This window comes from Perissodus microlepis, chromosome 6, assembly GCF_051167445.1.
Source record: "Perissodus microlepis isolate ML-2025 ecotype Zambia chromosome 6, ASM5116744v1, whole genome shotgun sequence".
NCBI classification, from domain to species: domain Eukaryota; kingdom Metazoa; phylum Chordata; class Actinopteri; order Cichliformes; family Cichlidae; genus Perissodus; species Perissodus microlepis.
The window spans coordinates 12330800-12474281 of record NC_140466.1 but is presented as its reverse complement, the minus strand read 5'-3'; the positions used below and the strand labels follow the sequence as shown (position 1 = coordinate 12474281).

The 143482-nt window shown below is 38.6% G+C and overlaps 6 protein-coding genes across 14 annotated transcripts; 5 read left to right on the top strand and 1 right to left on the bottom strand.

Moving 5' to 3' along the window:
* The first annotated feature begins 29491 nt into the window (after positions 1 to 29491).
* On the top strand, positions 29492 to 65059 carry LOC146385235 (phospholipid-transporting ATPase ABCA1-like). Of its 2 annotated transcripts, none has more exons than XM_084930853.1 (49): positions 29492 to 29671; positions 33436 to 33544; positions 34723 to 34816; positions 35591 to 35732; positions 35848 to 35966; positions 39709 to 39830; positions 42148 to 42339; positions 43856 to 43945; positions 49455 to 49698; positions 49818 to 49957; positions 50042 to 50158; positions 50942 to 51136; positions 52163 to 52371; positions 52453 to 52629; positions 52712 to 52934; positions 53165 to 53386; positions 53574 to 53778; positions 53882 to 53995; positions 54119 to 54293; positions 54432 to 54563; positions 54656 to 54795; positions 54906 to 55043; positions 55158 to 55387; positions 55571 to 55643; positions 55789 to 55991; positions 56119 to 56170; positions 56388 to 56492; positions 56737 to 56885; positions 57095 to 57219; positions 57427 to 57525; positions 57665 to 57854; positions 58141 to 58235; positions 58349 to 58381; positions 58494 to 58599; positions 58833 to 58907; positions 59515 to 59684; positions 59782 to 59959; positions 60086 to 60201; positions 60297 to 60441; positions 60580 to 60703; positions 60812 to 60941; positions 61050 to 61233; positions 61357 to 61463; positions 61612 to 61753; positions 61970 to 62104; positions 62245 to 62348; positions 62466 to 62558; positions 62786 to 63029; positions 63121 to 65059. In XM_084930853.1, exons 2-49 carry the CDS (start codon positions 33479 to 33481, stop codon positions 63262 to 63264), a joined length of 6807 nt encoding a protein of 2268 aa, XP_084786979.1. In that variant the 5' UTR covers positions 29492 to 29671; positions 33436 to 33478; the 3' UTR covers positions 63265 to 65059. The 2 variants fall into 2 exon arrangements, with proteins under 2 accessions (XP_084786979.1, XP_084786978.1); XM_084930852.1 differs by having other exon boundaries at positions 56388 to 56501.
* Positions 65060 to 65174: 115 nt separating this feature from the next.
* Positions 65175 to 67795, top strand: spink4 (serine peptidase inhibitor, Kazal type 4). Of its 2 annotated transcripts, none has more exons than XM_084930856.1 (4): positions 65175 to 66060; positions 66606 to 66631; positions 66782 to 66894; positions 67644 to 67795. In XM_084930856.1, the coding sequence occupies exons 1-4, from the start codon at positions 66009 to 66011 to the stop codon at positions 67687 to 67689; spliced, it is 237 nt and encodes a 78-aa protein (XP_084786982.1). In that variant the 5' UTR covers positions 65175 to 66008; the 3' UTR covers positions 67690 to 67795. The 2 variants fall into 2 exon arrangements, with proteins under 2 accessions (XP_084786982.1, XP_084786981.1); XM_084930855.1 differs by having other exon boundaries at positions 65720 to 66060; positions 66600 to 66631.
* Positions 67796 to 67897: 102 nt separating this feature from the next.
* On the top strand, positions 67898 to 76903 carry stra6l (STRA6-like). The gene is made up of 18 exons (XM_084930854.1): positions 67898 to 68348; positions 68770 to 68842; positions 69602 to 69702; positions 70264 to 70394; positions 70479 to 70599; positions 70823 to 70868; positions 71028 to 71153; positions 71805 to 71878; positions 73139 to 73247; positions 73376 to 73529; positions 73813 to 73888; positions 74024 to 74105; positions 74216 to 74264; positions 74521 to 74638; positions 74739 to 74858; positions 75285 to 75448; positions 75871 to 76014; positions 76131 to 76903. The coding sequence occupies exons 1-18, from the start codon at positions 68323 to 68325 to the stop codon at positions 76349 to 76351; spliced, it is 1935 nt and encodes a 644-aa protein (XP_084786980.1). The 5' UTR covers positions 67898 to 68322; the 3' UTR covers positions 76352 to 76903.
* Positions 76904 to 77406: 503 nt separating this feature from the next.
* On the top strand, positions 77407 to 93782 carry tdrd7a (tudor domain containing 7 a). 5 transcript variants are annotated; one of them, XM_084930849.1, is made up of 23 exons: positions 77488 to 77756; positions 77853 to 77925; positions 78080 to 78309; positions 78434 to 78578; positions 78749 to 78863; positions 78980 to 79075; positions 79440 to 79468; positions 79918 to 79958; positions 80227 to 80397; positions 82541 to 82972; positions 83135 to 83331; positions 84183 to 84375; positions 87026 to 87137; positions 87292 to 87503; positions 88007 to 88141; positions 88718 to 88801; positions 88933 to 89067; positions 89171 to 89281; positions 89853 to 90027; positions 90178 to 90338; positions 90872 to 91065; positions 91345 to 91505; positions 93265 to 93782. In XM_084930849.1, exons 3-23 carry the CDS (start codon positions 78106 to 78108, stop codon positions 93486 to 93488), a joined length of 3327 nt encoding a protein of 1108 aa, XP_084786975.1. In that variant the 5' UTR covers positions 77488 to 77756; positions 77853 to 77925; positions 78080 to 78105; the 3' UTR covers positions 93489 to 93782. The 5 variants fall into 5 exon arrangements, with proteins under 5 accessions (XP_084786977.1, XP_084786973.1, XP_084786976.1 ...); XM_084930851.1 differs by lacking the exons at positions 77488 to 77756; positions 77853 to 77925 and adding an exon at positions 77407 to 77479 and having other exon boundaries at positions 78440 to 78578; XM_084930847.1 differs by lacking the exons at positions 77488 to 77756; positions 77853 to 77925 and adding an exon at positions 77407 to 77479.
* Positions 93783 to 94882: 1100 nt separating this feature from the next.
* On the top strand, positions 94883 to 117153 carry tmod1 (tropomodulin 1). 3 transcript variants are annotated; one of them, XM_084930842.1, is made up of 13 exons: positions 95033 to 95529; positions 98589 to 98666; positions 98788 to 98847; positions 99073 to 99209; positions 104538 to 104694; positions 106736 to 106852; positions 108520 to 108609; positions 110166 to 110296; positions 110561 to 110668; positions 111728 to 111871; positions 112237 to 112381; positions 113053 to 113152; positions 114020 to 117153. In XM_084930842.1, exons 4-13 carry the CDS (start codon positions 99087 to 99089, stop codon positions 114036 to 114038), a joined length of 1134 nt encoding a protein of 377 aa, XP_084786968.1. In that variant the 5' UTR covers positions 95033 to 95529; positions 98589 to 98666; positions 98788 to 98847; positions 99073 to 99086; the 3' UTR covers positions 114039 to 117153. The 3 variants fall into 3 exon arrangements, with proteins under 3 accessions (XP_084786970.1, XP_084786968.1, XP_084786969.1); XM_084930844.1 differs by lacking the exon at positions 111728 to 111871 and having other exon boundaries at positions 94883 to 95529; XM_084930843.1 differs by lacking the exon at positions 113053 to 113152 and having other exon boundaries at positions 95044 to 95529.
* On the bottom strand, positions 116920 to 136893 carry cplx2a (complexin 2a). The gene is made up of 4 exons (XM_084930846.1): positions 136674 to 136893; positions 135226 to 135309; positions 119834 to 120012; positions 116920 to 118583 (listed from the first exon to the last, which is right to left on the bottom strand). The coding sequence occupies exons 2-4, from the start codon at positions 135254 to 135256 to the stop codon at positions 118392 to 118394; spliced, it is 402 nt and encodes a 133-aa protein (XP_084786972.1). The 5' UTR covers positions 135257 to 135309; positions 136674 to 136893; the 3' UTR covers positions 116920 to 118391.
* Positions 136894 to 143482: the final 6589 nt, after the last annotated feature.

Genomic DNA, 143482 nt, shown 5'->3' with positions numbered 1-143482 from the left:
TGTTGTTGGTAAAGTTTTACTTCCTTTATAAACATCCGAGTTCTCGTCATCAATAACGGTTGATATTGTTTTATCACTCCACTTTACAATATCTTTTTGAAACATGCACATACGCCGCACTCACTTTTCACATCCCACAAAACCTACAGTGACAGATGATGATGGTATATTCTGATAAGATAAATGATGATACGCCTGAACAGCTTAAAACAGGAGACGCAGACTGAGAGAGGAAAAAAACAAAGGTAATATTAGATAAAGGGGAAAAAATGGTTCTGGAAAAGCAATAAGGGGCAGTCATGAAGAGACAAACGGGAACATTAACAAAAAGTGGGCGCAGATCCTAAGATGGAAAAGATCTGGGATAAATCATCAGGCTCTAAAATTATGAATTCTTTTCAGTTCACCCCCCCCCCCAATTTTTCATTCAGAATATTTTTCATTCTTATTCACTTAGTTTTATATTTTTTTAAAAAGGCCTAAATTCTCAAATTAATCCCTTAAAGTCTGATGAGGCAAAATAGGACACCAAGAAAAAGTTAAGGGATTAATTAGGGAGAGAGTGTGGTAGACCTAATGTAAGCATGTGTTTAAGGAAGAGAGTTACACAGGAAATAAAGAGAGCAATACCCTTGTGAGACCTCAGTATTTACTGCACTGTTAAGCAGCACTCATTTATCTTATGAAAAAGCTCACACACACACACACACACATCTATACATATGGGTGTGTGTTTGTGTGTGTGTGCTGATTAGCGGTATATATAAATGGCCCAGTGAGGGCCTTATCCCCAGACAGCTCCTCTAATTGGCTTCATCTAAATGAATGGGTTGAGCCAAGTTCTTTATTTCCTGGCACTACTAATGCTCGATATTTAATAGTGTAGTGCCACACACAGGTACGTCCACGGCAGAGTGTGCATATATCTATAAAGCACAAATTTCTTCATCGGCACTGCATTCAGGCTACTACATTTGGATTTGTGGGACAGAAAAGAAAAATTGTCACGATAAGTAAAACTGAGCTTCAGCTGCTGCTGAGAAACACTCGGGATTCATTTTGCATTCATGAGCACGAAGCGTAACAATTTAAGCAATGGCTGTGGACAGCTTTGCAAATCAAGAATAACAAAGACATAAATACTGTAATCACCCTGGACCACAAGGCCGGCGGGTATAAGAGAACACAGCATTGTGGGGAGAACAGCATGGAACAAGCAAAACTGAAATAACAGAGGTAAAAATCTAAGGAGAGGAATGAGTGGCGCATAGTGAGATAAAGAGAAAAATAGATGGTTTAGGTGTCATATACCATGATTAAAAAGCTGAACTAAAACAAGCACAGTAAGATCAAAACAGGAAGTGGGTCCGACAAAGGGGATGGAAATGAAAGAAGGAAAGAAATTAGAAAATAGCTCCTGAGGTCCTGAGAGAAGCTGTGAGCTGAAGTTATCAAAGGCACACGGAACAGAAAAAAGTGCAGCAAGGCCCTTGTTCTCCACAGGGGTTTGAGATGACCAAGATCATGTTTGTCAGTAACTTCACACTCATAACTGGAAAAACATTTTAAATGGAAGTGTAGTCTCACTAAATGAAAATGTGCTTCTTATTTGGCAATTTGCATGGCAACTCAAGAAAGAAAGATAAAAAAAAATCGAAATGAATTTGTAGTTATGGGAACGTGGAATCATTGTATCCAAGTTTACTTGCAAATTCATATAGACATTCATAAAAACAACTTTTTCTCATCATTTTTCAACTCACTCAGCTGGTATTGCAGTAAATGTTTCCTCCTGCTGCCAGTCCTCAATATAAAAGTACATTCAGTACGTTTTATAGTCAGCTTAAGTGTCTTCACAGCTGCCCTGACCCCATACAGTGACAAGAAAATGCTGACAAGACACAAATGTTATTCTTTAGCGGTAAACTGTACTGTATCCTCTGTGTGTGTGTGTGTGTGTGTGTGTGTGTGTGTGTGTGTGTGTGTGTGTGTGTGTGTGTGTGTGTGTGCGCGCGTGTGTACACACGCACATGTATTGCACATTAAGGGGACATATTCCCTTCTGAGGCCAGAAAGTCCCCACCATATTAATCATGCTAATGTCAAGATGAAACAAGGGATTTAGTTTGGCATTTAGCAGTTATGGTTTGTGCCCACAAAATGAATGTGAGCCACTGTAATTTCCTGAAACTGCAGTGACAGGAATCTACCTAAACCTAACTCATCGTGAGGGGCACATGAAAGTCCTAGATTGAACTCCAGTCTCCAGGCATTTATCTAAAAATGACACTACTGTGCTATCTCTGCTGGGCAACAACTTTAGCAAAATCTTATATTTTAACGGCTGTGTAAATATCAGATCATAGAAATACAAAGTTGGAAAGAACACCAGTTATAAATATGTGTTTGCTCATGAAGTTTGTGAAAAAGATCTGAAATTCGGAGTGCAGTTTATCAGTTTATCGAGGTAACTCGAAGACCTAAGTTAATTCATAATGCATGCATAAACAAACTCAGTGTTAATGAGCACACAAAAGCAATCCTTCCCTTCATAATGAGCATAAATTCTCATTATTTCCTTCCATCATTCATCATCTAGCAGTCTCCTCGGTCACATCAATAAGTCATGCACATCCTTTTTGGCCTTAACACCACCTAATACATCAGCAGGGGAAGCAAGCTGGTGAGAAAATCTGTGTACCCCTTAAAATATTTATCAGCTCTGTGTTCAGCAGCTGTTAACCTGCATGTACTTTGTGGAGGCATGCTGTGTGCACGCATGTGTGTGTGTGCGTGTGTGTGTGTGTGTGTGTGTGTGCGTGTGTGTGTGTGTGTGTAGGCTATAAACTGCTTATGGCTCTGATTACCTGTTTGAATGCTATAAATATTTGAAATGCTTCAAATTCGGTTCTGAAGGTCAGTGATGATGGAAATGATTATGATGATGGCGGTGATAATGATGATGATGATATTTACATGATTTAATCTTGTAATTACTAATGGCATTTGATCTCATTTCATTTGAGTTTTTGCAAAGGTTTTTCACTTAAATGTCCAGTATGTAAATGAATGTACTCTGAAAGGACTTGATGTTTTGCAGTAGCACAGCAGCCAATACCAAGTGGCGTTACGTTACTTTGCTTATGTTTTGTTCTTTATTCTATTTATCTTTATTCTTTTTCCAGTGTTACTTCAGTAGATAGCTCTGCTTGTGGTATTGGTCTTAACTATCAATTTACACCATTTTAATGCTGTATACACATCATTTAAGTAATAATGCAGTCAAGTAAATGCAATAATAAAAAGCTTCAAAAGTGATGTTCATGCTAGCGTATCTGATACTAAATCAAATCAATCAATCAAATATCTATTTTTCAAATTGATATAGTTGTGCTGCAATTACTGGTGGTATAGTTTTTTTGGGTTGTTTTTCTGAGTTCCAAAACTCAATAGATTGTGCTAATTGTAAAGATAAAATGAAAAAAAAAAAGATCTTTTGTTTTCCTCAAATGTGTTTTGTTTTGGACATATGGAGGCATAAACTATGTAATGAAAAATGAAAATATGAGGGTAAGTATTCTAATCATTAAGATAATAAAATTAACTCAAAATGACCACTGTATTTCTATAACATACACTGTTATTAGTTCATTACTAATTATTTACTTTTTTCTATTGTTTTCTATTGTTTAGCTAAAGGACATTTTTATTGTTATTTAACTGCAGATTGACAAAGATAATTTATGTAACATCATAGAGCAGTTTAGCCTAAAAATGACTTTGCCCACTTTTTAATTTATTTATTTATTATTTATTTGTTTTGTGCTTTTAATCAAATACATTTTTTAAAAAAGAAATATAAGACCAGAAATAGACCTTAATAGCCTTAAAAACATAACAAAAGCTTGAATGATAGTCATAAAGAGCATCCTCTGCAAGGCCAAATGCCCTTGCTTTTTTATAGAAGCCTTTTAGATCTGTGCAATAGGTTAGGCCTTCCACTTTGCTCTATGTCTTCATTATGTTTTTATGAAATGAACCAGGCCGCTTCATAATTCTCTTTAAAGGCAAAAAAAAAAAAAAAAAAGGTAAAATAGAAAAGGTAAAATAATTCCTGAATCTGCCTCTGATCCTTAACCATGCAAAGATGGCAAGGTCCTCTTTTCCTATTCTTCACCTCTCCGCAAAGTTTCTTCAAACTCAACCAAGTTTTTGCATAACAGATATTGTCTATCTGTCTTTCAGCAGCACTGAAATATATATTTCCCCTTAGCTCTTGCCTTGGTGGGTGAAGGCTGATAACCTTCAGGAATAAGAGGTTTGCAGTCAGATCTTAGTGTCTATTCGGGGCATCCAAGATAAAGCGGCAATGACTGGATAGTAAACATCATCAAAGAGGCAAGAGACAAGTTTATTTCCATCTTGAAAATGAAAAATACCATGTTTCTATTCTAAGTCACTTGAGTGCTCAATTTTCCCTAGCTGAAACTGCATGAAAACTTATTTGTTGCAAAGTGAAGTATTGCTTTGAAAGCAGGACAGGCAGGGTGAGAGTGGAGAAAAACTAGTAGAAAGAAACAGGAAGAACAAGGGAGAGAAACTAATTAAGGAGTAAGTGGCAGAAGGAGAGACGAGAAGGAGAAGGACTTCAGTCAGAAGGCTTTACTTCGCTGTATGGACGTATGTGTGTGTGTGTGTGTTTGGACATGCTTGTCTAACTTCTAAATCCTCTGTAAAGTCAGAGGAGTCTTTCATTCCCAAGATGAGTAAACATTGGCCCACGTTCTGTCATCACAACTTCAACAAAAAGCTGCCTGTTTGTTTTTCTCTCTCCCTCTGAGGCAAAAGCCCATTTTATGGAGAACAGATACGAAGAGTAAAGGATTGAGCTGCACCAAAAAAATAATACTGTTTTAAAAAATTGTGATTATTGTTCCTCTCTACACTTAATGAGAAAATAGAAGAGGAGGCGAGAAGGTAACACATGTAGTCCATAATGTTCCGGCTCCCTCACACAGTCTGGGATGCACACCTCATAAATAATTCATGTTCCAGATGTAGTTATTATTAAAGCCATGGTTATGATTTCTCATATTCTTACTATTCATATGCAAAGTTGGTGATTGCTTAGCTAGTAGGAGACTTTTTCATTTTCTGTTGCCTAGTGGAGTGAGATATTCAGCATTCATCCAATTACAGGTTTATCACATGTCCTTCCACTGCTATCTTGTCATTCACTCCCCACAGCACCCAGTGAAACCTGCTGGAATGCTGTTATCGCATCAGGAAATGCATGCACCTTATATGTCTCTGCTAGCATTAATATATATATATATATAGCCCAAAACAGTACAATCTTTTACAAATGACTAAACAGCAACAGTGCTGGTAAAGCAAGACACTACAATAATTCTGAAAGTCTAGCACAATCTTCAGTTGTGTTAGACTGAAGATTGTGTTTAGACCACTTAAATGTTCAACATTTAAATTAATGTAAATGTTGTGATGACTGAAGCCTTGATAATAGTGATGTACTCTGTGTAGAAAAAATATGAAAAACCTCAAATTTGAGCTATTCAGAATTGCCTTCTTTCAAAAAAAATTCAAATATGGAAAACTGGGGCATTTTACATCACAGGATTGTGGTTTAAAAGTTATACGAATACAAAGTGCAGTTCAGCAAACTTTCTAAACACTATGCCTCTCTTATTCTCCCCAGCCCATTTTGAAAGCATTAGTATCTTTACTTTTACAATTTTTTTTCACTCTAATGTGTTTTCTGCCTTCTGAAGTACCAAAAACCCACTGAGAATAGTTTTTGTGGGTAATCAGACTTACTGAACTGAATCTAAAAACAAACAAGTGGTAGTAGATTCTACTGACCTTGATCATAAATCCCTGGTTTAATGAAGTTTTCTGTTGAACCAGGAGATGAAGGCGTCTCCTAAGTGGTCAGGACACTGCATTAAAGCCAAATAGCTGAGAAGTCTGCAAAATGCCTTTTTTACTAGCTTTTCCTGAAGCATATCTGGGATAGAAAACCTGATATCTGGGCAAGTTTTGGTTTCTGAGTTTGTCATCCACGAATTAATAAACAAGCCATATAAATTTGATTTGAAATAGCAGCTGACAGGAAGAAATTCAGCGTTAGATCTGAAAGTCCTAGATGTTATATAAATGATAAGTCAGATTTAACTTTGCAAATCTTATGTTCTCCTGTCACTTGTAGATTCAAATTTTTAAAGCATGTTTTAAAAAACATGATTTATATATATTTTGTATTTTAGGTTCTTAAATAAAGTCATAAAAATATAGGTTTGTACAATGTTGGAATGACATGACATGTACAGCATGTCTTCAATGTATGACCAGTTTAAATGTATGTAGGTTGTCCTATGCTTCTTCTTCTTTTTTTTTTAAGAGGGACTAGCAGATTCCATGCAAGATCAGTTATATTTGTCCATAACCTGCTGGAAACCTTTTTACAACGTACTGATATTCTTAAGAGATCCTAAGAGTTCATATTGACATGATAGCATCACAGCTGCAGATTCATCATCTGCCATGTTATCATGGTATCATTGGCTGCATTGGAAGGTCTGTGACTGCAAAGGCCATTTGAGTGCAGTGGGCTCACTGTCATGGTCAAGAAGCCAGTTTAAGATAATTTGATATTTCTGATTTGGTGTGTTATCCCGCTGGAAGTAGCCATCGGAAGATGGGTGCACTGTAGGGATAGATGTGGTCAGCAACAATACTCATGCAGGCTGAGGCATTCAAGCAATGCTCTATTGGTAGTAAGAGGTCCAAAGTGTGCCAACAAAATATCCCCCAAACCGTTACAGCACCAGCAGCATACTAAACTACTGATGCAAACCAGGATGGATTTGTTCCTTCACGTGATTTATGCCAAATTATGATACTACCATTCAAATGTTTCTTGTACCAATAGCAATGTTTTTCCTACATTTTATCGTCCGATTTCGGTGAGCCAGTGAAAAGGTTATCCTCAGCTTTCAGTTCTTAGCTGACAGGAGTGTTCAAGGCCCAGTTGTTTCAAGGTTGTGTGTTTGCAGTGTAATTTGACTTTTTTTCCCCTTCCTATTAGCTTGAAGCAATTTGGCCATTCCCCTCTCACCTCTGGCATTAGAAAGGCATTTTTAACCCCAGAACTGTTGCTCACTGGATATCTTCTTTTTTTAGGCCATTATCACTAAACCCTAGAGATGGTTGTGTGGAAAAATCCCAGCAGATCATCAGTTTCTGAAATACTCAGACCACCGGTGCCAGTCTGACACCAAAAACCATGCCGTGTTCAAAATCATTTAAACCATCTTTCTTTTTCCTATTCTGGGAATGTCAGCAGGTTGTCCTAACCATGTCTACCTGCCTAAGTTTACTGACTTACTGAAATGTTATCAGCCAATTTGAAGGACAGGTTAATAAGGCACCAGTAAATTATAGATTACTATTAAAACTTTCCACTCTATAGATACAGAGTACCTGCAAGGATTTTTTTGTTAAGAAATCACACATGGTGCCTTAGTACCTTGTTAATTTTCTCATATTGGATTCAACCTTCTGACCTTTTATCTCTGACTTTTAAAGTTTATCTTTTAACTTCAGCACCTTACCCCCTAATTATACCTATTTATGTGTGGATGCCCTTATCCATAAAATATGAAATGCATGCATGGTACGAACAGACTTCTGGCTCCTGAAAATGAGATGTTCACCTTAATGTGTCCGTGCCACAGTTATTACAGATTTAATTGACAGTGCGAGGCTTCTTACCATAGATTAAGTTCTGTGAAAATAAGTGCTGACCTTACTGATATTCATTATTTTGGAGTTCAAGTCGATTTAGTCTTTCATGTTTTCTTGGGAGGAACTTTTTATGTAAAAATGTCAAAATTCAGTTTTCTCAGTTTTATATGCAGTCGCCTAACCTCATCCAAAAGCTTAGAGCAACAGTTTAAATGTAGGACTATCGCACAATGTTTCATTTTAGAACTTTGTTTGCAAATCTAACATACAGTGTGGTGCAGAAAAAAGATGTCCCCAAAAGATTGTGAAATTATTATAAGGATTTGTACCCATTGGCTCTAACACTGAACATACCTTACAAGCGTGCTTTGTGTGCTTGTACAAAAAAGTTCACTCTAAATCCAATTACAATTGTTTATTAATTTTTAAAAAGATGTGCTGTGGTGTTGCATGGAGAGAGAAAAATAGCTCAACTTTATGTATCAAACTTTACTGAGTTATGATTAAAGACAAGATCACACAATTCCTGTGTGATACTGATACTTCTCCCTATTCAAACTGCTCTGCTTTGGCATTGAGCAAGACAACACCCTGGATCCTCATGACCCACATGAAGATGACACAATCTGGCTTATTGCTGACATTTATTTTTGTTGTTTGGTCACTTTTGATTTATTTTTTCCTTCCTATGAGCTTGAAGCCCCTCTGACCATTGGCATCAGCAAGGCATTTTCACCCCAGAACTGTCACTAACTGGATATTTTCTCTTTACTCTCTCTTATACAGCACTTTGAGGAGCCACTAATTCTACTCACGAATACCCTCTGCTGGAAGATCTGTGAATTGCTCAAGTTCCAACAGTAGTCCTTTGTAATCAGAATCAGCCAATAAACACGATTCTGATTCTGATTGTATCAAATCTGACTGTTTAGCTGAAGGCAAAGGCCCTGAAGTAGAATGCCATTCTTAATATTATAACTTAGAATTTGCAAAGCAATCTACAAAGTGCATGGCCATTGATGTGGCACAGCTCAATTAGAGAAATGCCTGTACAGTGACTGTATTCATGCATTGAAGGAGGTCATTCCATCAAGGCTGAATACAATATGATCAGGCCAGTGTTGTCAGGTTACAGGGCCTCATGGTTACAGATGTTTCTGCTCTTACCTGAATATCTAAAAGAAACAAGCATAAAATTGAAGTTATGCTGATGTGAACAATCCACAAGCAAGGAAATAATACCTTTGCTAATATGCGTACTTCACATTACTTGGACACAACATGTGTCATATGTCGCTGTGTCTTACATGTGTTGCTGCTGTGTGTGTGTGTTACATTACAAAACTGCATGAGAGATTTGAGAAGTACGTGAAAAGTTTGAAGATTTAATTTTCATTTAAGCCTAAAAAGCATCAGCTGCTTTTATAGTCATTTTGAGTTCAATCCATTCCTCTGAAAATGATCAGCTACTGTCTGTTTTCAAAGGAATGATTTTACAATGGTCTCTGAGTCGTTCAAGCATAAAATTGGCACCTAGTTCAAAGGATGAAGTAATGTTGTGTCTACACATAACAGAAAACATAGCAAAGAAATCACTCATTTTAAAGTGTAGCTTTAGGCACTTTGTTACTAGTGTCTGATGCAAAAACATATAATTTGTTTCTTTAGTTGAAATCATGAAAAATGTCAAAGATAACAAATTTTGACATTGGCTTAAGAGGGCATTTTTGTATCAGCAAGGTGATTCCTAAAGAGCTGTCAGTCTGGCGTGTTGTCTGTTCCGAAAACATTTAAAAAGAAGTGGCAAGCCTAAAAAAAAGTATCCACAGCAGATGATACTGTATCAGAAAGTCATGTCTTTAAGAAACAGGGGAGAAAAATCCAACAAAGACCTGACACAGGACCTGAACGCTCCATCCCTTCAGTCGATCCACCTACTCTGTGATCAAGCATAGGAGAAAACAGCCAGCTGAACATTATCAGTCATTGATTGGCTTTGCTGGAATCTGACCTTAGCATTACTGAAACAGTGTGGGATCAACTGGACAGATCACACCAGCCAACATACAAAAAAAGAGCTTTGGATTTGCTTCAAGAAGCTTGTATAGCTATTCTTGAAGACTACTTAAAGAAAGAGAGTTCAGGCTGTGTTGAAGAATAAAGGTGGTCATACCAAATATTGACCTTCAAGCTTGTTAAACTACGTTTAATCCTTATATAATGTATACCCATTGTGTTTGCTACACGTGAGGGGTGATAGAAGACTTTTGTAAAGCACTGTATACTGGACAGAAAAGAAGCCACAAATAGGGCCCCATTAAGACAATAAATTAAGAGTAACATTACATGTGATTCCTTCTAGTCTTAGGGTCATTGAAATTGTAGGATCATAGATGCAGTTTGTGGAGTTTATATGATTAACATAATTTGGATTGCGTGTCTCTCATGTTTCCTGTTTTACTTTGGCAGTCTCGTGTGCTATGTTAGCATTTTCCGTTTTCCTTCCCCAGGTCTCGTTGTGTGTGATTTCTCACAGCTGTGCTCTCCTCCTTTGTCTCATTCCCTCGTTATCCATCTGTGTATTTAAGCCCTTTGTCTTCATCTGTTTGTTGCTGGATTGCCTGCGCATCATCCTCTGCTTGTTCCAGGGTTCCTTGTCTCAGGTTTTCCTGTTCTGTGTTTCATGTCTCCAATCAGGTTTTTAGTTCCTTTGTATTGCTTTTGTAGTTGCTTACTTTAGTTTAGTCTTTGACATTTTCCTGTTTTTGTTTGTATTCTGTCCTCACTGTAAATAAAGGCTCACTCAAAGTTATGTCTGCACTTGGGTCCTGTCTCCCTCTGCTCCACACATCTGCCACTGCAGATGTGACATTAAAGAAGAGAAAACAGAATGTTGCTGTTTTTGTGGAAGTCTCATTAAAGGTTGTAGAGCAAAGTTGTATCAAACCTGTTGGTACCACATTTTTCTATCTAAATTCTAAATTTGTGCTTTACATTGAAGTAAACATTTTGACGTGTAAAAGTTTCAGTACTACTTAAAGCAGCACTGACTATTTAAAATGTAAAAATCAATGCCTGGTTCTGCTTGGTTAACTCTTTCATTTTTGCAACTGGGGAAAAAAAAACCCTCAGAGTAAACACCTTTGGATGAGGAAAGGCAAGAAAACTGATTCTTTTCTTTTTCAGTAGATGATTTGAGTGAGTTTTCCATTTTACCTGAAATACAACAGCTATCAATCTTATTTCAAGTCTCTAATATAACTTTATTCCTCTCGCTGTGTGAATTAATACTTCAAACCATCAAAGGCTTCATGAGTATATTGCAATTAAATTTCCTTGGATTGTGGGAACATGAAGTCTAACATATTTAATAAACTGAGGACTGCTTATATCACCTGGCTGTTTTAACAAAACACATTTTAGCAGGCTGACCAAATAGAAGCTGTATGACAAAGTTGTAAAATACACTACATTTGTTGACAATCTTCAGCTGAACTGAATCAAATTTAAAATCTGTTGTTATAGTAAAAGCAATGCTCTAACTCTGCCGTGAGAGTATGTAATACACTAAATCAATGGAGTATTTTTCTAGGATGACAGAATTTCTCTGTAAATGTGACTAATTTCACACTATTGATGCTAACTCTGCATTCGCACTGATGCAAGAGATAATCTCACTAGATCATCAGGAGTTAAAGATCAGAGTTAAAGACACTCTGTGTGAGTTAAAGAGTTAAAGACAGCATCAAATAAGCCTCATTACTTCATACGTCATATCGTTGTACCTTTATGTATTATGAGAAAGTTGGAAAGATCAAAACAAGTTTTTAAAAAAGGCAAATACAATAATCAAGTGAACTGAAAATGTATGCAGATGTTTTGTTTCACAAAAGTGCTTTTCCAAATGTGGTGCAGCAGATGGCGCTAGAGACCAGCATTGTCATTGCCGCTGGTCTTGCTGTTGCAGCTGGAGTCCAAAGAGAATAAGATTACTCATTCCACGGATCCAGACCTTCATGGTCATTTTGAAATTATATTATGTAACAAATATGGACAACAATATATACGTAGACTCTACAAGAACACACAGAAAAACAAATGCACACTAAACTGAAAGACTGTCCTTCATGAGAGGACATAATGCACCTGGGACCAACCAGAGCAGACTACACAAAGATACTGTGGCCTTCATACAAAAACAGCACTGACGGGAAAATGCTGCCTGTGAAGCGTTACCAGGAATAAGACGCTGTTACCATAGTAGAGAGAAGAGGTGAGGAAAGAAAAATGTTTCCTTTTCTGTATGAGATTTTTCAGATTAGCAATATGTATGTTTGGAAATGGTAAATGGCCTGCTTTACTTAGTCCCTATGGACTGGGGTGCAGGGCGTAATGAAGTTTTACTACTGTTAAAAATATTGTTGAAAAAGAAATGTCATGAAATGTGTTTAAACATGTTGATCAGTTAATATAGGTATATTTACTGATCGATCAGTAAATATACCTATATTAACTGACATAAACATATATTTACTGACATATATCAGTAAATATATGTCAACCAATAGATTTTGTCTATTTATATAGCTAAATGTTATGATGTGATAGAAGTGACCAGAGAACTCAAAAAAAACTGTAAAGAGAACCACAGTTCATCAGATTCTGGGGTGGCAAAACTCAAGTCAAAACACAAGGACTACTTGAACAGATGAGAGAAAATGCTATTAGTGAGGCTGCAGACATCATTCTTCAAGTTTAATAGTTTTTTTGTCCTTTTGTGCAAAGAAGAAAAATTGGAGACCATTCTTCTAGTTTCAGTTCTATTTTAGGAATATAAAAGCAAACTACTTTGAGAACACATCGTCCTCACATCAGGCTAAAGGAAATGAAATACAAGACTGACAGCAGAGACGTTCACACCTAATTGGTAAATGTAGCTGAAAGAAATGAGAGTTATATGTTCCTACTTTTCACCTAGAGAATTTCATGGAGTTTCGGTATGAGATATCAGGCATTTCCTCGAGGCAACGGCCTACTCCCACAAAATAACTGCTCGCATGACTGCTTAGGTAAGGCTTCATTATGATACTGCTGCTTGCTGCAAGTTTTTCCTGTAAAAGAAATAACTAGCCTCAGCCTGAGTCACGTTGTCAAAAGTTTTTGGACTCGCTTGTTAAATATGTCTTATATATACACACATCAGTGTGTTTTGTTCAGTGTGCTGTGCATGGATTTGACACCAGGATAAGGGATTCTTCCAGGTTTCATGGAGACTAAGAGGCTGACTAAATCATGATGGAATCCTGTAGCTGGTTCCCGGGTTCCACTGGCCAAAGCCATCACATAACAGATTTATTTATATCCCCAAATCACTGGCTTCGCCAAAAATCGCCAAACCAGCTTTCAGCAAACCAGCTCGGGTTCACAGCAAAAAAAACCTTAGCACAAGCACGTGCGTTTAGATGTCTTTTGGGGTCATCATCTTGCTATCAAATATACCCATTCTTAACATTTTTTCTTTTCCTTTTTAGACTTCTCTTTCCATTTATCCTATTATCAATTCAACATTTAATTTACAACTTTTTTCTTATATTTGGCTTTAACTTGTGCTTTTTGTATCTTATTGCACAATAATAATATTTTCTAAATACCTCACTGTTATACCAAGACATTTTAAACCTAAGTCTTTAATCAAATAACTTCTTAAGGAGGGTTTTTGGCTGAGAGATGGCGCAGGTTGCCATGCAGTGGTTTTTAGCCCTTTTCTCCTCATTTCTCTGCTTCTCCCCTCCTTCCCCTTGTCTCTCACGTGGATGCGGCGAGAGCAGCATGAGGAGGAATGTTAAAAAAAGAAAAAAAGGCTCATCTTTTTTCACTGGGGCAGCTGTGCTGGTTTGCTGTCCCCTATTTGTGTCCTCTCTTCTCACAATCTATACACCTCTGCTCTTTTTCTTCATTTTTCCATGCTTCCTTCATTTTTTTCTCGTTTGAGTTGTTCAGCTTTGTCTTTTTGATCTCAACTAGGTTTTCCTTTAATTTGCTTTCACTAACATTGTAGCAGATCTGAAACGTGTGCAGGCAAGTGCAGGTTCCAATAAAAGTGAATTGTGTGTTTTTGACAGTCGCTGGACTGGAAAAATGAAAATCTACTCATGAAATTGAAGTGAATAAAAGACATTTCTGAGGCTTGAAGAACTAATCTTTAAAAATGTAATTGAAATGTTTTTCTTAGATTATGTTTTGATCTAAGAATCAGCTATCACCATCACAATGATGATCAGTCACATGTTTACACACATTTGGCATTCTAGCTGTCTGTTATTATGCATCATATGGTCAAGCGGGTCCCACAACAATTTATTGGTGTTGGTGTGCTACCTGATTCACTAGAGACAGAATGTCAGATGACTGCTTCACTTTCTAAATAGTTGTTACAAGTTTTGGAGCAGTGCTTTGGGTCACTGCACTGTTATGGGAGGAAAACAGCTCTCATTGATGTTTGTCCACAGGGTGTGGTGCTGTGTTAGAAGGGAGTATGATACAGTAGCCTTTATCAAGCACAAACGTCCCACTTTACCTTCATTAAAATACCCCAAACTCACAATTTTCACAATGCTCTTTTTTTAGTCACCTTAAGCTGTCTCTTTGTAAAACATTACAATCCCCCCCCCCCCTCGATATTCCATCCAGTATTATTTTTATTTAATTTTTTTCCCCACTCGCCCCTGTGGGCGGTTTATCCTTCAAGCTCGGGTCCTCTACCAGAGGCCTGGGAGCTTAAGGGTCCTGCGCAGTATCTTAGCTGTTCCTAGGACTGCGCTCTTCTGGACAGAGATCTCCGCTGTTCTTCCCGGGATCTGCTGGAGCCACTCGCCTAGCTTGGGAGTCACTGCACCTAGTGCTCCGATTACCACTGGGACCACCGTCACCTTCACCCTCCACATCTTCTCGAGCTCTTCTCTGAGCCCTTGGTATTTCTCGAGCTTCTCGTGTTCCTTCTTCCTGATGTTGCTGTCATTCGGAACCGCTACATCGATCACTACGGCCGTCTTCTCATGTTTGTCTACCACCACTATGTCCGGTTGGTTAGCCACCACCATTTTGCCCGTCTGTATCTGGTCCCACAGGATCTTAGCTCGGTCATTCTCCACCACCCTTGGGGGCATCTCCCATTTTGACCTCGGGACTTCCAGGCCATATTCAGCACAGATGTTCCTGTACACTATGCCGGCCACTTGGTTATGGCGTTCCATGTATGCCTTGCCTGCTAGCATCTTACACCCTGCTGTTATGTGCTGGATTGTCTCTGGAGCATCTTTACACAGCCTGCACCTGGGGTCTTGCCTGGTGTGATAGACCCCAGCCTCAATGGATCTTGTGCTTAGTGCTTGTTGCTGTGCTGCTATGATTAGGGCTTCCATGCTGTCTTTCAGTCCAGCTTTGTCCAGCCACTGGTAGGATTTCTGGATATCAGCCACCTCCTCTATCTGCCAGTGGTACATACCGTGCAGCGGCCTGTCCTTCCATGATGGTTCCTCGCCTTCCTCCACTTTCTTGGGTTTCTGCTGCCTGAGGTATTCACTGAGCACGCTGTCAGTTGGGGCCATCTTCCCAATGTATTCTTGGATGTTCGTTGTCTCATCCTGGACTGTGGTGCTGACACTCACCAGTCCCCGCCCCCCTTCCTTCCGCTTAGCGTACAGCCTCAGGGTGCTGGACTTGGGGTGAAACCCTCCATGCATGGTAAGGAGCTTTCTTGTCTTGATGTCAGTGGCTTCTATCTCCTCCTTTGGCCAGCCTATTACCCCAGCAGGGTACCTGATCACGGGCAGGGCGTAGGTGTTGATAGCCCGGATCTTGTTCTTACCGTTCAGCTGACTCCTCAGGACTTGCCTGACCCTCTGCAGGTACTTGGTGGTTGCAGCCTTTCTAGCGGCCTCTTCATGGTTCCCATTCGCCTGCGGGATCCCTAGGTACTTGTAACTGTCCTCTATGTCTGCAATGTTGCCTTCTGGTAGTTTGATCCCCTCAGTTCTGACTACCTTCCCTCTCTTTGTTACCATCCGACTACACTTCTCCAGCCCAAACAACATTCCGATGTCATTGCTGTATATCCTTGTGGTGTGGATCAGTGAATTAATGTCTCGTTCACTCTTGGCATACAGCTTGGCATACATACATATATATATATATATATATATATATATATATATATATATATATATATATATATATATATATATATATATATATATATATACATATACCTTGAAGGCGCCATACACCTATAAAGTTGTATTTTTTACTTCTTTAATCAGCAGAGCAACTTGTAGGTTCAACTAGCATATTTTTTTCTCATTAATAAGTAGCCTTTTAAAAATGTTGAACTTTATGTACCACAATGTGCCACTGCAATTTAAGATTGGTTGCTGTCATTGGGCCTCTCATTAGTATTATCTCTGTTTTTTTTTTATTGATATTGCATTTAATAGCAAATGTGTTTTTCTTTTGAAAGCAGGCTGTTTCTCACACAGCCAAAATTTTCAGCTCTAGTATAAGGTGTTGTACTTTTCAGCTGTTGTACATTACATAAAATGAGCTGTGCATGTTAATAATTAACCTCTGAAGGTACCACAGACAGATACTTTTATCACTGGCATTTACAGATAGACTTGTTGGTTTTCCAGTTATCTACTGAAAATTACTTGAGAAAAATGAGGAGACTGTTTGTTTGTTTGTTTTTTTGTTATATTTATAACTTTAAACTTCTGTTTTGTCATTTGTGTTAATGCAAATTATCTTACCAGCAATAATTTTGTCTCTCTCACTCTAGAGAGGATCACGGGGGTTATTCAATCCTTTTTCTATAAACCTCTCTCACTCAGTATTAAGTCCTCCACACTGCCAAAAATAGCCACGGGTTCTCCTTTGGGAACGACAGCAGAGCTTTGCTGTAATAATCTGTTTGTATATGTCTGTGTACATGCATGCGTGCTTGCATCTGTGTGTGCCTAGTTTCAAAAGCGTTTACAGAGACATCTTCCCCAACACAGCATCATTTAAGATTGAGGAAGAATAGCTGTCAGCTGTGTTTTATTACATGCAGGGGAACTTTCACAGCTGAAACCAAAACCTATTAGGAAATAAATTCCTTTAGCTTTTCTAAATAAGTTATCTCTGAGCATGGCATTGAACTTGGTTAATGAGACTCCCTGTGTGTTGCTGGTTGTGCGTGTGGTTGTGCATGTGCGTGTCTGTGAGCATGAATAACTTGCACAGGACGTAAATGTTGCTTGATCAGCACAAGCAGACAGAGGCCCTGACAGGAGAAAACAACCGCGACAGCAGAATCAGAGAAAGAAAAATATAGGACAAGAATTCCAAATGGCGGGGTGAAAGAGGCAGAACAGAAAGAGGGGGTCAAAATAACATAGCATTACTTCCCTGCAAACAGTGTGCAGAGATTCCTAAAATGGCTGAAAGTTGTCAGCAGGGGTGAAATGTTTAAAGAGACAGGAGCAAAATAAAGGAAACGAAAAGAAGATCTGAACACATAAAAACAGGTTATCTCTGCAGAAACATTCTTAAATTATGTTCCTGTTCACCTTTTTAGACTGTGAGACCACCAGCGGTTAACATAGAATACATTAAAATTACTTAAACAACAACATATTTTATGCTTTTATAGCTAACTTTAGCTTTGCTTGCATGCATAGATATAATGTAATAATGACACCACCTGCAGGTTACTCATCTGTTTTGAGTTAAAAATTATCAGGAAAACTGGTGAACCTACCTCTACATTATAAAAGCTGGCATCAGCCAGCAGGTCTCCTGGGTTCAGTCAAACAAATTACACTCATTGTCTTTCTACTTCATCTTCCTTCAACCTCTACTTGCACTGGGCTTTTTGAAAAGAATTTTGAAACAGGTTTTTCTTTTTTTAACATTCAAGGCTCATATTTTGACCACTACTTAGATGCATTTTACACAATTTAAAATCTTCTCTAGCAAAAAAGACTAAACACCCTTAATTTTTGTCTCGCCCACAGTTAAATCAGTGTGTTTGACATTGGTAGGTTTGTTACATTTAATCTTGAACCCAGTAACCTTGTCGCCTTGTTACTTTCCACTCCCCTGTGTTTCAGGCTCACTCTTAGTGTTTTAAACATTTAGCACAACACTGAGGGAGGACAACAACACAACAGCAACTTATTGTTTTCAGTGAGATCGCTCTGTAGTGAAACAAAGTTACAAATGTGATCTCGAGCGTTACCTTTGAAAAAGTAAAGAGCATTTAAACAGACGTTAAATGGTGAGGCTGGGATACCACATGCAGTGTAGGGACCTAAATACTTACTAAATGCTAGACTGAGAAAAGAAAAGCAGACAGACAGAGAGAGAGAATAGGCGGAGGTCAGTGTGGTCGCCAGCTGTTTGAGAAGAATAGACCGTTATATAGAACAGAGGGCGGCAGATGGCTAGTCAGCACTGACACACATTCAAATGACAAAATATGAAAACTTGCCCACTGTCTGACTTATCACATATAACTTCTATATCATTTTAGATGTTTGAGGTCCCTTTCCTGTATTCCTCACACATTCAGCACAATGGAGGTCAGTTAGAATTATTATATTCTGTGAGAAAGTCCATTTTACTGACTCAACCATTACTATAATTGTGACTGCTTTGTTTGTTTGCATAAAATATCTACATTAAAATTCTAATTTAACACAAAAATAGGGTAAACTAGACTCCAGTTTCTCTTATTCTGCTATATCTAAAAAGCAGTGGCACAGATCCACAACAGCTGATTTTTATTATTCCCAGTATGATTTATGTTTTGTGCCTGGGGCGATCGTGGCTCAAGAGTTGGCAGTTTGTCTTGTAATCGGAAGGTTGCCGGTTCGAGCCCCAGCTTGGACAGTCTCGGTCGTTGTATCCTTGGGCAAGACACTTCACCCGTTGCCTACTGGTGGTGGTCAGAGGGCCCGGTGGCGCCAGTGTCCGGCAGCCTCACCTCTGTCAGTGCGCCCCAGGGTGGCTGTGGCTACACGTGTAAAGCGCTATACAAATTCAGGCCTTTAGATTTTCAGCTTTAATCTGCAGATGTTTCTTTGATGGTTTTATTGGGACTTATCTGTTCTTCCAGAGGCTTTTTGTTTGCCAAAAACTTTTATTTAAGTCACTATTGTTTATTTCACCTTCCAGTTTACTTAGTGTGTCTACATTTAAGTCCTTTTTGTGATCACAACATAAAACATGCAAGCAGCTTACAGTAAAAGTGCAACTCTAATGCATAAATTTGTCTCTGTGACCTGCTTTCTGTGACCTGCAGAAGAGTCTTCTTCAGAGTTATCCAAACATGCAAGACTTGTTGCATTCCAAAAGGATATCTGATCATGTGGCCATAAATTATCCACATTTATAAGGAAAGGAATTCCTGTACAGGGTCGGGAATAAACTGACAAAAAGTAACATCGTGGTGTGGTTTACAGCAGTGAGTGAGAAAATATTTTACAACTTTTTTTGAAGGTCATCAAAGCAATGAAAACTTGAATGAAAAACAAAGTGCAACAGTTTAGTTGACACTTTGCTGACACCTGCTTGCTGATTTTGTGAGGAGTTTTCAGTGAGTGCAGCTGCGGTTAAGATATCCATTGAGATAAAATCAAATCACATATAAATATGTTCACATAAACATCCTTAAATTCTCACACATACGCTCTGGTCAGGTCAGAGAAAAGTTTACAATAGCAGCCTACTAAGAGCACACTGTAAACACATTATGCAACATACTGTATTCAACAAACAAGTTTCACCTAAGCTAAATAATGTATTATACAGCGCTTACCCCGATGATTCCTTTTGATGAATGTTTTCGTACTATCATCAATCGAACTTGAAAGGAAATGTGTTTCTTTTCTTTTCATATTGCAAAAAAAGGTGTCAAGGACAGGAGAGGTGTTATGAATGTTTCATTTATGAGTTTATATATCTGTAACATTAACTGTAGCCCATTTATTTAAAAAAAAAAAAAACTTTCAAAAAAGTTGTTTAGTGTTTTCCCAGAACACAGTGAATTGCATCATCATTGCTGTTTTACATGGGTATACATGATGCCATCAGCTGTAGGTACTGATCTTTAAAGTTTCCTGTGAGAATGACCTAAAAACAATAAAAAGAAAAGGTTTTCAAATCCTTGCCTGAAGATAACCGTATCATCTTGGTGACACAAAATAATCAAACATGGCAAGATGTAAAGTCTTTTCATGCCAGTAGGTCTAATTTTATCCAGTTTAACTCCATATTATTACCATATAGTGTTAATAAAAGATCGCTGTCTTTTTGATGAAAGATTGAAGTGTCATTAGCACCAGATACCTCGTAATTAGTGCTAAGTAAAAGACTAATAAGATAAAGAAATGTCAGGATGGCTCACACCTTGCAACAGGCCGAGATAACCATCAGATAATCTCATTAAAAGGCTCCAAAAGAACAAAGACCACAAACACAGTTGAGATGTCCAGGTCAACGACTCACATTAGCGGAGGCTAGGCCTAACAGAGAGATACTGTCTACAGCTGCCTGTGTTTACACACACCAACCACACCATAAACCTAACTTAACCCTTAGCAAAATGTAAAAGTTAAAAAAAAATTGTAAATCAACCATCATAATGTTTTTTTAAACCTTTTCTTGTTGCTTTTTTGGTGTCAGACTATAAATATGTCCTTCTCATGACTAAGGTTGGGTGTTTTAACATAGAAGAAACCCTCAGTAGCCATAGCAGAAACTAGGGCTGTACGATATGACCAAAATCTCATATCTCGATGTAAGAATTCTATTGTCCGATAACGATATAAATCACAAAAATGTAACATTTTCTGTAAATTCTGTGAATCTCGGGCAGCTCGACTTGCGGGAAGTGTTTCCAGCTGCGCGTCATGTAGCTGGAGTCGAGTGTTTTAACATGAAACGATACATTTTTAGACATAAGTTGTAACGGCCGCCGTTTTCTTTGTGAGTATTTATTACACGGCGTGCTGCGGGGAAAAGCCTGTTCTAACGTTTGACTCTAAGGTTTATTTTTTTAGCACCTGGCGGCTCTTTTTTAATTCTCATCCGTAAATAATCTGCTCTTTCACGTGATTCAGTTTATTTTGAAAAGTCTCAACAGGATCTTGAGCTTTATTGTGAAAGGTTTATGTGGAACATAAACAAGCGGACACCGATGGTGTTACCGTCGTTGTTGCTATAGACAACGCATAAAAACAGGCGCTTGTCCATCTGTAGTGTGGTTATATAAAATATAAGAGAAAGAGAGAACTTTAAGAAATTAATATGGCCACTACAGTGACCATCAAAATGATGAAAAAATATTGCCGTAAAGAGTTTATTTTGCGACACCACGAAACAAACAATAGCGTAAAATGAAACGATAGACGTTTTTATATCATCATCGATATATATCGTTATATCGAACAGCCCTACCAGAAACTACAGTTGTCCACTTTTCACTTGTCACTTTGTCACTATATGAAGTTAATGCTATATTTTTCCCATGCTTTTATTTCAAAGGTCAAGACTTAGCTTTTCACACCCTTCAAAAGGGCCTTTGATATCATTTTAGAGATGATTAAACAAAGTATAAACAAGCTGTGAAGCCAATAAGCTTATTATAAGCTTCATCATAGCTGGATTTGTTGCAGAGATGTTATAATGGGAACCAAAAAATAGAACATTTTATAATTGTGTATGGATCTATTTGTACAGTTGGTCCCAAAAGCTGAAACACTTGTTTACCACTTGCTTAGAAATGCTTGCTTAGAAATAAAACAGGACATAGGGCACATAACAGAATACAAATTAGTTTGGGTCATGACTTGTGAGAATACATTCTTTCAGATGGTTCCCAGAAAAAGAAATCAAAAATCTGAAACCCAGTGGAACAACAACAACAACAACAGGCTCATTCAACAACTGCAAATATGTAGGTCGTCCCCAGTGGAGTGAAAGAGCTTCATTGCAGCTACATGGAAAATCATTATTCAGTGTGTGAGTTACTGGTCATGAGTTTATGCAATAAATCAACAAAGAGACAAAATAAAGGAAAACAATGCAGTTTGCATTTTTGTCGCTAAGATTTTGAGATATTTAATAGCAACTGATAATAGCCCACATGATCAAAAAACAACAACATACACACAAGAAAGCAGCTCAGTGACCGCACTGTACTCAACATAAAATTTGTACGGTCACCCAGAGATTACTTATGTGCTTTCCTGGTGATTTTTTTTCTTTAGATCTTTAAATTACAATACAGAAAAGTTTATTTATTCCTTTGACTCTGTCATAGGTCATGGATTCAAAGCTGTGATCCTTTCTTGACCCTTTCTTGTGATTTAAAACCCCCGGTCCTCTTAGAACTTCTTGCCACATCAGAGCCAATTAAATCTGATTTATTACTTATCCAGTGAAGCACAGATTGACCTCGCAGCATATATAGTTCATTCTGAGCTGAGCTTGTGTCAGTTTCTGCTGCTGATGTGACCTGGTTGGATCCACAACACACAACTTGTTTAAAAAGGAAACAAACAGCAACGATTCTGAGATTTAATCTTAAATTATCTGCAGCTATGGATCTTTATATAAGTGTTGAAGTGTGGCAATGAAAATAAAAACAAACATGTTAAGTGAACTATTAACAAGTCATTAGTTGACAGATGAAAAGCCTCTTTGTTTATGATTATGAAACAGGAAAAAGGAAAGGGAAACAAAACTGTTCTAAAACTATCCGGTATAACTGACTCCACGTTAAATGATACTGTAAGTTTAAGAAATGTAAACTTAGTATCTGTGTCCTGTTCAGATTTAAAACATGCTTTAAGTGATAAATTATTCAAGCGTCTTCGCTGCTGTATTTATGCCCAGTAACCATTTCCAGTAGTCTCGGCGTCTTTATTGTTCTCATCCGTCGGCTAAGCAGTGACATCATTCCCCTTTCACCCAGTTCTCCGGCGGCTGCAGTGCGAGGTAACTTGCGGTCAAACCGCGATGCGTTCAAATGCCGTTCTTAACCTCCGAAAACCGTAAGAATAAAGATAGAAAAAGAAATAGAAAAAGAAATATGTCTGTCCCTTGTTGGGCCTTTAAAAAATATTTAAATGAATAACATACACAATAAATATGATAAATATACATATTGTAACACAAAAGTCAAACACAAAATATCACAGGGCACAGACTGCAGTAGAATAAAGTACCATTTTTTAATTTATTATTTTTTTTAATAACTCCAGCCAGCCTCCTGCTTTAGGCAATGATTAAAGGCAATGACTTCCATACTGATGTTATATTCCATTAATGATGTCCACAGATCGCTAGTACCTTCAAATAGATGTAGATACTAGCACACATCTTTAACGTGGGCTCATTTTTCCAGATAGGCTAAATATGTATGTCTGCTGACATCTGACAAATATGATTTTAAAGACTACGCTGATTGTGTTATGCATGTGTCTTTAGGCCATTCTGCATTTTTCACTTCCTGAGAAGAGAGGAAGGTAAACTGCATTCTGTGGAGCACTTAAGGAACAGTGACACTTGCTGCCATAATCATAAATGATACTGCCCTACACGAATGCCAGACAATAAAACACAATAGTCCGGAATTTAGAACAAGTGGGGGAAAGAACCTCATTATTATGTTATGTTACTAATGTTTTTGTCAATCAAATTTCCCACAGCTCCTTAATGTTACATAAGATGTCTACGTTGCATGCAGGGAGTCGGTATAACAGAACTCCTGAATACGGGAGTCATTTTTGTAGCCTGCTGCACAGTTAGGAGAAAGGTGTCCTATTGTACTTAGACCAGTTCAATGTTATCTGTGACAATCATTAGATAAATATATGCAAATATAAGAAAAATAATAATAAACTCCCGTGTCGTGTTTATCTCGCCGTATTGCTTAGTGCAAAAGACCACGGGTGTAATGTGGCACTGACACGGTTTTAAAAACCATGCAGTTTTAGGGCAGTAATTTCTTTAAAGCACAGCAAACAGATGTGACACATTTTTGCGATGCGGAGTTAAATTTAGGTGATATGTACACCACCCCCTCCTACTCTGCTTTTCTCCATCATTCTCTGTGCCGAGGTTACTATCGGACAAACCTCCCTTCCTCCACTGCCGGGGTTACTATCGGACAAAATCATCCTCCTTCTCCTCCTGTTCTTCTTCATTTTCATCCTGACCTGTTTTATTCCTGTTTTTCTGGACCCGCATATTTTTCAAGCATAGGTACTCCTTAAAAATTACGATATGTTTCTCCAAGGACGACAATTTACGAGCTGCACGGCTGAAAGTGAAACATGTTGCATGTTAATTAAATCCTGCAAAAAGAGAGAGACCCGGGTTACTATCGGTCAACCCGAAAACGAGGAAGCTGAGACACATTTGGTCCCTTATTCAAAAACGAAACAAAGAAACGATTCATTAACTGAGACAAAGACACATTAATAGATGACAAAAATAGATGAAAAGATCAGTAGATATGCTTTCAGTTGCATAAGCGAGAGAATCAACAAGCTGTATTTTAATGGAAACCCACATTCAGAAACCCAGAATAAAAACTGCCTGCAAGAAATTCTTGAGAAGTCCTTATTGAAGAGATTATGGCTTCTTCACCTCATCACTCAGGTCAACCTTGACATGGGAGCCTTGTTCCCCTGTTAAGTCCATGTGCTTCTCTTTGTGTTTTTCACATTTTAGACACAAGTAAGTGTCTCAGATAACAAGCTTTATATGACAGCAAACTACACCAGTGACACTGATATGTTTTGTTTTCAAAGAAGGCTTTAGTCCCGTGTAATAATAACTATGGTCTTTCCCAATGGTTTCAAGGATTTAACCAGTTAATTAAATTAATCATTTTCAATGCATTTTCTAAAGAGACTGACTAGATGTGCACCATAACTGTGGACCCTTATTATTATCTCAGAGTTTCCATCACTGTATCTGTGCAAATTGCGCCTTAGCACAAACAAGGCTGCTAACATTGGCTTGATTTCTTAGTCACAATGAGTCACAATAAGAAAAAGTATTTTCTGGCATATTTCCCTTCCATCACTTTTTCACATTTTCAGTGGGAAGTACAAAAATGCTATGACAATGACATTTAGGAAAAATAAGAAGTCACAGTGTCTGGTTTCAGAGTATCTTAAGACAGCAAGAATAAGAGGAATAAAACTGACTCAAAAATCACACAGCAAAATCTAAACAGTGCACACGAGTACAACATTTTCGGCTCTGCTCAGTCCAGAGGGATAGTTGGAGATGCCTGTTTTCATTAGAGTGAGGTAGGAGGATTGAGAAACTGTGTGATGTAAAGTTAGTTTCATGAAAACTGATCAGAATATCTGTCATTCCTGTGAAGTGTTCTTCACTTCATTTATTGCAATTATATGTAAAGGGTTGGTGTCTTTATTACCACTGACTGGAGAACAATAGTTTGCCATGGCTGGCACAGTGTGAGTTCGCTTACTTGATCACAATACTACAAGCTCTTAGGAAATTAATGTGCTTTTGGAATCTCTTCTAATTCAGACTTGTGACCACATGAAGGTATGACCGTTGGCTTGGATCATTCAAATGTTCTTTATTGGTAAAAAAAAAATAGTTAGTTAGTTACCTTTGTACTGGTGATATATATACATTATTGGGTTGCCAGCTCACCAATGTATACTATTGTAATTTCAAGACACATTCCTCTACAAATGCTGTATCATTAACTCTTACTTTTCTTGACAGTGCATTTATTAAACTGTTTTTGAACATTAGAAATTCATTAGTCTTTATGTGTGAGAATTCTGGTTTATTGATATGGAAAACAAACCTTGCAAGAAAAATGGGGGGTGGGGGTTATCATTTTGGCCCCTCGGTGGGCTACAGAGTTCAACAAGGAGCAATTTTGTCCCCAATAGTTTTTAATCTGCATGTTTATGAATTATCAAAGGCATTCAGAGCCTATAACACTAAGTGCATAGTTGGTAATATTATGTATGCAGATGATCTTATGGTATTTAGTCCTAGTAGTCTCTAATTCTTCACACATGTTCTGCTTATGGTGTGGAAAACAGACACAATGCCAGAACACTGCACAATGATTTGTAGAACCAAGGAGGACGAATATCAAAGATTTTCAAGTTTAAATAATCAGATAATAATCTTACTCTCTGTAATAAAGTTAAATATCTTAGACGTCTTTCTGCAGATCAAATGACCAACAATGATGATATTTAAAAGCAATGTCGGATGATGTATACACGAACAAACATCCTCTTACATAAATTTAATGCATGTACAGACAGAGTGAAGATCTGTCTAGAGAATATTGCTCTATATGGCTCATCTGTGAATGAATCATAGGAGAATGAGTTTACAGAAACTTCATGTAGCTTATGAAGTATGAAGAACTTTGAATGCTCAGGTAAATTGGAAAAGCACTATATAAGAACCAGTCCGCTTACCATTTAGTTTATAATGAGGCTCATATTACTGAGGAAACCAGCTGACTCAGTGCATGTGAGACATTTGTAACTGCTGGAGTCGGTACATTTGAAGCATTATTAAGAATGAGATCAGTGTGGAGGTTAATAGATCTAAGGTTTGGCACCATATCAGTCTTCATTGTGGAACCACTGGTATAATTGTCTCTTTGTAGGAAGGTGATTTGGGTGTCTCAAACATTGTGGTGTATGATTTGTTTTGTTCCAATGGAATAAATAAAGATAGAAGATTATTGTTGGTTTCACTCAAGATTACTTTGGATAGCCAAAGAAAATGGACAATTATTGGAAATATCAGTTTTGAGAAAAACACTTGCTGTGGTTGGACTCTCGTTTTTAATGCAGACACATGTTTTTAAAAACTATGGAAACTTGAGCAAGGTTTTGCTATATTTTTTACATTTTTTTACACAACAGAACTGTGTCACAATGTGTCTCTTTATGGATAAAATAAGCTGTTTTCAATAAAGAGATTACACATCTTACATTTTATTTCAGATCCCTTTGTTCCAAAGAGAAAAGAAACAACGATTTGTCCAGAGAACTTAAAGTGTGCAGCTCAGTCAAAAGCTAATAACCATTATATGTATCTAACTGAAAGACTAATTACCTTAGTGTTTGTGTACGCTGCCTTCAGTTCAGCACTGACTGAGTTAACAAAACGTAAACACAGACTCTAATGAAACAATGAACTGTCCAGAGTTGTTACAGTAAACTGAGAAGGAGACATGCATCTTAGGATCCACTTGGCTTTGTCAGACAAGCGTTCATTTTGTCTTTAAGTACTCTGAGAGCTTTCATTTAGATCTCTGTAATGCCCACTGGGTGAGTTCTGTAGCCCAGAAGCAGTTTAAATTTTCCCTAGTTAGTCCAAAGTCTTCAGATAAAATAAACAGCTAAACAGGTTATTGTATAACTCAGTCAATTAATTACTGTTTCTGCATGACCTAGATAACTGTGATCCATCTTCACTGATTCACAAAATTCTGGAGATTCTGTAACTAATTACTGTGACAGACAGGAGATGGTGCTTTAATTTCACCCCATGTTTAGAGAACAGTTATAGTTATATAGTTAGTTAAATAGAGGTTTATAATGTTTCTTTTATTTTCTAAAGCTGAGTAATTTGAAGTTTGCAAGATCACAAAGGACGATAAGACTCTGGACAGATTCTGCAGTTCATTTAGTCAGAATCCATTGCAGTATATCAAAGGGCATGTCATTGCCAGATGACTGTCATGTTCTTTGTACATCAGAGAATCTGTGTAATACATCATGCACCCATCTTGCAGCTTTTCTCAAACATCAACAAAGGCTTACCAGTAAACAAATAGAATCAGTGTTGGAGGGGATTGCTGGTCTTTATCCCTTTGATACAGACCAGCGAGAGAGATAGAGAGAGAGAGAGAGAGAGAGAGAGAGAGAGAGAAGTCCAAACTTTTATCTTGCAAAAAATTGACAGTAGTGGTGTTTAATTTGTCAAAAGATGTTTTTTTTTTCTTACAGCAGAAGTTGTTGCCAATTGTCACTGATGTTGTGGGCATGCAAAGGTTTTAGAGTTGTTGCTGAATGGAAGTTTGTTGGACAGCAGAGCTATCCAGTTATCCATATTTAACCACACTTAGCAAGTTGACAAAGGTTTTGGGGCTAGTGAGCAGGCAAAGTAATAGAGATAGTGTTCTCTCATTAGAATAGATTGTAACAATTTTTCTTGATTCTTGAAGGCATTGGTTATTAGCATTTCATTAAAGAGCCTGAGTTAACAGATTTTTACAGATTCTGTTGAGATTAAACAGAATCTACAAGAATTTCTGTTTTTGCTTCTCTTTACATTCAAAGAAAAGGAACATTTAAAAAGTGATGATGTGAAAGTTGTTGTTTTTTGTAAACTTGGGCACAGTCATTGATCAAAGTGAAAGTGATGGCCAGATAGACGCATATGAATGACCAGCAGCAACTTGTGGCAGCTATAATTAAACTTTTGAGATTAGTCAAGTTACACAAGTTATTAAATATTAACATTGTTCAGTCAGTAAGTTATGAACAGGCCACATTAAACATATCTGACCACAGTGCAATACAAAGCAAAGAATTACAAATAAAAGCTTCCTAGTTTCAGAGTTCGGTGAAAGACATCAAAACTCAAACTCATCTCGAAGGGGATTCTGCTGGATTGCATCCCTTTGAAGTGGATCTATTTACTTACCCCAGCAATGTTATCCCAGCTGACTGTGATAGCACTGCTGCAGCTCTGAAAGAGGATAATCTCATTTCTTATCCAAATCACTACAGCACATAGTTGCTGTACAGCATCTACTGTTTATTGTGCATTACCGCATCACTCCACGTGACCTGGAGTGGTCTTAGCCTGCCGTGATCTGAGTTTAGGTTTGAAGGATGAAAGCAGCAATTAGAAATGAAGCAATGACAAGCTAACATCCATGCGCTTTCTAAGCCGCTTATCCTTTTCAGGGTCACAAAGGGCCAGAGCCTATCTGTGCACACATTGGCCAGGAGGCAGAATACACATATACAGATAGAGCCACATTAATACTCACCTATAGTATTGCTTTTCAGGAAGAATACAAGTGTACAGTTTGTTGACTGAAAATCCAGTATTTTTGCAACTCCCTTGTATATCTACAGGACCTTTTGAAATAGAAACTGTTCTGTGTTTGTATAGGCCTTTTAAATATTCATTCTCTAAATTATCAATATATCCATGCCCTTTACCCACACAACATATGGATATGGAAATGTTATCTTTACAGAATCTAATACATGCATATATTGTGTTCTACATTTTTACGATTATGTTGTATACCTAATCTCATTTTAAATTTCTTGAACTCAATCCACTGTGCATAATTTTACTTAAATTATCAAGAGAAAGAGATAATAACGCATTATTATTATTATTATTATTAAATGGACATAGAACAATGGTCAGTAATCTGATTAAGTCTAAAAGAAGTGTTGTTGCTAATTTAATTTTTCCATGAATCATCCACTTATTGAAAAGCGGCACAGTGCACAGAGGCGCGTGAGTGTCGCTGGCCCTTTAAGACATGTTTTGCCTCCGCACGTGCTTTCCTTATATGGGAGCAGCAACAAACGGTGACCGTTAGTTACCTCTGCTGCTGCTCTTCTCTGCTCCGCATCGAGCTGCGGTATAAAACCCTGGCGGACAAGAAAAAAACATTTTGTCAGCCAGTGAGAGAGAGAGCAACGGTGCACCGTAACAACTGAGGAGAACATTTTATTCACCCTTTGAACGAAGGATTTCAGTTTATGAGAAGGAGTGGATATAAACACCGTGCAGGATACAGGTCGGTGATTTGGAAGCGCAGTTTTGACTTTTGTGAGAAACTGTGCGTTTCTTTGTTTAACAAAGAGTGTGAGAATATCTCTTTTAAAGAAAAAAATTCATATTACTATTTATGAAGATGTTGTCATCTTAATATTCTCAGTCGGCGTGAGTGAAAATGTAGTTTTCTTCTTTGATGAAAATTTATATTGTTTAATTATTGGCTAATTATAAGTCGCAGAGTTAACCAGTGACGTTAATGTGCCTCAATAGACACTTTAAGTTTAAGTCAGTACTGTTGGGTTTTTTTTTAAGTACAAGTGAATGCATTTTTTCTTTCCTTATTTTTTGCTCTTTTGTGGCGCAAGTGTCTTATGTGGTGTTAAAAAAAGCGATGTCAAGGTAGCTATAGTCAAGTACAGGACTTCCGGTGAGGTATACCAAAAATAAAAGGCAGTTTGTTGCAATGTCCTCATTTGCAAACCCTTAAAGAAAAACTAAAAACGTAGAAACAAACAAACAAAAAATATCTACATTCTTCCTCAATTAACGCAAATCCACGACAGAGCCCTTTGCATGGTGACAGTCGTATGTATAGGTGGTCTTTGTTACATCGATATTTTGTCGTCCCATTTGTTGCCTCTTAATGCTGAAGGTTTGCTCACCCTACTTCTGCCTTCACTTTGGCTTACTTGATACTGCTGCTGTGGGTCAGCGTCGCAAAGCTGATGACCGCCAGTAACCTCAGCTCAGTAACACAATGAAACAGAAGCACAAAACTCTCTGTCAGACGATGATTTGAAGTCTGCTATATCGTTGACATTTGGTTGTAGTGCAAAAGGTGGCCAATTTCAACTATGACTATTAACTATATGCTGCTTGTAATTTCTTCCTTTATTTTAGTTTTTTGTTGTCAGTGAAAAAAAAGTATTTTTCTTTTAAATCTATGTGTATGTGCGCAGTGGTGACGAGAATGTAGGTTTTTTTATGTGTAGCTATGTACGCAGTGATGACGATATGCATTACTGTAGGTTGTTTTTTTCATTCGTGATTTAGGGAAGCATAAACGCGTCTTTCCAGTAAAGCATCGACGATTTTATATTTCTTTTTTTCTTAATATCGAAAACGCTCTCTTTAAAAACTCTGAGTGATTTGTCAGGTGTTTTACACAAAGCAAGACAATGAAGTCAAGGGGGGAAAATCATGTGTGAGAGTGATATAACACGTGAGCGAGGATTGATGGTAAACAAGTATTAAAAATAAAATTTTTGTGTGTCTACCACTAGAGGCGCATTGGCTCTGCACTGTACGGGCTTCTCATCACTAAGCAGAACCGCTCGTGTCTCTCTGTATGCGACGCATTTCCACCACGTCGTGTCTCAGAATCATACAAATCCCGGATAATGATTTATCGGGATGTCATGTTGAGCTGGTTGTATTATTGGAGAAAATATAGATAGAATTAAAGGTAAATGAATGCAAAGGTTTGTAATTGGCAATAAGGACGCAAACGCGGGGTTCAGTTGAGGGGAAGGTGGGGGGGGGCAGTTACAGAACAATAAATTTTGCCAGTAAAAAGACAAAACATATGTTTTTCTTTTTAAATCCCATGTATTTAGTAGAAAAGAATAGTGACATCTATTCACTGTGTGTGTTAAATGACGAAATGCATAGAAAGAATGCATTGTATGCATAGTTCACCATCTGCTACAGCACCATTGCTGTCTCTGATATGGTAATAAACATGGTGTTCTCCGCATTCACCATCAGCTGTGATAAAACACAAGATCGTGCTGATGATGTTTTTTTGTCTTCGGGGTTTTCAGAATTCTCCCCCACATCCTCAGTGAATGGTCATCAGAAATGGTCAACAGCGATAAAAATAATAACGAAAAATCAGACAGCTGATGTTTTGCTTTTAGGTTTGTTTTTTCAGTGAAGAGGCTCTCAACAGTCAGTTCCAGGTATCTCACATTGTTTCTCTGAAACTGTTATATATGCCCCCCAGTTCTGTTATTAAATTAAGTGACTCATGGAGAAAACAGATGTAGGAGTACAGCTGAATAAGGACAGGGGTTAGAGTATTGTTTGCTGTTCCCAAAGTTCATGTTAGTTTTTATTGCGACATTTAATGCATTTAAGTGGATTTACTGATTACTTATAAATTCGCTTCATTCTGCAAAACACCCGAGAATGTGGTTAGATTGTTATTTGCTTGAAATAGCAAAAATGCGGTGTAAAACCATAGAGAAGTGTATGAATGGCTTAATAAGGACAAGGTTTTTCAGCCCACAGGCAGATCAGTTAAGATCATGTTTCAACATCACCCTGTCCTTGACATTGTTATTTTGTCATCCTGCTCTTTGTGAAATCCAGCCAGCTTTTCTCTGTATAAAGGACTTCTGCGTAATAAACAGCACAGCATTAATTCTTCCACCAAAAATAATCCAACTTCATCACCAATAAAACCATCAAATCTGAAAATACATAAAGTGCATTACTGTTAATAGTTTTTGAGCTCAGTGAAATGTTGAGATGTCAGGAATGAGCCCTTATACTATTTTTGATATGTCATTTTATATATAGAAGAAAGTAGATATGGTTGAAATTGCTACAACGTCTTCCTCTCTAACTGCAGTTAACATCAAGTAAAATAGATTTCAGTGACCTTAATTAATAGTTGTATCAGCCTTGAGCAGCAGTGACTCTTAAGTTCTTTATTAAAGAGTTTTTATGTTAACTTTTGATCACCAGGAGAACAAATGTACTGACTAATTCTTGATAATGCCGTGTTTCAGATTTCCAAGGCTTTCTTTGTTTTAATTATTCACATTGATTAATTTTCTATCATCAGTTGTTCCTGGTATTAAAAAACAGAAACTGAAATAAAACTATAAGTGACTGTATAGGTAGTCTCATTAGATCGCGTTGCATAAAACACATCTGAGCAAATATCCAAGGACTTTTCGAGCTGCAGATAGAGCAAACAAATAGGCAGGGAAAAGTTTCCACCCACGCAGATTTTCACAAGCATTTGAAAGAAACTCCGATTAATCAGTGGATTATTTTGTTTTAAACAATAGGAATAAATGGGTTTACGGTGATAACTTTAACTTTTAAATGAGACGCAGTATTGTGTGCGATACTGAGCGTTAACAGGATGAATTTTATTTTGTGATTAAAGAAAAGAAGGGGTAGGGGGGTGGTAGCTAACAACTCGTACCACATGACGAATTTCCCCCCCCACCCACCCACCCAGTCATTCTCCCAAAAGAAGCGTCACTTAACTTTGGTACAGACGGGGCTACATGAAGTGGACCTGAGTTTGCAGGGTTTAGCACCCTTCCTCAGTCAGTAGAGTTGGCTTCATTTGTCAACTGTAGCGATACTTTCGGCTTGGCTCTGAGTTTCAGATTGAAACAGTTTGTTAAATAGGTGAATGTTTTTGCCATCATTATTATTTTTTGTTTTCTTGTTTCCATGTTCATGGCCTACTGTCACATGATGAGGCTGAGTTTACAGCCATATTCGGTACAAATGCGTGATCTTGGTAATCATGGTTTTGCTAATGTAACATGTAACAACTTTCTGTTCTGTTTTTTTTTTTTTTGTGCGTCAGTGGAGTATATTTTTTGTCATCCGTGTCTTTATCCACAGGGAATAGAGGTTTAGTTAGTCAGTTAGCTGACTTTGTTTAATTAGTGGACTTTTCACGCAGAGCAGATTGTTATTGATGAGTCCTGTATACAGTGTTTGATCCTCTTTCTTGTCTGTGTGGATTCACAGTGAGGAGCAGGAGCGTGCTCAGTGAGGTTGGGAAGACGGCAACATGGCAGTCTCCACTCAGCTGGGTTTACTGCTTTGGAAGAACTTCACCTACCGACGGAGACAGACTGTAAGTAGCAGCGTAGCTCAATTGACTGATTAATCCTGTATTTGGGTATTTGTTTTATCTGTTTGTCGTGACTCTTAAAATGTTTTCCTATTTATCAGTGTTTCACTAAACCAATTTTTTGGGGGGTTAAATACCTTTTATTCAGTACCCACAAGGAGATTGTGTACCTTTTATTTTTCTTCTTTCAGTTTGGTTTTATCGTTGCTATAATTTCCTACTATTGCCCATGGTATCGTTCCTCACAAAAAAGACAGATACATCGTTTATGATTTCCCAGCAATGCTTTGTCTCACTTTTTAGTTGGTTTACTTTAAATGTGATCTTTGAATGTGATCTTCCAATGCCACATGCCTAGTCATAAAAGCATTGCAGAAGCTTGTTTATACGGGTTATTGCATTGCATAGCCCAATGCAATGGCAACAGTGTAATTGTCCTTTGAGCCACTTGGAAAGAAAAGTGCTGCTGTTTACTGTGAATCAGTTGAAGACAGCTTGATGACACAATTATGTGTCAGATCCATTATCCAGTTACTCTTGTGTTGGTTGATGCCTACACACTCAAAGTTATGTAAATGAAATTCAGTTCCCAAGTGTTGAATAGTATTCCATTATAAATATATAATATAAAGGCTTCTCTGTGTACAATTAAGCCATTTGTCCATCAAGTCGAAAATGCTGCTCAAAGTGACGGCTTAGCTGCGTGACTTTCGGTCCAATTATTTGCAACAATGGGATACAGTACATTTTCTGAGACGTTGGCTTTGTTCTTTATCCCTACATTGTATGTCTAGCATGCTGTTAAAGCCTGTGTCAAAAGCAGATGAAGCGAGGAAGCCATATGGAGCAGATGGACAAACCCACAGTCCTTAAATCCAGCAGATCTCTCTGTCTCACTCCGTCTCCTCTTATTAACCCATATACTTTACTTTAGAGTCATGCTGGGATTAATGTTTGAAGAGCAACAGCTGATAGCCCCTTTCCTCACGCACTTGATATTTTTCTGTCTTAAAGCAGTAGAAATACCCTTAGATGAACTGTAAATACACAAACACACAAAAGCAAGGTAAAAAATAGATTACCCATTGTTTTGGGATGATTAACTTATTTTTTCACATGAAGATTGTAAAGCCTGCTTTCTTTTCATTGATTAAGCTTTGTCATCATCCATTGTGTCTTAGATCCAGTTGCTGATTGAGATCATCTGGCCCCTGTTCATCTTTTTCATCCTGATATCAGTCCGAATATATTATCCGCCCTATGAACAACATGAATGTAAGTGTTGTTAAAAGCATCATCTTAAAAATTTCTGCAAGTTTTTCCTACTTTTAAGTGAACTGGGTATCATCGGTCTGAACTTTCTAACAGTTGTTCTGCATTTTATAAAAAAAAAAATTCTGGAAAACTATGCCAAATGTGTTAGATTACTACTTTACTCATCCAGGGAATTTTTGTTTTATTCATAGAAGAATCTGTTGGACTTGCCAACATTTACTTGCACTGAGTGAACATGTGATAAGACTCGGGGAATTACATTACTGGCTGTCAATACAGCTGGTTTCACAACTTTGGCCCCATTTAAGTCAATAAGATTGCAACTCATTGATTGAAAGCACAAAATAATCCTGGTAGTATTCGTAAAGATTTTTTTTTTCCACTTTTGAAAAGGAAAGTTGTCACCTCCAACAGAATTTCCTCAAATTTTCAATTCAGCTGCATCGCAATTAACCCAATAACCTCATGACAGAAAGTTAATCATAGCTGTGTCAACTTTCTGACAATGGTTTGCTTTCTCTTCTTATCTTTTGTATTATAATAACTGGTTCGCCTCTGTCAATTGTGGTTATATCGGTAATGTTAGCTCATGAGAGTTCAAATTATGTTAAAGATAAAATCAGCACTCTTTAATACTGATGTTGCAATGATGTATATGTTCCCAGTTGGTAGTTTAATGCTATCAGGTTTTCTTCTGCAGTGTCTGTCATCTGTTTTATGACTTCATTTAACAAAAGCTGATATTATTACATCAAATTATATCTGAATTTGTAGGTCACTTCCCAAACAAGGCCATGCCTTCAGCAGGTACTCTGCCCTGGGTACAAGGTATCATCTGTAATGCCAACAACCCCTGCTTCCGTAATCCCACGCCTGGAGAGAGTCCCGGGGTGGTGGGAAATTTTAATGATTCTATGTGAGTACTTTGGCTGTCGAATGTATTAATATTTAACAATTTATGCACTGATTCACAGAATTCAAACAACACATTTTTTTGTTTCATCCAATTCTCATCCTTCTCTAAACACCAGAATCTCCCGTCTGTTCACTGATGCCAAGAAGATCCTGTTGTACACTCAGAATGATAAGAGCTATGAAGGCTACAAGGGACTGCTAAGAGCCCTCAGGAATCTTCAGAAAAACACTGCTCGTAAGTTTGTGCCTTTGATTATTTGGTATTTTTTGTGTTAGTAAATGTTTGAGGATCAGGTGACTGATCATTGATCACCCTTTAACCCACTCCTCCTCCCTTTTTGCTCTGAAAAAGACCCAAGAATATATTTCCAGGTACAAGTAAGAGCTGTAATGTCTTGTGATCTGCAGTGAGATAGACTTCAGTCGTTGCAGATCAATACACTGACAAAAATATGCTAAACGTAGATAAAGTGACTTAAGATCAAGTTTGCAGTGTACCAGCTCGTGCAACTAATGGTACCCTGAGTACTCAGAGGCCCCTTATCGCAGTCCACCAGATGTCATGGGCCTGTTTTCTGAGCAGCTAGTGGGTGTTGCACTTCTCCACTTTTATGTGTCGCTGGTGGTAGCAAAGTCTAAACTGCCCTGACAATCACAGCATAATCATAATAAGGATTTTCTACTTTGTCTGGATTGGAGTATTGTTTCTTCCTGTCTGTTACCGATAAAGTTTGCACATTTAGGGGGGAAACATATAATGATGTTATGAAAAAAACATTATTAAAGGATAAAAAGGAGGATCACAAGGAAGGCATTTCAGGACAGTGTATAACAACATTAAACAGCAGTGATGTAACTACTAACCTCCCTTAATTGGTGATGTGAAACGAGGAAGTCTAATTAATCTGGCTGCTCTTTTGTTTGACTCATTAGTGTTTCATTGCTTTTATACTCACGCAATAATGAGTACATTTATTTTCTGGTATACTGAGAAGCTAAAGCAATTATAAATTATGCAATAAAACACGGCAATCAGTTTCTTGTTATTTTGGGTACCTTAGCTGACTTTGCTGTTTTGTTAGCCTGGAGATACAATTCATTATGCAATGATTCCTACAAAGCAAAGCATGGTTTGCGAACAAATCAGCTCCCACAAAGAAAATATGGACTGGCAGTTTTCAATTGTAAAGATTTCTCAGTTTCCATGCCTTGTGTGGCGTGTGATATCGTATTCCTTTTTTCTGTCAGAATTTCTTTGGAATGCCTTAAAAACCAGTGATATATCTTATCTATCTGTGCGTTATTACATTTTATTTTAAATGGAGTGAACAGGGAGCCATGGGGTTTCTTTTTAACACAGTTTCTCTGTATCTGTGCACTTCATCATAATTGCTTTGTGAAAGCGCAGCGGTCTGATAGTCGTCAATCCCATATTCCACTCAGTATCTCTTTTAATCCACAAAAGGAAATGAGCTGATATAGAGCAGAGACAGCGCTGTGTGATGCCAAAGAGGGCAAACCGAGCTGGTGCTGCTTCAGAGTGATGCTTTAAGAATAACAGCCTAGATCAAAGAGCTGAGAGTGGAGCCTCTCACATGTTGGTTAATAATTCAGCACTTGTAGGGAGGTCATTTCAATAAGACTTTAACTGATAAAGGTGGATTGTGAAGTGTTGTGGACACGGATAAGCTTTTTGACTTTAGATAACAAGACAAATGGATGACACTGTATGTTATTTTCATTAATCAGATCTAACAGATCTAATAGTCCATGTCATCTCTGTGGTGTGAGATGACATGGACAAATACATCAAAGTAAACAATTCAGCAGTAATTTGCAATATCCAATATGCTGCATATTGCCATTGCTATATATGCAATATGTTTTTGAAATGTGTTTAATATCATAAGAGTAGATGAGCGGTAAATATATTTTGATTTTGATTCTTAACCATATTGCTAATCTTCACAGAAGTAATGCTTAATTGGAATTGCATAGTGAATCTTCCGCCGTCTTCAATCTGCCTGACTGCTTTAAAAGACTTTATTTGAGTGTTGTTTTGTTTTTTTAGCCCGAGCTTTTGAAGTAGAGACTTTAACAACAGTTTGCAAAGACACTCAAAAACTTTCAGAACAGTGATTATAGTTCTTATTATGTAACATCAATAATCAGTGAATGGAGAGTGATCTACAACACAAATAGGCTCACATGCCAACATACTCGTAGACAGTCCAGCAGTTTTTTTCCCCCTTGAGGTTAATTTCACCTTAAGTCTGTTAGATGAGTTTTTGTGACAGATTTGGTATCACAGAAATGACAGCTTGATTTTGAACTAGTTTGACCAGTGATGCCACGGTCGCTAAGGTGTGTGATGTCAGTACTGTTTAATTACAAACAAGATTGATAGGTAATTCCAGGAACATGTACAGACTTGCAAATGTTAATATGGCACTCGCCCTCATATCAGGCTGGCACCAACGCAGGAAAAACACACATAAACAAATACTTCAAAAACTGTTCCTGTTCCTGATAAGTGATAAGTTGCTGACTGCACAAAGTACTGCTAGATTTTCCATTTCAACAAGGTTGCACCATCCACACTGGTGTGTCCCGAAGGGTCTTTGGATGCGGTGCACCATGGGAGCTTTGACTTCCTACTGGGGCGCTGATTAGACCTTATTAATACTCCCTAGCTGTTACCAGCTGGGACTTGAGGTCACACATAGACAAAGACACACAAAGGCACACAATTAGTTGTACATGCACAGGTCCATAAGGACTGGTAAGGGTATTTAGGACTTTAAAAGGATGTAGATGTTAAAACTTTCACCCTTACAAACAATTCACACACTATGGCGCGTAGATATGCAGGCACTAAAAAAAGTGACACCACACATGTGCCCTCAAACACACAGAAACACACTGTTCCCTTTCATTTCCTCTCGGGGGATGTTCAGTTCAGTCGAGACAAGTGTTTCCTGTCTGCATGAATTTGTGTGCGTTTGCATCTGTGCTTGTTATAAAAACCAGAGAGCAGAAAAAGATTTACTTAAGATGATGGGAAAGGAATGGAAGATGAGAGGGGTTGTAGGAAGATGTTTTTTAAACAAGCATTCCTGATTTATAGTTGAGAACAGACTAGATGAGAGCAGATAAAAACAGAATAGACGGCTAGTAATCAGGCAGGGTGGTAAAAGAATGCGTAAACCTTTTTTTTAAAGGAAAAAAGTTGATATAAAAGTATGTCTTTCCACCAACAATCTATTCTTGCGAGCTGAAGGAGTTCCTGTTCTTGCTACATGATTATTCTAGTTAGTAGTTTCATTCACGGCTAGTAAATAGATGGCTTTCAAATGGTCTAAAATGTTAGTTAGAGGGCAGAACGCTGTGTGAAAGGAGAGATGGGAAAATCTGGGGAGCTAAATCCTTATAGAGGAGAAGAAGACACAATATTTAGTCCAAAGTTGAATGCCCTGTAGTAACCCCGGCTGAGTTCCAAACCCGGAGCTGAGGAATAGAGAGAAGTCATTGTGTGTGCGTGCATGTGTTTAACCACACAGCTTACTTAAGCCAGTTTCTGAAATGGTTTGACTTCACTGGAATGCAGCAAAGTACAACGAGTGCAGATGAGACATTGTGTTTCTGGGTAAAGCCATCATTGTTCATTTCCTTTATCTTTTTTTGGAATTAGCCAAAAAAAAAAGGATTATCTGTGTGTGGAGGTCATTTATCATTGAATCACTGAATCTTTAATTAAGGCCTTTAAATTTTATAAATGTGAGACTGAATTTTGACAATATAAAAACAGTCTCTTTGCAGATATGTGCTTAGATATAGCTTATAACTTTTTGAAAGCAGTTTGTTTAAACCTCTTCTCCTGGGATATCTACTATTTGTCTTTATGTCAGAATCAACCACTAGAAAGTGGTATTATTATTATTGTTTTTAATCAGTGTATCTGGATTTTTTTCCTTTAGGTTTCAAGCTGAAAGACTTTTTGCGTGATGATGAAACCCTTTCTCACTTCCTGCATCACAATGCGTCACTTCCTCGTCACGCCCTGAAGCATATAGTGGAGGCTGATGTCAATCTTGAGAAGGTAAATGAAGACAGTTGTCTAGAATCATTATTATTTATTTTAAAATCTTTCTTCAGTAACATTCACCAATGGGTTAAATGTTTTCGTGCAGCTTCTCTTACAACCTGAGAACCACTACCAATACTTGTATCACTGTTTTTTTTTTCTTTTTTATGAGATAATCATAACCACCCCTGGCCACAGTGTTTGTGAATAAATCCAATGACCTTGGCTTCATAGCGTCTATTGGGCCTCTGTATTCTGCTGTGGCACAGCTAAGCCCTTAATACCCGAGAGAAAAATCAGAGTGGGTGAGGGGCAGATGGGTGAAGAGGTTGTCCCCTTATCATTAGTCTTTTTGTTCAGTTTGTTTTTTCTCTAAACCCAGTGTAATGGAGACAATTTAAATGAGGTCATGTATGCTTATATATATTGTTTTTTTTTTCTTTTTTTAAGTCAATAATTTAATTGTTTTCCATTATTTTTACATTCAAAACTCCCTTTTCTGTTGTTACCTCCCTCACTTTTAAACGATTCCTCTCGTCTTGTGTTTAATTTTCCATAATTCAGAACATGCTCATGCGCAGGTCAACACACAGAACACTTCTTCTATGCAAACAAACTCCATAGAACATACATTGACTGATCTGCCTACCCTCAACAACAGCTCCCACCTCAGCACATCACATCATCCTTGCTTAGCAGTTGGAGGGCTGAAGTCACATGGCCGCTCCTCTTCACTCCTCCCTTCCCCACATTTCTCCTCACGTGCAGAGACCAAAGCTCAGAGACAAATTCCCACTCTGGGATCATGTTTTATCATCTGTTCACCTTATTCCTCTCTCCCGGACAGCTATTGATCAGATAGGGCGATGTCCTTTTGGTCAGAAATTTCATAAAGAGCATTATTGAAGGAGAGGAGAGAAAATTCAAGGAAGTATGTGTTGCCATATATTGCTGTGTCCTTTGTTGATTCCCAGTCCCTCGACCTGTCTGCTGTAAGCACTGATGTTTTCCCAGTGAAAAGACTGGAAGTTGTGTCTGTGCAGATTGTGAAGTCTAATCGACATGATGGCATAACAAAAAATGTTCAAGGACATTTACAAAACAGGACACTGACGCAAATACACACATTTCTACAGTCTTGAGGAAAAGGGGCCTTAATTGTGGCTGCAGCTGCTTAATAAAATTTCTTTCTATCTTTGTGAGTTTTTAAAAGAGAAAAAGAGGGATCATTTTTTAAGGCTAAATGAATTTCTTGGAATTGAGTTTTGCTTGGAGTACTGGAGTACTTTTAACGTTTGTCCAGTTTGTTCTTGGCTTACCCAGCATCGCCATTCAGAACGTTTATTACCTCATAATTGCTCAATAATATTTTTTCTGGGAACATCATTGTTTTGCTTACATGGTCAGCTTTCAGGAATTTAGCAGTTTGTGTGTGTTATTTGGATAGTAGTCATATAAGAGCCAGTAACAGTCACCTAGGAAACTTTGTTATTCACCAAATTTTGATGCAGTTTTACTTGTAAATCCATCGTAGCTTAACTCAATATATAAAACACACACAGACATTAAAATTCTTCTGTTACATTATAGAGGTGGGAATCACCATACATCCCACGATACGATATTATCACAATACTTAATGCACGATACGATATTATTGCAATTTTTAAAAATATTTTGCGATATTCAGATTCTGTACATAAAGGTAAACTTTATCAATATTCATTTTATCTAATAACAAAGTCTCACACTCAGTCTTTCTCTCATTTCTGTCAGTTTTATTGTTGACAAACTGAACGGTTTGCATTACAGTCTAGTCCAACTTAACTGAATGCAACCATCTGGTACAATTATAGCTATTCTGAACTATGCAATTTATGAAAACTATGCAGCCCCTTCAGCAACTGAAGAATTTGAAAGTAAATTAAAACAAAATATAATTTTACATTAAATAAAATGGTTTTAAACTTAATTAAAATAAAACATGTCTTAAATTAAAATTAGTAAACTGTCATGTTTATTGCTGCCAAAAAAAAAGTTAAACACATTTGGACAGTGAAGGAATGTCAGGATTCTTGCTCAGAAAAAGGAGCTGATCAACATGTTCTGAAGTCAGAGCATGTTCCAGTCCACAAAAACTTTTTTTGTAACAAAATATCGATTTCTGCTGTCCCTGTATCGATACATTATTAGCAAACAAAATATCACGATACTACACAGTATCGATTTTTTCCCCCACCCCTATTACATTATCTCACCTATGCATTCTTTTTCATTATTCTCTATATTATCTCAATCCTGTTTTGTCTTTTTTTCCCTCCTCTCTTTTTAGGTCCTCACAAAAGGTTTCGGCTTCCATCTCAGAGATCTCTGCAACACCACACCACTGGAGGAGTTTGTCCACATTGCTGACCGCAACGTGTCCCGCATGACTCAAGAGATCATCTGTAAGAGTTCCAGTGATTGGCTGAACAAGGCCCAGAGCCACTTCCTGTCTAACTTGGACTTCCTAAAACCTGTCCGGGTAAGTTAAAATCCATGAAATGATAAGTTTAGAATGGATCTTAATTTTGACATCAAATGTAATATTGCTAATAATACCTATATAACGTCTTATTTTAGTATTTCTGGCATAAAATGAAACATAAAAAAACAGATGAAAAAAAGCAACAAACTTGTAACTCAATAGTGTGTCAGAGTACAGCACTATAAATCTGCCATCTGTGTTTACATATTTGACCAGGATGTGGTATCTCGTGTACCTGCCCAGAACTAGGAAGACATGCCCTTCCTGTTTAAAATGGAAAATATGCATTATTGTCACGGAACTGTGACGCTTCATGGTTATAGTAAAACTATTACTAGTGCTCATGTATTTATTCAGATATCCCCAAAGTGTTTTTCAGTCAAACAAAGTACTTTTTTTTAGAAGTCCCTAGCCTTCTTTTGCAAGGAGAATCACAAATGTTCTTTATAAAAACACCTTTTGACCAGTCAGTGGTCAAAAGGAATTATAGTTATCACCACAATCTCTTATATTTTGTGCTCCCATGTCTATTTTTTGTTTGCTTTGGGTTTTTTTTTCTTTTCAGCTTAACCTCCCTTCTCCCTGCATGTTTCCAAAAAGCCTGCCCATTCCCTCCAAACCCATGATAGAAATGTGAGTCATGATTGGAAGGATGGGAAGAGGTCAGCCAACATTATGCAGCACAGAATGTTCAAACAAGAAACAAACACAGGAGGAGAGAAATGGAGAATATCTCTGAATGTCATCATTGTCAGTAAAGTTAATAACCATTGCTGGTGTTGTCTTGCTCACTCGCGTGTAAATAAGGAACATTTCTGGCTCAGAGAAGCGTGATTTTATCAAGCCAAAAAAATCATGTGTATGTCTTTTTAATTGAGTCTTTAAAACAATGATGCAAGACTGGGAAATTTTTCCAACAGGAAAAATTTTGAATTGCATAATATGAAGCCTGGAACTTGCATAAGTCAGTTTCTCCCCATTTGTGCATGCGTATGTGCATGCGTGTGTGTGTAAAACAGAGGGACAGTGGAGAAATTGTTAAGGCAAGAGAAAGTCAGGCAGACGAGCGAGCAACTTAGAGAGAAAGAACTTACTAGAAAGTTAAATTGTCTTTCTCTCTTCTTAGAAAGCCATTCTGTCTTCAGAAGCACCTGTGCTTTATCGAATTTCAGACATTCCAGCAGCTGACAACTAAGTGTGATATATGAGAACACTCTCACGCACTTGTATACTCACAGCAGTCTGACAAATGGAAACCTAGGTCAAACTAACATTGACCTGTTGTTCTTTCTTGGGTCCCTCTTCATTCACCTTTGACCCAAATGTTATTCCTCCTCTTTACCCCACAGCTTTCTCACCTTTCTCTGCCTGTGTGATAAATCTTTTCCTGTGGTCATTAGTAGTGTATTATGCAAGAACAAAAGCAATTAGAAAATAGCCAATCTATTTTTATTTGTGCAGGCTACCTTAAAAATCTCTACAGCACAGTAACTGTCCTCTTTGTATCTCACAGAGGGATGTGAGGTCTGATCCAAAAGACATTCAGGAAGTCTCAGCTGCAACTGACAATCTTCTGGAAAGCCTGGGAGCACTGGCCGTTGAGGTAAACACACCGCCGATATATACAGATAACGCACCCCCCCCCCCCCCCCCCCCCCCCCTCCCCATGTTAACATAACACGAACAAACAAGGTTACTGAGGTATTTGTGTCCAAAGTTCAGTCCCCTATAAAATCAATGCTTACCAAGAACCAAATCTCACTAAAGATATTTCCCATATTGCACATACAGGGCATACCTAGTGCCAGTTTGAGCTGGGAAAGTTAGGGTCGAGGTAGTAATAAGTAATAGAAAGCACACTGTGCAGTTTGATTCGAAAAGGTTGTTCTTATATGAGTCTTTTATAACACCTCATATAAAATCAGATCTCCTCTACTGACACAGTGTGCTCTGATTTACTAGGGTCCCTCTGTTTTTAAGCGATTTTGCACCACAGATCAAGTTTTTGTACAAACAGCAGAAAATAAATTATAGTCTAAAGCATAAAAAACTGCAGTAATGCATCTTGTTGAAGCTTAGATAAAAGTAAACAGGCTGTGAAATATTCCTGTAAAAGCTTTGCTCAGCAGGCAACCAGGTGCACTGTCTTCACTTGTCTCACATCATTGCAGACAAGCCGTATAGAATCACGTGCATGCACGCTCACATCCATGTCTGAGCTAATGTATCTTAGCGTTGCTGGAGTGTAGTTAGAAACGAGAGAAGCAACAACACAACCTTCTTTCTCTCAGGCCCCTGCTTGGTGAGTTGGCAAAACATAAAGATCCAGTCGTGAATGCAAGTGTGTGTATGTGTTGGTGTATGTTCCTCCTAAGCAGCTGCAAGAACACCAATGTACTTCTGTCTTCTCCTCTTCTCAGCAGCTGATGTTGCATTATTCCACTCTCTGTTCTGTGTAAATGATTGATAAGCATAATCTCATGAAAAACGTTTTTTAAAAAAAGAATTTCAACTGAAATCATTCTTGCACAACTTCCTCTGTGATTTACCATGCTTATATTCATTTTGGCCACAGCTGCTTAGAAACTTTTACACGTCACTGGAGACTTGGTTATGTTTTAGGTTGCTGAAATTGGGAATGAATTGCTATCATGCAGTGGCATAATGACCAAAAAAAGACTATAATTCTTTTCAGTCTGTTACTTTGTTAGAAGCAGATTATATGACGTTGCTTAGCTGGCTGATAGATGAGGTATGCAGCTGCCAGAATGGAGACATGCAATCATGTACCCTCTTGTTCCCAACCAAAAATCATTCACAGCCTGTGTTTCAAGCCAAGGCTTATCACTATTGAATGCCATAAAGAGCTTAATGCATTTTCAGAATTTTTCTTCAGGAGCAAGGAAAAAGCCCTTTTCCACGTTACCAGCCCTGTGACAAACCTCATGAAAAAAAGTACAGATGTTAATGTTTTTAATGTGTCAGGTTTATGTTGTTGATTGTCATTTGTGCTTAGAAATATCTACTCATATATGCTTAGATGTATATAATCATTTGTAGATTGAAAGAATGTCTCATCCTAGGAGGTCTGTAACAACTCTGTGTAGCATGAAGAGGGGGGTGCGTTCACTCCTCTCCAGAGTGTTCTGGCATAGATCACTCTTGGGATCATGAGCAAGGTTGTATCTTTTCTTGCTGATACATGGTATAGCAAACACATCTATATCTGTTTTACTCTAAGTGCCTTTTGTTTAGATGAACTGCTGGACTTCCAGACCAGCAGGTTTAGGGAAGTCGTTTATGGGGTCACACTCTGACCCCACGCACACACACACATATTTACACAACGCACAGGCAAGGTACTCTTTGTGTGTATGTAGACGTCATATGTTAATGAACCTATGTATATTCATGTAACCTCAATAAAAGAGCAGTGTTACGGGGGAGCGGACGAGAGCAACTGGGGTCAAGCGAAGGAACGGCGTTTGTCCAGTTCTCTCTCGTGCACGAGAACTTCTCCTACTCGTGTCTTGCCTTGCTGTGTAGTTAAATTGTCTTGAACGTTCCAGCGAATAGGTTTATGCTACAAACCTATCAAATGTTTGTTTGGGGTTTTTTTTCAAAAATGTCTCCTTTTTAAAGTACACACAGCGTGCAAAATGCATGCGGTATGAATTGAATTGCATTGAAAACATAAATATTCACATAACTGGGCAAGGTGGGCAGGGTTTTAGCTACCTCGTGGCTTTTCATTAAACACTGGATAAGTAGTATGAGCGAGCCTTGCATTATGGAGCAATGAGATGTAACTATTCTTATCAACCAGCATCTCATAACTACATGGAAAATTATGCAAAAAGAAATGGTCCATGTCAGACTTACATAATGGTCGTTGTCTGAATCGGCCAATCATCGCTGCCTTTTATTTCTCTGCTAGCCATGATGAGTTTAAATTTTTAATGTATTGTTAAACTAATTACTTAAGTACTTTATCTGAACCCTTTTCTCAGTTTGTAAGTAGATTATTTTGGTTTTGCTGAGGAGGCAGGCATTTGTGCACTAATAATCTGGAATCCCCCCTTAGAATTTATACTAAAACCTTCATTATGATTGGTGGCAATTATTGAAAAGGGGGTCATGAATTGTCTTCTCTGGCAAGCCTGGCAAATGCAGACTATTTGTGAAAAATTGATTTAAAACTCTTTTCAGAGTTTTTAAAGTCAGCTGAATCTCTGACATGACCAGATGAACAAGAGAAAAGCTTATAACTTAACTTTTTTGACTTGTATAGTGTTCATTAGAATTTTTCACAAAGAATCCCAGTTTACAGTGCATACAGCAACATTCTTAGCTTATTTACTCTTTCCTGCTTTATAAATGATCAGTGTATTGTTATGTGTTTTTCTAATAGGTTTACGTTATTAGAAAGAACAACTGTGTGCACCTGCAACTCCCATTCTATTGTTTTGTCTGAGAATTTGGATCTCTTTGGAAGTTATGTAAATGTATTTTATACTTGTGACTTGATGTTCGCAATTATTTTAGGATTGCCCTCCGAGGGTCTGTTCTCATCTAAATAGCTGTGTGCTTGAGCGGAAACTTGAACTTTAGTAACCTCGTGTAGACTCAGCTGTGGGGTTACTCTAGGATGATCTTTCTCTGCTGCCTCCATGTCTGTGTGGATGTGCGTGTGTGTATTTTCCTGCATGGATGTGTGTATTAGTCACCTAGTCACCCAAGATAACATGGGCAGTAACCCACTAGGGAAATGACACATTAATTTAGTCACACAAAAGCGTTTTCAGCACAAGGCAAGTACGCACTCATGCAGACCTATATATAAATTTTGCCTGGTGGCTACATGCAGTGTTAAATACAAACACACACATACACATATGCACAGCCTGATATTTTTTTAATGTACTTTGACAGCCACAAAACAAAACTTCCTAAAAGACTCTGATATGCACCCAGTCAGCACTACAGACAGACACATACTGACAGAAATCATCACCCACAGTTCTTTGTACATGACAGAGCAGGAAAGCATGTGACCATTTGATGTAGCTGCAGGATCAGCTGCAAAGCGACCGCATACAAAACGAGCTCAGCGAGTGCAAATGTAGGACGCAACAGGTCTTTAAATTACGGCTCAGTTTCTCTTTGTTTGAAAACTACGTTGAATATTTGTTTGCCTGGCAAATAGCGAATAAATAAATGAATAAAAATGACATGAAACAGCTGATATTAAGTGACAAAGATGACAGAGAAAATTGTGGTTTTCAGTCTAAAGCAGGAATGCGTGGCATTTCAGAAAGGCGTGTGCGTTTCTACTTGTCTGGCTTGAATGTGTTTATATGCGTTTGTGTGTGTGCATGTGTGTTTCTGTGTCAATGAGCATGTACTCAGTAACAGTTGTCAGAATAATAGGGCTGTACTTGTGGAGCCTGCGGATGTTTGCCAGTTACGAGAACGCCCGATAGTAACCTTTCTTTGTTCTCGTACCTTCCTCTGCTTTCTGTGCTCATTTCTACCTCCTGCTGCAGCCTCTCACACACTGTCTTGTTTGTTTGTTTGTTTGTTTGTCTTCAGTTTCTTTCTTGCTTTCTTTCTTTCACATTTTTATCTCATATCTCACCCTTTCAAGAAAGGGTCTGATTTCTTCATCCTCCATGCTTAAAGCACAAAGCTCAAACTTACCGTATGCCCTAGTGCCCCCCTTCCTTTCACAAAAGTCCCCCTTTGAGTGGACTTGAAATGCTTGATTTTTTTTGTGCGTGTGTGACGCTGGAATTGCTGAAGTTATCGTCTGTTTTCTTTCTTTTTTACTTTAACAAAAGACATCCTTCTCTGTCACGAGTCGGTGACATAATTGCGTGTGTAGGTAGCTGATGACCAGTTTGGAAACCTAACAGTGAACTAGTGTGGACTTGTCTGATGACCTGTAGTAACCTCAGTGTGAACCAGAATGAACTCCCTGCTTCCTTCAGTTTGATGTAACAATGCAAACGTATGTTGACATCACAATAATTCCAGTTTTTCTGGAGATTAAAACTGGAAGGATATGCAAAAGAAAATAATCTGGGTCATTTTAGATTTGTTACATTTTGTGCCAATGCCAAACAAATGTTTAACTGAATGATGAGTGAATGTCACAAAGTTTATCTAACTCAAAAGTCAATTTCCCTTTATCTGTGGGCACATTAAAAACACATGCATAAGCAGCAGAAAACTAGCAGAGATAACTGCTGTTGAAATGCAATGCAAGTTCTGTGTTATTTGTTACAAAACGTACACATGTGAGATGTACAATATGATAAATATCATCATCACAGCTGCTTTTTATGTAAGACGCTCAGCAGTAGCACGTGTTACATTTTATCTGACCTCTCCTCATGCACACACATACGCAGGCATAACGATAGACCAGGAACACCAGTTAAATTTATCTGAGGCAGGCAGACAGCTAAGTGCTAAGTGTCTCCACCCCTCAGTGCAGCACTTGACTTCCACGTCCAGAATACCAACCATAGAGGAGATGATAACCTTCAATATCTTCACACCTCCAGCGTCACACACAGGCACTCAAACATTTTATATTACTGTTGTCACAAACGATCCCTTTTCAAATAAGGATGTGGGCATATTATTTTCAATTTGCTCGTTATCTGTTTACTCATTCAGGACATTTGAGAATACCTGAAGAAGAAATGTGTGCAGAGCAACTTTGAACACATATGGGATGACACTTAAAGTGATCAGTGGTGCATTAAACACACTCATGTTGTCATTCAGGATTCAGGATGTGGATCTGCATGATTAAAAAAAATAAAAGTGACAGTCTTAAATATATGCAGTTACTTTACTGTAAAAAGGCAATATGGTAAAAAAAAATGCCTCCTGCCTGAAAAATAAAAATTGTTCTAATATTTTAAGATGATATTTTGTGTCTAAAATAGGTCTTTTCAGGAGCATTATCTCTATTTGTGTAGACAAACCAAAGATTGTCAACCGATTTTTTGAGGACATGAGAAGTAGATCTCTAATTTGACCTACTGCCACCTAGCAATCATCAATATGTTGACATTTCTATCTGCCTCTCTCTACTACAGCTTTCCAGCATGAAGAGTTGGAAGGATATGCGAAAGGAGATCCTGTATCTTACCGCAAATGCTACAGGGTCTCCAAATCAGATGTACCAGGCCGTGTCACGTATCGTCTGTGGACATCCTGAGGGAGGGGGCCTCAAAATCAAGTCTCTCAACTGGTATGAAGACAACAACTACAAGGCCCTTTTTGGAAACCACGGCAACGATAATGACAGTGAACCCATCTCCACTTACGATAACTCCTCCAGTAAGTGTCCAGAGCTCACCTATCAATTTAGTTTCACAATAGTACAGTTTGTTAGTCAAATATTTTGTTGTTACTAATACAAGGTTCACCATTTAAATGTCTCTATTTTTATTTTTCAGCTCCTTATTGTAACAATTTGATGAAGAACCTGGAGTCCAGTCCCATTTCCAGAATGATCTGGCGAGCTCTGAAGCCCCTTCTCATGGGGAAGATCCTTTATACACCAGACACTCCAGCAACACAGAGGATCATCCACGAGGTATAGTTATCGCTTAACATATAAAATCCCCATTAGACGTGTGTATGAACCATTAAATGAAATTATCTTTGGTGGGTCTTTCAGGTTAATAAGACCTTCCAGGAGCTGGGTGTGCTGAGGGACCTTGGAGGGATGTGGGAGGAGATGAAGCCCAAGATTTGGAACTTCATGGAGAATAGCGAGGAAATGGACTTGGTCAGGGTGAGTGCATGCAGGGGCATTTTCCTTTGGCACACATCAGAGCTGTCTGCTTTGTGTGCTTCCTGTTTACATGAAAGGATCGCCTTTACTGAAATGTAATTATGTATAATTATATATCTGATGTGACCTCAATAGCAAAGAGTGTTTATGTTCTGGGATTTTTTTTGATGAATTTATTTGAAGGTATCGAAATGAGAATTTGGCAGCTGAGGAAAAAAAAGCTCATAAACCAAAAATAAGAACTGATCTCATTTAGGCCACACTTGTTCTGTTCAAATAAGAAAAGAGCCGGACCAACCACACATGTGCTTGGTTGACTACTTGTTCTGCCGAGATTAGTGAGCATCGTTCTGGATTCATCCTATTGGAGTCAGTTTACTTGTTATTATGTTCTCAAAAACACATCACAATAAGAAGACATGTAGTTTATAACATGGCTGTGCCTGAGAAATCTGTTCAGCATTTTCATGTGGGAATTACATAAAGCACCACCTGGTGGTGAAGGGTTGTAAAAATACTTTGATGTTACTTACTGATAATGAGCCGCATTTTGAGTTTAATGATAAGTTGCTGTCAGGGATAAACTGCCCAAACAAGCAAGAATGCATGCAGGATTTTTTCACAGTTTGGCATTTTGCATCACGAAAAGAAGAAGGTTAAAAGACCATTTAAATGGAAAAAAAAGAACTTTCAGCTTTTCCAGCATCTTAAATATTTTTTATCAAAATCAGCATTGTTACTTTGATTTTATTTGTTATTAAATGTTATTTTTTCTTTTTGCAGACCCTGCTCCAGAATAATGCCAGCGCTATGTTCCTTAACACCCAGCTTAGTGGGACTGAGTTGCGCGTGTCAGATATAGCAGCATTCCTCTCTAAGACCTCAGTTAACAAAAAACACGCAGGATCGGTCTACACCTGGAGAGATGTCTTCAATGAAACCAACCACGCCATACAGACCATTTCTCGTTTCATGGAGGTTAGTGTTAATAAAAGCATGTATTAGCAAAAAGTGCACACCAAACTGTCATGTGCTGCCATGTTTTTTGAGATTTTGGGATTAAAGCCATAATAACGTGAGTCTGAAGTTGTGTCTGTAGAATAGGTCTTCATGCATGCAGAAAAATAACAGCTAATTTCACATTTTTTGGCATCACAGTACAAATCTGCCATCATCTTCCACTGTTCAGTGCATTTGAACTGCTTTCAGATCCTCACAGCTATTTACTTCCCATAGATAGATAATTTTATTACTGTAATTGATCATTTTAGTGTGAATCTCAATGTGAATCTGACCTGGTTTTGTCTGACCTGTTGTCTCTAGCCACTGCGGATAATGTTATTAAATGCACAAATGCAATACAAATCACTTAAAAAGCCTCACTTAGGGTCAATTACATGTTCAGCAAAATCACAAACAACTCACTGACCTACTGACCGTTTCACCCTTTAAGATCATATGATGTGTGAAGCTTCTTGCACTGTGAACTGTGTCGAGGACAACCGTACACAGTCAAAAATGACATACATATGTAGCATATGATGTATTTTAATTGTTATCGTCCACCCACATTTCATTATGCTTTCTAGCTTTCTGTTGGCATAGTAGAGACTTGCTGTGGGAGGATCTGGTACAAGTCTGCTTCTGTCAACTAAAAAAGTCTGAAGCTAATCTGTAGGAGCTCTCAACAAATCAGCTAAACAATCCTGGTGTGGTTACAAAAGCACCTGAGTTTGTGCAATAGGGTGTAAAGTTCATTGCTGTTTTCCAGTTTAAATAAATGTAATTCTGAGAAACTGTGTGACTACTTGAGCTGAAACTTTTTTAGCATTTGTAAGAGCTGAGTAGTTTGTTTTGGAGCTGTTAAGGATTTAACACTTGAACTGGATGTCTGCAGGCTGATGGCGTCTTCAGTATGAACAATTTTCAGATAAAAGTTATTGCAAAAGTGCCTTTTTTCTAGCTAAACTCTAATTAAAACCATTCTTTATCAAAATCCTTCAGTGTGTGAACCTGGACAAGCTGGAGCCAGTGGCTAATGAGGAGCGGTTGGTCAACAAGTCCATGGGTCTTCTTGATAACCAGAGGTTTTGGGCTGGAATCGTGTTCCCTGACATTGCCCACAACAACAGCACTGACCTGCCACCCAATGTCAATTACAAAATCCGTATGGACATCGATAATGTGGAGAGAACAAACAAGATTAAAGACGGGTAAGTGGCCGTGTTGACCAGACGTTTTTTATTTATTTTCCCTTTTCCTTTGACCCTCTTGATTTTCATCTTGTTTTGCAGATATTGGGACCCTGGTCCCAGGGCAGACCCCTTTGAGGACCTGCGGTATGTCTGGGGTGGGTTTTCCTACCTGCAGGATGTAATCGAACAAGGAATTATCAGAGCTGTCACCGGCACCAAGCAGAAGACAGGAATCTACATTCAGCAGATGCCCTACCCCTGCTACGTTGATGATATGTAAGTGAATGCTGTGGTTAAAAAAAGAATGTGTTTCAGTTCTACAGAGGATATGTGTGTAACATTCAATGCGCTTTTTCAGATTCCTGCGTGTGATGAGTCGGTCAATGCCTCTCTTCATGACTTTGGCATGGATGTACTCAGTAGCTATCATCATCAAGGGAGTGGTATACGAGAAAGAGGCACGCCTCAAAGAGACCATGAGAATCATGGGACTGAACAACGGCACCCTTTGGCTCAGCTGGTTCATCAGCAGTTTAATCCCCCTGCTGATCAGCGCTGGGTTGTTGGTGATGTTATTGAAGGTTGGTGCAGCCACAGGCACACACACGTATGCCCAATATGTCACCATGAAGGAATGTCAGCAAATTATAGAAAACAAGTGAACATACTCGCACTGATCATTGCAGATGTTCATACTCAGCACAATTAAGTCACTCTTTTTCCATGATGTCTCCAAATTTAATTAAAAGGTGGAAAACAACTGACATCATTCTTTTCTCTCCCTGTCTCTTTTGTCTGACGTCCTTCTCAGATGGGTAACCTGCTGCCTTACAGTGACTCCGGCGTTGTGTTTCTCTTCCTGGGATCGTTTGGCGTAGTTACCATCATGCAGTGCTTTCTCATCAGCACGCTGTTTTCTCGTGCCAACTTGGCAGCCGCCTGCGGTGGCATTATATACTTCACTCTCTACCTGCCCTACGTGCTTTGTGTTGCCTGGCAGGACTACGTGGGCTTTGGAGCAAAAATTATTGTGGTGTGTTGAATAGATTTAATTACACACTTATGAATACAAACATGATTCTTTTGCATTTTGTACTCTTTCCTCGTGCCTTTGTCTTAAAATATTACTTCTATGTTTGAATATAGTGATTAAAAACAAGCTTGCTGTATGCAGGCATAATTTTCTGTCCTAAAATTTGAATGCTCTTTCATTTTCACAGAGTCTCCTTTCTCCTGTGGCTTTCGGTTTTGGATGTGAGTACTTTGCCCTCTTTGAGGAGCAAGGAGTGGGAATACAGTGGTCAAACCTACTTGCCAGCCCTCTAGAGGAAGACAGCTACAACCTGACCACCTCCATCTGCCTCATGCTGTTTGACGCTGTGTTGTACGGAATAATGACCTGGTACATTGAAGCTGTGTTCCCTGGTGAGTTGTGCAAAAACTTTGCAGTTTGGGTATTTTTCCCTTTAGCGGACAAATTGCACATGAGCAATATGAATTATTTGACAAACAATACATTCTGTTACAGGTCAGTATGGGATCCCTAGGCCCTGGTATTTTCCCTTCACTAGGACATATTGGTGTGGAGAAAAAGAGAACAAGAACATCTCCACCCCTCTGTCAAAGAAGGGTAACGCTGATGGTACATATCATAATCATTATTATCATAATTTTTAGATATACAACACATCTTCACTTTAAACTACTTAAAGTTTGGATGGCAAACCAGGATAAATTATGCTGTTTTTTTGTGTCTGATTTGCAGCTGTCTGCATTGAGGAAGAGCCAAGCCACATAGAGCCAGGTGTTTACATTGAGAATCTCGTGAAGATCTACAGCCATGGAAACAAACTGGCCGTGGACGGCCTGTCCCTGAGATTCTATGAGGGACAGATCACCTCCTTCCTCGGACACAATGGAGCTGGCAAAACCACAACTATGTAAGATAGTGCACATGTTGTCTACAGTACTCCCAAGTTTTGCTGAGCTGAGAGTTTGACAATTGATAAAGGATTTAAAAGTTTGCTCAGCTGAAGTGCTGACTGTATTTTTGTGTTTCCTTCTTGTTTCTGATCAAGGTCAATCCTGACAGGGCTGTTTCCACCCACCTCTGGCACAGCCTACATTCTCGGCAAAGACATTCGTTCTGAACTCAGCACAATCCGGCAGAATCTGGGTGTATGCCCTCAACACAACGTACTTTTCAGCATGTACGTATGCGTTACTGGGGACAGACTTTTGTGGAAACTTACAGTCTTTTGTGCTTTGGCTGTTAAGTGAACTGTTGTTTGCTGTAATGCAGGTTGACAGTCGAGGAACACATCTGGTTCTACGCCCGCCTGAAGGGTCTTTCAGAGGAGAAGGTGAAGGCGGAAATGGAACAAATTGTGAATGATGTTGGACTGCCTCACAAACGAAAGTCTCGCACAAGCACCCTGTCCGGTCAGTTTAAATTTGATTTATTTCAGTGGGCAGGTTGTGCAAAGGGATTTCCTGTTTAACGCTTCTACAGAAAGTCTGTCTCTGACTTTTATTTCTTGATGTCTTTTTAGGTGGGATGCAGAGGAAGCTGTCAGTGGCCTTGGCTTTTGTTGGTGGTTCAAAGGTTGTGATTCTGGATGAACCCACAGCTGGTGTTGATCCCTACGCACGCAGGGGCATCTGGGATCTCTTGCTCAAATACAGACAAGGTAACTAGAACTGATATTGTCTTAGCTTGTTATTTTTGTAGTTTTACATAGAATTTGAGTCAAGAAATCCACCCCCAAGAATGAAATGACAAATTCAGTTTTTTCTATTCTTAGGCCGCACTATCATCCTGTCCACTCATCACATGGACGAGGCTGACATCCTGGGTGACCGCATTGCCATCATTTCACACGGGAAGCTGTGTTGCGTAGGCTCCTCTCTTTTCCTGAAGACCCACTTGGGGACAGGCTACTACCTGACCCTGGTCAAGAGAGACTATGACTTGACACTACAGTCATGCAGGAATTCTGCCAGCACAGTCTCCTATAGCAAGAAAACAGAAAAGGTACAAGAAATGTAAAAAGCAATATTAAACTTTTTCAAAAGAAGAAAAAAAAACTTTCTGTATCATTAATACAGAAATATACTCTACTATAGTAAAATAGAAAATATACATGCTGATTGCTAAAGAAGGACAACTGATTTAGTCTTTTTCTTCCCTCTTAACATTGTCTTGTCTTTTAAACAGGAGGACAGTGTATCAGAAAGCAGTTCAGATGCTGGTCTTGGCAGTGAACCAGAAAGTGAAACCACTACTATTGGTAAGAATCAATAACAAAGTGGCTGTCTTTCTTATAAAATTAAGCCCACATTATCAGTTTGAGCTCCAAAAAGGAAAGCTGTAATCTAAAATGACCTCTGTCCGTTTACTAACTTCTCACTCTCTCTGCTTTTTCTTCCCCACAGATGTCTCCCTCATTTCCAATGTGATTTTCAAGCATGTCCCTGAGGCTCGCCTGGTGGAGGATCTCGGCCATGAACTCGCCTATGTCTTGCCCTACCAGGCTGCAAAAGATGGCGCCTTTGTGGAGCTCTTTCATGAGCTTGATGACCGACTGACTGACTTGGGAATCTCAAGTTATGGAATATCTGATACCACCCTAGAAGAAGTAAGATACTACATTTTCATTTGGTTGGAGTTAACTTTTTTACATATTTATATGTCATTTGCATTATTTTTTGCAGTCTGTTTTCACCTTAGCCAGTATTTTAATTTATTTCCCTCTAACTCTTCAGATTTTCTTGAAAGTGGCTGAGGACAGTGGAGTGGATTCAGTTGAGCTCTCAGGTAAATCTGGGATATTTATTCCAACATTTCCACACCTAACGTCTCCTATGCAATCTACATTATAACACCATTTGTTGGTAAACATTAGATGAAATAATTAGAAATTAAATGCGGTGTACATTGAGTCTTAAATAAGAAGCATCAGGTAACATAGAGAAGACAAAACAATGGAATTTAAATAGTTTAGCTTAACTCACTGATTCTCATGTGGCTGCAGATGGAGTCGTGCCCACCAGAACCCGTCGTCGTCATGCGTTCGGAGATCACCAGAGCTGCCTGAAGCCCTTCACTGAGGATGACTTTGATTTCAATGACTCTGAAGGTGACCCAGGTAGAAATGGATTACCCAGCATGAAGTGCAGTGATAGCAAAGATCTTTTTTGCTATCATTCATCAAATCTTTCAGCCTATGCTTGTACCTAAAGTTTCATTTTACCAGATATATACATATAAACAAAATTACAAATTTGCAGACATTAAGTTATTACAATCCATGTGTCACAAGTTATGTTTCCATGTTGTCACACTGCAGTTTTGCTGATGGGTATCATGTTGTCTGTGTCCAGAATCCCGTGAGACCGACTGGCTTAGTGGAACAGATGGCAAAGGGTCATACCAAGTGAAAGGCTGGAGTCTGAAGAGACAGCAGTTTGTAGCACTACTGTGGAAACGATTCCTCTATGCTCGACGCTCTAGGAAGGGCTTCTTTGCCCAGGTATACTGGCATTAAACCCACATATATGGGCTCTGCACACAGTGCTAGCCATTATATGAATGTTTATGCCTCGCTCAATCATGAGGCTCTTCCTAACTACTAACTTAATTGCCCCTTGGGGATAAATAAAGTCTTTCTGATGCTGATTCTGATTCTATAAAATAATAGCTGTATTTTTCTCTTTTAACATCAGTGCTGTTATCTTTCAGATTGTGCTTCCGGCAGTGTTTGTGTGTATTGCCTTGGTCTTCAGCCTGATCGTTCCTCCATTTGGAAAGTACCCCACCCTGGCTCTGGATCCTGGCATGTATGGAGAACAGTTTACCTTCATCAGGTAAGATAAAATCTGTCTGCAAAGAACTTTAATCCATTGTTTTGCAAAATAGCCCATTTTCCTCAGCCCATTAAAGATGTAAAACGTTACATAGCGCTGCCTATCCTTAAGTGTTCTTACCAAAGCTGTAAATGCTAACTAGAATTTTGTGACGATGTTCTTTTAACATGTATTTCTCCTACATGCGTTTTGTTTGTGCCTTTGCAGTAATGACATGCCTGAAGACCCTCATACCAACAATCTGCTTGGAGCTCTGACAGCAGAACCTGGCTTTGGAACACGCTGCATGGAAGGACAGCCAATACCGTGAGTTAACTTACATTTAGGAAAAATATTTAGATCTATATTATAGATTGTGTAAGAATCAGTCAGAATTTCAGGAAGAATGCTCAATGCATATGGACAAATTGGAGATTTTAATATGAGCGCCCCCTTTATGCCCAAGGGACATTCCCTGCACTGCAGTTCAAGATGAGTGGTCGGTCCCTCAAGTCTCTCAAAGTGTGAAGGACATGTTTGACAAAGGAAATTGGACCATGCAGAATCCGTCTCCATTGTGTGAGTGCAGCTGCGAAGGGCGCAAGAGGATGCTGCCCGAGTGTCCATCTGGAGCTGGGGGGCTTCCACCACCACAGGTTAGAGCTCTTTCCTTCTCATTGTTACCAAAGCACTTGCTCATAGGGGGTCATATGATTATATTTTCTCTGTTTTCTTTGTATTATTCTAGAGTCTTTACTTTACAACATAAATTACCTTGAGGCGACTGTTGTTGTGATTTGGCTCTGTATAAATAAATAATTGAAATTGAGATGGCAAATATAATCTAAAACCAGTTAAAACAAAAGTCATATAATAAGTGTGAGCAACCAACTAGATGAATAATGAACACAAAATAACTGATTTGTCTGTTTTTGTATCCAGATGAAGCTCAGTGAGACAGACACTCTGCAGAATTTGACAGGCAGAAACGTTTCAGACTATCTGGTTAAGACCTACGCTCAGATCATTGGCAAGAGGTAACCCTCCTCTGACATGTTATTATTATTTACCTTGATTTTATTTTTAAATGCAAATTGTTCTCATTCAAGCAACTATCAAGCACTGAGTAATTTCTTTTCCTTTCTTACAGCCTGAAGAACAAGATCTGGGTCAACGAGTTCAGGTACAGTAACAGACATGATGCATCTTTAGTTCCTTCACAAATCAATAATACTGAGTGAGTGCTTCTCCGCTGTGTCCTTTCAAAGTATTAAAATGGCTGTAATCTATTGCAGATATGGCGGATTCTCATTAGGTGCAAGGAGTTCGCAATTTCTGGCCCATACAGATGAAACTGATCGGGCAATTGCTCAGCTGAGGAGACGTTTCCATCTTGAAAGAGTAAGAGATTTTATTACATTATGTACTACATAATCCATAAACCGTTCCATAATGGCCTGCTTTGATTTTGTCGGGATAAGACTCTTACAGGGGGTCTGTCTGTGCTGTTATAATTACAGCTGTACTGATGATAAACATGGTATCTTATTACAAGTCTGAGCAGTGTCAGTTTACACATGTGCTAAAAAAGACTTGGCTCACTTCTTCTGTCTGCTGCCTCGCCCATTCTCCAGGGAGCTGCAGCAGATCGTTTCTTTCACAGTCTTTCCAGTTTCATCCAAGGATTGGACACCAAGAATAACGTCAAGGTTAGCACACACACGCACACATGCACACACGCACACACGAGACAGCAGTTATACAACAGCACGTGGCTCTGGACATTACAGTTAAGCCTCCTTGATCAATTCCTTCAACAATGCCATTGTTAAACCTGCATCTTGCACACAAAATGTGTAATACTCAACCTACATGCTATTTATGTTGAGTATGTCATAGATAATGAACATTACATAGATTCCCCTCCACATTGGTGAGATTTATTGCCCTATGTTTTCTTTCTTACAGAGTACCAAGTAATGTGTATTTTTCTTGTACTTGTACTTTCACATTTTAAATGCAAATGGTGTCTGGCACTATTTGGTGTCCAAAATAACAGCAAATGCACTATAACATTAGAACCTAAGTGGGTTTTTTTAAGTGCTACTTTGACTGTGGAAAGATAATAAGTGCTCAAGAGGGGGTAAAATAAATGAGTGCTGTTGACTTTTATGGTATTAAAAAAAATCATTCTTTACTCTTATAGACTTGTAACACTTAGCTGATCTCCAAGCTGCTGTTTTATGTCTAAGCTCCTTTTATTAGTCTCTAATGTTACATCAAGTGAAACTCTCACAATTGCCTCTCTTAATGCAGATTTGGTTTAACAACAAAGGCTGGCACAGCATTGGTTCCTTCCTCAATGTGATGAACAACGCCATTCTACGGGTGAGTCTGCCAGGTGGAAAAGACCCCACAAAGTTTGGCATCACTGCCTACAATCATCCACTCAACCTCACCAAGGAGCAGCTCTCACAAGTCGCGTTGTGAGTATTACAGTGACTACAGTGCGGAATTCAAAGGTTTAACTATCTCTTTGGCCTCTCCTTACTCCCGTTGTGTCTTTTGTTATTTCTTTTCCAGGATGACAACATCGGTGGACGTGCTCGTGTCCATTTGCGTCATCTTCGCCATGTCCTTTGTGCCTGCCAGTTTTGTGGTCTTTCTCATCCAAGAGAGAGTGAACAAGGCTAAACACATGCAGTTCATTAGTGGAGTGCAACCCTTCCTCTACTGGCTGGCCAACTTTGTCTGGGATATGGTAAGTCATTTTAGTTTTTCTAAACTTAAGGTTCATTTGGCTCAAGACTTGAAAAAGACTTGAAAACCACAGTCGTGATAGAACATCTAGCTTATTGAAATTAATTTTTTTTTATCCCATTTGCAGTGTAACTACATCGTTCCCGCCACACTGGTGATCATCATCTTTGTGTGTTTCCAACAAGACGCCTACGTCTCCTCCACCAATCTGCCTGTGCTGGCTCTGCTGCTGCTACTATATGGGTAAATTAGGCACAAACACAATTTCTTTGTCTCTTTCCGTTTTTGTTTATCTTTAACCTGTTTTCATATAAAATTCTGTTTGTGTCTTTTTTCAGATGGTCAATCACCCCTCTGATGTACCCAGCTTCATTTTTTTTTAAAATACCCAGCACAGCCTACGTGGTTCTTACTAGCGTCAACATACTGATAGGAATCAACGGCAGCGTGTCCACATTTGTTCTCGAGCTGTTTGGAAGCAATGTAAGCAGTTATTAGTAGCAGGAGACTTGTAAATTTATAAGGAATTACTCAAAAATATCTAGAGTTGCAGGTTTTTGAATGACTGACATTGAATTTTCAACCTTTCTTGGCTAAATGCTGCCTTCATTCCTCCTTCAGGAAATCGGTGGCATTAATGATATCCTGAAGAATGTGTTCCTCATCTTCCCTCACTTCTGCTTGGGAAGAGGACTTATTGACATGGTGAAGAATCAAGCAATGGCTGATGCTCTGGAGAGATTCGGTAAATACAGCAGGCAGTTGTTAACTACAGCAATAAATGTGTTCTTATTAGTTTTTGACAAGGTACGAAAAATAAGTGTTTGTTCCTAAAATGTATGTCCTGTTGTAGGTGAAAACCGGTTCCGCTCTCCTCTGGCCTGGGACATGGTTGGAAAGAACTTGTTTGCAATGGCCATTGAGGGTGTTGTCTTCTTCTGTATAACCGTCCTCATTCAGTATCACTTCTGCTTCAAGGCCAGGTGGGGGAAACTTATTACATACATGTGATTATTCTGTTTTAAATGCATTAAACTTTGTTCTCCATATCACAACACTCAGACCTGACTCCTTTCCTCCCTAACTTTCAGGTCATCCACTAGTCATCTGAAGCCCATCGGAGAGGAAGATGAGGATGTGGCAAGAGAGCGACAGCGCATCCTCAGCGGTGGAGGACAGTCAGACATCCTGGAGCTCAGACAGCTCACCAAGATTTACAAGCGTAAACAGAAGCCAGCAGTGGACCGGCTGTGTGTTGGCATCCCTCCTGGAGAGGTATTGCTGTCTTTTAGCTTTCATACATATGAGGATGAGTAATTTCTTTTTCAGTTAAGGATTAGCAGATGGCATTTTGAATGTGAAATATTAAGTAGAATATATTCTTCCTCTTTCCTGCAGTGTTTTGGTTTGCTGGGGGTGAATGGAGCAGGAAAAACCAGCACCTTCAAAATGCTGACAGGAGATTCTGTGGTAACAAGTGGCGAGGCCTACCTGGCTGGCAAGAGGTGAGAGACAAGAAAAGACGTCATATCATACGACACTATGTAGATTACAACACTACTTAATTCATGAAAAGGTGTTACATTTCAGGTTTCTTTTTCTTTCTTCATATCACTTAAAAAACCCACTTTAATCTATTTTCTCTAACTGCAGTGTAACCACAGAGATAGATGAAGTCCATCAGAACATGGGCTACTGTCCTCAGTTTGATGCTATCAATGACCTACTGACTGGCAGAGAGCATCTCGAGTTTTATGCTATCCTGAGAGGAGTGCCCGAGAAGGAAGTCTGTGAGGTCAGCAACAAGCATACACACGTGATACATATTTGCCTTTTACACGTAAACTACACCTATAATTCTACTTGTGCAGTGTTGTTGTTTGTTTGGGTTTTTTTCCTATTTTGTATTTCAACTAGACACTTTACCTGATAATGATAACACTTTCAGCCATGATGTCATGTTTCAGCCAGAAGTCAGTTTAACACACGCAAAACTCTAACCCTCCACTAGGTGGCAGACTGGGGCATCCGTAAACTGGGTTTGATGAAGTATGTGGACAAGGCAGCTGGCAGCTACAGTGGAGGAAATATGAGGAAACTTTCTACTGCTATTGCTCTAATAGGAGGACCACCTGTTGTGTTTCTGGTCAGTGAAACTAATAATAATAATAATAATAATAATAATAATAAAGCATTGCTGAATGTTAAAGCTCCTAAAGTCAGTGAACTGTCTCGTAAATATGATTGTGTAGCAGCAGCTGAGTACCTGCTCTTACATGTTCGCAGGATGAACCAACTACAGGCATGGACCCCAAGGCACGTCGTGCTCTCTGGAACGCCATCCTGAGCATCATCAAAGAGGGGCGATCTGTAGTCCTGACCTCTCACAGGTTCGACAGGCCCTTCCGGTCCATGTGTTTGTTTACCTGGGCATTCTTTCTTTTTCTTTCTTTTTTTTTTTTCTAATTCCCCCCTTATGAATATTTTTCTTATGTGTCTTGTAATAGTATGGAGGAGTGTGAAGCTCTTTGCACCAGGATGGCCATCATGGTCAACGGCAGGTTCCGCTGTCTGGGCAGCGTGCAGCACCTCAAAAACAGGTGAGACCACAAAAAATCACCTCTCACAACATTGTAGCTCACAAAAAGTCGTTTTACACTTTTAGCAAGATTAATGGTATTATTTTATGTTTATGACTATATATGGCAGCAATCCTGATTCTGTATTTCTGTCAGCTGCAGTAATGATTCATATGAAGGAAAGACTGGTCTTCAGCCCCATAGCAGGGAAAAAAACTGAATGTATATATATTTAATATACTTGTTAGATTTGGAGATGGCTACACAATCATCCTACGGGTGGCGGGACCAGACCCAGACCTTAGGCCAGTAATGGACTTCATAGAAAGGGAGCTACCAGGGAGCACGTTGAAGGAGAAGCACCGCAACATGCTCCAGTACCAGCTTCCCTCATCCCTCACCTCTCTCGCCCGAATCTTCTCCCTGCTCTCAAAGAACAAAGAGGCTCTCAGCATAGAGGACTACTCTGTTTCTCAGACCACTTTAGACCAAGTAAGCAAACTTACAAACAATCATTATGAACATCCAACTTCAATTTAAGCATGCTCATTTGTTTTTCCTCTTCTTCGCCCTCCTTTTCCAGGTGTTTGTAAATTTTGCCAAGGACCAAAGTGATGAGGACCACTTGAAAGATGTCCATCTGAGCAAGCGGGACGCTGTTGTAGTGGACATTTCCCAGCTGAACTCTTTTCTCACAGACAACAAGACCAGGGAGAGCTGTGTCTGATTCCACAACATACCATCTGTGGGAGTTGCAATGCTTCGCCCACCCTCCCCACGACCGAGAAAAGATGGACCACTAAACTCTGGGGAGACAGACTGCGTTCATTTTTTTTTTCTACTTTTTAGTCTTTTTCAATTGTCATCATTTCTCAGTGGACCTGCATTTCAATGCACAGCCTCTTGAAAAGGCAGAGACTGCAGGTATTGTGACAGACACTGAAACAATGAAAGCTCAATGCAAATCAATGCAAGAAATATATATATAATTATGTTTAAGATGACGAGATATTTCTGTGAGGGTAGGAGACAGGTGCTTCTCCTTCACTAGATTGACAGAAAGAAAGGAAAGACTCAGAACACTTGAACTGACAGCAGAATTTTAATGCTGTATTAGACTGGAAAGCATGTGTAGCCTAGCTACCCACTCAATGGGCAAGACCCAGGGGACGGCAGAAGATCTCTCAGTTTTAAACCCATTTCCTAAAGTAGTTAGCTGTGGTCAGTGAGGGTGTTTATATATTTGCCTGTATGGAGAAATCAGGATGATATAAAAAAAACAAAAACAAATTTGGATCAGTCACTGCCAGCTGTTAAACCTGTTCAACCTTTTTAACCTGGTTAAAAACAGACTGACTGCTTTTTTATTCAGGGTCAAACCTTTCTAGATTTCTTTTCATTACCAAGCGCAGTTTGGGGGATTTTTTTCTATATCAAATGATGGTTAAAAAAAAGCTTTTACAATCCACTTTCAGTCACAAATGTGCAATCATCAGCATAGTAATTTTTACTAATTACATTTTTAAAGGTAATTTAATTCCTCCAGGCAAACATAACCTTGACAGAGTTACTTTTCTTCGAATAACAATTAAGAACTGCTAACCAAGTTGTTTTGTTTTTATTTGTCGTACTTGGTGTCCTTGACATTGTCCAGCATAGTGCCTAAACTGGTGGAGACAGAAATTTGAGCACTCCATTAAAACAACAATGTATGTAGGCTGCCAAGGAATGTATAAGACAGATACCAACATGCATCAAAGCACAAAAAAGCCCAATTTCTTTGTGTGTATAGAGAAACTTGACTGTTTTGTTTTAAAGTGTGTCCTTCATCGTGAAAAAACAACAACAACAAAAAAAAAATCTTGTGGTTCTTTGTTATATGCACAAGATGTACAGTCTGCTATGCTGGCTTGTTGTTACTCACTCTGTCCTGTTCGGACAAAGGAGGGCTAAGGATTACTGAAGAATTTTTGAAAGTCAAATGGAAATATATAGTGCATGCTTTCCAATGGGCCACACACCTGGACTGTCCGGCCTTTTTTCTGTGTACCAAAGCATGCCGCCAGATCTGAGTGTGACCAGGATGTGCTTTTATAAACATCAGTGCGAGGGTACCACGGAAGCTTTTCAGACCTGAGCCAGTGCCGATGTGGATATTATGTACAGTAGCAATTTTGTGACGTCAAGTCGAAAAAAAAAGATGTTACCAGTGGAGTGAACAAACAGTATCTGTGCCAAATGAAGATGAATATGTATCCTTAACCAACCAGCATAATCTGGAGGAGGCAAATGTTTTTTAAAGTTTGTGTTGTGCTTTTATCCATCAGCTCAGTCAAAATCCTCCTATTCTCATTGTCAACAGCGTGAAACAAACTTGTGCTCTCATTCAGTCTTATTTAGACTGCAAGTTCTTTCTATCCTCTGGTCATGTTGCCAAATTCTACTCTGTCCACGTCCATAAACTGCCACACTGAAGGTATCTGTGCTGTCAGTAGCTCTAATATAGGACAAGCTGTTGAGATATTTTGTTTATAAGAGCTAGTCAGTGAGCCAGGCTAAAATCGAGGACCATGTCAAATAATATTTTTGCTTGTAATGCTTTATAGTTCAGAAGTCCAATCCAGGCTTTAAGGTGATAACAGGTGCTCTGTTTCATGCGGAATCTTGGAAGGGGGTTCCAATATCTCGGGGATAACTGCTCTGGGGCTGACTCTGTTACCAACACCAAGGGTCTGATCCCCATCCCACCAAACCCCTGTTTTAAATTTGAGCACTTTATAGGTTTAGTATAGTCTTTTATTTCAACTATTTTAAAGTGGAAATCATGGCAGAAGAGACATGTAAAAATAAACCTCTGCACTGGAATACAGACAAAACAAAGTTAATCCACTGCATAAAAGGATTTGTTTGAAACTTGAAATAGAGAACAAAGGCTTACATGTGATCGAGAAAAATGAGTGAAATAGTCAAAAGCAGAGATAGTAGCAAGTTAACGAGAGAGCGAGACAGTACTAAGGTAGGGATTTTTCTCTTCTCATGCTCAATATTATTATTTGTTTACATTTTTAAGTATTATGGCCGTTTGTGGTTGTTACCCATTGTGTATAGTTATTCTTTACATTAATAAATTCATACATTTTCAAAAAAAAAAAAAAGGCTCACGATGTGATTACTTTGACTTTGCTTTCACAGTACCTGTGTGCTAGATTAAAAAAAGAAAAAAAGGGTGGGCTTGTCACATGGAAGTTTGTAGCTACTGGATGAACAAAAGATCAGTTTATGTTTGGGTGTGTGGGTTAATGTGTGCTGGTGACTAAGTTTCTAGAGATTTCATGCGTCTGTGTGTCCATTTTCATCTGCTGTGTTCCCACACACGTATACACACCCACCACACACACATTTTATTTGCCTTTAAAAAGAGAAGCATACTCACGGGTTCCTGTCACTCCGAGTTATTCATCCACCAACATCATGACCGGGAGAGTTGTTTTTCTGGGACTTCTGCTCATCTGTGTGACTGCAGGTAACAAAGAAAAGCCCTCTATTCTAAACTAACAATCATTCTTCTGTATGTGGGGTACTTTTAAATGAAATTATATTTGTGTTAGATCGGGGTTTGTTCGTTCGGGGAGCAGCTGCAGTTGTAGAAGCACACTGACATAATGAAGTTTTATTGTTTTACAACACTGAGTTGAAGGGTTTATGCTTCAACACTGATCACCAAAAACAACAGTCAAATGTCACAGACAAAATATCTGTAAAGTATAATTAAGTTAGTTAGTTACTTAGTTACATATGCATACGCATTTTGCAATATGGGGCTGTTATGTCAGGTGTGTCAGTTTTACTTTAGTTAAACTAAATTCTATGCACTCTTACACTTAGTGAACATTTTACATATTAACAATACAATAGTAGTAGTTTCTCATTCTAGTGCACAGTTTGAATCAGTGTAGTTACCTATTTGAAGGCCAAATGATTTCTTTGGCCTTTTTTATTTCTTGACTATTATATGAACTATTTTTAATATATATATTTTTAAGTTTTCTTTGTTTTTTTAAGGTGCAGAAGAGAGGTCTGGACTCATGAGAAAGGTGACATATTTTTAAATAGAAACTTTATATTTGAGTACTTTCAGGGATTGGATTTGTTTTAACTGAAGCTACAGCTTTGTTGCCAAAATGTTGTTAGTATTATTGTATCTATTATAGAATATAAATGACAAATGTTTACCTTTCTGCCAGCCTACTTGTCCTGACACGGCAGAGATTGTGGCGTGTCCTTTGAACCTCTCTCCTGTATGTGGCAGCGATGGAAACACTTATGCAAATGAGTGTCAGCTGTGTGCCCAGAGACAGTGAGTACACACAGCTGCTCTACACTCCCAGTATTCACACATTACTTCAACATCACCCAAGCCTGCATTAAGGAGGATATAATACTTGCACATCCCTCTGTTTGTAAAAAATAAAAAATTAGACAAATAATTGCTTCATGATTCAAATAATGAAGCTTTCCAGTTCAGTCTTGATTCATTTTTACGAGTAATAAGCATGTAGATGTTAGTGATTTTTTAGGAAAGTAATAGTTATATCATGGGAAATTATAAAGTTCTACATTTGAACAGGTCATTTAGCAGCAATGCTCTTATTCAATATTGCCAAAAATACTGACAAAACTATAGAAGATAGGATTAAGATAAGATAAAATCCTTACATAGGAAATATTGTGAGTCTGAGTAAAATAAATAAAGTCAATGCTGCGGTAATGTGAGGGTTGTTTTTTTTTATCAGATAATGATTAAAATAAAACATTTATCTTGGCTTATATAGGCTTGAATCTTCCTCAAATGACAGACAAGTTTAGCTACAGGAAAGTAATGCTATTTTAGGATGATGTCATTCTTTTAAAAAAAGATCTCTGTCTCTGTTTCTCCCTCTTTCTGTTTGTTCATGACCCGTTAACTCCTGACACATTTTATCTCTGTTCACAGATGAAATGTGACCTGTGGTTAACATGACCTCATTTTCACTCTTTATCATATGTTAAACGAAAAGTCATCTGACAGAAATCATCTCAGTCATGTCGTTATTATTTTCTTATCAGATCAACGAAGATGGACATTATGATTGTCAAAGAGCAGAGTTGCTGACTGCCACACCTGGTGATGTCACTGTCAAGGGCCCAATCAGAATCAAGTGAAATGATTCCAACTGTTTTAAATACTTACCGCAATCAATAAATATCATTCAACAGTGTGCTTGGGGTATTTTCTTTTGTTATCCACCAAATTCACATTTCACCAAAGCAGACAATAATAAGGAGAGCGAAACAGACGAAAGATTGAACAAATGTTTCAGTGAAGACCATGCTGAATAGAAGAAAGAAAGAAGAGATTTGTTATTTAGAGACAGGAATCAGTGTAACATTCCTTTGTAAAGTGAAGACACAAGGTGAATGAACACTTGGTTATCTAACTGGGTGAGCTAACTGTTTACACTCCTTTCACTGAGTAACACAGTGGTCGATAGTGTATATGTGTGGCAGAAAGAGGAAGGACTGGACAGACAAAGAGCGAGAGCAAACGAAAAAAGAAAAAACACAGAGGACAGTAAAACAGCAGAGTTATAAAAGTGTTGAGTCCTGAGGTCAAAGGTCAACTTCATATTAGTCACATGACTAAAACCAGGAAAAGGAGAAGTGGGATCACTCCACAGCCTGCTTTATCTTTACAGCACAGCAGAAACAAAGCTTTCTGGACAGTAATGAACCAACTTATCGAAAGATGATTAGAAACTTGCTGGAACATGAGTGAGTACAAACTTTAAACACTAAATGTTAAACGTGTTACATTACAGATCTTTACTTTGCTATAGTCAACTGTATATTGTTGTCGCAGTTCGAGCTTACAAACTGATTCTAGGAGTTTGAAACAAAGACACAGGGACAGAACTTGAACTGACTTTATCAGTGCACTATGAACCCTTTTTATTAAATGCTCTTTTATCTCTATCTGATTTAGTAAGTAAAGCTTTGGTAAGGTTTTGCAAGGCTTATTCCACTCAGATCAGCACTTTAGTTTAAATAGGCTCTGTCCTGTTGGTGTCTTTTTAGTCTATGAAATTAATTTGTACTCAGCAGAACAAAAGGGAACAAACTAGGTGTTCCTTAATTTGTCATGTGTTACAGTGCATTATGTTACATTGTGTTCATAGTACCGTTGTTTCTCCAGGGTCTCCCCGGATGAGGATTGTCACCAAAGAGTGTCTGTGGACCTAATCTTGCATCTTTCACTCATACCAGCAGTAAGCTATTCATTCATTAAAACTGCATCTTAGACATGGTCAACTACAACACTGCCTATATTAAGACCATATTAATAATGCAGAGTTTCAGAAACTCCCTTAATAATTGAAATTTGTTTTGTATTTGAACAACTCAAGTAGTATGTAGTGTCCCAACTTAATTTCAGCCAGGCCTATTTTATTCAAAAGATGTCTATTATCCATGGTGGGGTGTTTTTTTTATTACTAACTTTTTTTGTAGAGAATTGAAAAACATTTGTTTCAAATAGTAATGTGTTAAATTACTACGTTATCAAAAAAAAAAATTATATTTACTATTCCACCCAACAGTGGCCAGAAATACAAGCCAAAAACTGTCACCTAACTCAAGAAATGAATAAGTGTTGTGTGTGCTCACAACAGAAAACTTAGCACTCTAACTTTGAATGGTAACTTTAGTCACTTTTACTGAAGACAACATTAAAAAAATAAAAGAAAGTCTGGGGTGACTCTATACTTTTGCATAGTATTGTGTAACCAATGATTACGAGTAGCACTAGCGCAGTGCTACTGGGAATGCAGGGTAACAGCATAGCAACATACAAAAAAACTGCTGCCACAATAAGTGAGCAGCACTGACTGGTGCAGCAATATATAAGAATCAAATAAAGCCTTTATAAGAGATCCATATGCTCACCCTATTTCCTTGTTCACACAGTTGATGCGAACGTGACATTATTATTTATTATAGTATTTATGATGTGATATCTTTTCATCCAGGTGTTGATTGCAGGGGTGCTGTCATTCCTCCAGAAACGAGCCCAGAGGCTGGCCATTGACGACAGACTGCCATTCCTAGATCGACGTTTTGCTATAGTTGTGTAAGTCAACAGGAGTAGTAACAACAGATGGGTCCTCAAGTCAGTGTCTTATCTTTTATTATACAATAAAACGAGACGTAAATATCAGTCATAAGTTTTTAGTTTTAAACTAATGTATTAGTGTAAGAATTAATTAATTACGCAATCATCTAGGTAAGGAATTCTCAGAAAGTTGATTTTGTTCTTTGTTTTCAGTGGGAGAACGTTCTCCCTCTCATGACTGAAACCAGCACCATTGATGAACAATGGGAACAATTACTCGTCAGCCCGTTGTTTGTCAGTAGTGCTAGTTTCAGTCTTTATGCAAAACCACTGTTTATAACGTTGGGGAAACCTGCATTCAGCTGAGACCGAAGAAGTCACTTGGATGGGTGACGAAACCGTTGTCCTACTGAAAACGCTACGTCCAGATGACCAGAATCAACTTTTTGGGATATCCCCTACTAAGTTTCACTGACATCCTTTAAGAATCATTTACTTGTGTCTGTAATGTATGACTACAGCATCACTATGGCTTTTTCTGTACTTATGGTTGTTTTTCTATTAATCATTGTGCCTCAGCCCTTTGGATACTGTAGGCAGCCTCAGTAATCGTTGGTCTTATGGCTTTGCCTTTGGGGCCGTATCAAGCAGCGTCTTGCTCCTGTTCTCTGAAAACTACGTCCCGTTCACTGTTCCATCCTGGGCCAGAGGTACATTGTTTTCCTCTTACTTTTTTACTGTAGAGTTTCCAAGAATTGTGTTGACAGATACACTGTTCTGACTGTTATCCTCAGCTTTTGTGTACCTGATTGGAGCTTTAGAAGTTGGCTTGGTTTATTTCCCTTTCTTTGCCTGTCTGTCCACACCATTCAGAATGACAGGGGCAGTGCTGGGAATACTCTACTCTCTATTTTGGTAAATATTCAGACATAGTCTATGTATGCATGTTTTACAACATCATTTAAAGCTTCTCAAAAACTAAAACAAAAATAAACTAATGGTTAATTTAAAAAAAGAACTAAAAACACAAAATATAATAAAAAAGTTGGAGATTAAATAGATGGATTAACTGGTTGATGTGTGGGTGATTTAATTTTTATTAACAACCGTATTACACATTTGTGTTTTTATGTTGTAGGATAGGAATTACAGCCTGGGAAACAGTCACTTGTCCCAGTGGTAAGGTAGGAAACCCAGCAATGTACCGTCCATCAAGCTTTCACAATATTCGACCCATGTTAATTAAAAACATTCAACTCTGCTGAACATTTAGCTATGAAGTTGCCTAGTGCATTAAGCTTTGAAGAACACATTTATGATTGTCTGTGTTTATGGTTTTAAAGATACTGGGTAAATACCAGAAGGTGATTTCCCAGTGGCCCCGTATGCTCTCCCTTATCTTCCTCTTCGGGCGATTTATTTACATCCTGGTCAAAGCTATTCGAATACGCCTGCACATGGAACAAGAGGTCAGAAATACCAATACATGGATTGTGATGATTCCTACTAAATACGTGTACAACATAACGTCATTACTGCCATCAAGAATATTATGTTGTTGGTAGCAAATTTGTGTGCATGTGCCCCATTCTGCCTGTAAACACAATAGCTCAAATATTTTTTATATTCTGATAAAACTTTGTAAGGGTGTAGAGTGGGGATGTGTTAACATTACATTAAAATTTGACTTACATTCACCAAGGTCTTCAAGTTGAACTTAATGATTTATTGGTTAAAAATGGACAAAAAGTCTCATTACCTCATTACACAAACTATTATTCTTACCAGTGTAGTTTGTATTTTCAACACACATACACATTTTACTAAAAATAATTACAATAAAAATTATGTCAGGTATTCTCTATTGAAATGGGCTTCAGCAGGGCAAACAACAATAGCCTGCAGTACAAACTTCCTTACATTTTAAAAAAAGAACAAAGAAAACAAAATTCATACATTAAAAATACAAAGATAATAAAATGAATACTACCCAGATAGTAGCTGCCTTGGTTGAAGTCGATGTCAGTTGCTATCTTAATAACGTTTTTTTTTTTCAAGTTACAATTTTTTATGAATATAGTGAATTTTGTCTGAGTATGAATGTCTGAATCTGTTGCCAGGACTCTGCAGAGCTAACTGAGCAACACCAGGTTCAGCATGTTAAGAGACTGCTGCGAAAGACACCCGGACATAGGTAAATACACCCACTCATGTACACGAATGAAATTGGTTTAAGGCTGCCGGCAACCAGCGCCATCTTACCCTTCCTCCCGTACAGACATTACACAGACATCACATGGGGAAGACAGGTCAGAGAGGTAGAACAATGGAGGAGAAAAAGGAACTCCACCCATACTGATACTGAGCTCCTAAAGTGAGATCAGTTTGAGAACAAAATAGAGAACATTGTTGTATGTATGTGTCAGTGTACATGCGTATGCGTGCATGTGTGTCTGTGTGTCCCGTGTTTAACTAAGAGAAAGTGTCCATACACCGAAAGTCAACAGTCCTTCAGTCAATGCAGGTGGCCTTGAAGGATGTTTTGACCAGAGTCCAAACACGCTCCCGTTATCAGGGAGAAGAATTTGTTGTTCTGGAGCCGCATGAGTGAAGAAGATGGTTGTTTGGGTTAGTGCGTTACTGGTCACCAAGTCTATCAATTCCCACTGAAGAGCTGTGAGCTTCTCCAAGATCTTATCCATATTGTGTTCAATAAACACAGTCTGAGTACTCATGGCTTGCCCATCATCAGTCATGTCGGCCAGCCTTGTGGGGTTTTGAACAGCTGTAACCTCTTCCTTTGTTCTTTGATAAACCAGGTCTGATCAGCCAGAACTCTGTTATCATGGTTCCGAATAGGTAGATGTCGTTCAATCTCCTCCATCGAGAGTGTCACCACGCACACAATGCAACCGACCATCAAGTATCCATCAGCAAACTTCTGCAGGACAATTGCCCAAGCCCAAGCTTCTCAATGGGGTGTCAATTTTGTTAAGGGACCAGTTGATCAAATTCCTAATTCTTTAAGTTTTAGAGAACAAGACTGAGAGACTCTCAGAGGGTTAGAGTTAGAGCTAGACTAGACAAAGACATGAGAAGCCAAGCAGGGAAAGATATTTGAGATTTCCTGAATTTGTATGTATTTTTACAAATCTTCAGGGTATCCTAGTTTCATTCTAATATAAAATGTGAATCAACATTGGATGTTAAGTTTTAATGATTGCATTTTATAGAAACCGAGCTTCAGACTGATTTAAAGTCCAGTCTGGTGTGTTCAAGCCATTTCAAAAGGTTTTAGTATCAAAAATGTGAGAGTTAACAATCCAGCTAATTGAAAATCACACGTGTCACAGTTCTGTAGAGAATTTTCAGTGCTGTTAAAAAAAATGCTGCAGCTGCTATTGAACCTAAGAACAGGACAAATTGAAACTTTTCATCCATCTTTGTGTTGCAGTATGCCACTTACCTGGTTCCAAAGGAGGGTTTATGAGTGGGACCCCTACTTCAAGTTTCCCAGCAGAATCATTGGCACTGTTGTAATATCCCTAATAGGCCTATATACGGTACGGAAAAGTATATTTTATGATTTTCTTGAATCGTCTAATTGATTCCCTTTGTTTGGTGTTATTTAAATGATTTATGCTTCTTCTGCGGGGACTCCTATATTCATTTGTCTTTTCCATTCCTTTAGATGACACTAGCAGACTACAGTGTCAGTAGTTCTACTTTTGACAAAATTGAAACTTGGAAAAATACACTGAAAGATGTGGTTACTGCATGTAACGAGACAGAATCCCTGGGATACGTGGTACCACAGCTGGAAGAATTTATCGTCGTGGCCAGGAGTAAGTTGTTCCTTCAGACTTTTAAAGGGGGAGCATTTATGAACCCTGTGATTAATATCACATATTATGTGTAAAGTGGATATCAGACGCATTTTATTTCCTGCTGTTTCGAGAGTTAATATTGCCAGTAGGAATTACCAAATAAACCTCTATTAGAAAATTGAATAATATTTTTGTTAAATATTAGGAACACAATGGTCATCGCCATTTATAAGAATACAAAGTAATATACAGTAATATAAAGTTATGCATGTTTGCATTTATGTTTGTTTGTTTATTTAAGAATCCTGGCTAGCCACCACCATCTTTGCCAGTCTTAACTCTGTTGCCTACACCTTCCATGTTTTGGCATGTTACAGGTAAGAAATTTAAGAAACGGGTATAATGACTGTTAGCTATATTTAGTTTACAGCAAGACTACCATTTCTACTACCAGAAAGCAGACAAACAGATCTGAATATGTCTGTAATTTAATGAGCTTACTGTTGCTTTAGGAAACACTTAAGGAGGCTCTGGAAAGGACAGAAAGTCTTTCTTCCTGAGAAGTTTCATAAGCCTAGATCTGCTACAAGTGTGGTAAGCAAAACACTTGGATGCAAACACGCATACTGTAGAGCTGAAGTGATTTTAAATTATTGCATTCTTAACAAAGTACACAAAAACGTTTGTGCCATGAATTTTACCAGGCTTCCATTGCAAGATACTCGGGCTGGCAAATTGCTTTCACACTGTGGGGTAAGCTTTTCTTACCGTAAACTTTCAAAACAAGGACAACTGGCCTGATCTAAATAGGACATCCTGTATTAGGACTTGAGAACCAAATCTTAAGAATCATTTTCATACAGTAGCTTTCATCAAAATGCAAATCTATGTAGATGTAATCTATGCCAATAGATGAAATTAATCACAGAAAAGCTGTCTGACTTATTATACAGGCAGCTATTATAAGGAAAATATTTTTACAGTTGTTAATTATTTCTGCTTTTTTTAGGCTACCTGATTGTCCATTTTGTCCACTTCCTGTTTGCTTTGCTGATTGCTTACGTGGTGGTTCTTCCTATAATGAATGGGAAAGTGCTTAGCATGCTCTCCACACTTGGAACTATATTGTAAGGCTGTTTTTCTTTCTATAACTGTGTTGCTATGATTACATATATAAATTAATGTGCACTCTGGCTGACCTTTAATGTTTTTCTGTGTCTCTTTTAGTCTGACCATCTGCATTGTAATTAGCCTGGTGATTCTTCAAATAATTTTGGTTCAGATCTTCTTCCTTCAGAACAAAATAGATGCCACAGACAAAGAGAAACCTCTAGCCCTCAACAACAGGTAGGTGTATCTCATATAAAGTGTGTTCTTGAGTCACACCAACACTCAGATCTTTCATTTGGCAGCAATTAGTCGTGGTAGAAAAATACCAAAAGGCTGATGTAATTTCACTAACCCACGTTTTAAAAATCCAAAAATCTCTCGTAAATCTCACATACTCAGTAAGTGGCTCATTAGATAGCAGATACAAAATATTTAAAGTAGTATGAAAGCATTATTGACACTTTTTCAAGGAGATTTGCATATTCACAAGCAACCAGATGACCACCAGAGTCATAAAGAATTATAGTTAATATTTAATAGTTAATAGATATATATTGATTTCCAATACTAACATCACTTAACAATTATTTTTCAAATAGTAATAAGACAAAAGGATTTAACTCAAAGCACATTAACTTGAAATCACAATTTCCCCCTTTTTAGGAAGGCATTTCACTGCTTCAACTACTTCTTCTTTTTCTACAACGTGGTTATGGGGATGACCACCTGCATACTGAGGCTTCTTTTAAGCATTGTGGTGGGAACATGGTTGGTGTCTCGCATAGACCGAACTATTATGCAGAGGGGGTATGAGAACATGGATGCTGGTAAGCTTAGATTCAACTAAAAACATATAGATAAGAAAAAAAGATCACAGCCAAACCTAAACTCTTTGGTATTTTAATATACTGCGGTAATAATGAAAAATAATTTTATCATTCATATTATTTGATGTCCAGAAGACCGTTTGCCTTCCACATTCAGATGCATCCACGAGATGGCAGCATTTCAATGAGAATTACAAGTTACTTTGTCTCAAGGCAAATATTGGTATCAGTCAAATATTGATTAAAGCTAGTAAAAAAACAACAACAACAAAAAAAAGATGTTATTTCACAAAAAACATGTAAAAAACATGTAAAATGACAGCTTTGTGCTCATTTGTTCTTATGTTACTGCAATACCCTGTCTGATGGTGTGTGAATTTGTATCTCTGAATATTGATAATTGTATTTCCCCTTTTATCCAGGCTACACTACATGGATTGGGATGATCTTTGCTGATCATTATCACAACAACCCAGTCATGGTATCTTTCTGTCAGATGCTGGTGTCAAGTACGCTGCAGAGACACAATTCATCTGCTTACTCCACATTCGACAATAATGTGTCAGGTCAGTGGTGTGTCTGTGTGTCTCTTCCATTTATAGACACCTTTATACTGCTTTGACCTTTCTGTCATCTAATCTTTCTCAAACTTCTGTTTTATTATCACTTTCCGTTTGTTCAGAACCCCCTGTGAACAGTCGGGCCAGGAGGCGTTGGGCTTTGCTTTACACATTACTAAGGAACCCTCCCCTGATCATGCTAAGAAAGCACCACCTCTCCTCATCATCTCCCCCAGCAGACACAGTGCTGCAGGCTTGGATTTTGGCATCTCAAACACAGAGGCAACAGGCATTGTCAGAGCTGCCACCAGAGATCAAATTGCCACCAGAAGAAGACTGTTAATAACACATTTGATTCCGGTTCTTTAAAAAAATATAAGCTGGAATCCAATGAATGATGAAGACCTTTAATGGAGACTTGTTATAAAGCAGAAGGAAGTTTTTCAGCACTGCCATCTGACTAACCTAGATAATCTCACTACCTGTTATGTCACCAGCTGAGAGTGCCATAAATAAGTTTAAAACAACTTCACTAATTTGCTAGTTAGTGAATGTACTTCTTTTTAATGGAGTTCTGTGGCCTAGGGTCTGTGGGTTTTATGTGTGTATTGTTTTTTTTTACAAATACATAGTTTTTACTCAGACTTGGCATAAGAATTCAAACATGAGTTCATGCCATCTCTTTCCCTGACTCAGAATGAAAGCATCTGCTGTGAAGGCAAATTAAAAAAAATATAAATGTATAAATGCAGGGATAAACAAACCTTTGTATATTGTCACAACCTCTATGAGCTGGCCATACAGTTACTTGACCTACACTACACAGCTATTGTGCTTGTTATTTTTATTTTGTCTTGGCAGCATAAAATCTAACTGCTAATAAACATTACTTTTCCTTAAATGTCTGGTTGTGTTTAATAGTGAGCATTCATATATTTTTTTTATAGTAGTACATATATAGAAAGGCCAGTGTAGGTTGTCAGCTGAAAATAAAATCAAAATACAAATTAATAAAATGATACCAGAAATCCTAGAGTTGATGTTATTTGGATTAATACTTTGAACAATTAATCAAGGATAATGTATACCAGATGCAAAATTACTGGTATATTGTATGAATGATGCAAAACAGCATACTAATAATAAATTTACAACAAACATTTGCTTTGAGAATAGTGAAATAGTCTTTTTCTGCGATAAAAGTTTAAATTTTCCACAACACTTAAAAGCAGCTTTTCAAAAAAATTGATTAAACCTTTTTTGTGTGATGTAAGAAAATATGTGTTAGCTAGTTAAATGTTTACGAGACAAATAAAAAAAAAAGCGACGTAATGTTTAAACGTATATGAGGCGGTTCAAAATTGCGCTATTCAGGATAATTAACTACTGGGAGTTGTGGGCGTGCGCGAGATTTTGAGTTCGCGAGAGAAGAGTTTCCAGGCGTTTGGTTATCGACTCAAAACAGGTGCAGGTACTATTAACTTTTAACCGTCTCCCTGTCGATAAAATTACCAAATTTAAGTTGATGTTAATTGCGCAATATAGATGTTTTTTCGCTGGTTTATGGTTTATGTCAACTGTGGGCCGAAATGAAGGACTATTTCCGACCTCCGAACGAGCTACTTTGTACTAACAGTTAGCCGTTAGCCAACTCCCGTGTTTTGCGCCATTTTTCTCCATGAGGATTAAAAAGGAGTCCAGTAATGACGCACTGAGATTTTGCTCTTTGCATCAATGATACAAACGTGGTATACCAAAATCTCACACACCAAACTTATTGGTGAGGTTTTCGACACCTGAAACTCCTACCTAATCTTTGGTCACTCCTGTGACTCCCTTTACAGGCTAAATTCATGAACCTGAGTGGAGAGAAAAAAAAAAGATTTCGGACATAATGAGTGTGCCCCAAACGTGTTGGTATGTTAACTTAGGGACCAAAGATTTGTAGATTTTTAAAGTGTCCAAACTGTAAAATATATCAGAGCTCTTTGAAAATAAGAATGTTACAATGTTATGTATTTTTTTTTTTTTTTTTTTTTAAAGAACATGTTTTGCTTTCTGTTTTTCTCAGTTCTGTGCAAGTCTCAGTTTGCCAAGATGGCAGATGCTGAGTTCGTCAAGAGGATATTGCGGGCTGTCCTCCAGTCCAGCAAAGACGGCGTGTCAATTGACAACCTTCAGTCAGAGTACCGGTCACTGTGTGGAGAGAACATCCCACTGGAGAAGCTGGGCTTCTCAAAGCTGGAGGACTACCTCAGAAGCATTCCCTCCGTTGTGAAACTTGAGTACAGCATGGGTCAGGTGAGTGTATTGTTTAAAAAATGTTTTCCCTCTACACTACTGCCTCATCAAACATCAAAGAACTGGGAGACGTATAACTGCTAGAAATTTTTATTAAACACATTTTTATTAATCTTTACCTTAGTTACAGTGCTTAGCTGCAGTGCATGAGGAGACTGCCAACATTGCTCAATTGGTTGCCAGGCAGAAAACCTCGAAGAAATCTGGTCGCTCCCAGATTGTGAACTGCAAGATGAGATTCAAGCCTCCCAACTCCTACATGCTCAATGGTAGGAGGTGTTTCTTAGTTGGAACAACTAATTAATCATGGTCTCGTCTTAGACAGAGAAAAAAAAAAAAGGATTAATGTCATAATGATTGGGCAGGTTTTCATACACTGTATCTGTGGGGAAACATTGGTCATTATTTATATGGTTTGTTTTTCTTTCCTTGGTTTTAGTGAGGCCAAGGACTTCACTCCGCCAACCTTCAGCTCATAGTAAATGTTATTCACCAAAAAACCGTTCTTGGCCCTATGGTGGCTATAGAGGTTTCAGTGCCTCAGGGGACTACAGGTAAACAATATCTGCTTTATTTATTTATTCAAGGAATTATAAGCAATAGTTAGACAATAATTTCAGCTTTGCAGAAATTCTTTGTCACACTCTGTCATAATCTTCTCAAATGCTAGGAAGTTGGACCAAGGTTTCAGCTCCATCACACCAGTTGAACACCGACAACCAGCTCCTCATCCAGCTTTAAAACCAGCATGTGTTACACTTAACAGGTGAAGATACACTTGTGGGCAAATTAAGCTTAAGCTCTCCTCAAAAAAATGTACTGTGTAACTTTAGTATGTATAGCCTTTAAGAATCATAGCTACATGAATGCAAAATTCTGTGTCCTTACTCCAGTTATAATATTAGTTTAAACTAAAACATGGCCCAAGTAATCTTATATCAGCATTAAAGTCAGATTTGATGGCTTTGAAAATGTGACAAAACCAAGAAAAGAATAATTGAGAAACATTTGAGTGAGACACCAAGCCAAGTTATTTAGCTTACTATTGAATGAAAAACAATATCACTGTTGAGTGACAGCTTATTGTTATGAAATCACATTGTGCTTTAAGATATCTATGTTGCTAACAGGAAAGAGAAGAACTTGATGAACTCCAAAGGTATTTGAGATTTTTCTTTTTTTTCTTCTGATAGCACAACTTTCTAAGTTGAATCCAAGTATAACAAGAGTTACACAAATATAGTGCTTTTGCATATATCTGCTTTTAAACTGCTCTTTGGGCATATTTTTAGATCTTTTCAAGATAGGCTTGGTAATGTATTACTAAAGAAAAGTACCAAGCTTGTTAGTAAAGTGAATTTGGCTGTGCAGCATCACAATATATAACTGTTTGACTTTTTATCAGCTATAGTGCTCAGAACAATGTATGGTCACAATAATCATAGGATCTGAAATGAAACAAAGTTTTGCTCTAGTGCTAATGATTGATTTAAGAAGTTAATACAGCATATGTATAAAGATTAACAACAAACAGCAGTGCTCTGCTTTTGAGACTGGCTTGTATCAAAGTGTATTTACTTAATTTCTATCTTTTCAAACATTTTTCAGAAGTGAACCTACAGCGAGTATCTATGCCCAGCCAATCCCAGGTACGGTCTGTTGCTGTTAATTTTGTCAATATTAGAATATAAAGTGCTCTTTAGATGGTCAGGACAACCTTAATACTTCTGAGTAAATAAATACACTTAGAATCCATATTTATACTATTTCAGTTAAACTATTTGATCACTGAAGTCACATCAGATGCTTTCTGTTTAAGAAAATAACTTTTGCATAGTTTTGATAATATGGTATAGTAGAAAGTTTTAACCCATAGGTGGCAATGCAACACATGATCGTTCAAATCCCTCCATGCAGGATAGTGAGTATGACGTGGAGCTGGTGCAGAGTCAAATAAGTCAGCTCCTGGAGAAGTACTACAGTGGACTGTGGATGTCAAAACTCTCAGAACTCTATTGTGATACGTTCAGTCGGAACCTCCATCCTCAGGTGCTCAGGGACATGGTAAAGTGGACACACGTGTGTACGGTAAGTTGAGTATTTTGAGGATTTTTTTTTGTTCTTTTTAATGTCTTGTTTTATGTTAGGTTGTAAACCCAGTGACAGTTTTCAATTTCAACCAGTTCTGCAGTCTCAGAATCAATTATTTTGAAAACTTGTAGTTAAAAATGCCAAAAAAGGGTTAGTAAGGGTGGTTGTGGACGTATCGTGATGCCTTTTAAACAAAAAAATACTTTTAGTCAAGTTTTCTTTTTTTTCTTTTTTTAACAAACTCTTAGGAAGTGATAGTATTTTCAGTTGAAATCGTTACCAGTACTAGTTTTCAGACCTATAGCAAAGGAAAAAGTAATGCTATGCCTCAGATTTGTTGAAGCTAGCTTAAGAGAGGTTGCAGTCAATGAGCAGCAGTATGGCTTCATGCCAGAAGAGTGCACTAGAAGGAGCTTCACTGTGGCCTTTTCTCAATTCTAAGTACGCGAGTACGCACTCGCGTTCTCGGGGAGACCGGACTTGCCGAGACCGCATGGGAGTACGGACTTGCCGAGAACATGAGCACGGACTCGCGATTTGTACAATTGGAACACCAGCGTACTTGATGATGTCACAGGTCCGGACTTTTTACTGCCGTCCCCTCTTAATTTAACTGTGAGTAATATGTTATGAAGCTTAACTTTAATCACAGCCAAACCGATTTACTCAGGAACAAATAAAACACTGAAATAAACCAAACATTAAATTTTAGAAGTGATCTAAGTGACTTATGTCATGTTTAACCTCAGTAGCGAAATAAAATAAAAATAGTGTACATGTATGTTTTAATAAAAACAAGCAGGTGAGATGTTAGAACGCTTTTATTTATATTTTAGTGGACACTCAATACAATAGGCAGCTGCTGGGGTTTGGGGTTTGTTTAAACTGAGTAGCGAAAAGACCGCGGGGGCTTGAAAATGATGTGCCGGGAGTCCGCTGCTCTCGCCGGCTCTAGTGATCCTCGACCTCGCTATCTGCTATAGAGCTGGCGGGTCACAGACGTCTCCAAAAACGTCGGAGCGCGTTTGGAAAGATATGATATCTTGATAAATCGAGCAGATATTTGAAGCTTACACAGCTACATTCTCGCTTGAAAATAACTTAAGTTTATTTTGTGACCCAGAGAGAGTAATATTTAAGTTTTTAGCCCCGCTCGTCCGCCATTGCTGCGTTTGAGTTTTGGACGAAATGCATTCTGGGATATTTAGCTGTACCAAGTCCACACAAGTCACCACCGATGCATGCTCGATAAAACAGGCGGAGCAGGAACACATCCGGGACTTTTTCACGTTCTCTGCTTGATGCGTACTTTGAATTGGAACAGTACTTGGTCTCCGACTGATGACGTATCACGAGAACGCAAGTACGCATATTGAGACAGGCCCTGTGTCTCTGTGGATGTAGAGAAAGCATATGATAAGGTGCCAGCTAACTATTGTACTGCACGAGGAAGTCAGGAGTGGCAAGTAGAAGCATGTGAGGTGGTATAGGATATGTATGCGGACACTGAAATGGTGGTGAGGTGTGTAATGGGAGTGACAGATGGGTTCAAGATGGGGATGGGATTACATCAGGGATCAGCTCCGAGCCCCTTCTTGTTTGCAGTGGTGATGGGCAGGTTGACAGATGAGGTCAAGTAGGAGTTTCCCTGGATGTCATCTGTGAGCACCAATCTGTAGTAAAAGTAGCGAGCAGGTGAAGGAGAGTCTGGAAAGATGGAGGTATGCACTGGAGTGAAGAAGAAAGTTGGATGCAAGACAGAATACACACGTATAAAATGAGAGGGAGGTAGCAGAGTTTAAGATGCTCAGAATTTCACTGGGAATGACCAGTATAAACAAGATTAAAAATGAGTCAAAGTTTGAGGAGACAAAGTTTGAGGCAAGGTTGAGATGGTTTGGAATTGTGCAAATGAGGTATAGTGGATTTATTAGACAAAGAATTTTAATGGAGCTGCCAGGCAGGAGTACATGTAAGATTCCTGGATTTAGTGAAGGAGGTCATGGAGAGGGTTAGAATGACAGAGAAGGGTGTTAGAGATGGGATAAGTTGGAGGTGTGTTGCTGTCTTTGATTGTATACTTAACAGCTTTATTTAAGATTTTCACTTTTTTGTGTGTCTCATTTATCTTCTTCCAAAGGTAGAGGAACTTTCCACCAACCGAGCCGACCGGCTGCTCTACCCTCCTCTGCCTACCAAGAAATCTCCTGTTCCTTTAAAGAGCACCACCAGCACTCCACAAGCATCGCCCAACAATTTAAGCACTACCAGCACACATTTTTCTTCATGTCCCTCAACACCTGAAAGCCCTTGTACACAAGTCACATTCAATCCCACTTCTGATTCTACACCATGTCCTCCATCAAAACCGTGTGCTGTTGTCTCAGCTGATGTTCGTCAGAAAATAAAGGAGCTCCTTTCCAAATACAGCCAGGGTCTATGGGCCCATGCTATGCCCAAACTTTTTATGGAGACCTACAAGGTGCCATTCCCTGAGCATGTACTGGACAACTTGTCTCTTTTGCTTGATATATGCAATGTGGAGTACCCCTTGCCACATGACAAGAAGAAGGTAAGAGATTGATGCAGTGTAGGTGACGTATAAGTTGAGTAAACAGCAGTAGGTGTTCTGATGGGTATCACAGAAACTGTAGGGGTGAAAATGGTTATTGTTTGCAGCTAAAACAACAATGATTCTAACAATGGTTATGTTTTCGTTCTTTCCTGTGATCAGGCCATCCTCTACAAATCAAGCAGAGCAGACATAAAACCCACAGACAGTCGAGAAAACCAGCAGGGTATAAGGCATCCTCTTCCTTCTGGTCTGAAGGTCCTGAGTCCTGTGGTTCCTCCCTCTTTAGTTCTTCCCTCAGTGCAATACCCATCAGTGCTGGTTACTGAAGTCAAGACCACCAATGCCGTTACTGTAAGGTGAGACAGACTTTATTAATGCAGACATTTTTGTACTTCTTAATGCATTATTAAATCTAAAAAATAATTTAAACTCAGTCAACAAAGTGGAAGAGAAAAATCTAAAACCTTTGAAAAATAATTTTGTTATAAACATACCGTGGTTCAGGGGGTTGGGAAGTTCATCTTGTAACCGGAAGGTTGCTGGTTCGATCCCCAGCTCTGTCTGTCTTGGTCGTTGTGTCCTTGGGCAAGACACTTCACCTACCGCCTACTGGTGATGGCCAGAGGGGCTGATGGCGCGATATGGCAGCCTCGCCTCTGTCAGTCTGCCCCAGGGCAGCTGTGGCTACAACTGTAGCTTGCCTCCACCAGTGTGTGAATTTGAGAGTGAATGAATAGTGGAATTGTAAAGTGCTTTGAGGGTCTCGAAAAGCACTATATAAATGCAATCTATTATTATTATTATTATTATTATTATTATTATTATTATTATTATTAATAATAATAATAATAATAATATTATTAATAATATTAATAATATTAATAATAATAATAATAATAATAATTATTATTATTATTATTATTATTATTATTATTATTATTATTATTAATAATAATAATAATAATAATAATAATAATAATAATAATTATTATTATTATTATTATTATTATTATTATTAATAATAATTATTACTACATAATATCAATTCAGTCTTTTTTTTTGTGTTTGTTTGTGATTTATTATGACTAAAATCATGTCTTGCAACCTTCATTATTTGGATTTAATTTGAAAATACAAAAATGTTTTCCCCTCACAGTAAGTTATGACAAATTGAAGAGTGAAGTGATAAAAATCTTTCTTTCTTCAGGTATGTAGGTGAGAACTACTCCAACGCCCAGGAAGCCATGGAGGATGCCATGCAAACCTTTTACAGCCAAAACTCCATTCAGCATCCTGTGTCTAATCCCATAGTTGGTCAGCTTGTAGCCGTCAGAGGTGAGGATGGAGCTGAGATGGCCAGAGGACAGGCCTTAGAGGTCACAGGCCCCAACAAGGTCAAGGTAAATTTCTTGAATTTATTTATTTATTTATTTTTAACCATAGTTCTGTGCTAGTGTGTTTATGAGTCCTTAAAGTCCTAAATGTTTATATTTAAAATATTTAGTTGCACCCACTACAATTTTAGTCACCCTGAGAGTTTCTGACACACAATGTCACTGTTTTTGTTGTTGTTGTTGTTTTTTAATCCCCTTTATGCGTCTCAGTAAATTATATTGATAGAGCCAAGCTTTTTAATTTGGCTAAACAATCAGGCAGTTTTTATAAGTGTAAGAGCATTTAACTGTCCAAAAGTCTTGATCCATGTCTCATTTCTCTATATTTTGCTGGGGAAATCAGAGATGGTGGCAGTGATTTATGAAACATGAATATAAGTAAAGCATATAAAGTTGGAACAGACTTGAAAGTCCATATTGGTATGCCCACATGTTACTCTTTAACACAGACTGAACTCTGTTTCTTGGAATTTCTTGGAAGTGGTGCTCAGGAAGAGTTCTCCAGGCATATTGAAGGTCATTCAAAGCTCTTCTTTTTGTTTCATTCTCAATCTAGATGATCCCACACATTGGTGGATTAAAATCTAATGATACTACTCTTTCCCTTTCTTAAGAATTAGTTGAAGAAGATGAGCTTGATAGTGTGGCTGTTAGTCTATGTAAATAAAAAAAAATGCAAGTTTAAGGACAAGTGGCTTACGAAAGTGGCATGCTTACGCAAATTAAGATAGGCAACATAGCTTGCTTTGAAAGTGAAACCTTGACACACTGGAATATTTGTATTTGCATGGGTTTCTCCAGTTTCTCACAATACAAAGAAATTTGAATTTATGGTTCTGTCTCTGCCAGGAAGTGTCATTTTGACCTCTCCTGCAACAAAAAAATGTATTTCCCTCGGATTAGTTCTCCATACTGTGCACTCTCACTTGGGTTCAGCTATGGTTTCCTCGCTGCTCTGTACAGTCAGTAAAATGGCCAGTTCTCCACATGTTTGGTCGCACACTCCCACCTCTTACCCACTCTGCTTTAGTTCAGAATCCCATGCTCACCTTGGCAGTTAATTATATATTTTTTTAATCTAAATTAGAGCTGGGCAATATAAGATTTTTTCATATCACGATATGTTTTTTTCATTTCTGGCGATAACGCTATATATCACGATATAAGCCAAATAACTATATTTGTAGGATTTAAATGTGCCGTTGCTCACGTTTAAAATGTGAAATAATCAGCAGCTTGTTTTAATTTAAATATTTATTTCCCATAATAAGTTCAACAGGGTAGATGTACTTAAGGAACATGAGACTTCAGTTTCAGATAAATAAAGGCAAATATTGCAAACTACACAAAACGCAGCCGCTAAAGCGTTTAAGTTTCAAAATAGAACAAACAAAACAGGCTATTAAATTGTCAATTCCACTTAGAAACAAAATATTAATTCTAAAAATAAATCTTAGTTCGTTTTACAGAAGAACAGACAAAATTGACTAACTTTTGTCAATATCAAATAAACTGAGAACTAAAAGTAAATTCTCAATCTCTCCTTGTTGTATAGCTTAGCTTTTCAAACAGTTTTAACAGTTACTTTAGTCTGACAAATGACGAATTAGCGCTTTCAGTCAGAGATTGAGCATGCACCGCTTTATTGTATTTCCAGACTTGCTTTCGGCACAATTTACAGTGCGCGCTACTCTGTTTTTTGTCTGACTTGAAATAGCCGAAATACCTTCACACTACGGAACTTCTATGGCTCTTCCGTTCGACAAGCTCTCCGGCATTGGAACCATCATCGGTTTTTTCTTCGGTAACCTTCGCTCACGCTCTCGGTTGATTTTTCTCTAGTCGGCAAACTCATTTCCTTCATTACCTGGGCAGCCCGGCTGGCTGCTTCCCAAACAAATAAACATGTGCACCTTGGCACTTGTGCTGCACGTAACAAGTCACGTGATGCTGCAGCTGTGATTGGTTCGGCTCTGCGCTACTTAATTTGGATTGGCTGTTCTTTTTTTTTTTTTTTTTTTTTTTTTTTAAGAGGCCAAGAGAGATGAGGCTTATCGCAATAGTTTAATTTTTCTATCGAGAAAAAGTTATTTCGCAATACATATCGTTATCGTTCTATCGCCCAGCTCTAATCTAAATACTATAACGTATACATTTATTTATCTATAACATTGTCTAGCTCTGGCTCATGTTATAGCATCTTTCATGTCAAAATATTTGTTTAAAATTCAGCACATGAATAAGCCCTGTGTAGGAATATGAGATGATGGGGTTTTATTTTAACAGAGGTAAAAGGATTTTTTTAAATGCCAAGGGGTTAAAATGACCCCCTTTGTGGTTCTAATGTTAAACTAAACCAACTTTATGTACACTTGCAAAGAGTGCATTCTTACTTTTGAAAATTAATACTCTGTATGTTTTGTTTTTGTTTTTTTGTTGTTGTTGGGTTTTTTTTTTTATTGTAAGTTCAGTCTCAACATGTGTGAGACTGATGTTTAAGCTCCATCACAATACAATGTGTATTAAAAGATCTCCAAAAGTCTTATAATATTTAACTTCTGTGTGTGTGTGTGTGTGTGTGTGTGTGTGTGTGTGTGTGTGTGTGTATATATACGTAGACATGTGAAACCAAAGAACCTCTCTGTGTGTCTGTCAGGTTTACTACATGGACTATGGCTTCTCTGTAGAGACTAACATGAAAAATCTGCTGGAACTACACAGGGACTTTCTTTCCCTGCCCTTTCAAGCCACTAATGTTCAGCTTGCAGGTATGTAGAACATTAGGAAATTCTGTTTAACTGTTTTATACAGAACAAACTCAATCTCTAGATGAAAAAGGAAATGTTTTTAGGAGTCACTGTTACCCTGATGCTCTTGCCATTGTCTTCATCTTTTTCTGTTTCTTTACTATCCTCCTGTCAGGCCTAGAAGGATTCAGTTCCCATCCATTGGTGCTCTCACTTTTGGATAATGTGGCAGTTGGAAAGATCCTGCTGATGGAAACATTAGAGCCATGCCAAGAGAGTGAAGTACCTACAGCAGTACTTTATGATACTTCACAGGATGACGACCTCAACATCAACTCCGCCTGCCTGAAGGTTCTACAGGACAAGACCATGAATAACCCTCTGTCTGTAGGTTTACATATTATTGAGGATATACCTCATTTTTTTTATGTGGTCAGACAATTAGTTCTAGTGGGGAAGACTTAGATTTGTAATTATTTTCCTCCCCTTTTCATATTTTTCTTATAAACTCAACATAACCACTAAGTGGTGCTGTGTTACCCATACTTTATTGTGTCTTATGTTACAGTAGGGGTGTGTGTTTGCGTGTGTGTGGGTGGTTTGGAAACTGCAGTTTTATATTCAGCTTGGAGCAAAGTGAATTGTTAGCCCTCAGGCAGAGCTTGCTGCTTGTTATTTTATTGTTAGTTCATTATGCTTCAATAAATGAATCTGGGTTTCATTTATTGAAGCATAATGCACTCATTTTAGCTCCTCAAATGGCCAGAAATAATATGAAAATGCAAAGACTGTTTTGTGTGTGAGACCCTAACCATTATCATCATTGCTGCATCACACAAGTTTTTGATGAATTCTTCCAGCATTGTCTAATATGATACTGTTGCCTGTAGGTAAATGTTACCTATCAGGATGTGTCTGTCACAAATGTGTGTCAAGATGGCACCTTGTACTGCCAGCTCCCTTCCCGTGGAACTGCAAGACTGAGCAAGTTACTACAAGAAACAGAGGCCTACTTCATTTCCCAGGTATATAATACTTTATAGTACATACATTCATGGAAGAGTGGAAAACAGTGGAATAAGGGTATTTCCACATACTATGTGTGCAGGATTGTGTTTTTGTGAGAAATAAACAGCTGAGAGAGTGTAGTGATAAAGATAAGGAGGGGAAAAATACATTCCCCATACTGGGCCTCAGGGACAATGAGGTTTTTGTGCAGTTGTTGTACCTCACATTGGCTGTTTAAATTGCTTTTCAGAAGCATGCATTTACTTTAAATACAAAGAACAATGAATGCAAAAAACATCTAGTTTTTTTAAAAAAATGTTCTTGTTGGAGGTTTTTCCTTAAGGATGACCTTTGAGCATGAATGGCTTCCTTTCTTCTTCTTTTTTTGTGCCTGTCTTTTATCTCGTTGACAGTGCATTTGATCCCCACCAAAGACTTCAGACACTGGTCTGTCATTTACTGGGTTTTATTCATTATTTGTACTTCTCTCAGATGTGAGTTCCTTGCAATTGCCGTTTCACCTGTGGAATGGGCGAAGCTTTCTAACACTGTTACTGTGATTATTTTATTTTATTCCCCCCCCCCCCCACTAGATCACATCTGAGTTCCTGGTGTCTAGGCCCTTCATTGGCAAGTTCTGTCTAGCTCGCTACAAAGAAAAATGGGCCAGAGTTGAGGTAGGAATCAAATATTGACAATGTATTTGTTTGAAGACTTAAAAATAATTTAAAGAAATATTTTGAGAATATCAAAAATCATGACCAGGAAGTTTTTCTTCTTCATCATCTTCTGTTGCTTTTATTTTTAGATCACCAACATGTACGGTAACAGAGTGATGGAGATTTCCGTCATTGACTTTGGTGTCCCAGCAACACTAGAACTCACTGATCTTCGGGAGATCCCCCCTCTTCTTTTGAAAGACTTCATTATCATCCCACCACAGGTTAGTTACTTGTGTTTGTTCTAGGTGATGGAGAGATCAGTGGTCAGACAGGCTTCACGAGTTTTGTAACACATGTAAAGGTTTGTAATTGTGTCTTCTCCAGGCTATTAAATGTCGCCTAGCTGACCTTCCTGTTCCTGAGGGTGACTGGAGCCAAGAGGCCATTCTGTGGGTGAAGGAGGCTGTTATGGGCTCTGAAGCCTGTAAAATGAAGGTAATATATACATCAAAAAATAGACTTGGTAAATGCTGCTGATAATAAAATCTTCACTTTGAAGCACAGTAACTTGTAATTGCATTCTGGAATAATGGCCAGTGTGAAAGAAGAGTGATTTTTGACAAATTTTCAGGTAAATGGAATGAAGTATCTCTAAACGGGAAAGATTTGACTGTTGAGACATACCATAACCAGCATTGCTAGTGGAAGAGCTATGGACAGCATCTACTAGCACTGGTCTAACGATCCACAAACCATGAACTTCTGATGGATAATGAGAATGTTTTGGACCAAATATGATTTGTGTTGGCTCTTTCACTCAAAATGCACAAAATAAAGGATCTGCTGGCACTGTATTAGTGCTGTACATCACAGGGCAAATCATAGGTCTTGTAGGTTCTAACAGTGTGTTAGACTTCTGGTTGTCGTATTTTGATTCATTAGTAGACGTGCAGTTAAATATCAGTTAACTCCAAAGTGCAACTGTGTAAAGCAGTCACGATAAATTTAAGCTCTCAATTTGTACATTTTGTCCATGCATTCTTTTAACCATTCTTTTCATTTTCAGATCTTGAAACTAAACCAGGACACAAAGGACACGCTTGTCTATATGTATCTTTTCATTGGCGTTGACGGTCAGCATTTGGACGAGAGCATCAACCATCACTTGGCCCAGTCAGAGTTGTGGAAGAAGCTCACAATACAGAACAACAACACAATCACCAGTTGCAACATGAATACAGGTAATGGTGCACATCATAAACATTCTGGGTCTGAAATACTTCCTACCAGCAGTCAACATTTGACCTGAAACTTTTATTTTTTTATTTTTTTTATTTAAGCTCATAATCTCTAATATAATATTTTGAATGGGGTGCTGTTTAAACTTGTAGGTCTCACTCCTGTGATGGAGAGGTCATCTCTCAGCAGCTCAGTCTCGAATCCCGCTGTGAAGGCTTCACCCCAGCTACGTCACGTAGCAGGGGGCGGGGATGCTACCACCAAAACTCAGACGCAACTACTTCAGCTGCCACCTCCGCTGGATCTCCCCTTGGTGCGTGAAGATGAGTTAACCTTCTATTGGGAGTAAAAGATGGCTGCAAGAATAGTCTGTGTGCTTGAATAGTCTCAAGCACACAGCCCTGGCTTTAAGCACAAAACTCCTCCCTACCACTCCTTTAAATGCTTTTGTTGCCAGGGGAAGCCAATCTGAAAAAAGTTGGTTTAGAGGGGAGCATGGTGAAGCCAAAGTGGTTTGTTTCAGAGAGAATAAACTGAAGCTCATCAAGGCTTAGTTTAAAATAAAACAATTGTTTTGCATGGTGAAACATGCAGTTACTCCAGTCCAACAATAAAACTCTAACATTGAAGCATTGAAAATGAATAGAATTTTCCAGTTAAAAGTTCAACATAATCTTGCTGTTCAAATTTGTCCAAAGTATGTAATGCGTGTGTATAAGCAATTTCTCACATCGGTTTACAGATTATGGTCAAATTAAATTTGTAAAGAATATGGGTTTGGGGTTATTCCAGACCCAAAAAAAGCTGGAGTACCAAGAAGTCATTTTCCTTGTCCTCTTCTTTCAGCCTGGTCAGAATATAGATGTGTTCGTACCAGTGGCATGCCACCCTGGTTACTTTGTGCTGCAGGCTTGGCATGACCTGCATAAGCTGGTGGTGTTGATGGGGGAGATGATGCTTTATTACAACCAGACAGGGAAGACCAACCCAACCACCACCATCCAGAAAGGACACATCTATGCTGCCAAAATAGACAAAAAGTAAGTCAACACATGGCTGCTAAAGGTCTGTCAGTTTTTCCGAAATAAATCAACTACTTCATTTATTCTCTCTCCTTCCCTAACACATTGTCTTTGTAGCATATTTTTGAGACTCCAAAATTATAAAAGATATTCTTAAAGAATTCTTCTTTTATAAGTTTATATTAGGAGGAAAACCTTCAACTGCTTTGCTGTGTGATGCCAAGGTTCACAGTTTAAAATCAATAAGTTGCTATTGTGTCAGGGTCAATGGCTTAACCGATGCTTACCTGTATGTAGTTGGCACCGTGTGAAGGTGAAGGGGAGTCTTTCCAATGGCTTGGTGTCTGTCTACCAGCTGGACTACGGTAAGCATGAGCTGGTCCACAGTACGCTCATCAGGCCCTTAATAGAGGAGTTCAGACAGCTGCCCTTCCAGGCTATGACTGCACAACTGGCAGGTGAGTTATTGTCTTCATATAGCTTCACTGGTTTTTTACATATAGATAGAGATATAGATAGATAGTAGGGGTGCAACGATACGCAAAATTCACGGTTCGGTTCGATACTTTGGTGTCACGGTTCGATATTTTTTCGATACAAAAAAATGTTCATGCCTTTTTAATTTGTCATTCATTAAAATTATAAATGTATATTTTAACTCAAAAGTACAGTTTTTAAATGTAATGTTGCTGAAACAAAAAATAATTAAAAAATAAAATAAATCTATCTGATCGAGAAATCACTCATCTTTGGAAAAGAGAGTTTATTACAGAGAAATGGCTCTTTCCAAAATAAAAGCTATACTATACGCTTCTTCTGGGGTATATTCTCAGCAGCATATTAAACATATCAGGTCCCCATAAGGAGAATCATGTGCTAACGGCTGTCTAAATGACTCGGGTAAAGTTTGTAGCATGCGTGCTTGTTGTTTTTGTCTGCTTATACTTGTCTTTGCACTAGGATGATGTCGGCGTAAATGTGCAGTCATATTCATTGTGTTCCCACTAGTGCTGTCAGCGTTAATCTCGTTAAAATGACTTTAACGCCATAATGGCGCAAATCTCCATTAACGAGCTACCGCGGATCGCCCCGTGTGTGGGGCTGGACGGCGTCAACACGTTAACGAGCTAACTGCGCTAACGCACTAGTTCCCACCAATGTAATTGAGCTTTGCGTGGCACATCCGACATACTGTTTTACTGTTGTCCATGACGCGCTTACCTTCAGGGTCATACGTCACATGAAAACCAAAATAGTTCCAAACGCCAGATCTGAATGAGGGTGGGGGAGGTTCAATTTCGGGTAGCGTTGAGGCAGTTGCCATGTTGCAGCGAGCTTAGCTTCTGTCTCGCTAGCACGCAGTGTAATAAATACAAAGAAAATTGTGGCAGTTTCAACTTATGTAACACACTCAACTCCAGGTACACGACACCCAGCTGAAAAAACTTCACGCAAGTAGAGTTGCCCGAGATTCACAGAATTTACAGAAAATGTAACATTTTTGTGATATATCTCGTTGTCGGGGCGATAAATGTCTTATATCGGGATATGAGGTTTTGGTCATATCCCACAGCCCTAGGTACAATTATAATGTCTACTATTGGAATAGCAAAATTCTGTTTGAGGGTTAGCTACCATCTGAAACCTGGAATGTCCTTCATGGGACTGCTTGCCACTTGCAAAGAAGTGTTCAACAAGCAAATCTTGTTGCATGTGACTTAACTTGACAGCCCAACTTAGTATCCAATCAATCAATTTATTTATAAGCACATTTTAAAAAGGTAAAAAGTAGAACAAACACAAAGAACAAAACAAAAACTCAGTCAAAATTAAAAGCTAGTGAGTAAAGATGTGTTTTCAGACAGGTTTTAAAGATGTCGAGTGTTGGAGAGATCTTAGTATGAAGAGGCAGACCGTTCCAAAGTTTGGGCGCCGCAATTGCAAAGGCCTATTTTAGCCTGCTTCAAGGAAAATCAGAAGCAACTTACCAGCTGACTGAGAGTTCTATTTGGAGGTTTTGTTAGTTGTAGGATCAGAGAGGTGTGACGGAGATCATCCATCCATCCATCCATCCAAACATAGTCACTACTACCAATCAATATAGTGGAAGCCAAAATGCAAAAGACCGTGGGGGGGGTGTTGTAGTAGACATGTCCATGTTTTATATGAAATCTGTGGTGTACACATACTAGTTGTTTCCTTTTCCTGATCACACAGGTGTAACACAGCACCAATGGTCAGAGGATTCCTCGATGTTATTCAGAAATCATGTAGAGAATCGTGCACTGGTCGCAGTGGTGGACAGTGTGCAAGATGTGTCGGAGGTCAAAGGTGAGCCTTGGGAGCGCAGGTTGACAGTTTACCTAGTGGACACCACAGTGGATAATCAGGACCTTTGGATCCACACAGTTATCACTGCGATTGATGTCGAGCTGTCTTGAACTTCTAGAATGGAAACACAAGCATGGGGATAAATGTCCTCTGTTCTGTTTCAGTGTTCATTATTCTGTACGAAGACTTTTGAGATTTGGTAGGGTCACAGTCTTGAAGTTAATAAAAATTTCCTGCATTTTTCTTTTGGTTCTAGTTAAGTCATATGTGTTCTTTATTGCATGTTTTGCTTTTTCTTTAAGCTGAGCTGACTTTGCAGAGTTTGATATTGCAGTGAATCCAGCTGTTTATTTATATAATATATATTTGAAATGTATACTTCTGAAAAAATTGTTGTTTTTTTTGGGGGGGGGGGGGGTTGTCTTTTTTTTTTTTTTTTTTTTTTTTTTTTTTTGTAGGAGGTTTGCATGTGCGTCCATACCTTCTGGCTCAAAAAGTTTAATTCTGATTACAATTTTCTAGGTAGGGTCATAAATCCAATAAATTTTTCCTTATATCATCAATGTCAGTTTAATGGTTTGTTGGGCAAATATTGGGGGGAGGATGAGCAATTTCTTGTCAGCAGATTCTTGCAAGTGTGATGTGTATTTTCAAAATATAGAAAGCATGCACCGTATAAAGATTTCAAGTTTAACCTCTGCCTTCCAGTATCATTTTGTATAATGGACAAATTAGTTTTAATGTTGTAAAGTTAGTGTTTGCACATTTAACCCCTGATTTCACTTTTACATTTCACATTTCTACCTTTCTTCTAACCTTTAAAGGCACTTTTGTCAAGCAAAAAAGCTGTCTAGTAAGTTTGAAATATGTATGTATAATATTAAAGGAGCTCAGATTATTCATGTCCAGTTATTTAAAATCGATACCTGTTATCCATTACCTATCTTAGTCCTACATAATGTCTGTGTAATCAAGTAAACATCTGTCATGCTACCCTGACCTGACTAACTGCATTACAAATGTCTTCAAGTAGCTTTAAAAAGAAAAACACATAAAATTAATATACATGAAATACAGTAATATTACCTTTAAAGTAAATAATGCTCAGAGTGAGCTGCCTTGGGAGAGTGCTGCTTGTTTATCAGGTGCTTTATTAAACAGCTTTGAGTTTTGCTACATAATATTTAGCATTGTTGTTGTTGTTGTTAACTTAATCACGAAAGTAGAAAACAAAAAACTTGGTCCTATTAAAACAGTTGATTTGTAGTCAAAATATTCTGTAACTGCAGATTCTCCCCCCCCCCACTTATTATGAACTGTAGCTTCACCCACATTAAAATGAGTATTTTAAACGGTTTTATTTGGCTATCTGTACAAACTGAATCAGACTGAATTATAATTTCACAATTTTAATGGATTTGAGTGGACTTAAGTTTTCAGTGTTAGAAACATACTGTAACGTGTCTGCACAAACATCTGTTACTCCACTTATTATTCTACAACAGTCAAATGTCTGCGCTTCAGCCAACCTAAATTAAATTTGGTGCTTATTGCAGAACCAATATAAACGGATTGGTACGGGTTTGCTCTCTGTACTTGTAAGAATACAATAACTTATTGCACAGTAAAATAATAGGGATCCAGAGTCCAGCACTTAAGCGGTTAACAGTCACCAAACTAACCGATATCCTACCCAGACTCTTGCAGCTCGAATGTAAACCATAAACGTTATCGTAAGCTACGCTACATAGTGAACCATTGTCCGATAATGGAGGCAGCGCATCTTCGTGACATCACAGGAGTGACACAGCAGCCGTGAGCGAGGAGAGGAGGAGGAGGATCTCTTCCCCAGAAGTTTGGTTTGCCCTTTGCTGGAGATGAGATTCAGTCCCAACAGCTCCACAGAGAGTCGACCAGAGCCGGGGGAGGAAACTTTGTGAGCACTGAAATCTTCTGGATTCAAGATTGTCCGCGGGTCATGGACGGTTTGATTTAGGGGAAATTTGGCGGATTCCCGGAGTTGCGCGCTTGCAGCGGACCGTACTTCGCACTGCTGCGACTCCAGGCGGCTGTGAAGGAAACCATATCTGGTCAAAGTATTCGTTGCTGTCACCCAGCGGGACCAGCCGGCTATAAATAGCGCTGGAGGAGGTAGGGAAATTAATGCATATATTATACTGCGGGCAGCAAAGCAGTCAAATAAGTTAAGGTCACTTCTCCGTGTTAAAACCGTGAACCGGATTACAGTTTAACATTTACTTAAAGTGGGAAAGTGGTTTTCTAGGAAAAATGAACACCAAATATAAGTTCCCCGTTTCTGTTTTTCATCATTTGGCTGCTGTAGGTTAAATATTAAACTGAAAGATGCAGATTGGGTGTTTGTTGTTGTTGTTGTTGTTTTTTTTTTATTATTGTGACTATTTGGACCAATCATAACTACATCTTTTAATTTAATTATTAAAGTTATTACAACTTTGCAGAAACAGGAGTTCAGAAGTATACAAAAGTTGCTGGTTTTCTGTGACCTCCACACATCCACTCTAGAAATAACTAAGCTGTGGAACTTCTATTTGTCAGTCATTTTTATTTTATGAGCACAGCTCTTAATGGTGCTTCAGAAGTCTGTGTTTACCTCCTGGTTTAGCCATGTATTATATTATCAGCTGGATTATAACAGCACTCATTGGTGATATTACACTTAACAAAAACATTATGACACTTTGACCTCCGCAGAATGAACAAATGGCCTGACCCCAGGTCCAAGGCAGCAAGTGAGCTACTTGGTCTGGTATACAGATCATGATATATGACTCTGTGCTGGCCCCAAAGCAAAAAAAAAAAGTGGCCACAGATGTGTTCAATGTCCTCAGCAAAATGAAGGATTATTTAACGTGTGGCGTTTAATGGTTTTGGTTGTATGCACAACTTCAATGCCAGGTCTAAATCTACGAACCAAACTGGCTTTTCTTTGGAGTGGCAGTAATAAAACACGCCATCCTTTCCACAGAGCTTATTTTCTGCCACATGCATTGTGACATGTGGCTGAGTAAAGGAGAACAGTTGTCTCTCAGCTGTTGTCTGCTGGGACATTTCAGATATCTGTGCAATTTTTACAACTGCTATCTTTCCTTTAGATTGTGTGGCACAAAACTAGGGTTTAATTCTTCAACTTTCCCAAATATGAGCAGAGTTAAGTGTGATTATTGTAGTTTTATTCCATTTCAGCATCAGACCTAGAACAAACTGAGCAGCTAAGATATGTTAGGGGTAATTTAATCAATTAAAATCACTTTTAATTTACTTTTTAGATATGTAGAGTTATGCTTATATTTGAATGTGAATCTGTGAAGTAGTTATGCACAAAGATGTTGTGGAGGTCATTTCAGCAGCCAGTAGAAGATGGCAACAAAGGCTTCACGTGCCATTTGTATGCTGTTTGAAAGCAGTTAACGAGGAGTTGCAAAAAGAAAAATCAAGTTACTTTAATATTGCTGCATGAGCTCATTTCTGTGATGAATATTTCAGTTTTCTTCACTCTGAGAGGATTTGTGAATATTGCAGAAATCTCTGCGTACTTCATGACTGAAAAAAATCTTGCCTTCACCCAGGAGTAGCTAACTTTTATACACGCAGTTTTAAAAAGACTTTAGTTCTGAAATCTTCTTTTTATCTTCTGCTCTCAGTTAGTGAAAGGCTGTGCTCATGCAAGACCAGTTGCCCTCCCAAGGTTTTACACATATCTGACTTGATTAATTATCCCGTATCAGTGGGCTATTCTTAGAGGCTTAAGGATTGGATAGGCCTGCTTTCAAGGGCAAGAGGCAAGTTAGATGTTTATGACTGCAGAGGGTACATTCTGGTTCAGGTCATTTTTAGTTGTTTTGCTCTTTCTGCCCAGTGAATGTCCTGTAATGAAGCAGAGGCTTATAGAAATGTTCTAAATACAGGCAAGTGTCTGTTCGATATCATCAGAACAGGTTGCAGTCTTCCAGTGGGCTTGCAGTGCTATTTGGAGTGCAGCCCAGTTCTTCATCTCTGGTTTTGGAAACTTGTCTTGACATGGAGTGAAAAGAGAAAGCAGAACAAAAGAACAACACGCTTGACCCCGCTTTTTAGGATTAAAGCCAAAGCACACTTGGTGACATCCCTAAGATCAAAAAGATAGGCTTTCTTTCACATTTGTGCTCCTCAAAAACACCATTTTCTGCACTTTGAACTCCAGCTCAATATTTTCTGCCTAATTTGAGATCATTCCCATCGCCTGATACAAGCTCAGTGAAGTTATAGTTAATGTTGTTATGTGGGCATCCATCGGTAGCAGCTCAACACTTGTCAGAGTCTGAACTAGAGCTTTAAGGAACTTGGGGCTTAGAGACCGTGTGCGCGCCCAGTGTTTGGTGCTCTGGTCCACAAATGTTCCACTGCAGCTCATCCATTTTCAGTCATCTGGTCACAGAGCCAAGACAGAGTTCGAGAGGAAGATTTGGAATGAGTCTTCATAGCTGTTTGAGAAAGAAACAAGAGCAAGACACGTTTACGGACAGCATATTTGACCTATCCAACATTTATAAAGTTTTCAGGGCAACACTTGGAGAAAATAAGCAGATGATCAGCAACAGGATATGTGCAAAATTACCAAGTGTCAAGCAAATAGGTGAAAACTTGTAAGCAAATCCAATTCAATCAGACAACTGCTTTTTGTCTAGTTGAATCAAATTGAAATGGTGAATGGTTAATTGTATATTTGCTGGTAGATGGGAATTGTTAGCTTTGAGAAGGCCTAGGTTAGCGCTTTTTATCTTTCCACTCTGTGCTAAGTTGTACTAACCTGCTGGCTGTAGCGTCATATTTAATCCAAAGATGTGAGTGTGGCACATGGAAACCTTTTGAGGGCATGAAAATGAACACTCCAACAGCTCTCAAAAACTATGTGACGATATAAGAGAAATGAAAAGAAGAAAATTTAAAGCATTACCAGTGAAAATGTTTGACAAATTCTCATACATTTCTTTTGCACTCAAAGAATTTCGTATTTTCAAGCCTTCTGTATTTCCGGACAGTTGCTTTCTGAGAAATCGGAGTAGTAGAGAAGAGATGACAAGCAGAGAAATATGAGGTTTCACTTCTTTCCATGTTCATGACGTACTATTGTTTTCTAATTCTGCGAGCTATTAATCTCTCTTCACACTATTTACTTCTGCCTCTTTCAGGTGTAATTGCTTTCCCAAGAGGGCTACGGGCACTTGGCTGCCTTTGCTGTTATTTTACCCGAGGTGGGGGTCATTAAGGTCAGTTTGTCTTCTGAATTCCACTGTTAAAGCATTGTGTTGCTTTTCTCTGATCCTTCAAACCCACTGTTATTCCAACATTCATTTTAATTACTCGCTTCTTGGTTGTTTCCATCCATAGATATAATCTACGCTCCTGATCTCCTACAGTTTGCCTTTTTCATTTGGAGGCGTTGCTGAGGTGAGAGAACAGTTTGAATATGCCTCACATGTTGAACACATCCCAAGAATAACAAAGAGCAAAGAGAATACAAGAAAATGATAAATACTGTTATGCTTTATTGCCACGTATATTCCCTCAAACAGTATAACTGTCAAATTGATTGCCGTCATTGCTCATAATTGATGTGTAAATATTTAATTTCTGTTGTTTTCCAAGATATTGTACTCTTCTTTCCCCCCCCAGGTGTGCTGTCCACAATGGCGCTTCTGAGGAAGGAGATGGAGAAGTACAGAGACATAGACGAGGACGAGCTGCTGAAGAAACTGTCAGAAGAAGAGTTGCAGCGGTTAGAGGATGAATTAGAGGAACTGGATCCTGATGTAAGTTTATAACATTGAAGTCCATAAGGAGAAGCTATGTCAGTATGTTGGTATCAGTGGGGATTAATGGGGGCATACATGCTCAGCAGACAGCACAATGTAATGTATCACATTGTATATCACTGGAGCTGCAGTGTGCTTTCGTTTGAGTTGCTGTTAGCTGGTAATTTCTGTTTTTAAAATAACATAAATCTTAGTTTTTATAGTGGTAGTACAGTAGCAATTGTTAAAATATGTTTGAAGGAAAGGACTGAAAACAAAAGTCTACAAAGCCATGGCATTTATGGTCAGGAGTTTACATAAACTCATCACGGGAATGAATGTCGTGATACTTTTGAGCTTTTAATGATTTCTTTGAGACATTTTTTCCCAGGGTGCATTGATTATAACCAGGGGTGCACATAAGTGGTCCGCAGGTGCGCATTCGCTGTCAAAATAAAAGACGCGCACCAGATAAGAAGTTGCAACGCGCGTTTGCTTACATATAAAAGGCACTGTTTTTGTCCGCTAGAGTGGGATTTTCACGGCATATTCTGCACCAAATCTCTGTGCGTTCATCATTTGTTTGAAGCCAGCTCACCTCCTGCAACCACTTTTCTGAGAATATGCGGTTCTTTTGCGGTTCGGACTCCTTCTGACATTTCTTTGGAGGTGGAGGAACACCAAAGTAATTGCTTAAAGGAGCTTGCTTCTTCGACATCTTTAAGAGTTCTAAACAAATGTCTGTCCTCCCCCAGAAAATCTTATGTACGCAAACACGCGTTGCAACTTCTTATCTGATGCGCGTCTTTTATTTTGACAGTGAATGCGCACCTGCGGACCACTTATGTGCACCCCTGATTATAACAGCATATATCTCTAATGACTTGTAAAAACAAGAATTGGGTGCACAAGCAGCAATTTATTTTGGATTTCCTCTGATCCACACTGGTCAAAAGTATATACAAAATAAAATAAAATAAAATATACATACACTCACTTACATTTTTTCATAAGTGGTGCTGAAGGTTCCATAGTCTCTTTTAAATTGACAAAGCCAAGGCCTACAACTGGTACTTTCTCTTTGCCAGCATAAAAAGGATTTGTTTCATAGCAGTTGTCTATTGCTCTGAGTATTGGTCACTACTCAGAGCAATAGAAAAGAGTAGATTTGCACAGATTGGGAAGGTCTCTTGGAGCCATTTCTAAACAAGTGCACATTCCAAGATGATTCAAAACAATTATGCGTAAGCACATCTTGTCTGGATGTGTCACCACTTTGCCAAGGTCTGGAAGAAAACCCAAACTGTCACCCTCAGATGAGGGATGGTTGTTCAGGAAAAACCCCAGGTTCAAGGTTACCAGAAACCAGAAACTACTGGAATACCAACTGCACAGGGAAGCCAGTTTTTACATCGCCATGCACTGAGAGGGTCCCACATGGACAAGTTAAAATCCCTCTTGGTAAAAGTTTTTTGGTCAGATTTGACAAAGATTGAGCTCTTTGGCCACAATGGCAACAGGCATGTTTGGAGAAGTAAAGATGAGGCTTTCAAACCTATGAACACTGTACCAACTCTCAAGCACGGTGGTGGTTGCATCATGCTCTGGGGCTGTTTTGCTGCTAGTGGTACTGATACATTGCTCAAATAGATGGAATTCTTCAACTTCACTTCACACTAGACTAAACATGGACAGAATTGGGTGTTCCAAATAAAACAGGTCAGCATTAAGCTTCTTTAATGGCCTTCCCGAACCTCCAGCCTTAACCATGTTGAAAATGTTTGGGATAACCTGTAAAGCTGGTTCCGTGCCACAAAATGAGCCAAAATAAATGAGCTCCACCAATTTTGCTTAGAAGAATTTGTTTAACATCTATTCCAAGTGCAACTTTCTAAGGGACGTTTAACCAAATATTAGTTGGGGTGTAATCCACACTTTTGACCTTGTGTGAATTAGAGAAAATCCTAAATGAAATAAATTCTTTATTCTTTATTTTTATGTTTTGAAGTCATTAAAGATAGATGCTGTATAGTCATTCCACCCTGGAAAAATATCAGTTCAAATAAATCATTTAGAGCATTTACCACAATGAGCGTATGCAAACTTTGGACCGCGACTGTATTAGAAGTTGCTGAGCGCAGATTAGATTCTCTGTGTAAAAGTATTACAACTAAACATGAAGGTCTTTTGTGTCTGTGGCAGTGTTTGATTCAGTAATACATGTAAAAATGGTGAAACAATAGAAAAATGAAGAGTGAAAGTGTGAAAAAGTAAAATACTAACCTTAAATTAATAACCTCTTGTTACTGTTTAGTCTTCCCTGTTATTCAAAGTATTTCTCCTTTTGTATTAAGTACAGCTAAAGCACTTATAATACTACATCAGCACTCGTGTTTATTCGCTGCTGCTTTTTATGATATGTTTATTTCTGCATTTGATTCTCGTCCACCGACAGACCACCGAGTAATAAATCAGGGGTCGAGGTGTGGACAGCTGCCGCAATAGCTGCCAGATGAATGTCTAACTCCTCATAAAGAGACCGGAGTCCCCCCTCAGTGCCAAGGGGATGACTCGAAGGGTATAATGTGGAGTAGATATGTGCGTGTGTTTGTTAGCGAGGCTCATGCCAGCAGTGAGTGACTGCAGGGACTCGCTGACGTAAACAGAGGAAACAGAGGAAACAGAGAGAAGCAGTGTGTATGTCCTTACCTTGTTTGTGCCTGTTTATGAGGGTCACCTGTTACACAACAGTAAAGTGCCCATTTGCTCTGACTGTAACATTCCCAGCACGGTTTCCCACATCAGTTCCAGTAAACAGACTGAAAGTTTGCACGCATGTCTGCCATTATTGATTATTCAGCAACAATTACAAGAACATTTTGTGTTTTACAACACACAGTACTGCCTCACAAGTGTACTGACCCAAGCTTGCTTCATACTCAGTTGTTTGATTGTGTGGATATATACAAATCACATGTAGAAAAAGTTCCAATCAAAGTGAAAAGTTTGGCATAGATTAAACCATCAAAATGGCTCTGAGACTGCAACTTCCCATTTTCAAAAAGTTGTAGAGAGCCTGTAGCTACAGAATAGACGGATATTTTCCTGAGGAGGTGGAGGTGGTGTTTTGCTGGCAGGTATTATTGGATATATTTATTAGAGCGTATGAAAGTTGAAATCTGTGCTGATGTTTGTTTGCATTTGTTGCAGGTGGTCATTTTTATTTGCGTTATAAATATGCTGGTATCTGAAATGGATCTTGATGTGTCGTATATCGTGAAATGATATCGTCTCAGCTTCAGGCTCATAGACACATAGACACACGTATTGTACATGTGACTGTTAGTTGATGGTTGCTGAGAGAAACAGAGGCCGACTCATGCTGTTAAAAATAAAATACTGGGACTGAGCACTGTAATCTACAGCTGATATAAGCTTTGTGTTGGTGATATCTTAGATTGTGCTGACTGCGCAAAGTGTTGGGTATGTTCGGTTGGGTTTTTTTAAAATTGCTGTACAACCAGATTATTATTTGGAAGCTCCTAATGTAAGGAGAGAGTCTGACTGAAGATGAACAACAGTGAGAAGCAAAAAGAGAAACAGACTTATAAAGAAAGGGAGGCCCCTAAGTGCTGAGAAGCAGATAAGATATGCAGCTATAAGTAGCACTTCTAAGAGCATGGTTTTGAATGTTGCTTTAGGTTCAAAATAACTTGGTGTGCACTAATGGTCTGGGAAATTTCTTGGTCCTGTGTTGAGCTAGAGAAGAGAGAGAGAATTATATGGTGTCATGCTGTCTAGGCCTGACATCATACAGTTCACTCAGCAGCTCATAAAACTTGTTACAGAAGAAAAAAAACCAAAGTCATTTGTTCTTAGCTTTGTGTTTTGCTTCAAAATATTACAAGACTTAACTAAAAGAGAAGTTTGAACAAGATAAAGAAAATAAAGCCACATAAGCACCTGTTCGAGACCACTTTAGCATGAGATAGCTGCTGACAGAGACATAGGGAAACATAAACTAAGTGATCTGGTGCCAACAAAGCTACTTACTGACTTTAATCCTAATATAAAGAAAGATATGCTATGTTGTGCTTGAAGGATGTGATTGAAAAGTCTGATTAGTGTAAATCATAGACTTTGCACTGCCCTGCTTTTGCAGTCAAAGAAGCTGCCCTCTGTTGACCATTAGAAAGAATGCAGGTGTAAGTCACTTCACTTTTCAGAAGCTACATACATCTTGACACCTTATGAGGTGAGATATGAGATACTTGGTTGGACTTAGTTAAAGCACTCAGAAATGCTTTAATTCTTTGTAGCTCGGATTCAACATGGTGCAGGAAACATTCCTCTGGGATTTTGGTCCATGTTTACACGATAGCATCACACAGTTGCTTCGGATTTGTTGTCGGCACATCACCGCAACCTGAAGATGCTCAATTGAGCTCTTGTGACTGTGGAGGCCATTTGCGTACAGTGAGCTCACTGTCACTGAGATGATTAGAACTTTATGACATGGAGCGTTAATGTCGCAGCAGCAAAAAATCTCATCATCTCACATCATCTCATCTGTTCTTAGCTGACAGCAGGTGTGGTCTTGTGCTATAAATCAGAGATGACTGTGTGGGAAAATCCCAGTCGATGAGTACTCACTGAAATATTCAGACCAGCCTGTCTGGCAAAAACAACAATGTTACATTCAAAGTCGCTCAAATCATCTTTGACTCCAGTTCTGGTGCTCGATTTAGACCTCAACAGGTAGTCTTGACCATGTCTGCATGATTGAGACCAAGCTGTTGCTATGTGATTGGCTTCTTAGCAGGGATAGCTCAGTAGGTAGAGTGGTGGCCCCATGATCGGAAGGTTGGGGGTTCGATTCCCCTGAACAGCTACCCTGAGGTACCCCTGAGCAAGGTACCGTCCCTACACACCGCTCCCCGGGCGCCCAATGGCTGCCCACTGCTTCACTGAGTGAATGGGTTAAATGCAGAGAGGAATTTCCCCACGGGGATCAATAAAGTACACTTTCTTTCTTTCTTCTTTCTTGGAGCGTATACAGTCTCTGCTACCAAGTTCTGTGGAAAAAAAACGAAAACCTTTTTAACATGATAGAATGAGTAGAAAGGCACTTTGGGAAACTCAAGGATTCATTCTCCGGGGAATGAATATTGAGTTACATTAGGCTGGATCGGAATTGTAAAGCAGGGAGCAAGTCTGGCTAAAAGCATCTAAAAATTCCTTCACACTTCACACAGTGTAAAGCATAGACTGGTCAAATTAGCAAAAGTATGGGTTATTTTTCCAACATGCAATACCAACATATTGTAAATGTAAATCCGTGTCTAGAATGCATTGTTGCCTGCTGGGATGCGCCAGAAGGACCAGACAAAGAAAGCACCAACAGGGACGTTTCAAAGAGACAACCTCCTGGCCCATCTGGAGAAACAGGCCAAAGAGCATCCTGACAAAGAAGACCTGGTGCCCTACACCGGGGAGAAGAGAGGTAGGAACTGGTGTGTTTAATAAAAATCAAGTTAATCAGGCAAATGTTTTCATGATTAATCTTTTTATTAAGATATTATTGTTATTATTATTAATAAATGAAAGCTGTTTAAAGCTTCCTTAAATATGATTTAAATGATGGTGTTACTTTGTAATTAAACAAATATCTCTGGACTCGTGGATGGATTTTAAAAAGGCAAATTGATCAGTGAAAACAGCCAACCTGTAGCTCAGGTGTTAACACTTAAACTTGGTTTATCAGAAATCCACAGCGTAGACACAGACTTGACTGGTGGTGAAGAACTTCAGCCATGTCAAACTCTTTAAACTCTATAAAGTTTCTTTCTGTTTTTCTGACTTTTGTTACGTTCTGATTTGCTGGTGTTGTTGCTTTGGGACTCACTCCACTTGCCACAGCTTTTGCCATGCCCTCAGCGGTGCCATGACATTTAACCAAGACAGGTCACACGTGACTTTCCAAAAACTGCTCTCACAACTCCTCTCACAGAGCCACGTGTTCATATGAGCATCAGAAAAAATGTCTGGCTGAAACTCGAGGAGCAAGCCACACAAATACAGACATAGCAAACCTATCGGTAAAGACATCTCTTTGCTTCTAGAGTCAGCCGCTTGTCAGGTGTGACATGAAAGCATACTCACTTCACACAGCTTGTGTAACAGAACTGATTTTGGCAACTGGACTGACCTTGTCTTACATGTCCTCACCTTAGACTGACAGTTACATTCAAATTCCATACTACTGTATGTACTGTATTCAGTACTAGTTATAGGTTCTAACAGGTTGATGGTCTTCATTGTTTTTGTAATTCACATTTACTTAGCTTTTGTTCTGTCTTTTTTATACATGACCTTCTATGACAAAAGAGTGAGCCTTTGTTAATGGTAGTAGCAATGAAAATGATTGCTGTGTTTCAGGAATAACAGAGAGTGACAGACAGTCATTCATGTTCACATACACACCTACACCCGATTTAGAATGTCCAATTAACCTAACATGGGAGGACCGCAGGAGGAAGCCAGAGTATCCAAGGAGAACCCACAGAGGCACAGAGAGAACATGCTAACGTCACACAGAAACACCCCGACTGTCTAGTGGATTTGACACCCCTCGCTGTGAGGGGACAATCCACTTCTGGAAAAAAGTCGTTTATGCCATTATTTTAAGAAATAAAAACAATATATCGCAGAGTTATCATAGTTTTTTTTTATTATTATTTTCTTACTAGTTTTTAATTTTACTTCATTTTGACTTTTTGTTAATTCAGTTTAGTTTCAGTTTGTTTCCAGAGTGGGTTTGCTTGTTTCAGTTTAGCTTTTATTGTTTGAAAATGTTTAGCTTTCATTAGTTTCAATCTTTATTTCTTATTATTTTATTTACAGCAAACGCCAGAGGCAAGAACTATGAAAAATCAGTGTAGATATTACAATATAAATACAAACTTTTCAACTTTTTGGCCTCAATAGAAGCACTCATCAAATCCTCATCAGGCAGTTTATAATAAATGACAAGGAAAAAACATTTAATCTGTAATTGTATTTTAGCTTAGTTTTCCAAATTCACAAAATCTTTTCCATCAGTTTTATTTTTTTTCAAAGGTGTAGTTTTTTTTTTTTTTTTCATTTTAGTTCACAAAAATATGTGTTCATGCCTAATTTCAGTTTTTATTACTTTAGTTTTTAGTTTTATTTTTAACTTTAATAACCTCAATACACAGCAGTTCAACAAATTCAACCTTAGAGAGAAATTCAGTGCATATACTATGAAGCTGCATTTCCACTGCATGCGGTCACACCACACAAGATGTATAGAAATTTTGGGTAATTTTGAGAAAAAATGCTACTTAAGAAGCAAATCTGTAGCCATAGAGGTCCCTAAATTGACAAAAATCCAGGAAAAAACTGGAGTCTGTCAAATGTAACTTGTAAGCTAAATGCTAAATTAAAGTTACTGATAATTGTCATTGTAATAGTAGCGCTTGCAGTCACTTACTTTGCATAAAATATATCCCCTCATATTACAGGGAAAGCCTGGGTGCCTAAAACAAGAGTGGATCCAATCATAGAGTCTGTGACTCTGGAGCCGGAGTTAGAAGAAGCCCTGTCCAGTGCTACCGATGCTGAACTCTGTGATATTGCAGGTAACTATCACACAACATCTCTCTGTAGGCTAATTTTCTCTGTAGGCTAATTTTTCCAAGAAAATGAACAAATAAAAGTACTTAAGTTTAATTGGATTTTACGTCTGCACACGTAGCTGAACTGTAACTTTTCTCCATTTCAAGAGTTGTTTCTATATATTTCTATATGAAGATTTTAGGCATGCTCTCACTAATGAATGTAAGTAGACTACCATAGGTGTAACTAGCCCTTGTTAATCTAACTTTCACTCATTTCCTCTAGCACTCCTTTCATCTTCATTCCACTCTTACCGTTCAACTCTTCATCATCATCATCTGTACCTTCATTTTCTGGATCTTTCTATCTATTAGTTCATCACCGCCCAGGGTATCTGTACGCTGCACATAGTCCTGCATGGAATAACTCTGGTCTTCTGTGACATTTGTGCTTTTTGTTTTACTTTGTAGTCGACGTATTGTTGCATGTGCGGACCGTGCATTGTATTTAACAAAAAACTTAGTTCATGCAGGGCGATTGGACCTGCTGGTACATTTTTTTGCATAGTGGGGAAGGACGATGTAAGCTACATCACAAAAAATTGTAAAAATGATATTAATAACGATGTAGAAAACACCCAGTGTTTTATCAGCCTACAGCTTGCAGGTGGCGGCAGTTGGGAATGTAAGTGCATGACACCGCTATAGCAGGTATGATATGATATGACGCAGCTCTACTTTACACACTGCAGTTATTGTCATTTGCTGGATTTTGTCTGAATAGTGTTTGAAGTTATTTTTCTTTGCCTTAAAATATAAAAATAATAACTTTTTCAATGTCCATACCATCAGGAGAAACTCGAGCTGCCATTAAAACAGTGTTGCTGATGTTTCAGGGTTTTTTCTGTCTGTTTCGTTTGTTTGTTTTTAGCCTGCCTGAGTTATTGCAGTCGATGTGCTGAACTTATTATATTAAGGATGACAGTGAGTTGACTTTGTGGGAAGTATGCTTACTTATACCATGTAAACACATTTAGTTTTAACCACTGTCTGAGTAATTACAAGACAATGCATACTTCATGTGTGACAAAAATATTATCCAACCCTGCTGCTGTTAGAAGACGGAGATTTAAAATGAGAAATGCTCGTGGTGAACAAGCCTCTTAGCTTGTTGCAATACACGCACTTCACTGCATTCAGTAATCAAATAAACAGTCAGATACTCTCAATCTCTCTGACAAAGAAACAAGGCAAAGATTCTCTGTTAATTGTGTCCTCAGAGTAACTGCTTGGCTGGAAACATATTTCAGATTTCCTGCTGCCAGAGCACATCATAGATTTTTTGCCTTGGCTGGCTGATATCTCATTATTTGTTATAACAAATAAAGTATCTTGCACATTGATTTGGCTTCAGCCTGCTAAGAGCAGAAGGTCAGCTGTGGTTGCAGAAGTCAAAGCCAGTACACGGGAGCTGAATCCATACAGTGTGCAGGTTTTTTTCTTTCTTTCTTTTTTTCTCATGCTTGCCTTGATTGCAATGCTGAAAGCGACTGGTGCATGGTGGTCTGGTGTAAGGTTGCAAGCCAATCAATAAGTCCACTCAGTGTCAGCACTGCTCTCTTGCTTTCTCTTTCTCGATCCTTTTTTTTCTCAAGAAATGTTCATTCTTCAGTCTCCTTCTCTTCTTCCAGCCATCCTGGGCATGCACACGCTGATGAGTAACCAGCAGTACTATGAAGCCCTGGCCAGCAGCACTATAGTCAACAAGCAAGGCCTTAACAGTATGTGAAACACATACATGCTTGCACTCACCTACCAAAATGTATACTACTGGACACAAGTACACATGAATTACAGGGACTTCCAAGAAACAAGTAAAAGGACTCTAAAATAAAGCCGATCACTCAACTAGTACCAAAAAATTGCATCATTTAAGAAAAATGCTGCAGTTGGATTGGAATAAAGTGTGATCTCATGTTTGCAGAATGTTTATTTTACCAAAAACAGTGCATGCGCATATTTTTTCTGTTTTGCACTTGATACATGCACAAATAATGTGAAACAGGTTAAAGTAAACTAGATAGGTAGATAAAAGAGTATAAGCACACATACATTTTGCTATTATCCTGCCAGGAATACACTATCGCTGGTTCATCTGTTTGCACTTCATGTTATGCTACATCGTGTAAACGATTGAATTCTGGGATTACTTTTAGCTCTCCTTCACAGGTTAATGAGCTATTGTTTATCTTGTGTGGTGGCTCATCCTATAGTTACGCTTCCAGCTCTAAACAGAGACTGAGCATCTCACATCCAAATATGACTACCTTATAAAGCAGGGGTGCCCAATCCCAGTCCTCGAGAGCTACCGTCCTGCAGCTTTTAGATGCATCCCTACTCCAACACAGCTGAATCAAATAGTTTGATTACCTCTTCAGCATGCCATCAAGTTTGGCAAAGGCCTGATAACAAGCCATTCATTTGATTCAGGTTTGTTGGAACAAGGATGCATCTAAAAGCTGCAGGACGGTAGCTCTCGAGGACTGGGATTGGGCACCCCTGTTATAAAGCAACCCAGAGTCTCCTGCTGAAGTTGTCACTCTGTTTTGAGTAGTGATACAGAGGAGGGCACAAAAACCCTTTTTACAAAAGCATTGGTCCATATTAACCTTAATGACTCAATCTCAGAGATTTGCAATCCATTACTAAAGTAGGTGCACATTTCTCGTGCTGGTGAACCAAACGGATTCTAGTTTTTCCGTATTTTAGATCTTCTGCTGCAGAGCACTTACAACGAGGTACTCTGTACAGCTTTTGCAAAGTATAAAAAATATCATTTTGAAAATCTCCTGAGGTTATTGTGGCCAAATACTAATACTCTGCTCTGCAAAAAACTATCATTGGAAGTACGCTTAATCACCTTCTTAAGATTGATACCAATCCCCTGTCAGTAAAATAAATGTGAAGCTACACAGATGTTTAGCCTGGATTACCATAAAAAGGGGGCAAGCATAGAGAAGAAGAACAGCATTTCTGAACCAGCAGAGTACTCCACGACAAAAGCAACACGGAATGTGGAAAACTATACTTTCACCAACAAAATGTGTTCGCTTTGCTTGACACAAGCAAAGTCTCAAGCAATCATCCAGAAAATGCTGTTTACAGTGTTTAGAGTCGCAGATTCAGAAATTGGGTCAACTACTTAATGGAGAGGCTTGTTTTTTGTGCTGCTTTTGAAATGAGATTTAGTCCAATCAGACCCTGAGTAAAGCAAATTTATCCATCAGCAGTCTGATTTTGTAAATATATTTTATATTATACGTGTGTTGCACCCCAGGTGTGATCCAGTGTACCCAGTACAAGCCAGTCCCTGATGAGGAGCCCAACTCCACTGATGTAGAGGAAACTCTGTTGAGAGTAAAGAGGAATGATCCCGACCTGGTAGAAGTCAACCTCAATAACATCAAGGTAAGAATGCTGGGTTGTGTTAAAAAAAAAAAAAAAGAGAGAGAGAGACAGTGCAGGTTTAATAATCTATATCTATTATAAAAATTATATTTAAATTTGGATGTATATTGGATTTGGTTTCAAGTTTTATACATAAACTTCAAGCATTTGTTTCCTTATGAATCACAGCAATTAATATGTTTTTACTGTTTATGACAAGGGAAAATGCAAAAATACATAGAAATAAGTTTTTCAACATTTAATTTTTTGTTTTTCTGTACCCAGAATATTCCTATCCCAACTCTGAAGGCATATGCCGAGGCTCTGATGAAGAACACAGTGGTGGAGAGATTCAGTATTGTAGGAACAAGGAGCAATGACCCTGTAGCATTTGTAAGTCTAATGCTTTTCAACCTAACTTGCTTTTTTTCAGTTCTCTTTCCTTTTTATCTTAACAGCTTCCCAGTTTTTCACTTTTTATCATTAATGGGGATGAGTCCTATTTTGACAAACACTATGAAGATTAAAATAAATATGTTGCGGTTTGACAAAGTTCCTCCTAAACAGATCAAAATACACCAAGAGGGTAAAAAAGCAGGGCGTAAACAAAAAGAAGAAAAAGCTCTGCAGAACAAGAGCAAGATATCCAAACTCAAGGCAACAAGGAAAATTAGTCCCAACAATACAGAAAAGAAATGTGACGCAAATAAGAGTATATGTGGAGTCAAGCAGATGATCAGACAAAGGGAAAATGGTAAATGGCCTGCATTTGTATAGCGCCTTACTCAGTCCCTAAGGACCCCAAAGCACTTTACACTACATTCAGTCATTCACACAGGCAATGGCAAGCTACATTGTGGCCACAGCTGCCCTGGGGCGCACTGACAGAGGCGAGGCTGCCGGACACTGGCACCACCGGGCCCTCTGACCACCACCAGTAGGTAAACATGGGGTTAGTATCTTGCCTAAGGATATTTGGCATGCAGCCAGGAGGCAGCCTGGGATCAAACCACCGACCTTCTGATTAGTGGCTGACCTGCTCTGCCACCTGAGCTACAGCAACCCCAGATTTTAGAATGAGACATAGGTGGACACAAGTGGCAGATAGCACAGTGGAAGGAACTCGGATAGGTGAAGACACAGAAGGAAACAAGCAGGAAATGAGAAGAAAAATAAAGAAGAAAAAAATAAAGACAGGAAGTGAGGGCACAGATGACGCACAAGGAATAGCAGTTACCAAAATGAAGCAGGAGATGGAAACAAGCAAGACGAGGGAACTAACACAGACAAAACAGAGACTAAGAGTAGGAAACAGTGGAGACATTTGTACAATATGAACAGAAGAAAAACCAAATCAAAATCAAAACGGGGCCCAAACCACAACGAAAGCCTGACAAGAACAGCCTGGCTTCAAAGCTGTTCCTGAATACAAAGTGCTGTGTGTTTTCTCAGGCCCTGGCAGAGATGTTGAAAGTTAACACGATGCTCAAGAGTCTGAACGTTGAGTCCAACTTCATAACAGGGACTGGAATCCTGGCCCTCATAGAGTCGCTGCAGAATAACACCACACTATTGGAGCTCAAGATAGACAATCAGGTAAAAGCTCACACCCTCCATAGAGTACAGACAGATTTAAACACACTGGAACAGTATGTATGTGTCATGCAGTGTACACAGTTCATCATTGCCACTTTGGTCTAATGCTCGCTGATTGCATTGCAATGTCTCATATGCCATAGTTGGACATCTGTGACTCATTGCCCACTAATGCCTACTTTTATTTCTCTCCTTGTTCTTGGCCCTTTCTTTTTTGCTTTTCAAGTCCAGTTATTGATTGAAATCAACTTTTTTTTAAACCCTCAATCCCAACACTGATTTTTTTTTTTTTTGCCTTTAATCATCTATTCCTCTCTCGTCTTCCTCTCTCCACCATCCTTTCCTGCACTCTCTGTGAACTCCAGAGTCAGCCCTTAGGCAACAAAGTGGAGATGGAAATAGCCAACATGCTGGAGAAAAACACCACATTGCTGAAGTTTGGGTATCATTTCACCCAGCAGGGTCCACGCCTCCGGGGCTCCAATGCCATGATGAACAACAATGACCTGGGTGGGTACACACACCTGCATGATCACTGTATGGATGTGGCATTAGGTCTCGAACTGACAAAGCGTCAAGTAAATACTCTAATTAAAGTTTATTTTCATTCTTTTAGTTATGTCTTTTAGTAATGTTTCATTTGGCAGAGTTAGACGTTAGTATGGGCATGAGTGCACTTTATCATCACTATATCTCCTTGAGTTCTACTTCAATCAGAGGCTAATAGAAGAATGAGAGTGATATCATCAGTTGCTTACTCAGTAGAGCTGCCAAAAAGCCTCAGCCAATCATAACAGTACCTTCCTGAGTTATGACCTCAGCACTAAGAAAAGCCTGTGAGCGTGAGAGAGAACATAATGAAGCGAGTGAGTGGAGTGTTTCCTGTCATGCACAAATTTTACCAGTAATTGTTGTGTTTGCTGACCTGATTTTCAACTTTTTCCCCCCAAAATATTTACTTTGTACAACAAACTAGGGCAGAATAAATCCTCTCTGACTCGATTGCTGTAACATTCACACTACAGAATGTAGCTTCAAAACTAAATTAGATGTGGATATGATTTTGTTTGTGTTTTGTTTTAAATGGTCTTACTATCTTCTTGTATTTTGTGTATATATATAATGTTCAAAACCACTTTACATCATTTATGATGCTTTCTCTTCCCCACGTCATCTTTAAGCCCGGGTCGTCAGGTCGGAGACAGACGGCTCTTTCACCCTCACTCTATCTGTCCCTGAGCTGGAGAGGGCCTTTGGGAAAAAGTTCAAGTCTAAGACTAAGTAAAAAAAAAAAAAAAGTACAGTACAGTCACACACTGTATGACCGCCCAGCCTTGCCTTTCTGCTGCCAACATCTCCCAGTTCTTTTCCGGACTACCGGAAGCTCTGCTGCCTCCTGTCATACTCTTCTGAGAGTTTCTGTTGCTTGTCCACATCTTCACTCTTTTAATCATCTCTAGCTTATGGAGACTGCTCTTTAGTCCCACGGCATTCCTGAAATAGCGCAAAAATCTTGCAATTCTGGAAACATGTAGATGAGATAACTACCTGTATAAAAAAAAGAAAGAATCTCATAGCACAGAATTTGACTTTGAAATTATGCTGTATTATTTCTATACTGACTTTGAGTGATTAGTCTTTGGTCTTTCTGCTCTTTTCATCTGCATTTTTGGAGGAATTTGGTTCCTCCTGTTTTTTCACTCCTTTCCAAAGCCCCAAAAGTGGACCCACAGGACTCTCATGGAGTCTCTGATCACTTTTTAGTAATTAGTTTCTGGTTGTTGAACATGCATTATTACGTGATCTTGAGACAGAATTTTCTTCAGAGCTGAACATATATTCTGTTTTATTGTGCGCAATAACCACAAAGTAATTACTGACAATTTCCTAAGGTCACGTTTAAGAAGACGCTGTCCTGTTCTTTCCACTGCTTATATTTGTCCTGTGTATTTATTCACAAAGAACTCTTACACGTTGCAGCCACCAATTTGTTGTGATGTTCTTTTTGCCTTGCTTTTTCTGTGAGCTATCTTGCTTCCTGTCAGTTAAAGAGGTCAGCTTTGCTGTGCTGTTGCTTAAGATGATGAGGTTGATGTTGTCTTTCATCTTTCTTTCTCCTGTAACCTTCCATTTTCCCTCTGTCTACAGTAAGAAAGAGAAGGCTTGAAGGAGGACCCATTTTCCCAAAGTGTCGGACAAATGTGTAGAAACCAGGGCTACCTTCAACTCCTGCCATCTGTCACCCCCTTCCACTCTATCAGGTTCAATTGTTTTGGTTTCAGAGACAGTGTCTGAACTTTTTCACTTACAGACTTTTACTTAGTAAATGTTAAATGATCCATTTGGATTAATTAACAGATCCTTCTGAGTTTCCAGTGCATGCAACAACAAAAAAAGTGACATTAATATTATTACTTTGTGCTCTGAAGTTTGCATTTTGACATATTTTCTAGGCTTGGACAGCTATAACTGCAGCTTTTTGTACAAACCAACTCCTACTCTGTAATTTTGAGTCTTTCAATGCTTCATCGAGTGTTTAGACCTCAGTGAAGGGCTTAAGGTCTGGTTTTGAATGTGGTCCCATATGAAAAGCGATGGGCAACTTTTAGCAGTCTGCTGAGTTGAATTTTAATAGTTATTATTATTATTATTACTACTGTGCTGTAAATGACTGGTGTTGTCACTACTGCTGTTGCTTCCAGGACACCTTACAAGACTACGAATTTCTGCCATGTCAGAATTATTCATTTAAATTGAATTGAGAAAAAAAAATGAACATCTGGTTTTGCCCCCATCTTCTGATGTTTTTCTCTTTTCATTTTTCAGTGTGAAAAAAGTATTTAGTGACTCATTTCGATACTGAGCTACACAGATTCTTTAGCAATTTACAAATAGCTGTATAAACCTGGCAACTGTGAGATTTGTCACTACATACGTATTTATTGAAACAGACCTGGGAAAGAGTCAGAAACCATTCATATGACTTGGTTTGACTATGCTGGATAATCAAATAACCAGTAGTAAAAACGTTGCTGTAAAAGAAAATGTACTGTCAAATTACACTGTGACGTTATCCAGCGTTTATATTAGCACTCGCTGCCTGTTAATGTGCAATATTCAAATGCCAGTGTAATGTGCTTTATATTTTCCTTTAAATATCCAGCGAATACGGCACTGTTATATAGAAGTGTTTACAGCAGTGGCATTGTAAGAGCGCCAGAGAGAGAGAGAGACAAGAAGCTCAACAAATTCTGAGAGAAATTCCTAAAAATAAAGATGGTGTTAGAAAAAAAACTCCCAGAGAGTAAAAAGTTTTTGAAAAACTTTGTGATGGGACAAAATCTGCAAAAAAATGTAACAATTTTAAACAGATAATTTGATGAGATTCTTTACATGCAGTTTTTTTTTTAGAATAAATGTTACATGGCTGCCAAGTGGCAAGAGGGTTTTTGCTTACAGTCACCAGATTATATTAACCCAAGCAACTTGTGAATATTTCAATGGATTTGTTTTACACTTTCAGCCAGGTCTGGTTTGTTGATTGTTTGTGTTGATTTGTATTTACTGGAGCTACAATGTGTGTTTTAGTATGAAATGACTTTTTTACTACAGGTTTCACATTACTCCCTAAATCCAGGTTTGTTGTATTTTTGTATGCAGGAAACCTTTCATGTCTTTGCAGCTTTCAGACTATAACAATCCCCCTTATTCGTATGAAAAACAGACTATTTACAAGCATGTCTGGCTATGACAGGTACTGAAAATCAGAAATATGGTATTGCACCTTAATCCTTTGGAGATCAAAATGAAATGGTTCTCATCATAGGCCAAAAAAACACCCGAATAAATGTTGATTTTATGCTGCTGTATACTTTGGAGCAGATAGCAGGATTTCTCATAACTTTAAAAATCAGCAGTGCAATGAAGGTAAAAGTAGAGTTAGCTGTTATATAAGCAGGAATTAGAACAGTTCCAGTAAAAATCACAGGATGGTTTGTTAGCTTTTATTAGCTGTCGATGAATTATTTGTTTTAGGGAACGTTTGTCTTCCTAATGTGAACAACTCTTGCTCAAAATTCTGATTGCATGTTTAAGGGCTAATAACACATTCAGTGTTATTATTTATCACCACTTTGTTACTGACAGTGTCAAGGCCAATGTCCAGTGAATGGTCGCTATCTTCATTATAAAGATGAAGAATTGAAAGCTAAAAGTGCAAGAGGACTCTGCTCTCACAGTCTCTGTGTGTCATGTTCTTTTCTCCTGTGTAGGGCTTTTTTCATATTGTACTGCTTGACTCGGTTTTTTCATAGATAGTTCACATTTTTTGTTCTGTTTTATGAATTAAATAAAGCTTGAAAATTGTCTTTGTTTATACACCTTCAGCACATTTGATACAAAGACCGCAGGGCCCACAGTGCCACTCTGTGGCGAAAGAGAAGAATTACACCAAGCTGGTGAAGCTTTCCATCCCTCTTGGCTACGGTCCTCAATGGTGGCGCTTGGTTGCAATTGATTTTATACAGCAACAAGGAAAAAAATCCACATGTCATATTTATGAAAAATTACAGGTTCTCATTGTCATTCCACAGAGGTTGTAAGCAATGATCTGAAAAAAAAATATTTTAATTTCATTGGAGGGAAAAATTACAGTTTTATGCATCATTTGTTTCAGTACAAGGTTATTACAGTTAACTGGACTAAACTAAAACGATTTTAGTTAATCGTGATAAAAAATAAAAATGAGACTGATTCAATAAAAGGGCTAGATGTTACAATCCCTGATAATTGTGGAATGGAAATGGAATTTTGTTATTACAAAAGTAACTAAAATGAAATAAAATTCAAGAAGGAAGGTCTTTAGTTTTTGTTAATTTGGTGAAATTCAACATGGCAAACACAAACACATATTTATATTCTATTATTGTACCGTTCAGAACGTCTTAATTGTTCCAATCTAACAAATACTGCATGTATACTGAGACTGTAAAGTGCAACTTACCATCATGATTTAAATATGGAATATCACAAATAAGACAGCGACACGCTTTTATGTGTGAACAAGGTTTTAAGTTTTTATTGAATCTCAGGCAGAAACATACATGATAAACCTTTATTGCTCATGGCAACCTGCATTGCCCTCATTGGACCATCATCACATCTAAGCCAACAATAAGAAACTGAATCAAGCATCACTTTAAATCGTCTTTGAAAACACACCAGCTTTTTTCTGTGTAGCTAAATTAGAAGGCAAACTGCAGTATTCACTGTGTGTCTGTGCGTATCGAGGGAAGGTGGTCTTTTTCTCACAAATCATTGTATAATGCGAAACCTGGTCTTATAATTCACTCTCGGCTCAACGCTGCTTATTCAAAAACACATTTTTTATTCACACTGTTTTGTTATTATTCTTTCCCTTTTAAGTGATCCTGATGGTAATAGTATATATGCTGTAAATTCTGGTTTTATGGCTGAAAGCTTAAGGTTTTTGGCTATTATATGAACAGCCAAGCAGTCATTCTTCATCAAAACAATAAAATAAAAAAAGGAAAACCCTGCAAACATGTAAATTAAACTTCCTGAAAGCATACATATTTATATATATATATATATATATATATTTTATTACTAATAATATTAACGGTTATATAGACATGAAAACACAGTCAAACTCAGGTGTTATTGCCATATTATTTTTTGCATGATAACAAAGAGGATAAAAGGAGACCGAGATGATGGGAGCACATATTCACACGACTAACTCTTACAGACAAATGGCATGCAGGACGTGAAAAGAGACAGAATGTGAGAATAGAAACATTTTAAACACTATACTACATGAAGGGCATTGTGGGAGTGTGTGAGGAAGGTAGACGACAGGTTTTACAGAGATTTTAACATTGTGTGCAAAAGGTTTCACATTAATTTTAGACAAGGCTGAACATAAAACGAGCTTTAGGAGCACACAAGAGTAGTCTTTAAAGTTCCTTTTTAAAATATGGCTTATCAAGTTATTACTTTTTCTTTTATAGACAGACATACAGAATAATATTTTTTAATATATAATATTTTTGATTGTTTTTTTGCCCACATGGAGGGTTGTTATGCACTGCCTTATTTATGTACAAACTGAATGAATATGGTGTACAAGGGTATTATTTTCCAGTGGTGCAAGGAAGCTTTTGCATCCCTTGCAGGGGACAGAAAAGGGAGTTTAAAACTTCTCAGACTAGAAGGATAAACCGTCTAACATTTGTCTTTTCCCTCTGCTTGCTGTTAGCTTTGTAACATAACTAACGTTCACATGGCCGGTAAGCCAGCCTAGCTTAGTCCAATGGCTGCAGTTCACACTGTTGGTGCATTTCTTCATCACAAAACCTTGCCTTGCCAAACAACATAACACTTTGCCAAAATGTAACTTCATGTTATTTGTTTAGATGTGTTTGAGAAAGGAGAAAAACCAAATTAAAGTAACTGTAGCCTGTGAACTAAGCTAGATAGTGTTAGCTAGCTACCTAGCTTACTTCTTGAGCATGTCTTGCAGTGGGCCTGGCAGGTATTTCATCACTGTGTCCATGATGCTTTCTTCCTCCTCCTCATCACCACAGCCAGCTGGCACAGCCTTCTTAGGTCTAGTCAAGCTGCCTGCTGCAGGCTCTTCTTGGGCAGCTGCTGCCTCAGCCTCGGCCTCTTCACGCTTTTTCAAGCCATACTAGAGTTGAAACAGAAACACAAGTTTGCTGATAAGAGTTCAGACAAAAAATACATTGCAAATTTGTATTTGACAAAAGCACACAAAGAAAAAAAAGCATCCATTTAAAAAAAAAAATGTTGCAATCAAAACATCATGGGAAAAGAAGTATTATTGCGCTGTCCGCCAGCTTTTTAAAGAGTGAGTGCTTCTTGTGAATCACATTTTTATAGACGCCTACACACTACATTTGTAAGATGCCATTTCTGGTTGACAAATGTCAGTCAAGTAATTTAGTAATCATAAAATAAAGCAGCTATGCATGTGACACTGCTAGCTTTGCCATGCTCCAGCAAGGACATGCACATAGTGTGGGCATTTTTCACACAATCTGGCACAAAGGAATGAAGCTGTGGAGGAAACTGACAGTATCCTTTTGGTGACAAGCACTTTAGGAGCTGTTCCTCACTCTTTGTTTTCCTCCGGGAGAACTTAAGAAGTATAGATGAGGTGACGAGCCAAGGGAGGAGTGCTGCTTTTCAACCCGCTGAGTCACAGTGGGCTATTCCCTTCAGACCTGTCCCACCCACAGACTGCCTGCCTTTCACACTGCAGTGAAGTGGTTACACTGCAGCCACTGCAGTTTCAGCGTCTCTACAGCCCTGACTAGTTTGTATAAAAGAAATACAGTGTGTAATCATGGAAAAAAGACAAACGTCCAAATAATGGCCTAATAATATATATGTATATGTAGCTTCAATTGTATCCTGGCTACCATTACTGTTTCTAAATCAATCCAATCTCATCTCATTTTTCAACAGCTTTTTACTTCTCTACAGCTCCTTCCTGATCTACTGATCTATTTCATGGGTAAGAGAGCTTTAAAAATAGCACAAAGCAAGCACAACAATGTCACGGTAGTCTATTTTAAACATGTTTTTTATATATATATAAATAAACAGTTGTGCTGTCAAGCCACCAAGATGAGAAGCCTTTAGAAGGTACGTGAAAAACAAAAGAGAGAATGGCTTCTAAAAATCCAAGTTTTTTGCCCATATGCATCTCTCGCACAGTAAGCAGTGCTCATTGTATGACATTATTTAATTCTGCATTAATTGTTTCTTTACTGTCTTTGTTTTGGTGGTTGTTTTCCTTACAAGACTGACTGACTTACTATAGTTCTGTTTGTTGGGTTGAAAACTGTAAATTTTACTTTTAACCTACTCTACCTTAGTTAGTCACAGTGCAAAATCCATTTTTTTTCATTATACCTTATCTCTGATGCCTTGTCTCATCGATTCCCTCTCAGCCTCCATCTTGGCATATTTGGCCTTCCTCTCCTCCTCCTGCTGCCTCAGTGCCTCCTGTCTCTCCTCCTCTTTTTTCGCTGCATCAGGGTCCTCTTCCTTTTCCTCCCCACCAAGCATTTTGCCAACATCAGGAGGGCCTCCTGAGAGACACGAAACAAAAAAGAAACACATTAGACACAACAGCTGCTCCAGCAGGCTTTCAAGATTGAGCTGTCAAATTAGTTTGCGAGACACAAGATGACAAGCAGATAAACTGACTGAATGAAATAGAGGCAGATGTATTTCACAAACACAGGTACAACCTTCAGCATTTCATCTTAGAGCTATTATTATCTGCCAGTATCCAATGCTATTTGACATCAAATGCAAAAACATTTCCGTTTTTGGTCTTTTGCTGGCCCTTTTCACTCACTATTTAATTTTCTTAAACAGATACTGTCTGAGCAGTTATTAATGGCACCTCTAATATGTTTACAAGCTGATTTCAAAGATTCTTTTAGCACAGCTCCTTTGCTGCCTGAGTTAGTTACAAGCATGGTTTAAATTAAAATGTGGTACTTCCAGCTACACCACAAAAGCTTACCTTTACTCATGATTAGCTTTGGACACCACAGTTCTTCTTATTAATCTAGCATGCCATCCACTTTGTTGAATGCAAACACTGCACTACAAGGGCACCCAATAAAAACAAGTACTCTACTGTAGTGTCTTCAGTTACCCACAACTGACTGAAATTATTCCTGATGTCTTTACTATTTGTATTTTTTTTAGTCCTGCACAGTTGCCGTGGAGCATAATTTCGCTTTATTGTCATTGCTCTTTGTTGGCTCTCTGATTCTTCTATTCTAATTCCAACCAGATGCTGTTTCACAGTCCATTTGGGGAATATGTGTTTATAGTTGGTGCCCTCACATGTCGTGTCACAATAAAATAGAGGGAAATGGATGTCTGCATTGACCGTGATGTTCACCCTCTGCTGGTAACACTTGGTTATTAATTCAGAACTCACAGTATGGCCCATTTTGCTTGATTTGGGGAAATGAAACCAAAACATATCAGGCAAAGTCTATTTGAAAGACCAGTGCAGATGATCTGGTCCCAACAATCATCTGACTCATACAAAACTGAGACAAATTTTGATGAAATGGACAGTAAAGTATACCAAAAAAGGCTGCAAAAAAGAACCTTATGCTGGACCCTATTTAATATTGCTGGAAAGGCATTTGCAAGTCCCTTGTAGGTGAGATCATTAAAAGCATTTTAAAAATAAAAAAAAGCAAATATTGGCTACTGGTGGTAATTAAAACATAGCTGAATTTGCCCTTTCCTTCTAAATTCCAGTCTTCCACAGAGTTCTGTGCTGAAAGCAATGGATTTTATATTATACATGCTTCCCTGAAGTCATGTTATCATAAAACACTGGATACATGTTCACTATTATGCAGATGATACCCAGCTGTTCTTATCTAAAAAGGCAGAAAAATGAATACTTCACGTGAATGGAGGTCTTAAAGACACAAAGGTCTGGATGACCTATAACCTTCCACTTCTAAATTAAAACAAAGCTGGGGTTATTGTATTTGCCCCTAAAAATCTCGAATTGAATGTAATAAACTTCTCCTGATATACAAAGTTTTAAAAAAAATCAAACAACATAGAAACCTCATAGAATCACATGATTTAAACAGAGCATTTTGCTCCCACACAGCATGTTTGCTTGTGGTTCCTAGAGTTTTAAAAGTAAAACAGGAGGCAGAGTCTTAGGTTATCTGACCGCTCTCCTATGGAACCATCTCCCAGCTTGTATTTGGGAAACAGACACGCTCTCTACTTGTAAAAGCAGGATTACAATTTTTCTATTTTTCCTTTTGAAGAAGCACATAGTGAGGGCTACAGCAGGTGACGCTGACCTATCCCTTTGTTAATCTGCCTTATGCTGCTGGAAGATGACCCATGATGCACTGAAAATGACTTCCTTCAGCTATTAAACGGCATGCCATGAAATGTAGTCTTTTCTCCCACAGTTTGTTTTGTCCTTGTGTCTCTATGCTCTCCTTTTTCCCCTCTTCTCTTTCCCCTCATCCCATAACCTGTCCCTAATGAGTTTGGTTGTGCTGGGAATCTTCATGTTGAAAAGTAGTTCTTTTGTCCCGCTGTTGCCGAGTGTTGCTGCCAGGTAAATGCCTGATGGTTGAGTCCTTACCTTGCAATATAAAGCACACTGAGTTAGTGCTATGTAAATATAACTGAACTGAATGGAATTCTGCATTAACTAAGTAGTTTAAATGTTAGTGACCCCAGTAATGGCTGCACTCCTAATAAGTATCAATGTGGAATTTGAGGAACATAGATGACATCAGATAGGCTATAGATCAAACGGTTTTTGCATAGCACACTGTTGATGTATACAGTTATTTGCCAGATGACACGGCATACGCTGTTTCTGCAACAATCAGATGCAAACAGGAAAAAAAGACGTACTCAAGAGACTAACAGTATAATCAGTATGACACAGGATGAAAGAATGGTGACAGATTTCAGAGAGTACACAGTTCTGTATATTAAACTACAAGGCATAAGCCTTTGGATATGCTTTACACAAATCTGCTTCCTGTGCCTGTCAGAGTTATACATCTAATAAAATAATACCTCCTGATTTCAGTACAGAAAAAGTTGACTTCTGCAAACACGAACAATAGAAAACAGTAGAAACAGTCATCAAGCATCATGATATAAAAGATTAGGAGAAAAACCAGTGGTCTGAAGAATCTTGGCAGAGACGGGAGGAGATAAGTAGCGAAGAGGCGGAAAGAAGAACTGGAGAATAAGGAATCTAGGATATCAAGGCAGTCTACATCCGAACATTTTGACAAAACAAGAAGGGAAGCAAGAAGAGTGTGATGAGAAGGAGAGAATCTGTCAAAAATAATCGTCCAATTTGTTGAAGTGTTCCAGTTAGTGGGATTATCCAACAGCTCATGTGAAGTTACAGTGTGACACAGAGAGAGGGAAAGTTGGAAAGGAAGCAATATGGAGAAAGTGCTCAATGAAGAAGTTGTGTTAGAAAACAGTGAAGTAAACGAGAGAGTGAGGTTAGAACGAAGAGTGGGATTGAAAAGATAAGAGGCGGGCAAGGACGTCGGACGAGAAAAATCAAGCAACCAAGACACAAGACTGACTACGCCTTCAGTCTTCCCCTGGTGCTGTTAGTTTTTCAGATTCATCAGCATAATAAAAACAAACTGTAGCAAAATGTGGAGAGAGATAAAAGACATTTAAGGCAGAAGACGAGAAAAGATGAGTTGGCAATGGGCGAGCACAAGGGTGCTGAAGGACAGAAAACAAAAAGCACATTTTTGTGTTGGGTAATTAACAAAACACAAATGACACCAGTTTTTCTGCTCACATCTCAAAATAAATTGCATCAAATATTCAAACAGAATTTAGCATAAAACAAAGCAACCTGAGTAGTCACAAAACACAAGTTTTAAAGGATGCCTGTATTTCCATAAGCAAAAAAGGTTATCTGGGCTTTGTTAGAACAGACTAATAGTAAAACTGCTGGACAACACTCGTAACATTGAATCATTACAGCTTGTATGGAGAAGTAGGCTTATTTGCCCTCTTAGTTAACCCCCAAATTATAAATTTTGTTTTGCAAAAATTCTAATTGTAATAAAGGCCCTACAGCTCATTTGATCTATAACCTCAATAAAAATACATTTAAAAAGTCACATTTTTTATTTTAAGTCACATTTAATACAACATATAGCACATATAATTTACAACTTATAGTCCTAAAATGGAAATAGGGTACGATTTAGCACAGAACTACTTTAACTGACAAGATGCTAACTTGAGCGTATTGAGTGTCCTCATTTTCTTAGTCAGATCCACTTCTCACTCGTGATTTAACTAAACAGGATGGTGATGGTAAAAATGCTCACAATAGGGCTTCAAAACAGGACCTCAGCTAAAGGGCCGTGGCTACACTTAAGTATGCTGAAAGATCGCCTAGAAGAACACAATATCAAAATCTAAAAAGCTCTCCAGACACAATGAGGAAGAGGGCGATTGAAAGACATCAGTCTTAGAAATGTTACAAGGCTATTTCTAAGGCTCTGGGGCTCCACAGATTCACAGAGACTTTATTACAAAGGAAGAAGACTTAAAACAACAGTAAAACTCTGACAGCTCAGGTTGCAAACACACACTGTACCAGTGCTTATGTAAAAAAGTACACTCAACGGAATAAGCTCCAACTCGTGTATGAAATGGAACACATTAATGTTCTAATGTTAAAAAAACATAAAAATAAAATCTATAACAGGGAGGAAAAGTTTTCTAACCCTGGAGCTACACCACCTACGGCTGGTTTCCCCCGCTTATACTTTGCTAGGCTTGCAAAAATAAGGGATTGACAACTGGAGAACTAGTAATAGCTCTATCCCAGGGGCTAGGAAAGAAGACTGTAATCTCAAGACAGTTTGAACAGGTGTTGTATGGGAAGCGTAGAGCAGAAAAGCTACAATTATTAACAAGCTCAGTGGTTCTCAGACCTTTTTCCCACTGCAGAGGCTGAAAAAGTTCATACTCCAAATTCCTTCAGTTCTATCATTCAATGAGAATAAAAACAATCCAAACTAAATTTCTTCTATTTCTTTTTCCATCAATACAAATTTTGTTCATGCAAGTTAGTTTCACTCCATATCTGTGTTCCCTGCTTATCCACACCCAGCCAGCAGTGAGTTTATTCTCAACCAAGATTTTAAGCATTGCAATAGCAGCACTTTTTTCAGCATTTAACGCAATTTATCAACAGCATTAATGAGCCACTTGTATTAAACTGAAAAGGACAGAGAAAGACAGAATCTCTTTATTAAAGAGAATAAATTCAGAGGGAAGGAAAGAAGTACAAGGTAAAGTGAGGTATTAGCTGCATCAGCATTGGATGAGTAGCACATAGAAGCCAACACAGCAACATCTGGCAGAGCATGCTATACTTGCTCCTTTCAAGTCTGCATCTGTATCAGACAGTGAAAGAGAGGGAGGTTACAGCTAAAGTCCTTAGTTGTCAACATATATGGTCAAACATGAGGTTTTGCATGGTTATGCAATTTCTTTTTATATGTCTTTGAATGCAAGTGCACATTTCATATACTAAAATGTGCACACATGTTCACACGATGATAAACATTGTATTGCTTTCATATGTGCTGAGAAAAGGTACCATTTAAATGGTAAATGGACTAGCAGTTATAGAATATATAGTACTTTTATCTAACATTCACACACACACACACACTCAAATGGATGCATTGGTGGTAACTCGAGGTTCCGTATCTTTCCCAAGGATGCTTCACCACATAGATTGGAGGAACTAGGGATCAATCAACCGACCTTCCAATTAGTAGAGAACCTGCTGTATTAAGTTAAGAAATTTTGAATGTTACCAGCCCAGACAATGATTACTACTAACTGAAACACCACTGTTCTTTGACCACTGGTTTAGTCAGGAAAAAGGCACTGCACTATGCAAAACTATGGAAACTGAAATAAATGTTTACATGAATCGATACTGTCAGTGTCAGAAAATCCCAGATAAACATGGACTTCAAGATCAGCTTATGGCCCAGATCTGGAATATTTCCAACAGAAGCTGTGTAAACAATGCCGCTGAATCCTGTCAGTAATGCAATGACTCACAACTAGCTGAGCCTCACTGTCAAATAATTCCCTAGGAAAACACGGTGAAAAGGGCCCTCGGCTCTTATTTTAACAACACTAAATCAAACCAAAATAAACTTGGTCTGGTTTCACAAAATCCTATTTGTGCATTCAGATCATATTTGTTCAAATAGAATAAAGGATGATAGCTTTAAAACTGAGCAATGAGTCTGGCTGTTGTTTTGTAAGCCACTTGCCACAGATACATTAACGCCCTTTTAAACAAAAGTAAATTTATTTAGCTTGCTCTTATCACAAAGCTGTGGTGAGGTATGTTTTTCAATTAAAATCAGTAATATCAGCCACTTTATCCATAACAGACATAGACATGCCCTGCTGTGCCATTGGATATTGTAGATAATCTTGCTACTGACCACATCGAAAATACAATTCCAAGATAATCCAAGTACAACATTTTAAGTCATTTTCCTGTATCACCTCTCTTTTTAATTAATATACTATGATTTCTTTCCTCCGTGTTTGGGCATTTCCTGCTTAATAAGAAGTGTCATTTCTTTAATCCCTTCCTTCTGAAAGTTCTTCAGTAAATCTTTGTTAAATCCAAAGTCTTGAGGGAAAGTGGCAAAGAAGACTAACCTTAGCTAACTCTCACAGAGTTTCAACTTTTGACAGAATCAGATAAACAGTACTTATCTCTCTTTTCCCACTCAAAGTTCTCGGGCAAATCCCCTCTAAGCCCAGTGTGTGGCGAGAAAGTTCGCAAGTGTGCTGTAAAGATTTCCAGCAAGTTTGGCCTTTGGGATATAAGTCATTGTCTCAATAACAGTTTTGTGAGACGGTGGAGGAGATGGTGGGGAGCATGTTAACTGTGATTTTGATTTTTTTTTTTTTAGCCTACTAATTGGTAGCAGCTTTAATGCCAGCTTATATTCCTCTTCCAAAAGTGTCCCAAGGAAACATCTCCACCCCATTACACCAACAGCAGCCTGACCGTTGCAGCTAAAGTCAAGATGGGGTGAGCAATCAGACCAGACCAATCTTCAATTTTCTAATTTTGGTTAGCCCATGCAAACTCTACTCTCAGTTTCCTGTTTTTAGCTGTCAGGACTGGCAGCTGGTGTCGTCTTGTTCACTGTTCAACATATGTGTTCTTCTGCATTCCTTCGTTTTAAGGTGGTTATTTGAGTTACTGTTGCCCTCCCATCAGTTCAAAGCAGTCTAACATCTCCTCTACCACTCACTGGATATTGTCTTCTTTTTCAGACCATTGTCTGTAAATCAGAGATGGTTGTGCTGGAAAATCCCAGCAGATCAGCAGTTTCTGAAATACACAGACTTTCATTATCGTTCTGCCACTCTTCTTTTTATTCTGGTGCTTGATTTCAACTTTGGCAGGTCGTCTTGAAAATTTCCACAAGCCTGAACGTACTGAATTGCTGCCATGTGATTGGCTGATTAGATAGCTGCGTTAACAAGCAGTTGAGCTTATGAGCTGTCTTCTAAGCAAGTTTGTGCAAGACTTGAGATTCGTTCTGAAGGTACATGGCCATTTCAGCACAGGAAAAATGGTATTAGTAATAAAAATGCTGCAGCAGCATGTAACATTGCAATCGTCAGGCTATGAATTCGAAAAGTGATACTTTCTCTGAATTTGCCTTTCTTTCTCTCTCAGAACCCCTTCCCCGTCTCTCTCTTTCACTTAACCATGCCTTATACGGTTGAATAATTTAGTTGTTGAATCTGGATGTACCAAACAGACATGCAGTCACGCACACCTTGCACTCTAGCAAAAGCTCAAGGTCACTTTTGGAAATGATTTGATTTCTTGGAGTTAACACAAGAAGAAAATGGGAAAATTATGTGTGGGTGTCAGCTGTAGACCTCCACACCAATCAAGTAATGAAGGCCTCACTCCCTTTGCCAATCATATTAGAAGCTTGCTAAATGTGATTATCTCTACTTTGAGGCGATGGGGTGAGCAAGCAAAATCTCAAGGTGTCTCCTCTGTTCATTCCACCTCAAATAACACAGTTTTGTCAGACTTAACTAATGAAAATATCTTATGATCGCATTTACGTGTTAGAGTAAATAACTAAATATTATTACAGCAGAGAAACGATGGGGTTTCATATTTTTACCAGGAAAAACTAGCATGTTCTCATTTTGTTTACAATATGTAGAACACTAATTTGCTGAAGCGGTAAATTCTTTGTAGTTTTTAGCCAACAGTTAGCAGTCTGTGTAAGCGTGTTTGATCATGGTAAAATGTGGTCTTGGAGTCTTTTACTGCAGCAGGAACTACCAGATATGTGGTGAAGAAATTATTACTGGGTGCTCATGGGTCAGACGATGGTATCTAGCCTTAATGGTTTCCAGACAACAGCAGAAATGAGCGATTCAGCTATGCTGGCATACTGATCTTTTAATTTAATGATGAAGGAACTGTGTGTATTTAATTATGAGACATTATTCATGTCATGGTCTCAGGTCTTTGACCAAGCATTTCAAGTTTGGGACTGAGTCTGATTTCTTAGCTCCAGCTTTTGGTTATAGTTTGATTTTCATTGTTTTCATTAGTCTATGGCCTTCTGGTTTTTCCATATGATTGTCATGCCTCAGTGTTTAGTTTCTTTGTTCTTGAAATCTTTTTTATTTGGTTTTATTTTTCAGTCTTACCTTGTTTATCCCCCCCGAGTTCCCTATGGGTTATTGTAAAATTTTTCATCACTATTGGCGATTTCCTGTTTGGTTACCTCCTGTGTTATTTTGAAAGTCATATGTTCCTTGCACTTTTTTTTTTTTATTATTTTAACCTCCCCTTGCCTCTTTCCCCATTTTGAGTATATAGGCCCAGTCTGTTCTTTTCTCCTTTGTGAGAGCATCTGTTTAACCTCCTCTGTGTTTCTAGTCAGTCTTACATTATGTTTTACCACCTGTTCATGGACTTTTGCCATTCATGGACTTTGATCTTCACCCAAACAAAGGTCAGCTTTCTGTTCATTGGTTTCACATGCAAGTCTCCATATCATTCACAACATCTGACAAATAAAACAAAATACTCAATATTAAGCATGCACTCTATTTAATTTCTAATTCCTGCCTTTTATTCTTTGGGTGTCATATTGATAATTATATCAATATGATTATATCAATATCAATAATTATTCCACTGTGCCGATTCAGTTAGTTGTCTACTGTCCTACTGCAAAGTCCCCCTAAACAGATCTTCAAAGCTGGCCTTCAGGTGTACTTGAACTTCACACCTGTAAAGTTTCATGACTGTGTTTCGTGTCATGATCCTGGGTCTTTTGACCCAGCGTTTTAAGTTTGTTTATTTTGTTCATTAGGTTATCTAAGTTCATTTGGTTATTAGACTCCTTGTGTTTTCTTCCCCTGTATTTAAGTTTCCCCTCACCCTTCGTGTTTCATGCTGCGTGTCTTATGTTATCAAGTTTGTATTATCATGTCTGTCTCATGTTTCCTGTTTTATTTTGAAGGAGTCGTGTGTTCTTTGTTCATTGTATTTAGTTTCACTTCCCTTGTCCCCTCATTAGGCTCATGTCAGTCAGCTGTTCCTCCATGTGTTCCCACTTCCCCTAATCACCTCCTGTGTATTTAAGTCCTCTGTTTTCAGTGTGTGATTGTCAGGTCGTCTGTTGTCCACGCCATGTTTCCCATGCTTCCAAGTTCCTTGTCTAGGTTTTTCTTATTGTTTGTTTAGATTTCCCAGTTTAGGTTTGTGTTAATTTTGCTTCAGTTTGCCTTGCCCTTTGTTTGTACCTTTTTTACCAGCCATATTAAACGGCTCACTTTTTGTTAACATTCAAGTTTTGTTCCCTGTTCCTTGGAGTCTGCATTTTGGGTCCTTTTTTCAATTCATACAGTCTGCCCTCGCCAGACTGTGACAGTTTTGCACATTTGGTGCCACCAACAGACAAACATATAAACTCTAGTGTACACGAATTGCAAACTTCTGTGTAAAGACAATCTTCTTGGCACATTTAACCTTCCCATAGCTGAAGAAATTGTTGAACAAATGGAAAAAATATAAAACTTGCGTTAACGTGCGTTAAATGAGTAATTAAATGTGACTATTGACTAGACGATTGCACTTCTGACTTTTCTGCAGATGCAGCAGTCATGGTGTCACTGCTGTTGCCTGAGGCCTTCAGAGTTTGATTGAGCTCCAGACCTTGGGACTAAATGACTAGCGCATTTAACAGCTTCCCATTCTGTCAAACTAACTTCAACTTTTAGTTAGGAGTCAGGAGGTGCCAAGTCAGCACTCAGAGGTCGAAGCAATCACTTGACAAGGAGACAAAAGTGGATCCGGAATTTTAAGATTGAAAGCAAAAGCTGCGTTACTCTGTACCATAAGTCAGAACTAGCAACAGATCTTCACGGATGAATCATAATAATAAAATCTAATCTAAATGCATAATTTTTTGTTTCCATAATGGAGATTTTTAGGATGCTGTGGGCTTTTAAACTGTAGTCCAAGAAGCTCAAGGTACTGTATAATTTAATTTAATTTAATAATTTTTTTAAATGATATAAACATGCCTAAACATACCTGTTCAAGTGGTTGTAAGATGTAAAATGTCTGCATCACCAAGCAGGTGCCTACAAATTTTTCAATTACACTGTTTGTATATCCCATCTAGGAGCTTTCTGCAGCTTGCACACAGCAACAGTATAAAAATACGCTGGTAGGTTTTCATTTTTTTTTTTTTTTTGTAGTTGTTGTGTGAGGAAAAATAATATGTCTGGGAGTCGCGTGACCAGCGGTGTCGATTGTGGCAAATGCAGCAAACTACCCAGTACTCTTCAAGCTTTGGATCTTAGTCCTGCTGAATCATCACAGTTAAACATCGCTCTGTTTTCTTTCAAGTATCTGTAACTAAAGAAGCCCTGGAGGATTACTTAATGCACTGGCAGCATCTTCTGTCACACAGACTCTCATCCGCACATTGCCAAACATACTCAGCAAAACACTCAGTGGCAGGATAGCAAATCCAAAAACAGGTAAAAAAAAAAAAAATCATCACTGGATGGAAACGAATGCTGTAGAAATGAAGAAATGCTGCTTGATTTATTCTGTTTTCTGTCTCTCAGCAAGCTACCTTTCTGCAGATTGTTTAAATTGTCTCATTAAGGTTGTCTGAATATTGACTTAAGGAGAAAAAAAATAGTCACAGGAATAAATGGAGGTCATATAAATGTTTCTGTCAGGAGTTTTTCAGTGTATACATGCTAGTGCGGATAGTAGGGGTCAACACTAACAAGGTCAACACTCCCGAGCCAGCTTTTCCAGCTCTTCTGAGGGAACACCAAAGCTTTTCCAAGCCAGAGCTTCTGGGTCTCCTTAAGGTTGCCCATGACTACACAACCTCTCTGAGACAGCATTGTTGAGGCATTCTAATCAGATCCCCAAGATACCTCAGCTAGATCCATTCTGAGACCCTTCCAAAGCCCATAACCCTATCTCTAATGGTGCCCCTAAACAGCTGATGAATGGTAAATGGACTGGCTCTTATATAACACTGTTCTACTCAAAGCATTTTTAACTTCCGACATGGTGAATGAGTTACTTGTAAGCATATTTCCCCAACAGCACCACAAGATGTTCCCTCTAGTCTAGTGCTATGGAGACCAGGCTTTTGCCGAAGTCTCCATTTTGACATCCAGGATATTTCTAGCCTGACAAGCTATGCCACATCCCATGCTAGGCAGGCTAGCGTAAACATGTGTTGGAGGTTTTACATTGACACCATTTCACATTACAGGTTGTGCATCCTGACCATTTAATAGGATATGTTTAAGCCTGTAAGTCATTGTTTGACAGCTCCACACATAGCAGGGGGGCTGGGAGAGGTGTGTTGCTGCACAAGTCGACAATGTTGAAAAGGATGACAAAATTGAAATCAGGAACAGTGATATTTATGGCACAGTCAGCATTTTGATTGATATTTTCCCTGATATCTCATTAAGCACAGTGCTGCACAGATTAAATTTAGAACTGATGTTGGTGCTTGATGAAACATCATGAGAAAAAGTTACCGGTACCTAAGTCACGCTCATGTCATTGAAATCCACCCAGTATTACTGAACATATTTCAGTCTCAATTAGACACCCACTGTAAGACATTGCTAATTAATAAAACATGTTATTCTGTTTCTTTTCTTTTTTTAATTTCATAGCTGTCACTGAAGCCTCAGGGAAATGTGAGAAGGGAGAGAGGGGTTTGACACATAACAAAGGTCACTGGTTGGAAGGAAACCAAAAGCACTGTATAGCTCAAACTGCTAAAGCACGGAGGAGACTCAATGATCCAACTTAATTAATTAAATAATATTTCACAAATATTGATTTACTGATTTTCAGGCTCTGAGCATCAGATTGATAGCTGAGCTCATTGATTAACTGGCTAACTAGCTTGCCTCCTTCATTAACCTTTCACCCCCCCTCAGGGAGCTTTCAAATTCAAATTCAAATTCAAATTCAAAATTCAAATTCAAATTTTATTTGTCACGTACACAGTCATACACAGTACAATATGCAGTGAAATGCTTAGACAACTGCTCGTGACCTAAAGAAAAAAAGAAAAGGCTATGAATAAGATAGGAAATAAATATGAAAATTAAAAAGGGTAAATTTAACTAGGAAGGAATAAAATAAAATATAAAAATTAAAGTTAAAAATGAAATAACTGTACAACACAAATTAGAATGAAGGGTAAATTTAACTGGGAAAGAATAAGATAAAATATATAAATTAAAGTTGAAAAATAAAATAACTGTACAACAAATACACAATACACAGTATAGAACTATATAAGAATGTATGAAGAAATATAAATATATATATATATATATACAATAACAGCAGCTGTACAAGTATTAACTGGAAATGAAGAATATAATGACCAGTGTTGTGCAATCCACATTATTTAGTGTCTTGTGCAGTGCAAATATGCTTAAAGTGATTAAGTGATGAAGTGAAAAACAATGTCCAGAATGTCCAGTGTGTGTGTAAGAACTATATGTGTGGGTCAGTACTGTGTGGTGGTGTGATTGAGAGACCGTATCGCCTGCGGGAAGAAGCTCCTCCTCAGTCTCTCTGTGTTGGTCTTCAGGGAGCGGAATCGCTTTCCTGACCTCAACAGAGAGAACAGTCCGTTGTTGGGATGGCTGAGGTCCTTCACGATCTTCCTGGCCTTGGTCCAGCACCGCCTGTTGTAGATTGAGTGCAGGTCAGGGAGCTCGGAGCGGATGGTGCGCTCAGCTGACCGCACAACCCTCTGTAGAGCTCGTCTGTCCTGCATGGTGCTGTTCCCGAACCAGGTTAAGATGTTTCCCGTCAGGATGCTCTCTATGGTGCACGAGTAAAAGTTCCTGAGCACCTTGGAGGGCAGTTGGAAGTCTCTCAAGCGTCTGAGGTGGTAGAGACGCTGACGGGCCTTTTTCACCACGGTGTTGATGTGACAGGACCATGACAGGTCCTGCGTGATGTGAACTCCAAGGTATTTGAAGCTGTCCACTCTCTCCACTGGGCACTCGTTGATGACGGGGGTCTGGTAGTTCCTCTCCTGCTTAGTGCTGAAGTCCACTATCAGCTCCTTTGTCTTACTGACGTTTAGAAGGAGGTTGTTCCTCTGGCACCAGTTCTCCAGATTCCTAATCTCCTTCAGGTAGGCCGTCTCGTTGTTATCAGAGATCAGGCCCACCACGACGGTGTCGTCAGCAAACTTGATGATGGTGGTGGAGCTGGTAGTGGCCACACAGTCATATGTGTACAGAGAGTACAGCAGGGGGCTCAGAACACACCCCTGGGGGGCTCCAGTGCTGAGAGTGGTGGAGGCTGAGATATGTCCGCCCATCCTTACTGCCTGTGGTCTGCCAGTTAGGAAGTTGGAGATCCACTGACACATAGATGAGCTGAGTCCCAGATGCTCCAGCTTGGTGGTGAGTGTGGAGGGAATTATGGTATTAAATGCAGAGCTGTAGTCTATGAAGAGCATTTTAACATAATTCCCCCTTCTAGTGTCCAAGTGAGTAAGTGATGTGTGGAGGAGATGAGAGATGGCATCGTCTGTGGAACGATTTGGACGGTAAGCGAACTGTAGTGGGTCCAGTGTGTCTGGTAGTGAAGAAATGATGAAGTCTCTGACCAGGCGTTCAAAGCACTTCATCACTACTAAGGTGAGGGCTACAGGGCGATAGTCATTGAGAGAAGCAGGGTGGGGTTTCTTCGGGACAGGAACAATGATGGACTCTTTAAAGCATGTGGGGATCACCGACTTTAATGATGTTTTGCAGTGTCAATACTTTGTGGACATTTTCGTGGAAAGAGGTCACTGTGTCCAGACTGGAACTACAGTTTGTGTAACATACAAAGGCATTAACAGCAATGCATCCCAGAAGGAATAATTATTAAATATTAAATATGACACCCATCCTGATAATCGTCAAACTTTTTCTCTGCATCCTTACTCTCTCACCTTTCTCTCACATATACAACAAGGATCTGTTCACGCAGACAGTCCTTTGCATTCACTGTAATTTATCTTTTATAAGGTGCACACATCTATATAACACACTACCCCGCCCCTGCACTGGCAGTGTACACAGATAAACACCCACACTGTCAAATCTATTCCCAATGTCTGCAGGGGGAGTGCAGCCCAACCTATGCAGAGCAAAACTACATCCAGTGCAGTGCAGTTGATTTAAGAATTCACAGCACAGCTGCACAGCACAGGAGCTATGCAGAACAAGGCAGCGCTTGCATCCTTTGCATCCCAATGAGGAGTTGGGGCTATGCTTTAACTCCAGCTGTAACTGCCTAACATCTCTGTAACCTGGACAACAGCTCAACATCATGCACGACTGACCAGGTATGAGTGAAACCGCTGCATTGTAGCTACTGGTACCACTTTCCTGCCCTTCACCTTGAAGCTATAGCTGACGAGAAGGATGAATTACAGAGCTATAATGAGGATTAATTAGGGGGCAAATAATAGCTGAGATAATATTCTAAGGGATAATACCTGAAGGCTTTAAAGGACAAAAGTCAGCATTAATTCTTGGCAAAACCGCCCTTCTCTATCTCTCTTGCCTCAAAAGGTGCCACTGGTTGGACTTGAAAAGCCGAGTCTGCTTGGGTATTAAAATCATGTGAAAACCTCATGCATTAAAATCAACCTACAGTAAGGCTGCCTCCATCCTCAGAAGGTGACATTTTGGAGATACACGGCTTTTTCACTTGACAGACGTATTATTGGTATATGACTAGATCTATCACTGCTGCTGCTGCCGTCCTATTTCATCTGCAGCGGTCCTTAACCTGGTTCCAGACTGATATGCTGGCCATAAAGACAAGGTTAAAACACTCAGCAGTTCTTGACAATAATGAAGCACTGGCCAACAGGATGCAGTTATTGAAACAAGTTATGTTGCAGCCTTGGAGGTTTTAAAAAACAGTTGGCATAAAGCAAAGAGGAAATATGATGCTATAGAGAGTAGTTTGATGTTGGATGCAGTCCAGTGTCTCCATAACTATGAGGCCAGTACCAGTATACTGCTGCTACTGCTGCCAAGCATCCTGTTAAATCCTTTACGCTGCAGTGCTGTTAAATCAACCTCACGCCAGGCAGTCTACTCACCTCCCAGCGCAGCTTTCATTACAAAATTCATGATGAAGCAGTTCTGTGTTCTCCTCCTTCAGTGGTCGCGTTACAGGGACAGACCTGCAGCCAGGGAGACAGAATACACAAGCTGTGACTGTAGGAACACCACTGTTTCACTCCAGTGATTCTTACACAAGTTTGATGGGATGGGTTTGGGGTGGGGGTAGAAATGACGAGGCACAATGCGGACACAACACGATGTTCAGATGGAGATCCCTGTTTGGTAAAGGAGTCACTCTAAAGAGAATATCTTCATATTTAGTAGCTCTCTGGAATTTTATTTCCATTAGCTGCGCTAAAAATGTACAGAAACCATCTCAAAATGTGAATAAAACAGGGAATAGTTAAACTTTGAGCGGTTAAAACATCGTTACCCTTCAGGATAACACTGTGTCCTGAGTTTGGTTGAGGCACCTGTGCCCTCAATTTACAACTGCGCTCTGTCTTGCGCATTTTATGCTGACACTGCTGGACTGCCTGCAATTTGTCTTCATGGAAATAACTCCCAGAAGCAGAGGGAAACAAACACGGGGTCAAAGATGAGCAAACCTAGGCACAATTTGTGTGACTGCATGGGTCTTAGAAAGCTTGACCACACTGCTTTTAATATGCATTCTGCTGATTTCTTATAGTACGTCTGATTCTTTTGTGTGAGTATATTGGTAACTGTGGCGTTTTACTGCATGTCTTATTCCTATAATAATCATTTACATTGGATTTGTAGGTATTCAGAACAAATCAACAGTTCATTTATAACTTTAAAAAGAAAAAGGCTATGATTCTCTACGCTGCTGCTAAGGGGCTCACAAGTGGATCGTGCAAACGTCAAGATACTTTGTAGTCATTTCAAAAGATTATAATGTCCCAAAGACATTTCTACAGCATTCAAAGCCTGTGTTAAATCCCTTTTTAGGACATAACAACCATGTAAAGTTCTGCAGCATTCGCACCATCCCACTGACATTGCAATACACACTATAGCAGAATTTAAAAAAAAAAAAAAAAATCCACTTGAGAACTTGCTGCACGGTTGCGGCATCGCTCTTTCGTCAGCGATTTTATGCTCAGATCATTTCCTGGATTCCTTCCTCTTCATCAGTCTCCTTAGCTGCACCTTTTTTCCTTCCCCCCATATGAACCCTCGCAGTTAACACTGTATTATTATCTGCAGCATGTCGCCACAGTTCATGCACAGAATGTACTATCTACTCTACAAGCTTAGAGCGATGCATCCCCTACTCTTTTCAGGGGACACAACTTACACACATGCCAGTGTTTTTGTTTCTTTGTTATTTTTTGTTGTTGTTTTTCAGTGGACGGAAGCATCTGCATCTTGTACCAAGTGCCCGGACCTATCACGCACCCTGTCCCGTACAGTGAAGCCACACGTCAACATCCCAGTGGTTGCTCGGGACATCCTTTACCTTGTTTTTGATCCTCGTCCAAGTCCCTTCTAAAAGCTTCGTCGCGGTGTTAAAATCTTCTCTCCTTCAAAGGGAAGGCGCAAAATACAAGCCGTGTGTCTTAAAAGCTGGCTTGTGTCTTTCTCCGTGTCTCACCGCTCACGCTCTCAGTTTGCGGACATGCCGGGCTGCAGCGGTGGAGGAAGAAAGACTATTCCTGCAGGACGAGGGAAGAACGTGCAGAGGGAGAGGGAGGGGGAGGGGGCAGGAGGGATGCTCATGAATCTAATCCGGGCTAACTGGAGGTTCTATCTAGTTTCCAAACTCCATTTCTTTTTCATTATAACAACGTTAAAAACTAACAGTAACAGTAAGTAACAAGAGCGCCTTAATTACCCGGTACAACGTGCAAGAAGTAGGCTATAACAGCGTTGTTTCGTTACCTCAGATATTCTCACACCTCGTAACTGATTAGCTCTTGATTCGTTATTATTCACAATTCAAAATTCGTATTTTTATTGTCTCTTTATAGAGAACGTAATCATAATGTAAATACTACGGCACAGGAAATGGTTAACATAAATAATTCATACATAGATAAATACAAACTGACCTCAATTGAAAGGACCAGTGTTCACACACAAAAGAAACATGCTCCAGATTTGTTTGTTAGTATTTATGAATTCACATTATTTCAAAGTTCATTATAAACAACAACAACAACAACAACAACAACAACAACAATAATACTAATTAATGAATAACTAAAGCTATAACGAGATACTAAACAGGTATTATTGAGTAGACTGCCGTTATTATGACGTCTTCCGTCATTGTTGAGATCAGACTGTTGCAAGTTTTGTTTTTAGTGAGTCAAGCCAGATGTTTTGTATCAGTTGTTTACTGTCATGATGCTGAAGGAGTCCTCATATTATTTCCTCGATACACTGTGTCACAGTACTTACAGACTAGCATTTATATAACACTTTTGTGATCTTATTGACTACTAAAAGAGTTAAGACACATTTCACATGCATTCATACAGTGCCTTATTCTGATTTGTGACCTTATACACTTTAAACATTTTATCTGCTTCTCATCCATAATCAGTTTAGGCTTAACAGTTAACCCAACTGCATGTCTTTGGACTGTGGAAGCTGCAGCTCCTGGAGGTAACAACAACATAACATACAATTTGAAACAGGAACTTTCTCACTGTAAGGTGACAGTGGTAACCACTGTACCGCTATGTCCACACCAGTTTATGTAGTACTATGGATTTAAAGAAGCAGGATAGCAAGTAAAGTAACAAACACAACATGTTGTAAAAGAAATGTCAACCTTCAGGGATTAAAAAATGAAGATAGAAATACCAAAAACTGCAGTTCCTGGAATAGCCATTTGAAGCTTGCTCAAAAAGCACAGACACAAATACGGCCAGAGGCTCCACATATTTCTGACACTGCCTCCTGGTCTCACTCCATAGCTGCAACATGCAGATGACGCTCTGTGTAGGCTCTTGTAGGAACTCCAACACACAACAATGCAGGGCCTTCAAGAAGTCTATGCTCCAGTTTTGATGAGATTTGATGAGATAAATTTTAGTATCTGTTTCTTTGCAATGCTAGGAATTGAGTAGGGAGGCCGGTACCATGACTTTAGTTCACAGTCTGAACTTGTATGTTTTAGGTTTATTGACCATTCATAAGTCAAATTCACTTATGCAGTGCTTTGTGACATACAGTGTGCATGGTGCTTTTATCACCCACACCCACACAGTAATGGCTGCATCAACTGGAGATTCAATATCTTCCCCCTCTTTAACCTGTGGACTGGATGAGTTCAGATCAATCTGCCAATGTATGCTGGACAACCCGCTCTATTTCTCCTGAGCCACAGTCTGTGTGAACAATGTCTGGGGCCAAAAAATATCCACATTTTCATCCAGAAAGCATATAGAGGTATCACAGCAGCTGGATCAGGTCAGTTCTCAGTTCTTTTAGGTTTATAGCTTGTTTTGTCTCCACCTGAAGTCCACATCTTCACCTGTTCCCTGTTTGCCTACCAGCCCACCACCATATTTGCCCTTTCTCCTCGTTGGTTTGTAATGCTCTGTGCCACAGTTTTACTGCCTCCTGGGGCTGTTTGTCTGTCTATGCTTCGGTGTCAAGCTGTTTTACTGTGAGGACTCTTGTGTTTGCAGGCATTTGTATATTTCTAAGGTTAGAAACTCTTAATTGTTCCAGTCTGTCCTTATGCGAGTCTTTCTCCTGTACACACCCTATAGGAGATGACCCACATAAAGGACAAAGTATATATTTATCACCTGAACTTAACCTTGTTTCAGATGCTACGGGCCTAGTGAACCTCCAGCTCTAAAAGAAGATTTTTTAATGCCCTTGTAAGTACTTATAATGTCCGTGCTTTTTTTTTTTTTTCATATTGCAACATTGACACACTTTGCAGACATGGTGAGACAGACAGGCAGAGAGAACACTATGCACCAAAGGGAGCTTGTACTGCTGAATCTGCCATCAATTAATCAAGACATAGGAAGCTGTGTCCAGTCAGCACACTCTGACACACACATCCATCATGCAGTTTACAACCTAAGAATATTTAGTAACAATAGCATCACGCATACGCACGGAGATACGCCATTGTCCCGTGATTGTCCTCCATCACTACAATGTGTTTCTTCTAATTTGGATTGAGGCTTCTACTTAGACACCTCATTATTCAGCAGCTTGTAGAGTCACCTTTAACTGTAGTATTCATTTTCTGGAAGATGTTAACCGTCTCTGTTCTTCTAAAGGAAATTTGGCCCACTATTCTTCATAGCGTTAACTCAGTCCATTTAGGGTTTCAGGCATTTCTTTATGCACAGCTCGATTAAGGTCCCATCACAGCATTTATTTGGGTTGAGGTCAGGATTTTGTCTGGCCTATTCCAACACCTCGATTCTTTTCTTTTTCAGCCATTGTGTTGTAGATCTTGCTGGTTTAGGATGATTGTACTGTTGCATAACTAAATTTGGGTCAATTTTTAGCTGTAAGGCTGATGGGCTCACATTAGGCTCTAGAATAATGGGAGGTCAGAGTCAACTCATTAAATATATGGTGCACAGGTCCTGTAGCTGAAAAACAAGTCCAGATCAGCACCCCTGCACCACTGTGTGGGACAACTGGATGAGGTAATTGTGTCTGTCAACATTACCAAACAAGCCATACATGTTCCATGTTCAATATTTTTCTAATTGTACTGGCATGAACTTTAATGTTTAACATGATAACTGAGGCCTGTAGAGTCTGAAATTTGACAGTTGGATTTTTTTAGCAATTTCTCTGAGCATTTTGTGGTTTGACCTTTGGGTTAATTTGCTGCCGTGTCCACTCTGGTGAAGATTTTCAACAGTTTTTTTGTTTTCCACTTGTGTATAATCTACTGTAGAATGATGGATTTCGGACTGTTTGGTCTTATAATCCTTTTCAGATAAGCAGAAACAATCGGTTCGCTGCTGATGTCTTTTCATTGGCGTCATATTAACACACACCTGAATGGTCCATTCTAATTCTCACAGTGTTCGTATTTTTTTTCATTGCAGCATAGAGTCATTAACAACTTCATATATTTATTTATTTACATGACTGTACAACATCATAATGTGACCTCAAAAGTTATCTTATCCAGCATCTTAGTTTACAGTGTGAACATCTGCCGTTTAGCAATTTTGTCAGGTTTGAAGGTATGTGGCTAAAATCCTTATCAGAGAATAGTTATAAGTATGGAATAAATGAAAACGCCAGCAATGTTAGAATAAATGAAGGATAATCAGCAATGGCCTTCAATTTATAAACTTCAATTTCCATTGTAGAAATTGTTACTTGGACCTGGTCTACTTAAGCTGGTGCCACAGGAAATAGAGAAGCTGACAGTAAAATACAACACAGTGGGTGCTAAATTTCTGGCTTATGGCACTGCTGCTGTTGAATATAAGGAGGATTATGGCACATGAAGAACCTTAGTGCTGCTGTATCATTTCTTAAAGAAAGGTGTTTTTTTTTAAAGCCAGCTGTTAATTTCATTGCAGACAACTCTTCTTCATAGCTGTATGTTTAAATGCTGCCTGCACACATCAGTAAATATGTGGATTGTATCTTCTTAGACAACCCAAATCCACTAATCCCATCCCCCTGGACTGATTGACTAACCAGTAGGCCCCTGTTTTATGACCTTTGACTGGTGGTCCATTCAATACTTAAAAAACCTCCTCCACAGAAATAAGTGTGACCTTTTCACATGATGAAGAATAAGAGTAAGAGTTATTATGAAATTAAGAATATAAACACCTTGAGGTTTTTGTGATTTAACACTAAATAAACTGAACTAAAATGAACTGAACTAAAATGAACTGAAATAAAATGAACCGAACTGAATTGAATAAGATTAAAATATGTATTTCGTTGAAAAGTTATTTTTTTTATCACATTACATATGATATCCCTGCTTTCATTTCTATCCCCTTGCAGACCCAAGCAAGTTTCTACATAGTTACTGTCCTAAAATAGCATAGAGGATTCATGCATCACCTCCTGTGTGTTGTCAAAGGTGCCTCTAATGATCTTCACAATGTTAAAAATGTAAGATCCATTCTACTTCCATAATTGTAGTCTTAAAATGTTAAATAGCATGATTCACTGGGGACATTGTGTGCATTAGTCATATTTAAAGTCCCCAGTGAATCAGTGCATTCACAAGGTGATAATTGCATGACAATGAAATGTCTATGTCTCTAGAGCAGATGTTCAGTATTCATATTTTAAAGAACAGATTACAATATTGATGACTCCTCAGCCCACCCTTTTTTCTTAGTGCTGTATCATTGCCAGCATTTCCTCTCTTCAGTGGTAGGTCATGTTATTTATTTATTTATTTTTTCTGAAGGGCATACTGGCCTCTCTCTGGCTATTCTGTGAAGTCAGAGGGGAGGGGTGGTTTTCTTTGGATATTAGTCTGCTGTCCATCATTCCTGCTGCACTCTGAGGTCCTCAGAGATGCTGAAAGAATGAAAGGGAGGAGGTGAAGTGAGGGATAAAAAGGAGGGGAGGGCAGTTGAGGGATTGCATGTAATTTATGTGTGTGTCTATGTGTGAGTATGTGTGTGTCCATCAACCTCTGAAGTCCCAGACATTGGGAGGTGTGTACTGCTGCAATGCGTAAAGGCATTACAGCTTCAAGCAGTGAGCAGACACTGAGTGTGACTGACTGAAATGCTGAATGACTGACTGGTTGACTGATGGGATCAGAGTTTCATACAGTACAGTTCTCTTTATGAAAAAAAAAACAACAACAACCTGTCAAAATAGTTAACTACCGAGCTGTCTTTATAGGTTTTATAGGCTTTTACAGCCCTTGCACATCTCATAATCACAGACCCACTGGTCTGCTTCATTTTGTGATAAATCTACTTTATTGTTCTGATCTTTCCTCATCAAACCAATCTAAGTCAGCCCTAGAGTTAATGTGATGATCTTCACTATGTTAAAAACACTAAAAAGCATTCTTCCAATCCACCCTTTGTTTTTTTTTCTCCCATATTCACAAATTCATATGAACTACATGGTTTCTCCCTTCAAAACTACACTCAGAAAGTAAAAGTAAAAAAAGTAAAAAGAAGAGAGTTGAAAGTGCTGGGCAATTATGAAATTTTATATAGAAATCATTACTTACTAATTAAGAGAAGAGAAGAGAAGAGAAGAGAAGAGAAGAGGAGAGGAGAGGAGAGGAGGTGCAGCAGGTGATTGAGAATGGCTATTTTTCCTCTTAGTTCAGGAGTGCAAAAGCTGGGCGTGAAGGATTGCAGGAAAGCCATTCAGCGGTGTCCAGTCTGCACTGCTGCTTACCTTTTTTTTTTCTCCCAGAAGGAGGGTGTTTGATTTAATTTCATCCTTCCTGTCAATGAAGAGTGGTTCAGCTTTCTGTTGTTCAAATGTATATCTTGTGATGCACATATATACTTATTTTGAACAAAGGTAAAAATTTTCCTCAGTTATTCGTTATTTTAGTTTTCACACACCAATGTAAACGCCCCATAGCTGAGAAGTTCATACTCGAGCATGATGTCACCATAGCTTGCCATATTGTGGTGTCAGAAGATCATTAACTTCCTGAGGTCTGACAGCAGGGCAAAGGAGTGGTGAGGGAAGCATCTCAGTGTGACAGCTGGAAACACTCCAGTTTGAAGAAACACACGGACAGATTTTAGAAAAAATATAAGGAAAGGAAAGGATTAAGTCATAGCCGAGCTACAGTGCAGTAATATTTTTCCTCCATCTGTCTGTGAAAAAAACATAATTTGGACTTGACATTTCCAACTGAAAGCACAGCCAAGACTCAGAGCTGATTTGTTCCTTCACTGTGCTCTGGTGGCAAGGTCACTGGACACTATTGTTTACCAGTGCAAATTTCTTGAAACCTTCAGTATCCTTTTGAATCTTCCCCTGTACCTGTCTGAAGGCATAAAATACTGCAGGAGGCTGGGCTCCCCGCTCTCCTGTACAAAAACGATTGGAAAGCATCCAGAGTGAACGCATCATGCCCCAGAAAGCTAGTGCAGTAGAACTGTCAACAGGACGGCTGGAGCTGAATTCACACCCACCACAGTACCAAATATGAGCCTGCAGCTAGTGCAGTGGACGGGAACCCCAGAGATTTGGGGCTTTTCTGAAGACATTTGAGCTACAGCTCAAAAAGCACTACTAAGAAACAGACTAACAGTGAAGGGGGTCTAAGGAATTATGTTTTAAGGATTCATTCATTGTTAATCTTTT

What these genes read in the sequence shown, in the direction of transcription:
- tdrd7a (XM_084930847.1), top strand. Translation starts at nt 78,106, where the DNA reads ATGGCAGATGCTGAGTTCGTCAAGAGGATATTGCGGGCTGTCCTCCAG. An exon ending in AGTGCCTCAGGGGACTACAG is followed by an intron (nt 78,864 to 78,979) that starts GTAAACAATATC and finishes CTCAAATGCTAG; the next exon opens with GAAGTTGGACCAAGGTTTCA. An exon ending in CTATGCCCAGCCAATCCCAG is followed by an intron (nt 79,959 to 80,226) that starts GTACGGTCTGTT and finishes CCCTCCATGCAG; the next exon opens with GATAGTGAGTATGACGTGGA.
- tmod1 (XM_084930842.1), top strand. Translation starts at nt 99,087, where the DNA reads ATGGCGCTTCTGAGGAAGGAGATGGAGAAGTACAGAGACATAGACGAG. An exon ending in CTACACCGGGGAGAAGAGAG is followed by an intron (nt 104,695 to 106,735) that starts GTAGGAACTGGT and finishes CTCATATTACAG; the next exon opens with GGAAAGCCTGGGTGCCTAAA. An exon ending in TGAACTCTGTGATATTGCAG is followed by an intron (nt 106,853 to 108,519) that starts GTAACTATCACA and finishes CTCTTCTTCCAG; the next exon opens with CCATCCTGGGCATGCACACG.
- spink4 (XM_084930855.1), top strand. Translation starts at nt 66,009, where the DNA reads ATGACCGGGAGAGTTGTTTTTCTGGGACTTCTGCTCATCTGTGTGACT. An exon ending in GGTCTGGACTCATGAGAAAG is followed by an intron (nt 66,632 to 66,781) that starts GTGACATATTTT and finishes CCTTTCTGCCAG; the next exon opens with CCTACTTGTCCTGACACGGC. An exon ending in CAGCTGTGTGCCCAGAGACA is followed by an intron (nt 66,895 to 67,643) that starts GTGAGTACACAC and finishes TTTTCTTATCAG; the next exon opens with ATCAACGAAGATGGACATTA.
- stra6l (XM_084930854.1), top strand. Translation starts at nt 68,323, where the DNA reads ATGATTAGAAACTTGCTGGAACATGA. An exon ending in TCACTTGTCCCAGTGGTAAG is followed by an intron (nt 70,869 to 71,027) that starts GTAGGAAACCCA and finishes ATGGTTTTAAAG; the next exon opens with ATACTGGGTAAATACCAGAA. An exon ending in GTATGAGAACATGGATGCTG is followed by an intron (nt 75,449 to 75,870) that starts GTAAGCTTAGAT and finishes CCTTTTATCCAG; the next exon opens with GCTACACTACATGGATTGGG.
- cplx2a (XM_084930846.1), bottom strand. Translation starts at nt 135,256, where the DNA reads ATGAATTTTGTAATGAAAGCTGCGCTGGGAG. An exon ending in AATGAAAGCTGCGCTGGGAG is followed by an intron (nt 120,013 to 135,225) that starts GTGAGTAGACTG and finishes CGTGTCTCTCAG; the next exon opens with GAGGCCCTCCTGATGTTGGC. An exon ending in GACAAGGCATCAGAGATAAG is followed by an intron (nt 118,584 to 119,833) that starts GTATAATGAAAA and finishes TTTCAACTCTAG; the next exon opens with TATGGCTTGAAAAAGCGTGA.
- LOC146385235 (XM_084930852.1), top strand. Translation starts at nt 33,479, where the DNA reads ATGGCAGTCTCCACTCAGCTGGGTTTACTGCTTTGGAAGAACTTCACC. An exon ending in CCTACCGACGGAGACAGACT is followed by an intron (nt 33,545 to 34,722) that starts GTAAGTAGCAGC and finishes ATTGTGTCTTAG; the next exon opens with ATCCAGTTGCTGATTGAGAT. An exon ending in ATGGAAGGACAGCCAATACC is followed by an intron (nt 57,526 to 57,664) that starts GTGAGTTAACTT and finishes TTTATGCCCAAG; the next exon opens with GGACATTCCCTGCACTGCAG.